The sequence below is a fragment of the Abramis brama genome, assembly GCF_963993115.1.
Source record: "Abramis brama genome assembly, chromosome: 11".
Classification (NCBI taxonomy): domain Eukaryota; kingdom Metazoa; phylum Chordata; class Actinopteri; order Cypriniformes; family Leuciscidae; genus Abramis; species Abramis brama.
This window is the reverse complement of record NC_139973.1, coordinates 3,863,756-4,007,934: the sequence shown is the minus strand read 5'-3', so window position 1 is coordinate 4,007,934 and position 144,179 is coordinate 3,863,756. Positions and strand designations below refer to the sequence as shown.

At 36.5% G+C, this 144,179-nt stretch overlaps 7 protein-coding genes across 14 annotated transcripts; 3 read left to right on the top strand and 4 right to left on the bottom strand.

The window, feature by feature from the left end:
* Nucleotides 1-41,574: 41,574 nt before the first annotated feature.
* LOC311092704 (uncharacterized protein) lies at nt 41,575-58,995 on the bottom strand. Its single transcript, XM_084129639.1, has 8 exons — nt 58,813-58,995; nt 56,576-57,530; nt 54,765-54,854; nt 52,758-53,137; nt 48,760-48,810; nt 45,166-46,111; nt 44,981-45,070; nt 41,575-42,266 (listed from the first exon to the last, which is right to left on the bottom strand). The coding sequence occupies exons 2-8, from the start codon at nt 57,503-57,505 to the stop codon at nt 41,910-41,912; spliced, it is 2,844 nt and encodes a 947-aa protein (XP_083985765.1). The 5' UTR covers nt 57,506-57,530; nt 58,813-58,995; the 3' UTR covers nt 41,575-41,909.
* Nucleotides 58,996-63,467: 4,472 nt separating this feature from the next.
* Nucleotides 63,468-70,018, bottom strand: tusc2a (tumor suppressor 2, mitochondrial calcium regulator a). Of its 3 annotated transcripts, XM_084128885.1 has the most exons (5): nt 69,923-69,996; nt 69,752-69,785; nt 68,397-68,608; nt 65,348-65,468; nt 63,468-64,017 (listed from the first exon to the last, which is right to left on the bottom strand). In XM_084128885.1, the coding sequence occupies exons 3-5, from the start codon at nt 68,543-68,545 to the stop codon at nt 63,952-63,954; spliced, it is 336 nt and encodes a 111-aa protein (XP_083985011.1). In that variant the 5' UTR covers nt 68,546-68,608; nt 69,752-69,785; nt 69,923-69,996; the 3' UTR covers nt 63,468-63,951. The 3 variants fall into 3 exon arrangements, with proteins under 3 accessions (XP_083985011.1, XP_083985010.1, XP_083985009.1); XM_084128884.1 differs by lacking the exon at nt 69,752-69,785 and having other exon boundaries at nt 69,923-70,018; XM_084128883.1 differs by lacking the exon at nt 69,923-69,996 and having other exon boundaries at nt 69,752-69,890.
* Nucleotides 70,019-70,740: 722 nt separating this feature from the next.
* On the top strand, nt 70,741-75,100 carry hmga1b (high mobility group AT-hook 1b). 2 transcript variants are annotated; one of them, XM_084128886.1, is made up of 5 exons: nt 70,741-71,022; nt 71,514-71,615; nt 71,815-71,892; nt 72,419-72,466; nt 73,171-75,100. In XM_084128886.1, exons 2-5 carry the CDS (start codon nt 71,523-71,525, stop codon nt 73,231-73,233), a joined length of 282 nt encoding a protein of 93 aa, XP_083985012.1. In that variant the 5' UTR covers nt 70,741-71,022; nt 71,514-71,522; the 3' UTR covers nt 73,234-75,100. The 2 variants fall into 2 exon arrangements, with proteins under 2 accessions (XP_083985012.1, XP_083985013.1); XM_084128887.1 differs by having other exon boundaries at nt 70,765-71,012.
* A 922-nt stretch (nt 75,101-76,022) lies between these two features.
* On the top strand, nt 76,023-84,349 carry nudt3b (nudix (nucleoside diphosphate linked moiety X)-type motif 3b). The gene is made up of 5 exons (XM_084128697.1): nt 76,023-76,316; nt 77,431-77,541; nt 81,508-81,552; nt 81,667-81,751; nt 83,205-84,349. The coding sequence occupies exons 1-5, from the start codon at nt 76,218-76,220 to the stop codon at nt 83,399-83,401; spliced, it is 537 nt and encodes a 178-aa protein (XP_083984823.1). The 5' UTR covers nt 76,023-76,217; the 3' UTR covers nt 83,402-84,349.
* Nucleotides 84,350-87,682: 3,333 nt separating this feature from the next.
* rps10 (ribosomal protein S10) lies at nt 87,683-90,598 on the bottom strand. Its single transcript, XM_084128696.1, has 6 exons — nt 90,488-90,598; nt 89,517-89,666; nt 88,553-88,727; nt 88,061-88,138; nt 87,902-87,957; nt 87,683-87,764 (listed from the first exon to the last, which is right to left on the bottom strand). Exons 2-6 carry the CDS (start codon nt 89,664-89,666, stop codon nt 87,720-87,722), a joined length of 504 nt encoding a protein of 167 aa, XP_083984822.1. The 5' UTR covers nt 90,488-90,598; the 3' UTR covers nt 87,683-87,719.
* Nucleotides 90,599-94,532: 3,934 nt separating this feature from the next.
* On the top strand, nt 94,533-123,262 carry pacsin1b (protein kinase C and casein kinase substrate in neurons 1b). 5 transcript variants are annotated; one of them, XM_084128691.1, is made up of 11 exons: nt 94,578-94,648; nt 104,684-104,785; nt 113,382-113,495; nt 114,703-114,859; nt 115,024-115,259; nt 116,446-116,601; nt 117,822-117,997; nt 118,326-118,446; nt 118,558-118,688; nt 120,389-120,573; nt 121,633-123,262. In XM_084128691.1, exons 3-11 carry the CDS (start codon nt 113,436-113,438, stop codon nt 121,740-121,742), a joined length of 1,332 nt encoding a protein of 443 aa, XP_083984817.1. In that variant the 5' UTR covers nt 94,578-94,648; nt 104,684-104,785; nt 113,382-113,435; the 3' UTR covers nt 121,743-123,262. The 5 variants fall into 5 exon arrangements, with proteins under 5 accessions (XP_083984821.1, XP_083984818.1, XP_083984817.1 ...); XM_084128694.1 differs by having other exon boundaries at nt 94,594-94,648; nt 116,446-116,571; XM_084128695.1 differs by lacking the exon at nt 104,684-104,785 and having other exon boundaries at nt 94,533-94,648; nt 116,446-116,571.
* Nucleotides 123,263-123,866: 604 nt separating this feature from the next.
* On the bottom strand, nt 123,867-142,081 carry spdef (SAM pointed domain containing ets transcription factor). Its single transcript, XM_084129992.1, has 6 exons — nt 141,807-142,081; nt 132,911-133,370; nt 130,731-130,928; nt 129,418-129,465; nt 126,824-126,958; nt 123,867-126,350 (listed from the first exon to the last, which is right to left on the bottom strand). Exons 2-6 carry the CDS (start codon nt 133,362-133,364, stop codon nt 126,172-126,174), a joined length of 1,014 nt encoding a protein of 337 aa, XP_083986118.1. The 5' UTR covers nt 133,365-133,370; nt 141,807-142,081; the 3' UTR covers nt 123,867-126,171.
* Nucleotides 142,082-144,179: the final 2,098 nt, after the last annotated feature.

Here is a 144,179-nt window from a genome sequence, read left to right as displayed (position 1 = left end):
GAACTAAACGAACCAAAAACATCCTGAAAACGACAGAATGCTCAAGCGTATCTGTTTTTCTTGTCATAGTCTTGATGTTGCCCATCACAGTTCAGTACAGACATCAGAACCGCGTCTCCTCACAGCAGATCTGTGTGTGTGTGTGTGTGTGTGACGGAGGGATTCCTGACGCTGTTTTGACTCCTTTACACATTTTATAATCTCTTCACGAGCTCTCAGCTGGTCTAAATACCATCATATACACACACATAAAACGAGCGCATTTAGCCCAGAACACAGCATTGTTCTTTGGATTTTCAAAGAAAATATTTTGTTTGGATATTCCTTAAGTTCTGTTGCAAAATACGTTTTTTCGTCGATAGGTTCAGTATTAAAAATGATGAACTAGGTGAACTAGGACTAAATGTTTTATTTAATTTTTTGCTCCGGACCAATAGAACCAAGAGAACTGAACTATAAGTGTGAACACCCTAAGTGATAAAGGAAAAAATGAACAAGTGATCAGTCCGTTAAGGCCTCTAAATACAGTAGTTTAATGTGACGTCTATTTTAAAAATAAAAATAAATAAATGAAAAAAAAGTTTGTCTATTGACATCAAAACAAGGCCATATTTTTGCTCCAATATTGTTTATTTATAAGCTATATCTGTGGAGGAGTAGGAGCACACTTTAAAAACATTTGGTAAATCACTATATTTATTAGAAAAGGAAAAATGTAAGTATATATCACTTTACGAATCGAGAAATAGCAATTGTGAATACTCTTTTAAAACGTATGTTTATAATAAAAAGTCAACATATTAAAATATTATTACATATGAATTATTTATTTAATATGATTTTGGAAAACAATTAGGACCCCATGAAATCAAAATTCATATTGAAATGAAAGTGGGTGTTTTGTGGCTGCGTCTGTTACCTCTGAAGCAGTGTTATTTTGGTATTACTTATATTTAATTACATTTTTATTAATATTTAGAATTTACTTTTATTTTTCGTATTTTGGGTTTTCATTTCAATTTTAGTTTAAGTAATTATTTAAATTAGGCTAGTAAATACGTGTTTTGCCATTTTTATACATTTTTTAATTTATATGTATTTCAGTTTAAACTTTCAGTAATTTTAGTACTTTAATTTACAGTAAATTGCTAACAATTCACGGTCTTTCTAACCACTTTAAGGTGTCTTAAAGCTTTCATTTGTTTGTTAGTTCATGAAAGTAATTTTATTTATTAAAAAAATGATTGTGCCATCATGCCGTTAGACGTTCATAAACATTAGGAGCTCGTATTTTTTATTATTATTTATGAAACAGTTGTAGTTGTTCAGAGTTGAGGCTGAATGCCACACTACAGGGATGAATGCTCTTATTGAAGATCAGATGTGTTGTTATTTGTGTACATATAAGAGCTGCTTTTGTCTGGAGTTGAGTTCGACTGGTCCGAGATCAGTTCTTCGTCTCAGACCCCCGCTGGTTCTCGAACGCAAACGGCCGAATCATCAGCAGGGATGCTGCTATATTGTGGGCCATAATTGTAATCCTTAGAGCCAAAGAAAGGGCTTGTTATGTTTGTTAATTAAAACCGCAATCAAATTTCTCACTTCAACCGCCTGCAAAAGCAAATCTCTATGCAGTTCAATTCAATCATTCCTAGAACATAGAAACACCAGGGAGAAGAGAGTGGAGGGGGCAAATTATGTCACATGCTAGTCGATTTATTGTTCTCACTTGATAAAATGGGTTGCAAGAGAGGTGTTTGTGTGTGTGTGTGTGTTTGTGTCTAACATTAGAGTAAAATCAGCTCCCTACCTGGACAGAATTTTTATATGCATTAAAGTTTCAGCTGTAACAGCTATAAACCTTCACTCTTAAAATAAAGGTTATTTATTGCCATCGATGGTTCCATGAAGAACCTTTAACATCCGAAGAACAAAAAGGTTCTTTACAGCGGAAAAGGGTTCTTTAGATTATTAAAATGTTCTTATACTGAGAAAACAATGGTTCTTTCAACAACTGTTCACTCTTTGGGAATGCAAAATGATTCTTCTATACTATAGCATTGCTGTGAAAACTCTCTTTTTAAAACTTTATTTTTAAGAGTATAGCTAAACAGTTGGGAACACTTTATTTCGATGGTCCACTTTAGACATTCTACCAACTATAAGTAACTTTGTAACTTAACCCGAACCCTAAACTAACAGTTTACTATAGTCGACATGTAAAGTTACTTAGTTAGTAGAATGTCTAAAGTGGACCACTGAAATAACTAACTTTAACAAATCTGCTCGGCAAAACTTTCTATTTAGTCTGTTGTTGACCTGAACCTAAAAGAAGATGGTTTATATTTATAATAATGGCCGCTATAGCGCTATTCGTAGCATTGTTGAGAATGCAATGTGCATTTGGATAATGTGATGAATTGCATTGATACATTTAAATTGCGTGACATTGAACTTGTGTAGCCACAAGCATCATGTGCTTATCTGGGGCCCCGTATCCTTCATAGCTATCCCAGAATGCACTGCAGCATGGCAAGATTGTAACGTCAAACTCATTTGTAATCGGGTGTGAGTTGTTGCTAATGTAGAGCATTCTAAATCTGTCACATTTCCGTTTTTAGTTAGGATGTTTAAAGCGGTATTAGATGGCAGCTTGCTTTTAGATCAGAGCTTGTAGTGTTTGTGTGCATCCGCATGCAAGTGTGTGTGATTCCTCAGAGTGTATTGATTAAGCTGGATTCGATTATTTCCTTTGAACTGCTGTGTGATTTTACACAAGAGCTGCCATTACATATCTGCCTGCCTCACTGAGGAATCCCAACACACACACACACACACACACACACACACACACACACACACACACCTCACTCAAGGTTTTTGCCATTTCAGACAGTATTTCTTGAGTATCTGTTGATGGTTTGGCACCCCAGTACATGTCCACAGAGAAAAGCAAACCAAATATTTAGGAAACATCATGAATCAAAACATGATTCTTTAACAAGCAATGCATACTATAGGAATATTTAGGGAACATTATGAGCCATGTTTCTTTAACCAATGTTCAAAGCATGTCTTTTTAGTATGAACATTTACGGAACATTCAAATAAGGTTTGTTTAGAATGCAGTATATAAAAAACATTTAGCCAATGTTCGATTATTTGGTATGCACTGCATGCTAGCAGCAATCTATATTTTTCTAGTGTGCACTGCATCAGACACAAGCGTCCATGTGGCGACAGATTGCGGTCACTCAAGGTTAAACCCATCTCAATCAGAATTTGAGCTTACTTGAAGGACGAGAACCAGCACAAGGGCTACTTAAACTCCTTCATCCCTAAAAATGCTGCATTTGGTTGCTTTATAAGAAATTGCTTAAAACACAGATATAACCTTGAGCACGCAAGCAGACAGAATTTGAAAGTCAAAGTCACAGCTGCGAAGTACTCAGCATATGGCAAAGACTGCTGGCTATTACTCACTACAAAGGGAATAACAGGCAACCCACTTTCGCAAACATCCCACCACAACACAGATGCATTACCTTCGCTGCCCATTTTTAGGTTCAAAACACCAAGCCTGTCATCAAAGCTCTTAGAGGGCCAGGAAGATGAGGTGCTCAAACTCTTGAAAGGAGAAAACTTGTGAAGCGTTTGGCCTTGACAATGAATATTACACATCCTGAAAACATGGATAGATGACTCCACCATTCACGATAGATAGATTCAACCTTTCGCTCTCAATGTTTATTGCACCAATTTGCTTCAAGAAAACCACCAGACTGTCACATTCCCAGCCAGCTATCATTCATAGCTGAATGATAAACATGCAGTGACATTTTCAGGGTTAAAGTGGTGATAAAGTGTAGATGTGTGATTTTATATTATAGAATGACTGGCAATTCTTTCCATCAGTAACGCATTCTCACTTACTAGTCCTCATTCAACACAGACAGATCTATGAATGACACCATCTCTGAGTATCTACTCTCTCCATTGGACATCGGGGTGGGAATATGTGTTTGTCTGACCAAAAAAGTGCAACAACTTTAATTTTTAAGTAGCTCTTTAACTCCGCCCACTCTCATGAAGTAATCGAGTCGATCTCTCTTGAATATATATATATGCATATTTTGCAATAAACTTAATATATATTTTTAACTTGTGCAAGTGAGTAGTTTTATATTTCTCTATCCCTTTTAATTTGATTATGTTGTTTGCAATGCTTCATGGGATTGTAGTTCTTTCCCTCACTAAAGCCATTAAGTACACAGTCTTGTACTTTGTAAACTTTTTTCCTTCAAATCAAAGTTTGTAGTGTTGTGATTCACCTCGTAGCTGATTAGCTTGGTTCATATCTTATAACTCTTTAACGATGATTCTTTTTAAATCCCTATGGAAAAAATACATCTAGAACCAGCACTGCTGAAAAAGGGGTCGAGGCAGACAGACACCTGTTTGCAAACAATCATTATTTTCCAAATCCATTTGGTGATTAAATTTAACCAATTCAACTAAAAACACTTCACCTTTATAAAGCTAAGCTTGGATTATGCAAAGCATCCAGAACACACAAGCTGATGAGCGGCTAAACTGGGGTCTCATTAATACAATGCATATAAATAGATGCTCTTCAATTAAAAATTTTCCCAAGTAAGATCATTTCTTGTATGTGCAGTGATATAAGGTGCCTACATAACAAATTCCCAGCATGCAGAGCAGGATTGGTTGAAATATAATTCTAATCAGATTAAATCTGAACACCGGTGCTCTTAAACGCTGCTATTTTAGCAGTACCTGTTCGCTTCACTCACTTATGAGTGTTCCCCAACATGCTGCACCCGCCACGAGACCAAATTCATGATGAAAGCAGGATAATTGAGCTAATCAATCACAGTGATGAGAAGGCAGGAGGTGGTGGAACTGACAAAGTGGTGCCACAATAACAATCTGCTGCTGATTGTCAACAAAACGAATGAGTGCACAAAAGATTTGAGATGACAGACCTACTCACTTTAGCATTAGTGCTGATGGTTTACAGTGAAATCTCAGGTTAAATCATAAAGCAGTAATCCACAAGAGGTTGTGCAATTTCTTGAGCACAGCAGTGCCTAAAACCCCCTTGTTGTATCTTACTGTCATACCTCTGAAAAATCTGTGAAACTCTTTGCAAAAGCATTAAGTCAACTCTGATTAGCATGAAATGATGTTTAAGGAAGCATGAGATATTGGCTAGTGTGTACATGTCTAATTTGTGATTAATTCAGCTGACATACCTCTAGTGCTTCCAACAAAGCCTTTGAGGTATCATTTATAACTGTAGCACAGGGATGAGTTTCATGCTGCAGTTTAATACCTAGGGTTAGTGATGTGAAGTAACCTCTGACCCGAAGTATGAGTAATTGTAATAATGATGTTTGGACTTGGCAAACAAAACTAATTAATACCATTGGTTTTCCTGGAACATTTTAAGAGCAGCCAACAGTCAATGGCTTTTGTCTCTCACTCCATTGTCAATACAAACTCTTTCTCAAACACACACACACACACACACACACTCTTCTCATTTCATAAAAACACAAATGAAAGGCCCCTGCCCTCTCCAGCACTCGCTGATAGTGGCACATGTATAATTGCATTGTGCAATAGTGCGCACCTTAGAGGAAATAATTACCACCATAAAAAGAGCAATTACTAACCTGGCAGAGAGCAGCCGTGGATTTTAATGCGTCTGCTTGGTGACGGCAGCTCATACAAATCTGTTTGTTTATTTGTCTGAGTTACAGCATTGACAGACATGAAAAAAAAAAAAAATAAAACCTTCAAGTCACGCCAAGCAGATGTACCAAATCAAACCAAATGTTTCAAGATGTGCAATGAAGGCACTTCACACTCCACGTTTTGCTCTTGCTCATAAAGATTTTATTCCAGAGCCAAAAATAGAACTTGCGCACAATGGGGACTATCCATTTTCGATTGAGTTGAGGTCGTTCAATTCATCTCACTGTACTAAAGCTTCTACAAATTGGAAGTCATTGTCAGAGGGTAATTCGTTTTCATCTTAAAAACCCTAGCTCGTAATAAAGAATCATTTAAACGATATGAACGCACGACTGAATGGTTTCAGTAATTTGCATCACAAGCAGCGGCGCAGGCCTCGGGTGCCGTGACACAAGCAAATGAAAAGAGCGTGACGAGAGCTCCGGCGCCCGCATCCGGTCAACGAGACCAAAGTGTAGTTCAAGACCAAAGTTCTAGTAGATTCTCACTGTCAGAAAATTAATCACAATCTGCTAGCTGTCCCCGTTTGAGGAAACGCTCATCAATCAAAGACCTCTTCGCATTATGATGGCTGGAATATGACTGTCTGCGATTCAAACTCTTTTGAGGTTGAAAAATTAAAAACTGATTGATTGTAAGAGGCAGTTATTAAAGGTCATCATTTGTAATATTCTCAGGGAACATTAGCATGGTGTCGTCTTTCAGTCGGAATAACAATGGAGAAGGTGACAGGCTCGGAGAAGAACCGTTCATTTATTAGGTTCCACTGAGGAAAAGGAACACTACTTTTTACAGCCTACTAGGTAACAGCGGATGGATGGATGGATGGTCTTGTCTTTTTTTATTTGCTAAGTATTTGCTAAGATAAGCATCACTATTGCTATTAATAGATTGGGATATTGTGCATATAATACAAATATGTTATTGTTAACCGATGTGCTAACTGATTATAGTTACAAATGGTTTGCACTTATCAGCCGATCATGGTTGAATCTCTATTAGTGTTACTGGATCTTAGTGCTGCATTTGATACTATCAACCACAACATTCTTTTGAAAAGATTCGAAAATGACATTGGCATTAGTGGAATTGCATTGGCATGGTTCAAATCATACTTATCTGACCGGTATCCATTTATAGCAGTAAATGAAGAGGTGGCCTGTCGATCACAAGTTCAGTATGGAGTACCACAAGGCTCAGTACTAGGACCGTTGTTTTTCACCCTGTACATGCTACCCTTGGGAGACGAAACATGACGAAACATACCAATTCACCAAATTAACGGAATTCATAGTTGATGTAACAAACTGAATAACTAGTAATTTCCTACTACTTAATTCTGAAAAAAACAGAGGTTTTGTTTATTGGACCAAAAACCTCCACACGTAATAACCTAGAATACTGTCTAACAGTTAGGAACTGTTCAGTTCTGTTCAGTTAGGAACCATCTTTTTATATACACACATGCGTATGTGTGCGTGTGTGCATGTGTGTGTGTTAAAAATATGTATATAAATATGTTTTACCATATAGGATCACCCTAGCAAACACATGGCATTGCACTAAACACTCAGAACAAAGTATAGTTTCATTATGGCTAGTTTTATACTGGCAAAGATAGTTATTGTTTTTAGAAAATATAAAAATTCATAGTAAAAGTTTTAAGTGTTCTTATGCTACATTTCTTACTCAATATATTTTCATCTGTCTGGCATTGTCTGATGTGTTCATAGATCACTTAAATTCACTGCAGCCTCCATCAAATCAAAGCAAACTCCAAAAAATGCCTTAGCACAAGCAACACTGTCAATGTAGATTATGCTGTTGATTGATGACTGTAAAATATGCTTACAAAACGTGTTACGGCCACAGTGTAAAAAAGAAAACCTGTGCTGTTGAAAGCACAGTTAGATGCAAAGAACATTTTCACTTTTACAGGGCAACGGCCGTCAATCACACTGCATTCAGCGCCGTGAAAGCCACTATAGTGTTGTCAGTGTGACTGCTCTTGATCTGGCATAACTAGAAGCACTTTGGAAGTCCAAAAGGATCAAGGTTTGGCTAGTTAGTATGTTCTAGTTAGCCCCTGCTGGTAGAGGTTGTAATTACACCATTCTGCAAGTGATAAAATAAACTAAACTAAACTAAACTAAAATAAACTAAAATAAAATAAAATAAAATAAAATAAAATAAAATAAAATAAAATAAAATAAAATAAAATAAAATAAAATAAAATAAAATAAAATAAAATAAAATAAAATAAAATAAAATAATTCATTATGTTATAGCTGCATTATATTATCACATTTCACATAAAAAGCAATTGCAATTAAAATTCTAAATCTGCTATGTAAATTTCGGATGCCTCAAACCGATTATAATAGAGACAGCTGTTACTCAGTTTTCTTACAGGCTAAGGTCAAACCGCCACAGAAACAAACACACACAAACAAACAAATAAACCCGAAGCTACGCCCGTGGTTGGCCGCGGTTCCCCAAGAGCCGGAGATCTGACAGATTGCACTCTGGGTTATGGAGCCATCAGCGTCTCTCGTAGTGGCTGGTGTAAGTAACACAATCTGGTGTCTAATTTCCACCAGCTGTTCACCAAGCCACCGGAGAGGAGCGGGTAGCGACCAGGGCAAAACACCTTGATGATCCGCGGCCAAAGAGATGACAATGAATTTTTCATACTGAGCATATCGCATTAAAGAGGGACATGAGAGCGCTTAGCAAGAGGAGGAGTGCAACCCAAACAGATGGATGGGGACAAATACACACAGTGATGTAAACACACACTGCTGGGTGTTGATACATACACAACACATTAGCAAACAGCAGCTAGAGAACAAGAGATGTATGAAGAAGCTTGTGCAAACTCAGTTTTTAATATAGTTGAATTCAAAACACTTCAGCAACTGCATAGCAATGCCCTAACAACAACCCATAAAACCCTATCAACCGTATGGCAATGCACTTAAACCCATTCTGAACACTTCAGCATCTGCATAGCAACACCCTAGAAACCATATGGACTTAAAACCATTCTGAACACTTCAGCAACTGCACAGCAACACCCTAGCAACCATATGGACTTAAAACCATTCTGAACACTTCAGCAACTGCATAGCAACACCCTAGCAACCATATGGACTTAAAACCATTCTGAACACTTCGGCAACTGCATAACAACAGTATGGACTTAAAACCATTCAGAATACTTCAGCAACTGCATAGTAACACCTTAGTAACTGTATGGACTTATAACCATTCAGAATACTTCAGCAACTGCATAGTAACACCTTAGTTACTGTATGGACTAAACACCATCCAGAATACTTCAGCAACTGCATAGCAACACCCTAGTAACTGTATGGACTTATAACCATTCAGAATACTTCAGCAACGGCATAGCAACACCATAGCAACTGTATGGACTTAAAACCATCTAAAATCCTTCAGCAACTGCATAGCAACACCATAGCAACCGTATGGACTTATAACCATTCAGAATACTTCAGCAACTGCATAGTAACACCTTAGTTACTGTATGGACTAAACACCATCCAGAATACTTCAGCAACTGCATAGCAACACCCTAGCAACCATAAAAACTTATAACCATTCAAAATACTTCAGCAACGGCATAGCAACACCATAGCAACTGTATGGACTTAAAACCATATAAAATCCTTCAGCAACTGCATAGCAACACCATAGCAACCGTATAGACTTATAACCATCCAGAATACTTTAGCAACTGCATAGCAACATTATGGACTAAAACTATTCAGAATACTTCAGCAAATGCATAGCAACATCATAGCAACCACCCATGTTTGCACACATTATAGCAAAGTGACAAGTGACAAGTTTTTCAAGGTAAAGTCTTACTAAAAATTTTAGAAAATGTAAAATTTTAATAATTTTTGCAATTGTGTTTGACGCTGCAAGAAGAGTAATTGAACAAAGTGGCTTTAATAAAAATATATGTTTTCTTCCTCCCTCTATTTTCTAAGTGCTGGCACGTTAGATGCAGATTGAAAGAGTGAAACGCTATTTGAATACCGCAGGCCACATATTCAGTAACAGTCTGAGTGATTACTCGTGGAATTGCAGGAGGAGGAAATTGTTTAATGCGTGAGCAACAGTGTAAATTCATAATGAAGCTGTGTGGGTGCGTGCCCTTAAACACGAAGGAAATGGAATACAGCAGACAGCGTGCTCGATGAAGCTAATCTGAATGTGATATTAGCATGGCAGGAACATCGGAAACATACTAAAAAGAAAACCACACAGTGTTTGTATGGTTCAGCCCCTTGTTAAGTGTATTTCCAGGGGTAAATTGAGTGTATGACACTGTATAATTCACTCGCTGAGCGGTGGGCCGCCTGCTTGGTCACACCAATTCAGTGAAACAGTGACTGCACAAAATACATTCCACTAAATGTTCGGTTTATACAGCAACACATCCCATTAGAACCACATCGCCTAGCAACGGTGACAAAATGCACTTATAGTAACATTAACATCATAGTGTCCATAAATACAATTGCAAAATAACTCTGTAATTGCCTGATAAGAATGTGCAATACTATTAAAAGCTGGTCAACAAAATTAGTACATTTAGCATATGACTTTGAAATGAAATGGAAAATTCTAGTACAGAAAAAGACTATAATGTTTATGGTTTTTAGTCCATATTTGTTAGATCTGAGGTTATACGTTATTATACTCTTAAAAAACAGATGTAATAATATTAAACAATGCAGTATTTTAGAAAAGGATATGAATGGTGTACAGTTTTATTAATAAACAAATAAATAAATAAAATGATCTACATTGAAGCGATAATTATTTTCATACTGATAATAACTGATAAATAGATGATATTAAAAAAAAATCTATATTATTTGTTACAAATTTGTCTAACAAAATAAAACACTGAAAACTGAAATGATTAAAATCCATAGCTTTTTTTTACGTCAGTGTTGTAATGCCTTATAAAAGTGAATTTAAACAACATAAAACTATTATATGAAATATGGAGAAATACTCATTTTGAAAAGAAAAAAAAATCTATAAAAAATCTATTTACAGTGAAGTACTCAAAATTGTGCACTTAAAGGGTAAAATCTTGAACAAATAATAGAAAATTTGGACTAAGTCAGTGCTAGAAAATGGCAAAAATACCACTAATAATAATAATATATATTCTACTGACTAACCTTTCCATATCACTACTGGAGAACAATATCAAACCATAATCAGACCATGATATCCATCCATATACCAGTATGAGATCAGTAAAACAATAAAAGTCATTTGAGAATATTTATGGGGAAAGATAAACCAAACCTTTCATGTTGAAATCAAATAAAAAGCCATACAATACATTTGAATCGAGTACATTTGCAGAGTCAGTCAGAAAGCCCTCAATAAACGATCTGCCATCATTGATTATGCTGGATTTTTCCCATCAATATTGTGAAGGATTCTGGATGATTGGTGAGTGTATAAGGGGATACATGTGTCAAAGGTCACCGTTAACACCCACTCACACTAATGACAGTGGGACACCACCTATAAACGATCTCTCAAACATAAAAACTCTGCTATCGCTTCACACGTCATTAAACTGAACCGAGCTCATATCGATTTTGCAAAGGCTACTTGGGCAAAGCAGGAGACTGATGCGATATATCATTCTAAATCATGGGGTGAGCCGGACGCTTATGAAAACAGCATCATTTCCCAGTATTATTAGAGCTGCGGCGCTCGTCATCTGGTGTGTGTGGCAGAGCGGAGTGATGTGTGTCCAAAACTCTCCAGCACGAAAAACAATCAAGCTATGGTAAAACAAGGGTGATTAGGCAGCTGCTTGTTGATTATGTTCAAAACATTACAAAAAAAGCTGCTTTCACAAGCAGAGGTAGGAAAACATAAAAGGCACAAACAAATCTGAAATTTGCTGTGGTTTTGCATTGATGCATCCTATCATTCACTGCTAATATGATATCCCACAATCCTGTGTGTGCCGTTCAGGAGCTGTCGAAAATGTATGAATATTTAATGAACGATCAGGGTAAATTGTACTTATTTTGTCTTCTTGGGAAGCATCTCCTGTAGCTTCTGAAGGGCAGTATGCAGTGCTACATGAAAAAAAATATGATTTAAAAAAAATATATAATGTTTACACCCCCTTAATGCATCACTGGGCATCAGTGAATGTCCCTCGGTTGTTCTCAGTGTGAAAAGATGGATCTCAAAATCATTAAGTCACTGCTTGAAAGGGTTTAAATATGCAGAAGATGCTGGAAAACCAAAGAATGTGCAGGACATGGAGTTTTCTGAAGAACAGCAGGCAGTTTAACTGTTCAGGACAAACACAGGGACTCATGAACAACTACAAAATATACAACAAATTTACATGCAGGTGAAACTCGAAAAATTTGAATATCGTGCAAAAGTTCATTTATTTCAGTAATCCAACTTAAATGGTGAAACTAATATATTATATAGAAAATTACATGCAAAGTGAGATATTTCAAGCCTTTATTTGTTATAATTTTGATGATTATGGCTTACAGCTTATGAAAAACCCCAAATTCAAAATCTCAGAAATTTTGAAAACGTTCATAAGCTGTAAGCCATAATCATCAAATTTATAACAAATAAAGGCATGAAATATCTCACTTTGCATGTAATTTTCTATATAATATATTAGTTTCACCTTTTAAGTTGAATTATTGAAATAAATTAACTTTTGCACGATATTCTAATTTTTCGAGTTTTACCTGTATGTAAATTTGTGAACAGGTTCATTTTTATAAATGGAATAATTTTGTTGTGTGTTTGTGTGTGTGTGTGTGTGTGTGTGCGTGTGCGTGTGCGTGTGCGTGTGTGTGTGTGTGTGTGTCATAGATTATGATTCCAAGAATCACTTGGTTATGTCTAAAGGTCACTTGAATCAGTTATAGATCAGTAGTTCTTGCCTCGGTTTAAGATCCATATTATGTTTGTTTATTATATAGAAGTAAACAAAAATGGCCTTAAAAATGAAACATTAAATTGCATTTATATTACCATCATCAGCAAGAACATTAAAAATGGTTAACATGATAAACAGGAAAAATTGGGTTTCTAAATGAAACTATCGGAATCAAAAGACATATTCATGGCAGCCGATAAAACAAAACACATTGTGGAACAAACCAGATGAATGTACAGCAAAATGTCAAAGTCTGATAGGACGCGTGGCCTTTGACATCAACAACAAAAGAAATGGGAAGCCTATATATTTTGCCATGTAAAAAGGTGTTCAGATGCATTTTATTAATATTGTTGACCCGACACGGGTCATGACCCTGTCGACCCAGCAGCTGAGAACAGCTTATCATTTAATGAATCGACAGGCCATCGGCTAATCTTCAACATTCAATGAAATTCAATGGCGTCAAAGCTGTAATGTGATTGGTTATCAAGGCACACGTGATCTAAGTTGCCGGTTTCTCCAATGGTAGAGCCACGGAGCCTAGTATCTCCCATTAATAAGACCATTTCTGACCAGACATGATGTTATGTTTCCCTTATAAGCCCTTCTGAATCCAGTGTGATAAGTGAGCAGGGCAGCTGGTTTGGGTTCTGGGCAGAGCCTGCATCTCTGGGACACGTGGACAAATGAGACACGCTCCATCATTGAGTTTCAAGAGCACTTTTACAAACAGACATCTCTCTGAAGCGTGTGCCAGATCCGGTTGCGGCAGATGGATTTACGTGTTTGTTAGCTGACTAATGTCGTGGTGGAGACTGTATTGTTTGGTGCTGAGGGTCTAATGACAGGTAATTTGTCACACGCTGACTGAAACTGTCAACCGCGGTCAGGTAAAACGCTGTCATGGGGACGACGTTCTTTTCACCATGGTAACCACTCCCCTGAGAGCATTACACGGTGGTCTCACGACAGAACGTGTTCTCAATCGCTTCAGCAACTCGGTCAAAAGTCAGTTTTGATATCTATATTCACTAGTATAGTTAACTGAAGGTGCAAAAAAACAACAAAAAAGCCAACTGAAGTCATGCAAAGCAATGCAATATAATAAAATACACCAATTTACCATAAATAATCACATTTATAATATTAGAGTAAACCATTCAACACCTTCAAACATTGCTCATTGATTCAGGAATTAAAGTAAACCATAGTGCTAAACTATAAACTAAAACCCTACACTGTGAGTCTTTATGCAAGTTTTATGCTTTATGCCTTCTTGCAAGTACTAAATGTGTTGAACATAAAATAAAAAGGTTTGAACTATGAACAGAAGGAGTTTATTGAAAGAATCGATCAACCTTACTAAAAGTATTACATCTAACCAGGTATAATTTGTCTAGCCAAACTGAAAGTGAAAATATGAAAATAATGTGCAATGCACAATCACAGCCAGTCAAAATATATTAGATGTTCATCTGCATTGAGCATTATTTTAGACCAATGAGATTTCACTGTGGGCGGGGCTATCCAGATAACCATGTGATGTATTTTTTTAGTAAAAAAGTGACGTGAAACAATATTGCTAACAATATCGAAATTTATTAATGCTAATAATAATTGTTTTTATTTCGGCAAGAGTATTGAGTGTTTGCAATAATGACAGAACAATGAACAAAAGTTAAACAACACCTGATGCAACCTATACATGCTAAGCTAGTAGAAAACACAGTGAAGTTTACCACAAAAATGAAATGTCAAATGCTAAATGTGCAAGGACTTCTGGGAATGCTGTTTAGTGACTGGTTCATTGAACTGACCGATCCGAACAAACCAATTCATTAAAAAAGCAAAATGAGAATTTTCAATAGAGAATAGTTAGACAGTTTTTATTAAAATTTCAATTTAAAAAAGGATTTTTAACGGAATCGAGCAAATTTGGCAAGATTCATTTAATTAATTAATAACAACTTTACATTAAATTTAACATTTAATTTTAGCAGTTTTGTCTTGCCATCACTAAATAGTATTAGAATAAATATCACATTATATCAGCATCAACTACTGAAATCCAGCAGTAGCAGAAACATCATAAATACTCCAAAATTCAGCTGTTCCACACGGGAGTCAGTGTGAGCAGATAAAGGGCACTATGAATGTTTCCCTGGAACATTTCAATCACAGTCTCAACTCTGACTGTGGTTTCCCAAGCATGTTAATCTCTACTCTGATTTGTGAGACGTTGGTATCAAACTGAGACAGTAATTAAAAGGGAACGAGTTTAATTGTGTGGAAATGGAGTCACACCTAGTCAGTTCTGAAATATATCACTGCCAGAAATGATGTAGGTCTATCCGTAATTCAGAACGGCAGGTGTGTGTGTGTGTGTGTGTGTGTGAGAGAGACAGAGAGAGAAAGACCTGACCCAGCCTGACCTTTGTCTGCATACAGTTTATATACACTATTGTTTGAAATTTTGTTTGTTTTTTAATACTTGTATTCAACAAGGATGCATTAAATTGATCAAAAGGGACACATTTATAACGTAACACAAGATTTCAAATAAACGCTGTTCTTTTGAACTTTCTATCCACCAAAGAATAAAAAGTATCACTGTTTCCCACAAAAATATGAAGCAGTTTTCCACATTGATAATCATCAGAAATGTTTCTTGAGCAGCAAATCATCATATTATACTGATTTCTGAAGGATCATGTGACACTGAAGACTGGAGTAATGATGCTGAAAATTCAGATTTGATCACAGGAATAAATTACACTTGAAAATATATTCACATAGAAAACATTTGTAAGAATATTTCATAATATTACTGTTTTTATTGTACTTTTGATAAAATAAATGCAGCCTTACCTACTGGAAAAAAATCTATACCAAAATGTATTTAAAATACCTTTATTTCATACTAAATACAAATCCATTAACATATTTACTGACATATCGCTTGAGACTTACTGATATTATAATTAAACTTTATTTGGAGTACTTTATTGCACAATGTGCATTTCTTAATATTAAGCCTAAAATGTGTTTTAATATCACTATTAATAAGGATAGTATGATCACTGTATAATATAAGTCTTTAAATGCAAGATATTTAAAGTGTACCTAAAGTATACTTGCAATAGTTCCACTTTAGCACAATCAAATATACTTCTCAAATATACTTAAATCCATATCTTTAGCTGGAACTCAGCACTATTTCCGGATAATTAAAGTGCATTAAGTACAAAATTAGTTGTAGGGTATTTATATTAAGCACATGCATACAGTATGTAAATGTATTTATAGTATACTTACTATAAAATTAATGTATTTCATATATTTTCACTAGGGTTGGTGAGCAGAAGAGACTAAAAATATTTTAAAAATCATATCGTCCCATAATGGCAGAACAGTCCAAATAAATGTTCAATAAGTAAACTTCTATTTTAAAAAGTGAACTTTTTATACAACACACATCTTTTTTTAATGAAACTTATGAATACAAATACACAACAAAAGCTCAGAACAGTACTAAGACCTGAAAACATCAATCTGTATCAGAACAATTCAATAGGAAACAACATAATGTCTAATTTCAATTGAGATTCTCCAGCGGGAGAGTTCATAATGGAATTTTAAAAGGCGAAATGAAAAGAGGCCGATGAATGACAAGGATAATCTCTTTTGTCGATGCTTGTTGTCTGTATGGTTGGTTTCTCTTGTGTAAAGACACGACATGACCATCTGTCTCCTTACAGTGAACTCTGTACTGTAGATAATGAGAGTTAGCCATGCAGTCAGAGATTATCAATCTGCATTATATTAAGTCATTCCACATCATCTGAACCTGTGCTGGGATGTGCTACAGGGGCGAGGTGGATTTACTGAACAAAATAATAACCAATGATAACTGTTCTGAGGAAGTAACACCAAAAAACACCAAAATTTGTTTTATTACCAGTCATGCCATGATATTAACAGTAAAAAAGTATTACCGGTGTTGGAGAGTAGCTAATTACGAGTAGCTGCGCTACTTAACTACATTTTTCAGTAGCTTGACAGACAGTAGCTCAGTTGCTTTTAAAACAGTGTAGCTTTCCCAGTAGCTAACTACTTTTTCCCGCAAGTAGCAGTGTAACATGATCCGAAGCTACATTACGTTTTTCGTTTTGACGAACATGCAATGTATTGAAGCAGTGTCTTCTTCTTAAAGGGGTGGTTGATTATGATTTGACTTTTCTAACTTTAGTTAGTGTGTAATGTTGCTGTTTGAGCATAAACAACATCTGCAAAGTTACAACGCTTCAAAGTTCAAAGCAAAGGGAGATATTTGCTTTTAAAGAAATCGCTTTTTAAGGATTACAACAAACGGCTGGTATACACGAGCTTCCTCCCGGGTTAGTGACATCACCAACCCTAAAATTTACATAAACCCGCCCCCTGAACACGATTTATAGATTATCATGACAGAACATGCTAATCAATGATTAGAAGAAAATTACACATAAGCTACATAAATTCATCAACTAACCATTCAGAAACCTTCTACATGTTGTCACTTCTTCTTCAGTCTCTCCATCATTGTCTGAATCCGGTTTGAACATAAAAGTCTAAATGTTTTTGAAATTTTCAGTGCATGTCTGTGTGAGTGTAAGCCATTGAAGCTCCACCCTCTGTGCCGGGAGCAGCAGCTCATTTGCATTTAAAGGAACAGACACAAAACAGTGCGTTTTTGCTCACCCTCAAAAAGTGACAATTTTAACATGCTATATAAAAATATCTGTGGGGTATTTTGAGCTAAAACTTCACATACACACTCTGGGGACATCAAAGACTTATTTTACATCTTGTGAAAAGGGCATTATACCACCCCTTTAAAATATCACAAACTTACATTGTGCATTACCACCATCTGATGTTATATCACGCCGCTTGCGGCTTTACGGTTCACTGAAGAGATCGTCTGATGATTACATAAAGGACGGGTAGGTTGATATGTCACATGAATTGTCTATAAAGGTTACATTTTTGTATGTAATCTATGCAAACCAAAGATAAAACGCTGTCTGCGTCGAAGACCTCAAGCTCAAATTTAAGGACGCACTTACAGGTAAGTAATAGCCATTTTAAACTCATTAATTATCCTGCAATATTGCACTATATCAAATGTCTGAATCAGCGTTGCCCATTAATTACATAGACCAGCCATAATTTCGTATTGGACCTAAAAATTTATGATGACAAGCATCTCATGATTTGCGTCTCAGAGTGGCTCCGTTCACAGTAAACACTGCAAGCTCATCTCTGCATATGCTGTGAGTTTAACGTGACATTTTGACTACTCTTGTATATCCAATATAAGTTGCATGCATTTAGTTCTTGCAATGATGTTACATTTGTTGCACAATGTAAACTGCACATACACACCCCCCAAACATTCATATCTAGATACTTATTAAAAACATGTTTGTTTGTTTTTTAAATAAACAAAACAGCTTCAAAATTCGTGTTTTCGATATGGGCGTGTCATTTACATTATAAAGCAAAACGTCCAAGTATCGTCACCTTATGTTTACCACAGATCTTATTTTACTCATAAAATGTAAAAACCCATATAGGAAGATCTTGAAGGAACCGCTGGCGAATTACTCTTCCAGGTTTTGATGCCATCCCTGCAGTACTATATCTATACCATACTATATGTTAAAGTACCATAGTATTGCCATCTGATACAATCACTACCAATGGGTAATAAAACCATGTAAAAAATATTCATATTATGGTATTTACATGCTATTCAAAAGGACTCAAATGATACCATGTTATTAGCATGGTACATGTCAAAAGATTTAAAGGATGAAGAGAAGATGCACAGTGTGTGTATATGTAGTGGCATTGCTCTGCTCTCAGATGGACGGACTAGTGTCATAGTCTCAGCCCTCTCCCGCTCATTAACTCGGTCTGTCGCCATGGCAGCCACACAAAGGCCATCCCCTCCCTGCCTGCATATGGAGGGTGACAGGCCAATTAGAACAGGGCACACTGACACACTGTGATTACCTCTCCGCAAAACCCACTGCACAAAACAGGGCCGGCAGAAGGTAGAGGAAGAGGTGGAGGCCATGTAAGGCCAGACACATCTCATGTCATTGAGCTTTCATGTTTCAACACATAAGCTCCACTCCAAACCCATAGTGAGCTGGCGACCTACGCAGTATTAAGGCATCATAGGAGTGTGAGTGTTGTGTGAATGTATCTGTCCACACTGAAAGCAAAAATCCTGCAATGCAGCGCCAGCCAATCAAAATGTTAATAGAATGCAATAGTCAGGTTCTGAAGTAAAAACTCCATTTATTTTTTTTGCATAGGGAAATTACATTTTTAACGATAACTTACAAACCTATAATGACAGACCTGTTCTGAGCTCTAAAGTTGTTAAATGATAGTATATATCCTTTTGTTGAAGCCATCTGTTCACATTATTTCAACTTATTTTTAAAACAGTCTTGTTTAACATGGAAATTTGTGGTGAGAAGACTACATTACCCATGATGCCATAAAGAAATTTCCACCAATCAGAGAGGCAAGATTGTGGTAAGCAAATCGCGCCAAAAGAGCCTGTAGTAAACGGCCAATGAAGTCGGTCGTACAATGCTGTCAAAATACTTAAGTATTAGTGTGTGTGTGTTGTGTTGTGTTGTGTTGTGTGTATGTATGTATATATATATATATATATATATATATATATACACACAGTGCAATGCATAAATGAATACACCCATGCTAAAGTTGACTAAAAAGAGGAATAAAAAATCATATTTTGGAAATTGAACTTAATGCCTTAATTTAAAAAATTAGGAAAAATCCAACCTTTAAGGACACCAATTTTCTTTGTGAATGAATAATGTATCGTAAATAAATAAATGTTCTTCCTTAAAATACATGGTGCATAAGTGAGTACACCCCTATGTTAAATTCCCATAGAGGCAGGCAGATTTTTATTTTTAAGTATTTTTAAAAAAAAAATTTAGGATACTATGCATCCTGATAAAGTTCCCTTGGCCTTTGGAATTAAAATAGCCCCACATCATCACATAGCCTTCACCATACCTAGAGATTGGCATGGGGTACTTTCCACAAGATCATCTCTCAATGCAAATCAAACTAGCTTTTAGGCTAACTGAAATAAAATCATGCCAATCTCTAGGTATGGTGAAGGCTATGTGATGATGTGGGGCTATTTTAATTCCAAAGGCCAAGGGAACTTTATCAGGATGCATAGTATCCTAAAAAAAAAAAAAAAAAAAAAACTTAAAAAAAAAAATCTGCCTGCCTCTATGGGAATTTAACATAGGGGTGTACTCACTTATGCACCATGTATTTTAAGAAAGAACATTTATTTATTTACGATACATTATTCATTCACAAAGAAAATTGGTGTCCTTAAAGGTTGGATTTTTCCTAATTTTTTAAATTAAGGCATTAAGTTCAATTTCCAAAATATGATTTTTTATTCCTCTTTTTAGTCAACTTTAGCATGGGTGTATTCACTTATGCATTGCACTGTATATATATATATATATATATATATATATATATATATATATATATATATATATATATATATACACACACACACACACACACACTGTAACACTTAAAATGCAACAATATTATCAAATAATATCTTGCTAACAAGAGGTTGTCAGGGTCATTAAAGTCAAAACAATACTGCATTCAATTGCAAATTATTCTAATGCACCCCAGACAAAAGCAAAGCACTACGTTCTCAACTATAATTAAGCCATTGCCGTATAAAAAGGTTTAAAAAAGTTTTAAAATTGTGGTTACGTACGTGTGGCTTTCAAAAATAATAATTAAAAAACAACCGTCTGATTGGAAACTTTGAGAAAGTTCATGCAAATGCAATGCTCACTTAATGCATATTCATCAGTCAAAATGTTGCATTAATGGTGCAATTAAAACTCACTTATCAACATGCAATAATAGCCATAGTTTTCAGTCACATGACCAACACAGAGACCCTGAGGCAGCACAGGCCTGTTTATTGTCCATCTGTTTCAAGCCACAGATATTTAGACCACCTCTCAAAAGAAGAAAAACAAATATATGTGAACAAACTGTGAGTTTTGGGCACTTGCGATACACACAGCACATGCAGCAGCATTTCTCTCACTAAAAACAGCGGGACTTTCTAAAACGTATTAAGACATTGATATTAAAAGATCAATTTCAGTATACACCTTATTACATTTTGCATACTATATTCAGGCAAACAGATTAATGCAATGAGCTAAACTGCACATTAAAGGTTTTCTGTGGGAAAGCACTTCATATTCAGGCCTCTTCCGCTTGCATGCCTATATAGTATTATTAATAGGTAGCTATACTGAATTTTGTCCTTCAATATTACTGTCTTAATGTATTAACCTATTAAGCATTTTCTTAATTATTGTTTTCTACTAGAGAATGCTTATAGTACAAGTTAGCGCATTGCATTCATATTCTGGGCGCATCTGCTTGATAGAGTATGCATCATCAATAATGTATACTGAATTTGGTCTTTTAATATCACTGTCTTGGTAGTTTACTTAGTACAAACCTGGTTAATATAACTGGCAGGCAGCAGAGGAAAGCCTTGCTTTGCCCTATTGGAACAAACTACAAAAACACATGCAATTCAAGCGGTGTTAATTCAGCTTCAAAAAAAAACTTCTACACTTTTAAGCTACTAGTGCTCAACAACGGGTTTGAACCTACATCCTTTCAGATACTGTATGATTAAACAGACTTCACCGCCCTATTAAAAAAAAATACATTGCTGCTCTAAGCAACTACTGCACTCATGAGCTTCAGCTTACAAGAGCGTGGATGCGTTCGAAATCACATACTTCCCTACTACATAGTAGGCGACGTGTTACGCGTGTCTCGTGAACGCCCTGCCCAGAGTCCTCTAATGACTGTTTGTATTAATGTTGTCTTATTTTTGTCTTCTTTAGTTTCTTATTGGCTGTGCTGGCTATAAAGCGGAAGGAGGCGGCTCTTGGCGGGAAGCCACTTTGTTCAACGCCATTTTGCCATGTTTACCTTTTATTCTTAGTTTGTAACTTTAGTTAGGACCGGGGAGTCTCAGTTTGACTTTATTAGTTGGGTTGTCTTTCTTTTTCCTCTTTTGCTGAGTTCCCCGCCTCTCATCTTTTGGCTACTTTTATGAGTTGTTTGTGTTGTAATAAATACATTATTTGGATCATGCTAGTCATTGTCCAACAAGTCCATCTCTTATGTTATGTGTCCCTGAATCCTAGACATTTATATTAGGGACCGTAACATAATTGGGGGCTCGTCTGTTTTCTTTCTTTTTCCCGAATCTGTTTTGTGGCGTTTTTTACATCGTTCTCGCAAGAAATGCAGGTGAGTGAAGTGTGAATCTCGTGCACTGTGTTGTTTGCTTGCCTTTGCTCTCCTGTTAGGCTGAAGAGGTGTCGTCCTTTGGATGTCACCTACTTTTTTGTTTTAATAGTATCGCGGGGACGCGGTTAGTGTTAGCTGCGAAAGCAGTTATCTCGGGAGCACGTCCGTAAGAGCTTGTGTGGTTGTCTATTGCAGATTGCCTCGCAAACTTGCTGGTTTATAGTGCATAAAATCCCGCCGCAGAACCTGAACAACAGTATGAAAAACGGTATGTGGCAAAATAGGTCCGAATTCAAAAGAGTAGGCAAAAAGTTCCTGGAAGATCTACTACTTCCGGCGAGATTCTGAAGTGTGCATACGATGGACAGTTTTGGATACTATCCCATGAGGCCACGGGAGAGGATTTGTGAATTGCAGTGAAGTGACGCAACTGACGCTGGTAGATCACATGATAATGACAACATGGCGAATGTAGTAGCCTACTTCTGAATTTCATTCATACTACACATATTCATACTATACTTTAACGCTTGCAAAGTATAAGTACTCAAGAGATTGTGTGATTTCGGATGCAGCCCGTCTGTAGCAACCAATTATGTATAGTACTGCACTTGTTAGGTTAGCCGAAACATGATTAGACGTACAATATATTTTCAACTGTCTCTTTTCCACTTGGCATTTTTAGCTTATCAAGTACTGTAAATTCTCAACTACCTGCCTGGATAATAACCATATATTTTTTTTTATTGGCAAAACAAGAATATAAAAGTGTACAATATGCATTTATCCAAAGTGGTTATTAATGTTAGCATCATATCATCATTTGCATAGATACAAAATGTTAGTAAATTACTTTATTTTTGTATTTTTTTTTTAGTCTATAACTTTTCGTCACATCATTTTGTGCTTCTCAATTCTTCTAAAGAGGGAGGTGTGAGCACATGAGCCTGTAATGGTCTCCGTGTCTTGCTTTCATGTGCTAATATGCAGACTGCCTGTCTGCACACTAAATGACTAAAGAGGGTGAGAAATGAGATATGGAGAGTTATTGGAGTTCAAAGTGATGAGCATGCTTGCATTATGATAGCATTAGTTGTCAGCTATAATCTACCTTACTCACTGCTGCTGTCCCGGTGTATCTTCATCATTCACAGAGCAAATGGATGCCGTGTTTTGATCTCACGAGTACAAAGGCGGCCTACAGGTCAGCGTGTGAATCAAATTAACCTGTAATTAAGGTGATAAGTAAGACATTCATATCATACAACTTTTCAAATACACTATTACAAGAGTAACCCCAGTGATTTTGGAAACGTTTGAACATTTTGGATTTAAAATACAAATTAAATAAAACTTTAAAAAGTGACATTTTGTTTATTGATTGACTAATTTTAGATGCAATGTTCATCAACATGTACAAAGTCGTTATTTACAGTAGCGTTTAAAGATTTTATATGTTTTTGAAAGAGTCTCTTCTGCACACCAAGGCTGCATTTATTTGATGAAAATTAGTATTACAATTTAAAATACCAGTTTTCTATTTGAATATATTGTAAAATGTAAATCATTCCTGTGATGCAAAGCTGAATTTTTCAGTGTCATGATCCTTCAGATATCATTCTAATATGCTGACTTGCTGCTCAAGAAACATTTATTATTAGTAGGCTACTGATGTTGAAACCAGTTGTGCTGCTTCATATGTTTTGTGGAAATTGTATTATATTTTTTGATGAACAGAAAGTTCAGAAGAACAGCATTTATTTGAAATAGAAACTTTCTGTAACATCAGAAAAATTACATCAATTTAAAGCATCATACAGAACCCAAACTTTTGAAAGTGTAAATATTTTCAAACCAACAAGCTTTGTTCAATAAAAGGTCTGCCTACTGACAGTCACAATAATCCAAAAATTAAAACTATAAATAAAATATATGTGGCATCTATATAACTTCATAATATGCTAAATAAATGCATATTTTAGCAGTTTTAACAGGAAAATTCACAATGCAAAAAATCTTATTTTTACATGTACAGTGAGGAAAATAAGTATTTGAACACCCTGCTATTTTGCAAGTTCTCCCACTTGGAAATCATGGAGGGGTCTGAAATTGTCATCGTAGGTGCATGTCCACTGTGAGAGACATAATAAAAAATAAAAAAAATCCAGAAATCACAATATATGATTTTTTAACTATTTATTTGTATGATACAGCTGCAAATAAGTATTTGAACACCTGTCTATCAGCTAGAATTCTGATCCTCAAAGACCTGTTAGTCTGCCTTTAAAATGTCCCCCTCCACTCCATTTATTATCCTAAATTAGATGCACCTGTTTGAGGTCGTTAGCTGCATAAAGACACCTGTCCACCCCATACAATCAGTAAGAATCCAACTACTAACATGGCCAAGACCAAAGAGCTGTCCAAAGACACTAGAGACAAAATTGTACACCTCCACAAGGCTGGAAAGGGCTACGGGGAAATTGCCAAGCAGCTTGGTGAAAAAAGGTCCACTGTTGGAGCAATCATTAGAAAATGGAAGAAGCTAAACATGACTGTCAATCTCCCTCGGACTGGGGCTCCATGCAAGATCTCACCTCGTGGGGTCTCAATGATCCTAAGAAAGGTGAGAAATCAGCCCAGAACTACACGGGAGGAGCTGGTCAATGACCTGAAAAGAGCTGGGACCACCGTTTCCAAGGTTACTGTTGGTAATACACTAAGACGTCATGGTTTGAAATCATGCATGGCACGGAAGGTTCCCCTGCTTAAACCAGCACATGTCAAGGCCCGTCTTAAGCTTGCCAATGACCATTTGGATGATCCAGAGGAGTCATGGGAGAAAGTCATGTGGTCAGATGAGACCAAAATATAACTTTTTGGTCATAATTCCACTAAACGTGTTTGGAGGAAGAAGAATGATGAGTACCATCCCAAGAACACCATCTCTACTGTGAAGCATGGGGGTGGTAGCATCATGCTTTGGGGGTGTTTTTCTGCACATGGGACAGGGCGACTGCACTGTATTAAGGAGAGGATGACCGGGGCCATGTATTGCGAGATTTTGGGGAACAACCTCCTTCCCTCAGTTAAAGCATTGAAGATGGGTCGAGGCTGGGTCTTCCAACATGACAATGACCCGAAGCACACAGCCAGGATAACCAAGGAGTGGCTCTGTAAGAAGCATATCAAGGTTCTGGCGTGGCCTAGCCAGTCTCCAGACCTAAACCCAATAGAGAATCTTTGGAGGGAGCTCAAACTCCGTGTTTCTCAGCGACAGCCCAGAAACCTGACTGATCTAGAGAAGATCTGTGTGGAGGAGTGGGCCAAAATCCCTCCTGCAGTGTGTGCAAACCTGGTGAAAAACTACAGGAAACGTTTGACCTCTGTAATTGCAAACAAAGGCTACTGTACCAAATATTAACATTGATTTTCTCAGGTGTTCAAATACTTATTTGCAGCTGTATCATACAAATAAATAGTTAAAAAATCATACATTGTGATTTCTGGATTTTTTTTTTAGATTATGTCTCTCACAGTGGACATGCACCTACGATGACAATTTCAGACCCCTCCATGATTTCTAAGTGGGAGAACTTGCAAAATAGCAGGGTGTTCAAATACTTATTTTCCTCACTGTATATGGCACCATGTCAAATAGGGATGTGCCAGAAGCCTAAATATGCATTCGGAAAGGCTTTGAAAAAGAAAAATACATTCTACGGAGCCCCTGAAGGGACATGGTTAGGCTTGCTGCTGTAGTCGGCTGTACACAGAGTACATGTGATCGCAAATTCGAAAGTAAAAGTAAAAAGCAAGCATGCATTCAAAAGCGCTTTCAATACCCCATATATTTAGCGGCTCCCTGATTATATACAATGTAATTCATTACCAAACTATATATTTGCAAGAGAAGTAAAAAAAATATTTATTTTTTCTATCACCATGTCCCTTTAGGGGCCCCATAGAATGTGTAATTCCTTTCCGAACATAGTATTCGGCTCTTCAGGCACATCCCTAATGCCAACATTCACTGGCATTTTGATTAAAAGAAAGAAAAATATTTTCTAGCCTGAATTACCTACAGTAATTCCCTCTCATTGCTAAATAACACTTTGTAAAATGCCAGCGAGAGCAAATAGAAATATTGTTTACAGTATTACTCCATAAACCGTCACACACATATCCCACGATTATTTACATTAGCACTCGGTCTAATCTCTAATAACCCCATTACGCCGATCAATCGCAGCCTGAGAGTGCTGGAATACATACTGATGCACTTTGACCTTGAGAAAGCTATTGAGTCAGTGTTTCACAGAGTTAGCAAGTTAATTTAATAGAGGAATTGGTGCTGGATGTAACAGATGTGGATGACCTTATCCATCCAATCTGGCGTTTTCCAGAGATCCTTTAGTTAGCGGAATCAAAAAAGACAACACTCCACACACAAACGGGCCAATTCCCTCTCTCATCGGCCCTTAAACCCCAGAAGAAATCTCTCTGCTCACTTCTCTCATCTCGCTGCCTGTCAGGATGCTGCTGCTAGTTTGTTTGTGTATGTGATGGATCAAACCACATTCAGGATTCAGCATATCAGTTTTTGCTGTGGTATCAAAATTGCTTTTGAGAATTGTGATATCATTAGACCCCTAATACTGAAACTGTATATAGATAAAGATATAGACACTAAAAAACATTGACATTTTTGTACTGGTTTAGTTATGAAGGCCCAGCCCTAGAAGACATAACAGTATATGACCAGCCTTATAATGTGCAGACACACGTAGAGCTCATTTTCACAAGGTACATTTGACTTCTGTGTTTTTCTTAGAGAAATTGAGGCAAAGAGAGCGAGACAGAACATTGTGTCCAGGCAGATGAAGGCGTTACCCTGTCCTCTGCTTCTATGGGAACGCTTCACTGCCTTTCAATAATAATAAAAAAAAGAAAAAAGAAAGAGAAACATTTTATCCAGCCTTCTCCAGGCAATTCTCCTCTCTCCACACTGGCCTCAACAAAATGGAGCACAAACAAAACCACACAAAGGAAGCAAAATCAAGGAGCTCCAAACACGTACGCCACATTTCTCAAACACAAAGATGCATTATTTTCATAATGGTTTTCATAGGCATGTTTTCCCCACTGTGGCCGAAGGAGAGAGGCTGAGAATGATGGGAGATCATTGTGGAGAAATGGCTGGGCAATAATATAATAGCTGGCAAATTAAGTGTAAGAAAGTCACAGACATTGTTGACATTTTGAATTTCATTCAACGTCTTGAAATCAAAACTGACACTATTTACTTTATTTGGATGGATGGATGGATGGATGGATGATGATGGATTGATGTATGTATGTATGAATGAATGGATGGATATGTGTATGGATCTACAGTATGTGTATGGATGTATGGATGTATGTATGGATGTATGTATGGATGTATGTATGGATGTATGGATGGATGGATGATGATGGATTGATGTATGTATGTATGAATGAATGGATGGATGGATATGTGTATGGATCTACAGTATGTGTATGTATGTATGGATGTATATATGGATGTATGTATGGATGTATGGATGTATGGATGGATGGATGGATGGATGGATGGATGGATGGATGGATGGATGGATGGATGGATGGATGGATGGATGGATGGATGATGATGGATTGATGTATGTATGTATGAATGAATGGATGGATATGTGTATGGATCTACAGTATGTGTATGTATGTATGTATGTATGGATGTATGGATGTATTGATGGATGTATGGATGGATGGATGGATGGATGGATGGATGGATGGATGATGATGGATTGATGTATGTATGTATGAATGAATGGATGGATATGTGTATGGATCTACAGTATGTGTATGTATGTATAGATGTATGTATGGATGTATGGATGGATGTATGGATGGATGGATGGATGGATGGATGATGGATTGATGTATGTATGTATGGATGGATATGTCTGCATGTATGTATGCATGTATGGATATGTGTATGGATCTACAGTGTGTGTATGTATGTATAGATGTATGGATGGATGTATTGATGGATGGATGGATGGATGGATGGATGGATGGATGGATGGATGGATGGATGATGGATTGATGGATGGATGGATGGATGGATGGATGGATGGATGGATGGATGGATGGATGATGGATTGATGGATGGATGGATGGATGGATGATGATGGATTGATGGATGGATGGATGGATGGATGATGATGGATTGATGTATGTATGTATGAATGAATGGATGGATATGTGTATGGATCTACAGTATGTATGTATGGATGGATGGATGGATGGATGGATGGATGGGTATGGATTGATGTATGTATGTATGTATGTATGTATGTATGAATGAATGTATGTATGTATGCATGTAGGCCTATGTATGGATGTGTGTATGGATCTACATAATGTGTATGGATGGATGGATGAGCATGTTTTTGCTCAGTTTGCTCACTTTAATGTCATTTCTGTCTATTAGGAGAAGCATTTGACACATTAGAAGAGATCTCATTTGTAATTTCTCTCTTTCCTATGAGAAGACTGAAACAGGTGATTCTGCCAGACATGAACTGCCGGCGCGGCGCAGAAAGAGTAGAAAGCAAGAAGAGGGAAGGAGGAAGAAAAGGACCATAGAAAAAGAGCAGATTGGGTGAGTGGGGCGGAGGGCAGAGGGGTTGGAGATTTGTGGTATAAAAGAAGAGCATGAGGCACACAGAAGCTGTTAGTCAGAGACCGGCGTGGCATAATCGATTGTGAACACCGCCACCCAGCGCAGCCAATCACAGAGCTTCACACAGACCTCTCGGCTTTACAGCACTTGCACTTTGGGGAGGAGGGTAAAATGAACAAAAGATACGTGATGGAAAAGAGGGAGGAAGAAAAACAGAGTCTGAAGATGGGATGGAGAGCGTAGCAGAGGAAGATTGGCGGGGTGCAGATTTTTAGCGGTCTGCTCTGATGGACTGACCTTGAGACGACAGCATGTTACGCCTAATCTGAGACACGCGTGCACTCGAGAAATCACACATAACAGGACAGAAATACACAGTGTATTTGAAATGAAACTTGTCTCACTTCAGACTGTTCAGTGGTCAAATGCAGCCTGCAAAAGCATATCTGTCATCTGAACAGATCAAGAAAAGGGTGCCATCGGATGACATTTGTTTAATCTCCTTATCTCAGCTTGATGGCAATCTAAAGGCCTGCAACACATCAGCTTTTAATCTATCCCTGAACAAAAGTTAACACCGTACCAGAACTAATCTAAAGACACAAACTCAGCAGGCATCAACATAAGACCAATGCAAAAATTGTGTGACCAGCCTGCGTGAAAGATTGGCTGGCTTAGATTGACATTTATTATGAAAATTGATTTCTAGCATTCCAGTTAGCATTAAAGCTTTATGGATTCATCCTAAGCTTTACACCAAGGATGATGACTGTAACTATAACAATAAAGATATAGCTCTACAAATCGTCCTAATATAAAAGAATAGCAGACTACACACCACCACAACTATAAACCACAACAGCTCAGAGAAACAATATAACTGGAATCACTTTCAGAATTAATTTTTCCAGCTTGAATGATAAAAACATTGACAGCCAATCAGAATCCATCCTGCTTTAAAGAGCTCCAGCATTTAAAGTGGAAGACTTCAAAACTGTAGTGCACTTATACAGGCCTCAGAACAACATCGTGTGTTGGTGTGGGATGCTAATATAGTTATCGTTCTTGGTGAACTGGCCTTTAGGTGGTCTGCTGGTCTCGGATCAGTGTTTTACTCATGCTCAGGTTCACAGCGATGCTTAGATACAGCTGTAAAACACTTCATCCATCTGTAGAAAAAGAGGAAACAACCAATTAACCAGCCCTCTCCCTGTGACAGGCACCATCTTCATTAATTTCCCATTTTGTTTTTTTCCCGCTGAAAGAAAATTGCAGAGGTCGCTTAATAATGATGGTAAAAAGAGCAGAGAAAGAGGAGAGAGAGAGAGAGAGAGAGAGAGTCGGCAAGAGTGAGAAAGATCCCATTCGTCACACTTGACAGACGTCACCTGTTCAGAAAAACCGTCTCAATTATGAACAGGCATTAAAAGATGGGTTGCCAGAATAAGCTGGATTCCCCAGCCGGGCGGTGTTTTAAATTTACAACAAAAATGAACTTATTTAAACTGGACTATGACGCTATTTTCTTCTAGATCTGCTGTACAGCCGAAACAAACTATGTTGCATTATTTTCCTGTTATCACTGTAAAGCTGCTTTGAAACAATCTGTACTATATAAAGCACCATATAAATAAAGGTAACTTGACTTGACGAATGTTGATCTAGAGTGACGTAAAAGTCTCACAAATTCCAATATGACTGTTCAGACTGAGGTCACATAGCAAAACATCTGACCTGTATCGGATTTAGGACCACATGGAAGTGGCACAAATCGCAATTGAAAGGATCAGATTCCATGTGGTTTGCACTGTTCACACTGTCATGACAAAAACAGATCCGATTCACAAACAAAAACAGATTTGGGCCACATTTACCAGCAGTCAGAACATTTTAAAAATCGAAAGAACTTTTTACCCAATGTAAAGAAACTTTTGTGCATTTGAAAGGCTCCGTGGATGGCAAAGGTTCTAAATAGAACCATCAATGTCAATAAAGAACCTTTATTTTTAAGAGTGAAGAGCACTGAAAGGTTATTTTGGGAACCCAAAATGGGTATTGCTGAGGAAAACCCCTTTTGGAACATTTATTTTTAATAATCCTGAACAATTTTGCATTGGACCCCATTGACAATTTTCAAAATATCTTTGTTTGTGTTCCACAAGGAAGAACTAGTCTGTGGATTGCATGTAATAATTATTTGCGAAATATTCAAGAGTAAACAAGACATCCTTGAGCAGTGCGTCAGTAAAACCACCGGCACAAACGCCTCATCTCACGTCAGTGGACCCCGTCCCTTCTATCGCAGACATTAGCAATGCAGTTAAATTAATGTAGACTAGAGAGAGATTCTGTTTGTTTGCAGTTTGTATAACTTTCACAGGCAAATCGTATCGTGGGCACAGCAGTGATGTCTCAAGAATTATATCTTGAGAGGTCTGAACCCGCAATTTTTGGAATACAAGATCTCTTTACCTGTGCGATGTTTCATATCACACACTGAAACACACACCCAGGTCCATCAATGCTACATACTTGTATCCAAAGCGACAAATGAAGATCATAAGCAATTTATCATTTATGACCTGCAAAAATAATTAATAAGGAAATGTGAATGAAATAAATACATTTGGGGTCTGCTTTTTTTAATGCACACCAAGGCTGCAATTATTTAATAAAAAAATACAGTAAAAACAGCAATATTGTGAAATATTATTACAATTTAAAATAACTGTTTTCTATTTGAATATATTGAAAAATTGAATTTATTCCTGTGTTGTAAAGCTGCATTTTTAGCATCATTACTTCAGTCTTCAGCGTCACATGATCCTCCAGAAATCATTCTAATATGCTGATTTGCTGCTCAAGAAACATTTCTTATTATCAACGTTGAAAACAGTTGTGATGCTTCATATTTTTGGGGAAACTGATCAAAAAAAAAGTGAATCTTTGAATAATAGAAAGTTTAAAAAAAACATTTATTTGAAATAGAAATCATATATTCACTCAAATATATCATATATGTAACATTTTTTATCAATTTAATGCTGAATATATATATATATATACAGGTTCAAAATAAAATATTCTCAATAATCACTAGAGGTACAAAACACTGTGTCATTGTACTTGCACATCATGAAATCATACAACACAACAAAACTAGATCGCTCCCATTATAATGACTGAAGATGTCCTTCACTAGCCCTAAAATCTTATTTGTTGATGAGTGTTGTAGGCCTACTACCAACAAGGACGTTGATGCGCATGTCCTACTAGTGTAAATCACATTAAGCTACGCAGTGTACAAGCACGTCCACCTTTTGATTATTGATTTTGTTGACTGCAGTAAACAGCGTCAGTAAGACTTACCACTGACCGAGCAAATGCGCTTAGCAAAGCTGTTTCAGCGACTTTACCTGCTTCCCCGAGCGCAGTGTAATTCCTTGACAGTGCACGTTCAGCCCTATACGGCCAGATAAAGATGCGCAGAGACAGATAGCAACATTTGAAGCTCTCTCTACGGTGCCACGTGTGTGTGCGCGCACGCGTAAAACGGTGTGTGTTGGCGTTGCTGAACTGTGAAAGGGAGAGCGCCTCGGGGCCAGACGCTGATGGGGACCTTTCAAATCCCATTGCGTTGTCTTCGTCCTTCATTTTCCCATTGCATTGCCATGGAGGCAGATAACATGCTCGAGTAAAGGTTACAACACACGCTGACATTTCTGCTGAAACCAACAACTACTACATTCTTAATAATAGTCTCCCACTTTGTGCGTGTATGTGTGGTCATGTCTGTGTGTGAGGAGAAAGAATAGAAGGTTTGAAGAGGATAAAGTGACTCAATCGTGGCATTTACCAGGATTTTTCGGGTTTTATTTGCAGTACTTTAGAGTAGTTCTTCTCAACAGGTGGGATGCCTCCCAAAAATGAGAAACAGCTGTTTTGATGCTAAAGGGAATGTGAAATGCAAATAATAAAATTCAACAATACATTATCATTGCAAATTATAGGCTCCTAAAAGAAAGGAGAAAACACTTCCCATATCTTTCATTCCTGATGTCAAAGGTCATGACTTATGTGCCAAATCAAACTCTATGGTATTTTGGGTCAAATTAATTTCGGTCACAGAATAAACATTTTTTAAAAAGTAATTGCAACTTTTTATCTCACAATTGCGTGATATAAAGTAGTAATTTTAAGTTATAAAGTCAGAATTGTAAGATAAAAAAATTATCTTTTTTTTTTTCTTCTCAGAAACGGACTTTATAACTCAATTGTGACATATAACGCAATTCTGACTTTATAACTTGCATATTACAAGTTTATATCTCACAATTCTGACTTTATAACTCGTAATTGTGAGAGAAAAATTCCAAACTGTGAGATAAAAAGTCGCAATGATCTTTTATATTGTTTTATACCATGGCGGAAACAAGCTTTCATAAGAAGCTCATCAAATTCAAAAGATAGACATATAAAAACTAAACTTACAAATGTGCAAATTTTCCAATTAGTTTTCCATTTACTTTCATATGAAAAACGGTTTTGTACTGGCATTCAATATCAAATATAAGGAATTGAAAGAGGCATCTAATGAATTGGCTAAATAAAACAATATTTTAATGAAAATGTGTGACTTTAACGTTTTTAGTTTATAATTATTGTCTAATAAAAACAGTAGCGCAAACCCAACAGCCTTCAGGCATGACTATAACTACAGTAAAGCCTTAAAAATACATTAGAAAAGTTCATTCACTGCTCTTCAAAATAAAAAAAATGCATACATTTCTAAGGCCTGTAAGTTAATTAAAAAGAAAGTCTGAATATCCCACAATGCAATGGGGTGAGTGATAAGAGCGAGCAGGCTAATTTGACTGTAACTGGGATAACAAAATGATGTGCAAATGGAAAGAGCTCTAATCTGCCCAAGTCGGGCTGGTTTTATGAGTGTGGTTTGTGTTCATGGGACATTAGGTTTGAACTTCAAATCATGTCAGACCACAGACTTCAAGCACTACAGTAAGTAGTATGCCGTACACAATGATCATAATGCAGTAATCAATATGCTGATATTCCCATTCCAAACACAACTATGTCAACAACAATAAAACTGACCCCAAAATGCAAGCTAATATTGCTCGAGCAGTGCATAAATAAGCATAGAAATCAAATGAATGACTGAGATGAAAACTGATATATCATCCCTAAAACGCCTGTAAACAGAGCAAGCGGATCAAATAACAAGACACACACACACACACCGCATAAGTAATGCCTGTGACGTCAGAGACTCTCTGAAGAGTTGATTAGATTCTCTCTCCTCCTTGCAGACAAAAAAAGTGTGGTTGGCATTTTTGCGAGAGCAATCAGCGCACACTTTCAAATAAGTGAGCAGGGTGTCACTCCAATCCTGCGGCGAGGCGGCCCGATGCGAGCTGAAGCGACTCGCCTCTGATAGCAAGCACACTGACCCTGCGCTATCCAATTTATTAGCCAGATCAGCATAGAGAGAGAGAGAAATGTTTATTCAAAACGGGTCGCAAATAAAAGCTGAAAGATAAAAAAACATCAGAACTGGATTATGTGAATGCACAGCAAAAAATCTTATTTAAATTAATAAAAAAAAAACAGAAGAAGGTTTTCAAATGAAATACTAATACATGTGACTGAAGGGGTAAATGGGCTATTATTAAGTCAGCATGCTTCCTTATATTAATGTTTAAATTGTGCTAATTGTATATTTGACTCGAGATGCTTTTGATTGGTTGGCACATGAAATGAGACATTTTCATGGTGATTGATTGGCCAAAGTTTAATGATACGTCTGACAATGACCTCAAGGTCCTTCTGAGTGTGTGTGTGAGTTACAGGAGAGATTCACACTGTTCTGAGGAACTTTAGTTTTCATTGACCAATTCAAGCCCAATTCAATCTTAGATGCAACTCCCAAAGAAATATCTGCATCTCTGCAAATTTAGTTGTCGATTATTGTAAGTAAAAAAAAAGTCATATCCACCTACACTCTTGTAATTCCAAATGTTTTGTATTTTTTTCCCCTGTGGAACAAAACTATGCTATTCATAATAATGATGGGATGCATGTTTGGACTGGGGGAAAAAACAAATGCACTGGATGATTTAATACTCAGTGCTCTTTTTTCCACTTACTGACAAAGACAGGAAAGTTTTCAGCAAAAGATGCACTTTAGTTCTGCAAATGGTGCTTATGAATTATGTAAAATTCCAAATTGTAGCCATTCTTCTTTAACAATACATAAAACTTTTCATAAAACATTCAATGTTTACAGCAAAAGCCTTTTTTATTTTATTTTATTAAATGCTTCAAAAAAGGAAATTAAACACCATAAAATAAATCCACATGACTAGAATGCTATATCATTCAAAAAACAAAAATTAGGCCTACATTAAAGGTTTATGTATTTGAATTGCATATAAAATTTCCATCCATTTGGATGACACAGTTTTAACATAAACAAACTAATAAACTTAATGTGATGCATATTTGTCAGTCATACATAAATGAAACGGGTAAAAAGCAGGCAAGATTTATTTAATGGTATACTAATAAACTGAATGTGTTTAATAACCAGGTTTATATATTTATCATCAATAAATCCAATTTCTTTCGATCTCATACATTTGATTTAATTCAATATTGCTCGTTGCACAGCTTGCCATATATTTAAACCGTGTTCATACTTTTTACCTGAATAAATTATTATTTTTTCGGATTTATGCCTGATTCTAAGCAATCTGAATAAAAAATTTACAAAATAATATATGCCATGAATCATGATTTTTTTTAGTGCAGTTTCTTACCTGTTTTATTAATGTATGACTGGCAAATATGCATCACATCAAGATTATTAGTTTGTTTACGGTCTCATTCAAATGGATAGTGTATATACCAAGTCTTCTGGAGCAATACTATATGGCTGAAATTGAAGTTATCATTCAATATTCGCCATATAGCCATGATAACTGAAGAAAGAGTCTTGCTCAAATATAGATTCACCCCGCATGCAATCCATGCACTGTTTCTGAAGGACAGAGGCTGTGTGTGACGAACCGCTTATTAAACAGCGGTGAGTGAGTGAGTGAGTGAGTGAGTGTGTGTGTGTGTGTACTTGTACAACTATCTTTGTGAGGACCAGTTTGAGTTTTAGACCAGTGGAGTGAGGACGAAGAGAGTAAAGTGAGGACATGTTGGCCGGTCCTCACTTTCTGAGAGCCTTTAAAGGCCTGTTTGAGGGTCAAGACTTGGTTTTAGGGATCAGGTTATAATGAGGTTAAGGGTCGGTTTAGGGTCAGGGGTCGGGTTAGGCACTTAGTTGTGATGGGTAAGGTTAGCGGTTTGCATTGTGTCAATGAATGTCCTCATAAAGATAGATGTACAAGTGTGTGTGTGTGTGTGTGTGTGTGTGTGTGTGTGTAAGTAATGCGCTGTGTGGTAATGCGCTGGATGATTTCATATTTTCTGCGCTTTATTTCCACTTCCTGGCAAAGACAAGCTTTCAGCACTTATGCAACAAAATAACTTATGCAAAGTTCTGTAAATGGTGCTTATGAATTTCATCATGTAGTGTTTTCCACAAACTCCACTGCCTCGTAAACCCGGAAAAAAACGCTTATAGAAAAACAGCTCTTTTAAATTGTAATCATATTTCACAATATTACTGTTTGCATTTTAATGAAATAATGCAGCCTGGGTGTGCATAAGAGACTTATTTCAAAAACATTAACATTATTCCAAACTTTTGACCGTTAGTGTACATCTACGCTATACCTTCAAAAACTGAGCAGATGAAGACATGATCTCAGAATGTTACTAGCTTCAGAACTGCTTGTATTTTTCAGACTCTAGGTCTGTCAGACTGTGGAGAGCTCTCTTAAGGGAGCGCTGTTCCAGGTCGGAGGCCGATAAAACACAAAAGTTGCAATGGGACATATATTATCATCCTCTACGGCTGCTTATCTGTGACTTTGGGTCAATGCAATCAGTTCTGGGGGAATGGAAGTTAGCCTAAATTTAACAGCTTTTGTTTACCTTATCTCTCTCACCGGCGCCACCGACCAGAAGGACCGAAATGTAGAGTTTCTCTTCTCTTAATCAGTGACCCACCCGGCCATTTGTGTAGGTTCTGTTTAATGTGATTTTTACTGGCAATCATCCATGAAAAGGACATTTGGATTCGGTAGTAGTTCAACTGAACAACAGTCTGACTTGAGTATGACTATAAAAACATTAAGTAGAGAAACATGTCGAAGACAACCATTCTGTGGATTAGTGAGTCAACTATAGTCACTCAACAAACATTAGTTTAGATTCAAATGAACTTGAAAGCAGATTTTCATTGAGGAATTCCAAACGATTAGTCAACTGGTCATATAGATTATTGTAGATTACATATGAAAATATTTTGTACTTTACATTTAAATAGGTAGTTAAATGCACTGTATTGCATATCTCTATGTAGCAAATAAGGAAAATCAAAAAACACTCTTCAGAAAGGTCTCATTTGTTATCACTAGTTAATGCATTATCTAACATAAAGAAACAATGAGCAATATATTTTTACAGTATTAACCTTCGCTGTTGTTAGTTAATAAAAATGTTCATGTTCATGTTAGTTCACAGTGCATTAACTGATGTTAACAGATACAACTTTTGATCTTAAAATTGTATTAGTAAATGTTGAAATTAACATGATTAATAAATGAAGTATTTTACATTGTTAGTTCATGTTAAATTAACTAATGTTAACAAATGATACTTTATTGTGTAGTTTTACCAAATATTTTTTCTCTATCCATCTTTTTTTATTTTTTTTATTTTTTTATTACTGAATCATCTTTTACATTTGGTTACCATCTTGTTCAATTTACTGAGATTTGGACCCCAAATTCAAATTGCTGATTGGATGCACCTTCTGTAGTCTATTTCAACTGGGAAATACACCTTAATAGTGTGCTAGGTCTCTCTGACCCCTACAAAGGTCAAACCAAACATCTTAAAATTATTTCAATTTTCACAAAGATAATATGCATTATCATCTATGATTGCAAAGATTTTTTTCTGTTCACTCTCTGAAGGTTCACAACACTTACAAAAAAGTAGGCTAATAATAATAATAATAATATGTCATGGTAGTCTTGGAAGTATCTTGGGGTACCATATAAATACCATGGTATATTTCATATGATAGTACGATTACCATACGATACCATCACTGTTCCATATAGTATCATCACTTTGTATACTTTTTTGTAATCTGAATAAGGTCTAAAATATTGTTATGTGACCATGATCCTACAAAGTTTTAGTGCAATTATCAACAGCATGAGCAATATGTTATGATTATTCAAAATACAAGTTTTAATAGCCTATAATGAGGCCTGTCGTTCTGTTGAACAAATCGATGCCATACAAAAACAAAGCCATTTACGAATCTGATCAAAGCTATACGTTCATCATGATTCATGCTATACGTTTTACAGAGTTAACTGAGTGTTTCTAGCCCAGGCAATTAGAATTAAACAAGTCTTTCATGCTTGTTGTCTTCACACAACATTTGAAGTGTTTTGAACGGGATTTAACCACAGCTCACAGTATACTCGACAGTGTGCTTCTACTGTCCTCTAGTGGCCATATAGACTTATAGAGTGTATGATTCCACAAAGTTTGTGTTACTTTTGTCTTACAGTGACATTGTGTAATTGTGCATTGTCTTACAGCAACAAAACCGCAATCTTACCTTCATATCAAGCTTGCAGGGCTGCAATGTATTTATATTCCTCAAACATTGTGCTTTTTATTATTATTATTCCTCAGTTTTCTGCAGTTAGTTCTCTTTCTTTTGCAGATGTATTTAATACTGGAACAGAAAGTTTGTTCAGGGGCCTGTTTCAATAAGGAGGTTCAACCAACTCTGAGTTAAAACTTGAACTCTGAGTTTTCGGTTACAGAACAGCTGAAATGAGTTAGTTCAATCAACTCTGAGTTGACTGACTCTGAGTTAAGCGCGTGCACCACAACTATAAAAAGCCATTATCAATGGAGCACAGATATTATGAGTCACCATGGCAACAGCGCCAGACAAAAAGAGGTCTTCATATTTCTTCACATTTGAATTACTGTTATACAGTGATGGGTGTAATTAATTACCAAGTAATCTAAATACTGTAGTTGAATTAAAGGGATTACTTTTAATTCTTCTGTAATTTAAAGTTAAATCTGATGTAATTGTATTAGACTATAGAGCAATTCTGTATAGGCTATTTAACATACATTTTTAAAAGTTATATTTTTAATGTAACCTTCTCCCTCTACACACTTTGGTCAATTCAAGAATAATTCATGGAACTGTATATTGTTTATTTGAAAGCATTAAAAGTGCTGTTTGTCTCTCCTTGTATTGTTCAAGTGTTTAAGGTTGACATGGGATTTAGTAATTAGTAATAAGTAGACCAATAATTTCTAAAGATAGTCATTATTACATTAATCTAATTACACTGTTGAAGATGTCATTTGTAGTTAGTAATACAAGTAACTTGCCCAACTGTTATAATATCAGAGGTGAAACTGGAAGAACAGTATGTTATTCAACCTAATGTTAATTTTCATGTAGGTGCAATCCTGCAGGCATTAAAAGAACATGGCAGCAGCTGAAATTTAAATATAAAAACATAATTCAGTCAAGTAAGGCTTGAGCATAGTATGGGTGTAGGCTACCTGACTTTACAAACATGTGACATATTAAATAACTAAAGCATCCAGTGTCTAGCAGTGCAGCAGCATTTTTGGCTGAGGGGATTCCTGGACGGACTTCAGAGCCAGTCCCAAAGATCCAAGGGCCATCATAAAATGTAAGAGGTTTACATATGTGTTATTTTTGATATAGGCTATTTTTGATATTTCCATTTATTTTACTTTGGGTTGGGATTTTTGTTGGTCCCAATAGATTCTGATGGTAATATCTGTCTTTTGGAGCCTCCTGTCCCAACAGAACCCCAGGCAGTTGTAAGTAGCCACTCAATACACCAGAAATTCTGACAAATAGTGTTATAAAGTGCACTCGACCAAATGCTCATCACATGGGGATAAAGAGTTTCTGCTGCCACAGAGAGGCCTACAGAGGTAATGTTAATATTATGTGTCTACACATCAAACAATCTACACATTCACATTTTTTCACATTTTTATGTGGAGTAGCCTATAGAATCTAAGTTTAAATCTAAGTATAAACGGGTATTTTTATCCCTCCCCCCGCCCCCAGAGTGTGGAAGAACAGCAGGAGGACGGTCCATCAACTTCTGGTGCACAGATGAACAGTTCAGTGATTTCCAGTAAATGCCACAGTTTAATTCTGTAGAATTTGTTTAGAACTACATTATGTAACTCTAATCTACTACTGTGTTTTCAGTTGCCAGTTAAGGAGTTATATAGACTTCATCTTATTTAAAAAAAAAAAAAAAGCAATATTTTATTTATTAATAAAAGATTAATTTTATTAATAAAAATGTACTGAAAGAATGAATTAGGTGTTTAAACACCACTTCCACTTTAAAAAGGGGAGGAGACCGAAATAAACTCTGGGTTTACAGAAGAAAACCTGCTCCCGACCAGGTTAGGTTCACAGAGTAAGTTACCATGGTAACTGACTCGGAGTATAAGTTACCTCTCTTTCTGAAACAGGCTTGACTCACCCTGCTTTCTCAGGTTTAACATACCTCCCATTCTGAAACAGAAAACTCAGAGTTTCCCTCATTTCAGGGTTAACATACTCAGAGTTTTCACTCAACCTCCTTTCTGAAACAGGCACCTGGTCAGGATCTATCAAAGGCCTCATCAAAAAATAAATAAATAACCAATAGCCTTTAAGCTACACCACAGCCTGAACTATGATTCGCTGGTCAGATCATCATGATATATGATTGTTATTAGGGGGCGGAGCAGGCTTGAATTAGAGAGCGTTTTATTGGACCAAATTTTCATTTTTACCTCAGTCCAAGTTCAGTTTGCAATGTCTGTTTTCACAGAAAACAAAGACTGTACATTTTAAATGCATATATCTGGTAAAAGTTGATTTTGTTCAAATTAAATGCATATATTTGACATGGAATAAAAGCCATAAAACTTCGTTTTGATTTAATGGGTTTCATTGATTTACATTGTTAGCAAGTTCTGCATTCTAAAACTAACCAACAACAATGATGTTGTAATAATGTTTGCCAAACTGTGATATTTTTGCAATTATTTGCATCGTAAATTGTAATTAGTCTTTTGTTTCTTGCATGCATTTATTCATAGCCGCTTTTACACTAAATTAAAATGATGGTGTAATTTCACAGTTGATCTAAAAGAAGATGCTCGCCGAATGTAAAGAGCAACAACGCTGCATTTCTTGTGCATATAACAGATTCAACGACTAGGCCTAGAGCCAAAACATAAAACCTGACTTTAACTCTTCTGCCTCAAAGACACTGGTATTGCCATCAGGAAATGCAAGTCTAGTATTTACAAAGGGTAACAACTCAGCAACCAGGTAATGCCTTTTCTGTTTGTGTATTTTAAATGAAATATGTAAATTCCATCATTCTCAACTAATCATTCATAAAAGAAAAGAAGAAAACATGTATGTGACATTATTAGTCAAAATAGTTTATTCCATATAGATTTCAATGATTTGTTGATGATTGAATTTGAATAAGATTATTTAAATCAATAGATAATTTACATTCTCAGGGTTTTCCATGTGTTTGAAGTAAACATTCAAAACTCAAAATAAAATGCATCTTGATTTTGACAAACTCATCATGTTTTATAACATTTAGCTAGCAAGTATGAAAGCACCTAGTCATTTGGCATACACTTCATCAAATACATTTGTGACAGTCAAGTGCACAGGGGTGATGGGTTGTATTTGTTAACCCAGCAAACTTCAGGTGACCCACCCTGAGTCTAGTCTAACTTCTGTTATGTAACAGTCTCTACAGGCACTGGTTTCTGACATTGTTCTCCTCCCCAGCCTGGGAAACACTGGCACTTAAAACTGTCTGTGAATCCTCCGGTTTGATCTTCAGCCGTCCTCAGCCTCCTGTGAGCTACATAAGACGGACCCGCTGTAACTGGCCCAGGCAGTCCTGCTCTGGGAACGATGGACCATGAGGCTGGGTCCAGATGCAGGAAGGCTGTGGCGCTCGGGTCTCGTCTGACACACCGGCCCTGGGACGAGCACACGGTCCTGCTGCAGAGAAACGCTGCCTCTGTCACGTTCACGATGTAGCGGCCAAGAGTGACGTCCAGGTACTCCTGCACCGCTACACAGGCTCTCTGCACAGATATGGAGAATATGGAGAGGATATGATCATTGGTTATGTGTACATGTTAGTGAGTTTAAACACTCTTAAAATGAAATGTTCTTTATTGCCATTGATGATTCCATAAATGATTCCCTTTCAAATGCACAAAAGATTCTTTAAAGTAGAAAAAGGTTCTTCAGATTATTAAAATGTTTGTAGTAGACATGAAAGAGGTAATGTTTTTGACTGTCACGTGATCATGGTGGGGGGTCACAGGATTTCGTAGGAATGTGAATATTAGTCACCTGTTCACTGACTGAAATAGGAGGAGGAGGTGAGCAGGGACCATGTATTCTTTGTTGACCACTAAACTTTGTACCATCAAGAAACATCGGTCTGTGCAATAAAAAACCTAGTAAAAGTTTATTCTTCAACAATGTTTTATTTTATGCGTCACAAGTGCATAAAGTCCCTGTCTTAGTCTCTCAGCGGTTTGATCATTAGATTGAGAAGCCGCTATAATGTTCTTCAGACTAAAGCCCTATTCGCACAGGATAAGTATTACCTGGTGACCTCTAGTCATTTGTAAAGACTTAATCCCGTGCGAATCGGTCATGTCTGTAATTTGTAAAGATTCCCCTGCAAATGACCTGCCATATTTCGCTGAACACCCCGAGGTCCTGTGATAATATTAGTCCCGTGCGAATCGGCATCTCTGTGATTTGGCGGGGTCGTATATAATTTTTTCAAGGTTTTTGTTTCCTGTGCATTTTTTTATCCATCTTTCGTGAAGAATGTTGGCTGCGTTGGAGTGTTTTGATAGTATTTTGGGTGCTGGGTCATTTCACTATAGGCTACACCATACAACTATACAATTTGCAGAAAGAGAAAGCTGAAAACCATCAGAAGAGCAAAAGATGGAGATAAAAGACATGTATAGCAGTATGCGGTCAGAAACATTCTTCTGTTTATGATATTTCATACAGCTAGACCTATAATGACAAGACATTTCCAAGCAATAGCCTATTGACATCATATCCAGCAGATAAATTCGAGTGAAATCACAGGCTTTGCTTATCCTGTGCGAATGCGCCACCCGAAATTCAGATGTGGAGTGGTAATTTATAAGTCACACGAGGTCCCCAGATAATACTAATCCAGTGTGAATAGGGCTTAAGACAAAATTTCCTTTCCCTGAAAGGTTCTTTTGGGAACCAAAAATGGTTCTTCTACGGCATCGCTGTGAAAACCCTTTTTGGAAACCTTATTTTTGAGAGTGTACTGTGGCTATGAGCTGTAGCTTTCATCAACATTAATATTTTAAGGTTAAAAACTAATTATATGAATGTGTAACAGAAAGTGCGTATCTTAGGTATGGAATTTTTTCTCTTTTTTTTTCATTTATAAGATATATTCAAGTAAAGGTAACTTTCCAGAGAAATTTAAGATGAAAATGTAAAAATGTATAATTTAATTAAATTTACTGGTTCACTGTCACTTAACTGTCAATTTACATAATTTAATTTTCATAATTAGTTAGTTTTTCTTTGTTGTTTCGGTGGAGGCTTTAAGTAAGCCCTTTTGTGTTTTCTGCCTCTCCCTGCACTGTACATGGATTGTACTTTCTTGTTTTCATTGTATACTGTATATTTTATATTTGTGCACATAAAGTAAACTAAACTAAACTAAGATGGAGCAAAGCATTTTACAAAATAGGGTGTCAACTTCCCAAAAGCATTTCATGTTTGACAACTGAAAATACAAGTCTTCTTGACATATGAGTATGAGTGAACAGAACATGTCCAGCGTGACGCCACATATTCAGCAGAAGTTTCCCTACACTGGTTTCCAAAGGGTTTTTTTGCAGTGATGTCATAGAAGAACCATTTTTGGTTAAAAAACACATTTGTTCCAACTTTACAAAAACAAAAAAGTATTTTATAAATATATACTTATTTTTTATTTCCCCACCACAAAATCTGTAATTTTCTGTCGCTGTTTTTGATGCAGTAAAACACCCACAGGTTTAGCAGAAAACATCTGGGTCATGTTTGCATGTTCTTCTGTCACTGGCAATAATTATAATCTTGAAATCAGGATTAGGCTTAAAGGCATCGTTCACCCAGAAATGAAAATTCTGTCATCCTCTACTCCCTCATGTCGCTCCAAACCCGTAAGACTTTCGTTCATCTTCGGAACACAAATGAAGATATTTTTAATAAAATCTGAGAGCCTCCATTGACAGCTACGCAACTACCACTTTGACGCTTCAAAAAGTTCATAAAGACATTGTAAAACTAAGCTTTAAACGCGAATAAAAGCCTAAATTCAATCTGTTCATCATATGAAGCGTCAAAGTGGTAGTTGTGTAGCTGTCAATGGAGGGACAGAAATCTCTCAGAACGACACGAGTACGAGTAAATGATGACAGAATTTTCATTTTTGGGTGAACTATCCCTTTAAAATAATGTCATACATGTGGAAATTGGCACAAATAGCTTTAGCCTGGCTCAGAGGACGACAGGAATCACGTCTTTGTGGCAGTTTTTCCGACTTCTTCACCCAAAAATACAACAAAATCCACATATTTTATGAGAAAGTGTGACATGCTTGAGCAAAACAGGCACTATTTTTGGAATCATCACCCCAAAATTAGTAAGAAATGAGTATTGGATTTCCTTCAGCACATATGATGCAGGGTGGTGTTATCAGAAGTGTGTGTATTTCTGTATTATTCACTCTGACCTTCGTTTTGGAGTAGTTCCCATTGCCCCATAGCACGATACCAGAAGCTCCTAGAGCGACGCTCTCTCCAATAGTGTGCACCAAGTCCTCCTGAAAACACAAGTGACATATAAACTACGTTTTTGATCAATTCTGTATTTTACCCCTTTCATTTTTATTCATAGTTCAACTTTATCAGTGCTGACCTGTGAGAGAAACTCCAAGGAGTAAGTGTAGGCGATCCTGGCGTAGGGGAAGACAGGTGGTGGGTGATGGGAGATCTGTTCCCTCACTCTCAGGGCCTCCAGGATCCGATGCCGGCTGTACAGCAAGATATCCCGATCCCGGCCCCGGAGCCCCAGGTCCAGATAGATATCAGGGTACAGGGCCGAGCTGACGTTCCACAGCCAGGCCAGTTTATCATTCCTCTTCATCTCCAGAGCAGGACACTCACCCGTATACGTCCCGTTCTTCTTGTACTGATAATTATAGCAGCCAGGGAAGCCATAAAACCCCCATAATCCTCCAGGACGCTCTTTGTGGCCCAGCTTTAAAGTCTCCTCCATAAAGGCCCGTGAAGCTTCCTCGAATTCACGCACAGCTTCCGTTTCTATCTGATCCGGATTCCAGCTAGGATGTTTGGCTTTCACTAAAGTCCTAGAGCCCTTCCAGTAAACTTCTTTAGTGTCCCAGTTACGTTCCCACAGCGGCCTCCACTTTTCCCAGTCGATGACGGCCAGCCCGTGAAAGCCACGATCTGGGATGTCTGTCCGCAGGTCGCCATCGGCCTTCCGAAGGTGCTGGTTCAGGCTGGAGTTCTGAGGAACACCTCCATACACCGGTTCACTGCCAAGGCCATAGTAAGGATACTCTCCCAACTTATCAGAGTAGAAAATAGTGATGTTGTCGCCCATGAAGGCCTGTTCGCGGTTGTGCACGATGTCAAAGACGCTCAAGTCCAGCTCGACCCCAAATTGAGACATGCAGCGCTCCGTCGGCGCGTTCCATACGGAAAAAAACGGGAGATGAGTGAGGAGAGGGGATGAGATCGGGGGACGGCCGAGAACAGACGCAAAACAGATGCTGAACACCAGCAGAGGACATGTTCGACGTCCAAGCTCGTCCATCCCTGGAAAAGGTGACACGTTGGACCTGCAATGACAGGAACGTGGAACATTTAGCATCCAGCTCCACACCTGATGTTACATGAGCCGAGGCAATTTAAATGGAAATGAAGTCGAGCTACAGTCTAATTTCGAAAAGTAATTTCAATGATGAGAGGCAATTTTTTTGAACAAAGGTATACTTTATCCTGAACAACTCATTATCCATAATAATCATCCACTTCAGGAAACACTACATTAAGTGTGTGTGTGTGTGTGTGTGTGTGTGTGTGTGTGTGTGTGTGTGTGTGTGTGTGTGTGTGTGTGGACCTTTCCCCTGAAACGTGACTTTATAACTGTACATGATTTTTCATTTCATTGGTAAAGAGAGGCATGGTAACTATGACGTTTACAAAATAAAAATTAGGGTCAATGACGTATAAGGATTTTCAACAGGCCAATTTTAAAATACGAAAATTAACAATATATATTGCAATTGTTCAATCATTAAGAATGTTGTGTACATATAAATTCAAATAAAAAATTTAAATTAAGTGATTTTAGTGTTTTTTCATCTAGATGAATTGTCCATAGGCTTAAAAAATGTCATGTGGGGCGACCGTGATTTATCTTAAAATTAATTAATTTCCTTAACATAAATGTATTTTTTTTTTACATGTTCTCAGTAATTAAAGTGTTTAAAAACAGAGTATTTGAATTTCTTTTGAGTTTTTGTATATAATGATCTCATATTTTTGTTCTGCGATTTCAGTCGCCTTCTAAAATGCAGTTAACAGACTTATTTTTCCTGTAAATCGCATAAAACTGATAGAAATGTTTTAAAAATATAATTTACTAAAGCATACTGTATCAGTGATTCATATTTCAGCCACAGAAATAAGATATTTTATTTTAAATTGAATACAGTGATAGCTTTTATTGGTCGCACCACATGATAAGTGGTCGCTCCAAATGACACGAAAACCTTATGTAGTTAAAAATCTATTTAAAGAGATCAATGAACAATACATTTTATACAATTTTTTTTTATTTAAACCAGATTTTATACAAATTTCACAGAATTTTCCTGAACACAAACATTTTATAAACTCACTTTTATAAAAAAAAAAAAATCACTTCACAAACACAAGTGCACCATTTAATTTAACTTGACTTAGAATTTCTTTCTAACAAATAATAATGTTATAGATATAAATTATTTCATAAAAGTATTGTATACAGGTAACATTTGGGGTCAATAGTTTTTTTAAGTAATTAATACTTTATTAATCAAGGACACATTCAGTGTCACATTCAGGCGCAGGCTATAATGTTCCGAAAGATTCTATTTCAAATAAATGCTGTTCTTTTGAACTTTCTATTCATCAAATAATCCTGACATATAAAATGTATCACAGTTTCCAAAAAAAAATATGAACATTGATAATAATCAGAAATGTTTCTTGAGCAGCAAATCATTAGTGACCCTGGATCACAAAACCAGTCACAAGTCGCACAGGGTATTTGTGGCAATAGCCAACAATACATTGTATGGGTCAAAATTATCGATTTTTCTTTTATTCCAAAAAATCATTAGGATATTAAATAAAGATCATGTTTTATATTTTGTAAATGTCCTACCATAAATTTATAAACATTTATTTTTGTGAGTGAATATAGCAATATTGCAAACATAAATGGACAACTTTAAAGGCGATTTTCTCAATGTTTCGATTTTGTAGCACCCTCAGATTCCAGATTTTCAGTTGTATCGGCCAAATATTGTTCTATCTTAACAAATCATACATCAATGGAAAGCTTATTTATTCAGCTTTCATATGATGTATAAATCTCAATTTCAAAAAATTTACCCATGTGACATTGACCCATTGAGTGGTTTTGTGGTCTAGGGTTACATATTAGAATTATTTCTGAAGAATCATGTGACACTGAAAACTGGAGTAACGATGCTGAAAATTCAGCTTTGATCATAGGAATAAATTACAGTTTACTATATATTCACATAGAAAACAGATATTTTAAACTGTAATAATATTTCACTCTTCTCCTATCAAGGTACTCTGCTCTTGCTGCAGGGTTAGAATTTTTTCGCTTGGCAGTGGCATCTGGTAAAATAGATTAAAATAGTTTTAAATAAATAAATAGGCAATAATAAATACACTACTAATACATGCATTATTACTAAACTGAAATTACATGCTCTAATTTTTTTTTGTTGCATTTTTCTCATATTGTACAAAGAGTAAACACAAACTGTCTGAAATCTATAAAAAAAGATCTCAAATTGCATAAAAATCTATTCCAAATGATATTGAAGTAAAGTACTTTTTTTATATAAACCGTCAATTGAATATAAAAGCATAAAAAGGCCAATCTAGGACATATATCTATCATGGAAAACAGTCTGCAGTGGTCTCACCACATGATATTTGGTCGCACCACATGATATTTTCAAATTCAGTCATAATTTACAGGCACAGAATTGGCCACCTAAACAAAACAAGCTAGCTTGCCAAAAAAGGTCACTATGAAATTTATAATAAAAATATATATTTGTAGAAATAACTTTAATATTAAATTTTTTTTGAGGTCATCCCACATGACATCCAAATGTGGCAACTACATACCAACCATTACAAAGGTTTATTTTTTTTCCAATTTGAGAGAATTACAAACCTGCTTGCTGCTTCCATGGGTCCTTGGTATATTGGTTTATGATGTAACTTCCTGTGTTTGAATAGTTTTCAACATATAAGTCCCAAAATGGTAGTTCCTTGATGGTCGCACCACATGATATTTCATAAAATGGACATCATCGGACAAAGTTTGTTTGTATATTATGATGGAAATATAAATACAAATGCTTTGAATTTTTTTAAAGGATTACAAAACATTTTGGAAATCATGCCAAATAGTGCAGAAAATAAATTTGAATAAATTCAGAGTAATTTCAAAGACGTTTTCAAAACAGAAGTTATGGCCGGACGGTCGCACCACATGATGTTTTGACACTTTAAATAACAAAAAAAATAACAAATAAGTAAAGGTTTTTTAAAAGTTAAAGTGAGTACATACATGGGAGAGGTACTATAAATATACAGTATCTTTTTATGCATTTAAACCCATTTTTGCCTGAAAAAATGCAATCGGACAGAAAATTTAGGCGTCACGTCATTGACCCATTATCATTATTCTTTAACATTATTAACATCTTGGGCACGTTATGGTAATACTGTGATATATGAATATTAAATTTGTGTTGATATTATAGTACAGTAAACATAATATTATGGTATTTATATGATTATATATATGTATCAAAAGCTTTATTAGACTCAGGGTCCAAATAAAAAAGCAAGACATTACATGAAATAAAACAACAACAAAAAGAAGAATAGCTAAAGTTATATAAATAAATTTACCATCATACATATCCTTACAAAGACAAAAGCACCAAAAATTACTATTTTACCACCATCTTGTCACACGAGTTTTAGTACCATGGTACATTTAGAAGATGGAGTATTACCATCAGTACTTCTGAAACCAACACGTCCAAAAAAAACGTAGTATTACCATAGTATTTTTATGTGAGTGTTGGTTACCATGGTAACTTACACAAAACTTGAAGTTAAATACACGCATTAAATGGGCAAGATCTGACAAGCTGTGTTTAGACGTTTATGATAATTAGAAGAATGGTGGTGACATATTTTGTCGTTCATTTTTCTGGTAACTTAACGTTAACGTTACAGAACTAAAAAGAGGAACCATGACTTTACGCAAGAAAACCGTCAAACACAGAGAAATGTACATTTTGACGCTGTTTATATGAATAAATGCACGCAATCATATCAGCTAGACATATATCATACTTACTTATTCAGAAAATCTTTATGAATCACTCACGAAATATCTAAGTTATTGGTTTCAGCTTCTCTCGTGACTTAAAAGTCTCTAAAGGAAAAGAGGGCGTGGTCTAAGGAGGAGCGTAGGGCACACAGCCAGCGTTAAAGGGATAGTTCACCTAAAAAATTAAATTCTGTCATTAATTACTCACCTTCATGTCGTTCCAAACCTGTAATACCTTCGTTCATCTTCGGAACACAAATGAAGATCTCTTTGATGATATCTTAGAGATTTCTGTCCCTCCATTGACATCTATGCAACTGGAACTTTGATGCTTCAAAAAGTTCATAAAGAGATCGTAAAACTAATTGAGTGGTTTAGTCCAAATTATCTGAAGAGACACGATCGCTTTATATGATGCACAAATTGAATTTAGGCTTTTATTTACATATAAACATGCATCAACTCACACATCAGTTGTGGTATAGCCTACAGAAGCTTTGAGCTCATGCACTTCAGAAATGTTGGACTAAACTGCTCAATTCATATTAGTTTTACGATCTCTTTATGAACTTTTTGAAGTGTAAAATTGGTAGCTATATTGGTAAGTATCTGAACTGCAAAGGTTGTTCTTTTCGTGTAGATTGTGTGTGATATATGGTCATGTGACTAGTGACTCACAGCATTTCAAGATCAAGACTTAAATTCTCAAAAACAAGGAAGCAATTTTAAAATCTGTGATCCAAATACTCAAATACTCGCGAAGAACTAAAATTAACAAATGAGGAACCAACATCAAACACCACAGCTGCATGCAAAGCAGCTGAACTACTGAAGCCATTTCTAGAGTTATTAAGACTTACAAACATGCCATATTTCATATTGCTTCCTACTGGTAAATGTCTATTTTGAGTAAACGTTCACAGAGTTAAAAGCAACAAATATAACTTTGTGGTTTGTAAACCCTGTAATTTGGGCTGGTCCTCCAGATCCAAGGGTTGGAGCCTCATACATCTCTCCTCTTTTAGTTCTTTTACTCAGTAAAAAGTTCCACTAACTGAGAAACACTGAATGGTCACTGACTGTGAACTGTTGAGGAAGCGATAACTGTGAAAAGAAATGAACACTCTTTAAAATGAATGCACAATGTTACCAGTCACATTTCCTTTAATCAAAAGCAGAAATCATTTTGATCAAATATAATACTTTTACTCTGTGCATCACAATTTCAGAAAATATAATTCGCAATAATGCCACAGTTCAAAGATGTAATGCAAATGCTTCTCTCACAGTCCAGTGCTTGTGCCTTTTTCACATATGAATATGACAGCGGTCACATAACTCTCATTACCATAACAATCACCTCTACAACACTGACAGAGATGCTGAACGAAGCAAAAAGTGTGCATAAATGCTGATTCGGCAACAGTTCAATTAGTCCACGAAACAGTCAAAATAAAGTTGCAAAATATTTTTAAATAACAGGATATAAATAACTCAGTTCTTGAGTAGCAACTTTGTTTATTTTAAGGGTTTTTGCCTTTATAGGACAGGAAGGGAAACAGGGTTGTGATGAGGAAATGAAATACGAGCCAGATTCAAACTCAGGTCAGCCAGCATGTGTCCACATTTACAGCACTAGTAGTCTCATATTAATGATTATTAAACTCATGCACTATATTTCACTGAAAGACTGAAATATAAATGAATATTAATTTAAAGAGGCCATGTGATGCTATTTTAAAAGGTCATTATTTTATTTTATTAGAACAGGTTAACATACTTTAATGTTAAAAAAATATAGATTTTTTTTTCACGTACCCGCCCCCTTTTTCAGCTTTTTCCCTTTTTTAGTAAAGCTGGTTCAGGAAGTATTTTTTTCCATTCAGTTTTCCCATAGTTTTTTTTTTTTTTTTTTAAGTCTACTTTAAAGTGTTATAAGCCATGAACCAAGCCAATTAGGAACGAGGTGAAACACAACACTACAAACTTTGATTTGAAGCAAAAAACAATCAGACAAAAAGACAAAGGTACAAGACCTGTAGTCTTTGGGCGGACATGATATTTCAAATTGCTAGATGTTTGCAGAAGCAATATCTGAACTTCGATCGAGGCATTTTAGGCTGGTCTGGAGCAATGTTCTCTGTTAGAATAAATCCCTTTTGTGGAAGACTATGAACTTGAACAGATACATTACAAACTAAAGGAAAAGGAAAACATTAAAACGCATCAAATGGCCTCTTTAATATTGAATAAATAGACATAATTTTAATTTTAGGATGAACTGTCCATTTAAGGCTTGCTCAAATCCACTAGTTCCACCTATTCAAATCATACTTGTGTATCTGTGTAACTACATTTGATGTTTGCACCCTACATTGTAGTTTTAGATAACCAGCATCTTTATAGTCACGTCTTAAATTCACACTCAAACCAAGACGGATGCATAAAACCAGATGTCCACCTATTCAAATTGTTTGATGATCGGTGACTCAACTATATGAGTTTCAAATAAAACCTCTTCTGAATGAATCCACTATCAGATAGTCATTAGTCATAGTCAAAGATTTTCATGAGATTTTCCTGTTGCACAATTTCCTACATCTGGCTCAAAGGGTGTGTGAGTAACATGTGACAACAAACAAAAGTGCTTATTTAAACTCAAAGGAACTTTTGAGTTTCCTGTGTTTATACTTATGATTTTCATTTTCAAGCTCACCCACATGACTTCATGAAAGCGAGGGACCTTTTCAGAACAGCATTTGGAGCGACAAACATTTCATAAGCAAGAAAACGAGTGCAAGTTGAGGTGTGTTCAGGTCAGTAAATGAAGCAGCAATGGACTGAGAAGGTAAATCCACATTGCTTTTAGTGCATGTCCGTGTCCCCGCTGCTGAAGAGGGTCCTCGAGGTCACATCTCTCGCCCCGATACCCGCTATAACACTGGCACTGAAAGTCTTCACTCATCCGCCGCCGCTCTTCCACGCTCGCTTCTCCCTTCACGTGCAGTTCACTGCCCTGGCCAACTATTGTGTGCGTCTGTGGGTCAAGGTGGAGATACGTGTCTGTGTCCTGATGTCTGCGCAGACACCGGCCGTGGAAACCGCACAGGAACCGACTGCACTGCTCGGCTGCCGTGGAGACGTTGAGGAGGTATCGGCCCAGTGGACCCCGCAAGAACTGGTTTATACTGGAACAACTGGCCTGAATGATGAAAAAGATAAAGAGAGAAATTATGTCAAGTTTCCCCATTGCAAAACTGCCATGTTGCTAGGTGGTTGGCAGGGTGTTGCAGACACTTTAATGTGTTATTTTGCAGTTGCTAAGGTGTTGTGGGTGGTTTCCAGGGCGTTGCTAAGGTGATGTAGGCATTTTAGTGTTGCTATGCAGTTATTAGTTTGTCTACAAAGAAATAATTTATGTCTGTGGCAAAAACAGCAAAGGACAACTTATGTGCCAAAGTTTAAATCACCAATCCTGACCACGTAAACTTGACATAATAATAATAGTCAGAAATCCAAACATTTTTTTTAATAATTTTTGCATAAGAGTTTCATGCTTGAATCCTATTTGATACATCAGGGCATTAAACCATATAGCATGATATGAGAATATGGAGCTCAAAAAACAAATATGCAATTTGGTGCAGATGTTATTTATACAATCAAAAAGTAAGATGAACTTTTAATAGCTTGAAATGTAAATCAATGAAATCTTTATAACAGACTTACATAAAATGCTTAGAAATTTTAGTCTTCACTCTACATCTCCCAATAACATGTCTTAGTAAAATGATATTTAAATGCTTAGTTTTATGATCAAAGCTCTGTAGTTTTTATTATGGAGGGCAAAACGTATAATGCAATGCAGGTAACACTTTACAATAAGGTTCATTAGTTAATGTATTAACTAACATGAGCTAAGCATGAGCAACACATTTGTTACTGTATTTGTTAATCTTTGTTAATGTTAGTTAATGAAAACACAGCTGTTCATTGTTTGTTCATGTTCACAGTGCATTAATTAATGTTAACAAATACAACCTTTGATTTGAATAATGTATTAGTAAATGTTGAAATTAATATTAACTAAGATTTATAAATGATGTAGAAGTATTGTTCATTCTTAGTTCACGTTAACAAAGGTAGTTAACTAATGAACCTTATTGTAAAGTGTTACCGCAATGCATTACAATAGTGATTGAGACATGAACATAAACGTTCCTCAAAAGCATGATGGATCAGATTTGAGACTCACATTTTAAACATACGTTTACTTTATAAAAATCAGTAAAGATTTCACAGCAAAAAGACACATGAACCACAAGCTGAAGGTGGACGTTTGTACAATTATATTCAAAGGCCTTTTACTTGCTAAAAAGTATCAGATGACAGAAGGCATGGAGTAGATTGTGTACAACACATTTGCCTTGTACAGTTGCATAACAAATATGATATATAATGTAATTATGAACAACAAAAGCACCATTAGCAAAATAAGAAGAAGAAGCAGGGCAGGGCCGAGAGCCGTGGGAACAAAGCGAGTGTCTCGAGTCCCACAGTGGAGCTCCGGAAGGATAAAAAGAGAAGGGACGAAAGTGAAGGACGAGAGAGGACCAGACCTGGACTTTATGTTGTTGTTTTGTTTTAGTTTATGTGGCAGTCGTCCATGAGGGGCTGTCGCCTACTTACATTTAGTTGTTTATGTTTATTCTGTGATTAAAGTTATGGTGAACGTTCAATGGTTCCTGCCTCCTGCTTCCCTGATTATTATCATTAGAAAGTACTATTAATTATTACAATAATATACAATGTGATGTGTGAATGCTTACGTTGCTGCCGGCATAAGTGGCATCGCCCCAGAATACGATACCAGCTGCTCCCAGGGCCACACTTTCTCCAATGGTGGACACCAAATCAGTCTGCACAAACACACACAAGGGAATCAGTCACTGGATCTTGGACATTGCTGAGAGTTGAGGCCACAAATAACGAATGAATACAGTTTTGTCACAGCATCTTTGAAACAATCTAGGAAATTAGCTGGAATGATATGATGGGTGGTGGCACTGAAAACACGACCAGCACCCTTCCTGTTCCAAAGCACATAAACACACATATACAGAGATAAAGAGCAGAAAGTATGGGTATATAAGGAAAAGCTTTGTGATAAACAACACAAAGACCATATACATGCTTTAATCTTCACTAAAACTGCTCAAATAAATGGAGCAATGTTAAGAAAGCACCACAGAGTCACATAGTTGTCTCTGTATATTTAACTATAGAAGAAAGTGTTTTATAAAAAGTACACGCTTCACCTTTAAGTTCTGAAGTTATGATAGATCTTGTTTTAAAGATGTTTTTTGTTGTGCATAAAACCGGAAGATCTTTAGGGGGAAGACAACAGTTGGGCACGTGAACTTTACTAACATACACAATTGAAGAAATATTTGCAGACACTCAGAAGACGTCTCTTTAGCAACTGAACACAGAGAATGGGGAGAGTCACTGGCAGTTGAATGGAATATCTTGTCCTTTAAGGTCAACCTTCATTTCCGCACATTCTGTTCAGTGTCAGAGGTTAGCTGTAGGTTGTATGCAGAGATTTTACAAAACTTTAATTGGCTCTTTGCAAATGTTACTAAGCACCGCTCCCTAAGCAACTGTTGCTTTTGCTTTACAGCCTTTGTGTTTGTGTTTGGATAGGTTTAAATGGACTTTCACAGAAATTATCCCAAGTAATGGTAAAATATTGTTCCCATGCACTTTCAGAAATCTTGGATAAAAGTTGGTCACCTCTCATTCCCAAATAATAAATGTACTAATATTTTTATTTTGGATAAATGCATTTATAAATGTAAAAGTACTAATTTAATGTTAATTCATGTGCATATTGATTCAGATTATTAAAGCCATGGTAAAAAGTTATTTTTTATGCTTTGAAATGCTTAATTCCAGCCTACGTGGGAACTTTCTTTCTCTTTGCAGTTTTGCAGAAAATCACACAGTTTCCAAAATCAGTTCATTTACTAATGGGATTAAATGAAGAGCAAATGGAAAGTTTTGCTTGGAAAGTCCACTCATCAGATGTTTCTCTGATAATATGACACATCTCCATCACAGAAGTGTCTCAAACAATCCTCAGATTTGTCGAGATGCAATATTAACTTTAAATCTGCAATGGAAATAGAATCTGCAAAGTCAGAAATCCATAAAAAAAATATATTAACTTGATGGAATTAATCTCAATATTGATTCAGATAAGATGTCTTAGCAAAGACATTACTCGATAAAAAAGATAATATATTCATTTCTTTAAAGAAAATTACCTAATAAAAATGCTTTGCAACGCGACTCTTAAAGGGATAGTTCACCCAGAAATTAAAATTCTGTCATCAATTACTCACCCTTGTGTCGTTCCAAACCCGCAAGACCTTCATTAAACACATCTTCCGAACACAAATGAAGATCTTTTTGATGAAATCTCTTTGAAGAGAGAATCTCTTTTTGAAGCGTCAAAGTGGTAGTTGCGTAGCTGTCAATGGAGGGACAGAAATCTCTCAGATTTCATCAAAAAGATCTTCATTTGTGATCCGAAGATAAATGAAAGTCTTACTTCTTCTGCTTTCTACAAACTCACCTCTGTCAGCAACTCCAGCACATTGGCATACGTAGGGCGGTTGTAGACAAAAACAGGACGTGCCAGTCCCTCTCCCACCGATGCCAATCTCATTCCCTCTTTCACCCGGTTTCGGACAAACTGGCGACCGAAGGATGTTGAACGCAACACAGAGCTCATGTATACTGAAGGAAACAGGGCTGTGCTTTCAGTCCACAGCCACTCAAGCTTGTCGTTCCGGGCCACCTCTACATCCGGGCAGCGGCCCGTGTAGTTCTCCAGGCTGTTGCGATAGTCGTGGTTGTAGCAGTCAGGAAAGAGGTAGAAGCCCCACAGCTGGTTGGGACGCAAGCTTTTGGCCAGACGCAACGTCTCTAGCATGAATATGCGGCTGGACATCTCGAACTCCAGCTGGGCCACTTTGTTTACATTGGTAACAGTCCAGTTCGGGTTTTTCTGGGCCACTAAGCGTTGCGACTGGCTCTTGTAAATGCTTTTGGCTTCCCAATTACGATTCCACAGCGGACGCCATTCCTCCCAGTCGATGACGGCCAGACCTTGTGCTAACGGGTCACGAATGTACTTCCCAATCCCCACTGGCATCTTCTCTAGGTGGTGCGTGAGGCTGGCGATCTGTGGTAGTCCACCATTGACGGGGGTGTCGTGCTCATAGTGTGGGTACAAGCCCAGGCGGTCTTTGTAGAACATGGTGAGGTTCTGCTTGGTGAAGCCCTCAGTGGGATACGCCACAATCTGAAACTGGTCCAGCTGGAGATGGACTTTGTGTCGAGGCCTGCAGTCTTCAGTTGGGGCGTTCCAGACGAGAACCAGCGGCTTCTGAGGGTAAAGAGGCCATCTGGTGGGCTTCAGGTCTTCAGCAAGAGCAAGATGATCCAGAGCCAGTGGAACCAACAACCAGATTCTCCAATTAAGTTGGATCCAGTAAGCCATGACTTCAGTCGTTCACAATAAGGGCCTGAAATAAAGTCACATTCCTCATTACAGTTCATTATATCAGAATTTTCAGCCAATAAAAATAGTTTCTGATATCAGTGTTCATTCAAAGGGTAAACAAGAAGACACCTGTTTTTATAGGGGACTGCAGCAAATGTAATGAGACAGTTTTAACCCAGTAAGTTTAATCAGTTATAAATCAATGATATTATGACTTTGAGGTGAGTTCTTTTTTTAAATAAAGTGGGTTATTATTATACAATTGTATAATTATAAAAGTCCAAGTGTTACTGCTATTCCCACTGTTAAAATTAAATACTGTAAAAAAAAAAAGATATCCATGTTTATGTAAACATAATTGTAATAATTTAGCAAATACAAAAAGAAATTTATTTTACCTAAAGTAGTCAAAGTTAAGAAGGAAATGTTAAATGCTACTTTTATGTAAAATTGTTTTAAGCAACACTTTTACACAATCACACAATTCATAGAAAGACACATGATGATGATATTCCAATTTAAGACAGAATGACCTGATCAGATATTGATTTTACTGACCCATAAGAAATATCTTAATATCTCATTTGTTTCTCCTAAAGTAATGGGATTAAATGAAGGTAAATCTCAGACAATGTTCAGGTTTGTCAAGATACAATCAAAAGTCAGAGATATGGATCTCAATAACTTTAATATTTCTCATCAAATATTTCCAAAACCATTTTTTTATGTTCTCCACATTAATCTTATACAGTACCAATTAACTCTATTATATCTATTTTTCTTCTTCTAGGGGATTGTATTAGTTGATGTTTAAATAAAACATAACTGAGAATTTTAATTTCTCATTTGTTTCTCCTAAAGTAAGGGGATTAAATAAAGGTAAGTCTCACACAAAGTTTAGGTTTGTCAAGATACAATCTTGACTTTTGATCTGGAATAAAAAGTCAGCGATCTCAAAAAAAAAGTATGCTCTCCACATTAATCTTATACTGTACTTCTTTAGTCTTACTCTATGTTGATAATTAACTCTAACTTAGTTAACTTAGTTGATGTTTAAATTAAACATAACTGAGAACAATAGAACAACATCTGAGCAATAAAATGTAATACTAAAGTACTTACAAAATTCCATGGTACTGAAATTCATTTCGATGGTATTCCCTGGATATCGTGCTGGTAGTACCATATCATTTTGTGAGTGTAAAAAGTGTTTAAAACAATCATAAACCAACACCAGCCTGTTCACATCAATCATAGAGCAACAAACATGAAATCAAAACAACTTTTTATAAAAAATAACTCACCTTTGATATTAAAAATAACAGTCATTCGCAGATAAATAACTCCATCTTGTGTTTGCGATGTAAATCATTGCTGTTGCTTCATACAGAGAGACTTTCGCGAATGTTCCGCAGTTCATAAAGGGTTCAGATCATATGTTGCGATGTAATGTCGCGTGAAGTCTCATGAGAATTATCTTTAGCTGCAGCGCAAGAACTTCAAAACGCCGCTTTCATAAGTTTCATTGATTCGCTGCATGGGCGTGGTTTATGGCCTTTACTGTCTATGTTTATGGCCAGCTCACGGGGGGCGTGTTTTCCTTTATGCAAATGAGTATAACGTGTGCAATTCAGGTCCAAAAGAATTTTTTTTTATTATTATTATTGAATAAACATTAAATCAATAAAAAGAAGAAAAAAAAATAGAAACACAATTATTAAATTAATTATTATTTATTTATTTATTTTAAGAAACAGAACATGCTCACTGATCTCAGAAAAAATGTGTGTATATATACACACACACATTTGTAAGGGCCCACTTGCAAAAAAGCCATAAAATTACCATGACCCTATGATACCAGACACTACCATAATACTATGCTTTTGAAGAACCTAGGACTATAGATGAATACCGTGGTATGAATCTGGATCTGTATAGTTTGACAAAACAGCTGTTTCTACACTCTTAATGTAATAATACAATCAAATATAAAAAAAAAAAAAAAAAAATGATTTAAATTTCTCATCCATCACATAAGTGTTCGGTTTTATTAATTTTAAGATGTATCCATATTAATAAATGATGACCTATTTTGCCAAGGTTTGGTCTTTAAACGTGTGAGCAATAACAGTAGATAGATTCACTGAAACTTTGCTGATGTTTGAGGATTCACATGATGGATATGAAATCAGAGTGTCATTGGGCTTCTCTCAAGTGGTTCCTCTCAGAGAATGACCTACTGAGATCCTGTTCCGCTGATGTTCTGCTGACTCAAGTGTGTCCTCTGTCAGTGCATGTGCGCTCATGAAAGAGAGAGGGACACTTCCTTCCTCGGCCCCGTTCCTTTCCTCCCCGTTCTTGGGGTTTTACATCACTGTTTCTTCCAACTAGGCAGCGCCAGGAAGCTTTAACAATATGAGAGGAACTGGACGCACACACACCCATCAAGCCCGTCTCCCAAAAATGGCAAACTCACATCCTTGAGCGTCAGGAGAGCCCAGAGGCAGCCGTTCCCCTGTATTATCTCTCCATCTCTACTCCTACAAGAGCAAACCTTCAGGTCAAAGGTCAACCAGCAGCTTTATCAGAGGCCAATGATAAAAGACTTTTGAGGTTCTTCATATAACAAGCAGACACCGGAGAATAGCTCTATATAGGTTACATATTCCCAAGCATTATGAGGGTCGATGATAGAATGTTAATTTTTGTGTGATCTGACTGTTTAACAGTATCTTCACACACACACACACACCCCTGCGGGCCTCTGTAACCTTCACATGTCTCATCGCGCATACACTCTTACACCCTCCAGCAGTTTGTTCTCTGTTATCGGTGTGTGAGTGATTGTGCGCAGACATGGCATCCTGTCGCAGCTTCCTGTATTTCATTCACATGGGTGGGACGAACATTCCCAGTGAAGTCATTTACATCGGGACAGGCATCTGTTTGTAATGAACGTGCCTTTGCGGGGCCTGGCCGGCTCTGATAATGTTTCTATCGTATGTCGATAGAGCACAAGCTGCTGAACGGGAGTGAGAGCCTCCCTCCGGTGAACTTCAAAGAAGCGAGGAAACATTACAAACAGCTTAACCTCTGACCTTTCACATTCATCACCACACCCTAATCCAGTGCCATACTGAACACTGCCAAAATAAACTCAACACCCGTTACAATTCACAACCCGTGGAAAAACTGTCCAAAATAAATAGGAAAAGATGATTTTATAATTTATTGGAAAAAAATTCTCTTTCTATTGTGTAACGATAACATGGTGTTGCACGAAAAGTGACATTCCAGTAATATTACAACAAATTAATGATAATTATTTTCTTCTTATGGACGATAACCACTAAATTCTACACTATTAAATAAATGAATGCTAACTCTGAATAAATAATAACTTATATAATAAATAATAATTTTAATAAATATGTAATATTAATATTTAAAAATTCTTTACACATAAATTAAAAAACGAAATGCTAAAAAAAAAATTGATTTGGGAGTCTCAACCAGGCTTATTATTGTAAACTACAACTAAAACCATTTAAAAAAACCTTTTTCTTTACTTGAAATAAAATAAATATTATCCAAAATAAAATTCAGCTAGTTGGCAAAACAATGTCTCAATTTCATTTAGTTTAAGTTCTTAATTTACGAACTTAATTTACGAATTTTTTCTTAATTGACTAATTTACCTAAAACATAATAATAAAAAAAACATATTTATTAAAAAAACATAATAAAAACTGAATTGCTAAAATTAAAATGTAAAATATAAAATTTAAATCTATTCTAATTCAAAATATTAACAGAAATCATAGTATATCAATTATGCTAAAACAACACTGGTCACAACATTATAATGTACAATATGATTTTTTTAAAAATATTTTTTAGAGAAGTTAAATTATATAATTAAATTAAAAACAAACAATTTAATTAACAAAGATAAACTAAGTGACTGTTAGAATGATGGAAAAGGTCATGTAAATGTAAAATTGTAGAAATTAGCGACAATTAAATATTCAATATCAGCGGATAAAGATATACTCAAAATAATTAAAATAAAAACACACAAAAAAAAATAGTAAATCTTAAATGTTAAAGTCAACATTTAATATGTATTCTCAGTCTCCAATTTAGAAATTTCTTTCCTTTTCAGCATGATGACGTCTTCACTGAATATTTTGTTTCACTTAGAGATTGCATAACATTATGGATGTAAAGCCAACGGTGCCTGGCATTTCATGTTATTATAAATATTTACATCGAGTTGCATGAATAAGTACGGCCATGTAATCTGCTAAAACATTTTATTCAAGTATATCAACTCATAATTTACTGTACATTAAATGATTACAAGTGCAGACGTGGGTTGCAGCCCAACAAACAGAGACAGACTTTGATACAACAAAATATTATAATAATATACAATAAAACGATAAACACGCACTGCAATTGGTCGACATTAACAAACACATGATTTATGTACAATCCCTGCATAGCTTTAGGTTCCTTACTTACACACTCTCATTGCACATGCATTCCCTACTGTACATCACAGAAGACAGGACGACGTACGCCTGCTGTCTATACACCAGAATGCAAATCAGAAAATATGATTCAACTTTTTGGTCGAAGCCAGATGAAGGGCAAACGCCCTCGCTGTCGTAACAGAGAGCCATGGGGCGTCCTTACAGAGGAACAGCAAAGGTGGAAGGAAGTCGAGGGGGATTGTGGCGCTCCTGCAGCCGTGTCACTTCCTGAAGAGTCTGTTTGCTTATATTTCACACAGGATGACAGGGAAGTCCACGTGGATTCGGGGGTGATCCAAGTTAACGATTCCCTGGAAGCATGAAATGCAAAAATATGGTAAATGCTTTTAATACTAAATTAAGAGCTATAAAACTAAATTATGTTTTGTTTGTTTTTTTAAGGTAAACGAAATATTTAGATAAGACACCAAGAATAAATAAATGCTTAGATGTTTAAATGGAAGACCTGGAACAAACAAACAAACACAAACAAATAAATAAATAAATGCCTTGTAGTCAATGACTTTTAGCTTTGAGGCTAAAATATATATAATAATAAATATGTAATATTAATATTTAAAAATTCTTTACACATAAATTAAAAAAACGAAATGCTAAAAAAAAAATTATTTGGGAGTCTCAACCAGGCTTATTATTGTAAACTACAACTAAAACCATTTAAAAAAAACTTTTTCTTTACTTGAAATAAAATAAATATTATCCAAAATAAAATGAAATATAAAAAAAACTTCAGCTAGTTGGCAAAACAATATGTCTCAATTTCATTTAGTTTAAGTTTTTAATTTACAGACTAATTTACCTAAAACATAATAAAAAATACATATTTATTAAAAAAACATAATAAAAACTGAATTGCTAAAATTAAAATGTAAAATATAAAATTTAAATCTATTCTAATTCAAAATATTAACAGAAATCATAGTATATCAATTATGCTAAAACAACACTTGTCACAACATTATAATGTACAATATGATTTAAAAAAAAATATTTTTTAGAGAAGTTAAATTATATAATTAAATTAAAAACAAACAATTTAATTAACAAAGATAAACTAATTGACTGTTAGAATGATGGAAAAGGTCATGTAAATGTAAAATTGTAGAAATTAGCGACAATTAAATATTCAATATCAGCGGATAAAGATATACTCAAAATAATTAAAATAAAAACACACAAAAAAAAATAGTAAATCTTAAATGTTAAAGTCAACATTTAATATGTATTCTCAGTCTCCAATTTAGAAATTTCTTTCCTTTTCAGCATGATGACGTCTTCACTGAATATTTTGTTTCACTTAGAGATTGCATAACATTATGGATGTAAAGCCAACGGTGCCTGGCATTTCATGTTATTATAAATATTTACATCGAGTTGCATGAATAAGTACGGCCATGTAATCTGCTAAAACATTTTATTCAAGTATATCAACTCATAATTTACTGTACATTAAATGATTACAAGTGCAGATGTGGGTTGCAGCCCAACAAACAGAGACAGACTTTGATACAACAAAATATTATAATAATATACAATAAAACGATAAACACGCACTGCAATTGGTCGACATTAACAAACACATGATTTATGTACAATCCCTGCATAGCTTTAGGTTCCTTACTTACACACTCTCATTGCACATGCATTCCCTACTGTACATCACAGAAGACAGGACGACGTACGCCTGCTGTCTATACACCAGAATGCAAATCAGAAAATATGATTCAACTTTTTGGTCGAAGCCAGATGAAGGGCAAACGCCCTCGCTGTCGTAACAGAGAGCCATGGGGCGTCCTTACAGAGGAACAGCAAAGGTGGAAGGAAGTCGAGGGGGATTGTGGCGCTCCTGCAGCCGTGTCACTTCCTGAAGAGTCTGTTTGCTTATATTTCACACAGGATGACAGGGAAGTCCACGTGGATTCGGGGGTGATCCAAGTTAACGATTCCCTGGAAGTATGGTAAAAAATATGGTAAATGCTTTTAATACTAAATTAAGAGCTATAAAACTAAATTATGTTTTGTTTGTTTTTTTAAGGTAAACGAAATATTTAGATAAGACACCAAGAATAAATAAATGCTTAGATGTTTAAATGGAAGACCTGGAACAAACAAACAAACACAAACAAATAAATAAATAAATGCCTTGTAGTCAATGACTTTTAGCTTTGAGGCTAAAATATATATAATAATAAATATGTAATATTAATATTTAAAAATTCTTTACACATAAATTAAAAAAACGAAATGCTAAAAAAAAAATTATTTGGGAGTCTCAACCAGGCTTATTATTGTAAACTACAACTAAAACCATTTAAAAAAAACTTTTTCTTTACTTGAAATAAAATAAATATTATCCAAAATAAAATGAAATATAAAAAAAACTTCAGCTAGTTGGCAAAACAATATGTCTCAATTTCATTTAGTTTAAGTTTTTAATTTACAGACTAATTTACCTAAAACATAATAAAAAATACATATTTATTAAAAAAACATAATAAAAACTGAATTGCTAAAATTAAAATGTAAAATATAAAATTTAAATCTATTCTAATTCAAAATATTAACAGGAATCATAGTATATCAATTATGCTAAAACAACACTGGTCACAACATTATAATGTACAATATGATTTAAAAAAAAATATTTTTTAGAGAAGTTAAATTATATAATTAAATTAAAAACAAACAATTTAATTAACAAAGATAAACTAATTGACTGTTAGAATGATGGAAAAGGTCATGTAAATGTAAAATTGTAGAAATTAGCGACAATTAAATATTCAATATCAGCGGATAAAGATATACTCAAAATAATTAAAATAAAAACACACAAAAAAAATAGTAAATTTTAAATGTTAAAGTCAACATTTAATATGTATTCTCAGTCTCCAATTTAGAAATTTCTTTCCTTTTCAGCATGATGACATCTTCACTGAATATTTTGTTTCACTTAGAGATTGCATAACATTATGGATGTAATAATATATTTTACATTTACATTTTGTCCAAATGAGGAATTCAGTAAGTGATTCATCTTAAGGAGGCAATAACATAAGCTAGTCTAGAATAGTGCAAGCAAGAACAGGGAGGGATGTAAATGTCCTATGTAATGTAAATTAAAGTCATATAAATAAGTTGCTTCTCACTTGGTGATCTTTAATATTAATTTGTATATAATTTATAATTATTCTGTATAAATGTCACTTGATTTCTTGAGTTGATCCTGTCGATTTGCACTGGACATGTCCATGTATCCGAGCGGATCAGTGCAGCTCACCTGAGGTACGAGGTTTTTCTGGATTCTTTTCAGCTTGGCTTTCTTTCTGCCATTCTTGGTCACCACAGTCTCCTCATAAAACTCATGAGCCAGATCGCCATCTTCATCAAAATACAAGGAACTGCAATCACAAAGAATATCACAAAAACACAACCAAGTCACATTTCTGTCACACACAAATAAAATATTTTACTTTTTTTTTTTTTTGCACAAAATGTGAAGTATTAATGTATTAAAATTAAATATTTGTTTATTTATTTAGGATTGATGCATTATAACAATTGTGAACACTTTCGCCAAAACTACAGAAAAATTAAAGTGGTATTGGTATTTTTAAGGTTCCTAATGTTGTTTTGGAGTCTCCTACAACAGGTTTACATGCATCCAAGGTCAAAAACACGTAATTTTTTCATAATATCCATTGCGGCATCACCTCTTTTCTCAATGTCTGAAACGGTTCGATAAAGGAAGCCTACTCTGCTCTGATTGGTCAGATGGCTCAGTCTGTTGTGATTGGTCTACTCTGCTCTGATTGGTCAGATGGCTCAGTCTGTTGTGATTGGTCTACTCTACTCTGATTGGTCAGATGGCCCAGTCTGTTGTGATTGGTCTACTCTACTCTGATTGGTCAGATGGCCCAGTCTGTTGTGATTGGTCTACTCTGCTCTGATTGGTCAGATGGCCCAGTCTGTTGTGATTGGTCTACTCTGCTCTGATTGGTCAGATGGCCCAGTCTGTTGTGATTGGTCTACTCTGCTCTGATTGGTCAGATGGCCCAGTCTGTTGTGATTGGTCTACTCTACTCTGATTGGTCAGATGGCCCAGTCTGTTGTGATTGGTCTACTCTGCTCTGATTGGTCAGATGGCCCAGTCTGTTGTGATTGGTCTACTCTGCTCTGATTGGTCAGATGGCCCAGTCTGTTGTGATTGGTCTACTCTGCTCTGATTGGTCAGATGGCCCAGTCTGTTGTGATTGGTCTACTCTACTCTGATTGGTCAGATGGCCCAGTCTGTTGTGATTGGTCTACTCTACTCTGATTGGTCAGATGGCCCAGTCTGTTGTGATTGGTCTACTCTGCTCTGATTGGTCAGATGGCCCAGTCTGTTGTGATTGGTCTACTCTGCTCTGATTGGTCAGATGGCCCAGTCTGTTGTGATTGGTCTACTCTGCTCTGATTGGTCAGATGGCCCAGTCTGTTGTGATTGGTCTACTCTGCTCTGATTGGTCAGATGGCCCAGTCTGTTGTGATTGGTCTACTCTGCTCTGATTGGTCAGATGGCCCAGTCTGTTGTGATTGGTCTACTCTGCTCTGATTGGTCAGATGGCCCAGTCTGTTGTGATTGGTCTACTCTGCTCTGATTGGTCAGATGGCCCAGTCTGTTGTGATTGGTCTACTCTGCTCTGATTGGTCAGATGGCCCAGTCTGTTGTGATTGGTCTACTCTACTCTGATTGGTCAGATGGCCCAGTCTGTTGTGATTGGTCTACTCTACTCTGATTGGTCAGATGGCCCAGTCTGTTGTGATTGCTCTACTCTACTCTGATTGGTCAGATGGCCCAGTCTGTTGTGATTGGTCTACTCTACTCTGATTGGTCAGATGGCCCAGTCTGTTGTGATTGGTCTACTCTACTCTGATTGGTCAGATGGCCCAGTCTGTTGTGATTGCTCTACTCTACTCTGATTGGTCAGATGGCCCAGTCTGTTGTGATTGGTCTACTCTACTCTGATTGGTCAGATGGCCCAGTCTGTTGTGATTGGTCTACTCTACTCTGATTGGTCAGATGGCCCAGTCTGTTGTGATTGGTCTACTCTGCTCTGATTGGTCAGATGGCCCAGTCTGTTGTGATTGGTCGGCATGTTGCAAACAAATACCAATTTCTTCCTCAGCGCTTGATACACAATGATACGAACAATGGCATCGTTTTTTCTGTATCAATTCCAGCACGTGTCTTCATCCTTTGGAAGTGATTCATTGTCGATTTGCCTTCACAGTGCAGAAAACAGCCAATGAAGACCATAGGCTGGCATTATGCAAATTCCTTACAAACATAAGTAGGTTCGTAAAGGAAGTGACACTGGAATTACTAACGACTCGTTTCTTCCAGAAATGGTTCTTTCTTTTAGGAGACAATAACTCCATTTATCTGCACTTTTACATTCACAAACAGGTATATTACACACTGCATAAAAGCCTATACCCGAAAAAGCATAATAGGGGCACTTTAATGAAATGCATGGTTTTTGTCAATACCACTTTTCTCAATGGTTAGGAAATATGACATTTAGATTTGTTGAGTTACAATAATAATAATTAAGTAAAGAAAGTGTATTTCTATAAAGCTTCTTATTTTCTTCTCTTAATTTTGGGGTGAAATAGGACATGTTCTTGCAATGAGAATCACCCAGTTATTGACTTCACATGGCTCAAACCATCAACAACTGACTAGACTAAACTAAATGGCTCTCAGGCCCTGTTTACACCTGATATTAAGATGCGTTTAGTCGATCGGATCACAAGTGTACGACGCTAAATACAGGTGTAACATGAAACATTATGGGAAGAGCTCTAGCCAGACGGGATTTAAACTTTGTCGGCTGAAGACTCAAGTTTGGTTTGAAGACAAAAAACGTACCATCACAAAGTTCTCTCACCATTCCTGATTTCTAACACACACTCACAGCGTTCGGCTGGTGTTGCGTCTGTCAGAGCAGAAACTAAAGCTGATGCTCTCCGTGTGTTTCTCCGTCGTCTCCAGTCGAGTTCATATGTAAATTGCACAAGTTTGTTTTGTCCATCAGATCAAAAGATCTGAAAAACACCCGCCCATAAACCCTCCACTCGAAGAAATCAGGACAGAAGTGTTTGAAAGTGGACAAAAGAGACGGATTAAAACACCAGGTGTAAACGGGAATGAGTCTCCCTCGTCTACTTGTGATCCGATCGACCAGAACGCATCTTAACACCAGGAGTAAACAGGGCCTCAGAACTCACAGGTTATTGACCTGGAGGATCACAGGTTTTCCTCACATTTTTAACACAATGTTTACCTTTTCCTTGTGAAGACAAATGGAGTGGCATTCTTGAAGCCTCTCAGACGCGCTAAGCACTGTTCAGTGACCTCACCGGGAGGTTCTCCTCCAGCTCCTGAGCTGCTAAAAGGCCAGACTCCTTTAGTTTTGGACCCGCTGCCTCCCATTTTTATTGATGATGCATTATTCTAGAGGAGGTGGACCGATCAGCAGACCATGTCAGTTCAGTCCTGAAAAACAGAGAGCATGTTACAGACTTCTGAAGGAAGTGAAACAAACAATATATAATTCGATACTTTAAAGGCAAAGTCATATGGCAATGCATCTGGGCATGTGTGGCTTGCGGTGCGGCTTCAAAGCACGACTGTGCTCTCTGAACTGTGGAAACTGTGGCGAGCTCTTTTTATAGTCTGTAATACCTGCAGGCAAGGTCCAAAATAAACACGTGCCAAGCACTAAATGGGACTAAAAACTGGCTTTAGGGGTTGGTAACTTTTATAGGAATTGCAACATCCCACCTGATCACTCTATCTGTTCTGGCAAAAATACATACATAAACAAATACATAATAATATTTCATTGGGTCATTCCGTGTCAACTCCACCAGAGGTCCCCAGCATACATTTTTAATTTTGTTAATATTTTTTCTGAAGAAAGACTAACATAAATAGTGATGAAAGCCAAAATATTAAATACCATGGATGAATATTTACTGAGTAATCCTCTATTCTGTAGGGGGGGCTAAAAATGAGAATTTACACCTAAAATGTAAAGCCAAATTACACTGAGTTAAGAAAGTCATATAATGCAACAAAGATTGCTTAAAACAACAGGATTTACTAATAAACCTACCTATCTATACATACAAATAAAATAATGATGCTGCCATCTTTCTAAAGTCATATTTGCCCATCTGTGATTTGGCTCCAAATCTCAAAAATAGTGTATTACTGTATCTATGGCATTTGATATTTAGCTTTTCATCAATATTAATGTTTGTCTATATATAAGCATGTTAGTGTACATTAAATTATTTTTTAAAATATTGTGCATTATGCAGATATTTTACAAAAAGACAACATTCTGTACATTTCACAAAATGTAATGTAAGTTACACTAGCGTTAAAAACAGCTTGCCAAATTAATAATTAACTCCTCAAAGGTTGTTATGATACAAGCATTCTCTGAACACCCAGATCTTCTGGTTTAAAGCTGTAATCCCAGTTAGTTAACGTTAGTTAGCATGCTAGCTGCTCATTCCTGAAGAGCGACACAACAAACAACCTTTTACACACACAACTAACCAATATTAAATATATATGCAAATGCAATACAAATGAACGTTTGTTTTCTCAAAAATGTTATTGACTCACCCTAATAAGGCCGAATGTTAAAGAGTTGTTTGCGCTGTAAACAAGACATAAGCCATTCACAGCGATTCAACACACAAGAAACGCGACTATCACGCATTTCAGTTCATCGGTTCGCTCTGTTTTCATACCAGAAAACATTCAAACAAATGACAATGTGTAATGCATACATACAGATAATGTACATCTCATTCTTCTAGTCTGCTGTCTCCAAGCGCAATGACGCAGATTGGCAACGTCACATTTACGCGCCGTGTTTCTGAAAGGAACCAACATTTTCTGTAAGGACCTGAAACTCTCACATTTATTTTGTAACTGTAACTATTCTAAAGACTTTTAAAAGCGGATATCTATGATGATTTTCGATATATTTAGCAAATTCTATCTATCATCTAGTTTATTATTTTTAAATTGTAATTTTTAATCTACCTGTAGGCCTATAGTTAGGCTATATTATATTATTTAAAGAAGCTTGACGGCTTAGGCTATTTATTTTGTTTAATTTAGTTTAGTTTGAATTTCTGTTTTATTATTTTATTTGAATGTGTGTGTGTGTGTGTGTGTGTGTGTGTGTGTGTGTTAAAAGTAAAAGTAATTGCATTTATTATTTTTTTATTATACCTTATGCCTATATACACACACATCCATAATAATAATAATAGAAATTATTATTAATTGTTATTAATGCATACATACATACATACATACATAGGCTACATATCCATCCATTCATACATCCATCAATCTATACTCATACATAAATCCATACATACATTCATCCATCCATCCATCCATACATACATATAATGCCTATGTATTATTTGTGCATTTAATTTGAAGCTATTTCATATTATATTATTTAAAGAAGCTTGAAGATATATGTTGGCTTATGGATATACATAAGTTCATTTGTACTTGGCGCCAGTACTTTGTCCCAGCAACATATGGCCCGTGAGATCCGCCTCTCTTCCCATCAACCTGCGGCTCATCCTGCTTTTCCATTGGCCTTTTATTCCAGTGACAGGCTGCTATTCCTGAACTCGCTTTAATCGCATCTATTCCGTGCGTGTATCCCTCGATACGATCAGAAGCGACAGAGTTAATTCCTCAGTTTTCCACCCGTTATACGTCTATTTGCCTTGAGATTAGACTGTGGATTATTGGGAAACGGTCGGTTGCGCTCTAATTCAATCATCAGATCGGCATCGTGCGGGAGGTGGGGCCACCCAACAGAACAGCGCGCGCATCACACCATTATTGTCCTGTAAGTGCATGTAAGTCGATGTTTCGTTCTGTCTTAAATGGTTGCTCGAGGGTTGTAATGCTCATTTGCACGTCGGTCTCCAAGTGCAGCGCGCGCTATATGGCTTCCATATAGATTCGTCGTTGCATAACCTGAGCGCCTCGCATGTGCCTCAACACAAAGTGATCCAAGGGTTTTAGACATGAATGCAATCATTAAACTTTATGAGAGTGGTGGTACATATATTTTTTTTTAGATTTGGGGTGCCAGAGACTGTGAATGCTGAATGCGTAACAGTTGTTCCCTTTAAACTTAACTCATTGCATCAGTTAACCTGTGTACTTACAGTAAGTCATTTTAATGGAGGACGTTTGAATCATGTTTATAATCAGCTAATGCATTCAATGCAACTAATAAACCTCTTTTTAAGCCATTTTAATAGGTCATCAGCATTAGGCTCAAATTGAATCTCCGTGGATATAGGATCAGCTGTTGAATTCATTTCATTTGTATTTTAAACAGCCTAGAAACATGAGCGATTCAGAGAAACAAACTGTCTCCGTCAAAGACAATGATGGAGTGGAGAAAAGGGGACGAGGAAGACCAAGGAAGCATCCAAATAAAGTAATACTACATTATTAATAATCAATTAATTTCGATCAGTATTAAAACAGTTTACTTTCTGAGTGAAAAGAAAATAATAGTGCCTCCATTATATGTTTATAATACCTCATGTTTCAATAATGCATCCTCAGTTTTAGTAACATTACAGTCTGTTGTATTAAGAGAGCTTCTTAATAAACTTTTTTTTTTTTTTTTGCAGGAATTAAGTGGGTCACCAACTACAAAAAGACCAAGAGGACGGCCAAAAGGCAGCAAAAACAAAGGCCCATCCAAGAGCGTAACTATGATTACTCACACTATGATTAATTAGAGTCTCTTTGTGTAATTATGGCATAACTGTTTGTATAGATGTAAATACACTATTTTTCTCACTATTTCTGGGTAATACAACACAGATGTCTCCTGTTTGAAAACACACAGAGACATATGCATTATTAATTCTGAATAGCGTATGCAGGTTTTTCATTGACGGCTCATCCGCCTAGTCCGGCCAAATGCAGGTGACCCGCTGTTAGCCACTTACTGTAGCCCTGAGCAATGCACTGTCAGCTCCCTCCTCAAGAGTCCTCAATGAACTCAATGCCCCCTCCATCTGTTGTCATGTGCAGAAACCAGCTCCCTCTACTGGTGCACTACAGATGCATTGCTATTGGCCTGTGAAAATGCATTGGAATAAATAAATAAATAAAAGCACCCTTGTTTTTATCCACTGATTTAGCCTGGAAGGGACGATTGCATATAACTAAATTACATATTTTTTGACACTTGAATAATTGTTATTAATTCAATTTTCTGTTCAATAGAAATCATCGGCTACTGTCACCAAACCGAGGGGAAAGCCTAAGAAAGAGGTACATCTTAAAATAATGGTTTACAAAAAAAAAAAAATTCTCTCATTATTTACTAATTTCTTTCTTCCGTGGAACACTAATATTTTAAAGTGAAGTCGGCATGAAGCAGAAGTTGCTTTTTTCCCCCTATTGTGATGGATATCCTTTGACTGCTTCATGTCGGGGCTTGATTTTGTCCATGAGGAATTGATTGGATGTTTGTGGTTTGCTATTGGTTGATCTCATGTGAGTGACAGGTTGCTCCGCCCATGCGCTGGTGTAACAGAGGCCAGCTAGTGCGAGTAAACCTCACTCCCCTGGCCTCAAGACTGCGGTCTTTAGCGCCCTTGTTAGCACGCCTGCCTCCTATGCCGGAGACGCCGGTGAGAGTCCTGCTCGGAGTTACATTGGTGTCGTGACCCGGAGGGGTTACACCAGTAAACACGTGCATTTTTGCAACATCAAAATTCTGCACGACATCCATGGAAGAAAGAAAATCACGAGAATAAATTAGTCGTTTTATTTCTGGGTGAACTGCCTCTTTAAATTTTGAATTTCACCTTGCACAGCAGTGACACCATCCTGCAAGATTTTAAAGGTCAAACTATCTTGCTAAACCTATTAAATATGGGAGTTCACTGCAAATGTCAAATATAACATGCAGCAAAAGAGAAGCTTTGCTTTCATGCATTTTATCACCAAATATTTGACTCCGTTCCGAACAGGAAAAGGAAAAACCTCAGGACTCATCTGAGGACGCTGAAGAAGATGAAGAGGAGGAGCAGTAACAATGTAATCGTGGGCACTACCTCATACTCAACCAAACAAACAAGCCGTCTAGTCTCAAACCTGGAATGTCATTCACGTCTTTCTACAACCACAGAAGGAGTAATAGATGTAATATTCTGCTTTAATACATAATGGGTTTTATGTCATTAGATCAAATATACTGTAGAATCCAGAGTCACACTGCATTCAAATATGTCATGCGTTTCCAGCTATTTTTAATATATATCTATATATCTATTGGACTGAGGTGCTTTTCTACGTATGCTTTGTTTGTAGGTTAGTAATGTTTGTGTCCAAGTTGTAGACTAGATTTAGATCAAGCTATAATTTAACTGTGTAACATCATGTGCTTGATATTCCTCATAGAATACATTCATGTTGCACATCAGTTTAGCTTATAATGTGATGTTTTCCACTAGAATCCCCAGGGATCAGCATTGAAGATAATAACAAAGGTTTATATTTGGATGTATATTTCTGCATTTGCCACTATAGAAGTGTATGGAAGCATTGGTCAGTTTCGAAGCCATCACTGACACAGACCTTGCGCGTACAAATCACACTTTGAAACTGCATTCTTTGTTGGTGAATTGTGCTAAATGACATTCCAGCTAAAAAGATTTGTGTTTTGGAACTACATGATGACATTTATTGTACTAATCCCTTATTTGGCACTTTGAGTTTCTTAAATGTGACCCTGGATCACAAAACCAGTCACATGTCGCACGGGTATATTTGTGGTAATAGCCATTGTATGGGTCAGGATATTAAGTAAAGATCATGATCCATGAAGATATTTTGTACATTTCCTACCATAAATATAGAAAACATTTATTTTTGTGAGTGAATGCAGCACAATCGCGAATTGTGATTTTCTTAAAGATTAGAGTTTTTTGCACCCTCAGATTCCAGATTTGCAAATAGTTGTATCTCAGCCTAATATTGTCCTATCCTAACAAACCATACATCAATGGAAAGCTTATTTAATCAGCTTTCAGATTATGTATAAATCTCAATTTCACAAAAATTGACTGGTTTTGTGGTCCAAATGGTTAAAAAGGGATTTCTGGATAAAACCTTAATGGTAAGGAAAGCAATTACACATCAATCTAAATGATTCCCTAAAGCACTTGCTTATAGAAGTGGTTCTCAGGTGGGTTTGATTCAGGACGCCATCAAGTGGTGACTCTAAAAAGTAAATAAAAATGTCCTTTAAAATCAAACATTGAAATGTGTTAATATTGCCAACAATATGTAAAATACACAACCCACTTCTTTTTTTTTACAGCATTATTCCTTAAAGAACTGTTTGCATTACAGGGATCAGCTCAAGGTTTTCCACACCCAAGTGCTTTTGGAATTCTTAATTATTTTAATAATCATCTGGCTGTTGTACATGACAGATCACAACAGTGACAATAAGCTATGGTTCTCAAGGATTCAAACGTACTACTACTTTTCAGGGCACTAAAAAATGAAATGACACACTCCCTCAGTATCTTGAGTGAGATCCATAAATTGAGCAGAAGTGCAATCTAAATCATGGCCCATATTAATCCTCCTTTAACACTTTAGGGTTGTATTTTATGCATTCAAGTTCTCATAACTTCAGAATTCTGAAATATTCACCTCAGGTAATACAGTGTCATGAATAGACCGCAAAAGCCCAAGACAACATCAATCTCAAAATATCTTTTATTCTGCAATGATCGTCTGTGTAGCAGTTAATGGCCTGTGTAGGCATACTTTGTGTGTGACATTTTATTAATAAAATATTAGAGTTCTAAAATGTGTATTAGATTTATAGATAGTTTATTTGTATGTATAGTGTGTGTTGATATTAATAAAAAATACTTTTTCAAATTGTTCATGCATTTACATATTTTACAATAATAATTGTTACTGTTATAATATATTTAGATTTGTTATTATATATTAAACATGTTTCAAATATTATTAGCACAAAACATATAATATCAGAGAAGTCTGGAAGGCGTTATGTTGCTATAATAATTTTAAGAAATATGTTTCCACTTCAATTTAAATACTAAAAAGTGCAGAGGTAAAATGGATATATTTTGGGAGATATATATTTGTATAGGGTTTTTATTATTTAAGCTATTAGATGGATTTATATTTTTATTTATTGATTTCTATTATTATTGTTTATGATGTTTTATATTCACTTCAATTTAAATACTAAATAAAGTGCAGAGGTAATGATTATATTTTTGGAGATATGCCACAGGTATTTGTAGCATATGATAGATCATGGTTAATGTTGCTTAGTTGTATACTTATTGGTTACGATGATTTTATAAGATTTTAATTGTGATGGATGTTATACATAGTTGTAATGACTGGACGAAGAGTGACACGTTTTATGTAGGCTATACAGTACGACAAAGTTACAGTATATTTTTTATTTAATACTGATTTATTCATTGATTTGATTTAATTTATTCAATCAAATTAATAATATTATAACAATTTTACTTTAAATAATTGTTTAAAGTAACAATAACAATAATAAAAAATAAACGGAATACAGTATATTCTAGAAAATCATTGTATTTTTTAATTATCTACTGTTTATATCAAATGAATAATATTATATCACCTATTAATGTATTATTAATGTAACCATAATAAATTATTAACAAATAATAAAACAATTTATAATTAATAACAATAATATTAACGTGTACAATGAACAGATTACTATGCGCAATTTCATTTCCGCAGGCCATATTCTCTAAACACAAGAACGCGGCTTTTATCCGTAGGCGCTGTGCAGCTTGCGCACATTCCGTAGCGGTTTCGATAATGGCGTCTGTCTCCGAGATGCGCTCGGCTTTGGAAAAATGAAGCGTAGAAGAGTCTATTTCCAGTGATTTACGCGGGGTTTCTATTTCGCGGACTTTACCTCTCTATCCGCGCGGCAGGATCAGGTTCCGATCTCAGTCACAACGCCCAGCCCGAGATGATGAAGCTTAAGTCGAACCAAACGCGCACCTATGATGGAGACGGGTACAAGAAGCGGGCCGCTTGCCTGTGCTTCAGGAGCGAGGCCGAGCAGGAGGTGAGTACCAGTACCGGTGTCGGTGAAACGAACGGGCCGCCGGGACGGAGAGCGCGCGCATCGCGTCTCTCAACGCGTCAGCTGGTTCATCTCAAACGCGTTAGCGGCGTGCTATCAGCGGTTAGCGTGGGACTAGTTAGCGGAGTTGGCCTAACGTTAACGACTCGACTAGCAATAATCAACGACGCGCGCGACTCGGTGACAGCTTGATTGATTCATTGACATTCATCTGATTGGATCTCAGTTGAGATTTGTTATAATAATATGTGAAAGACTTTCTTGCCGTAAAGTACTGTGGTGGTAACGTTACCATGGTACAGTGGTGGTCAATACTATGGTAACCGTGTCCAAAAAACATGATAATACTATTATTTTTTCCTTGAACACCACTAACAACAAAGTATATTCGATGGTATATTCAATGGTAAAAGTGTTTTGGTACTGATATTTCAAATGTCCCATGAATATGGCACTCCCAATGGTTCCCCATGATCACAGTAACGTTACTTCCAAGAATACCATGGCACATATCCAACATAGTACCATGGTAATTTAATTTTTGTAAGTATATGTATCATCTAATACCATGAGTGCCACTACAGCAGTTTATAAACCAAATCACTTTATCCATTGTTTTAAAGCATATAGTTAAAATTGGTAAAATGGGAATTTCCTGTTGTGATGAAAAACATTTATACTATACTGTTTAATGCCAGAAAACATGCGATCGAATTTGATCCCAAATTCCATGGATTTCATCCAACACCAAAACAAAGCAGGATTTAAAAGGACAAAAACTGTTTTCTCATGTCAGACATTTTTATAAATTGTTCATAGGATCATTTTGGCAAATTGTTGTAGCCTACATTCACATTTAGGATCATTCTACACACACAAAATTGCTGAAATTACTCCTATTGTATGAAATATTTACTCAAAATGTGTTAAAATGCCAGGAGATGTTATACTGACTCAAGGGGAAGCATGGCTTCTGTTAATGAGCCCTAGCCAATGGTGATTATTTCACATTGATTGACCTTTATTATTAGTTATCCGGTATATTGTTCATTGTATCCGGTCTGATAGACTGAACTCGTCACGTGTGTCCACACAGGTGTTGTTGGTGAGCAGCAGCAGACACCCAGACAAATGGATCGTACCTGGAGGAGGAATGGAGCCCGAGGAAGAGCCCAACGTCGCCGCTGCCCGAGAAGTCTGCGAAGAGGTTTGACTTTGATTCATGTACTTCTCTAGGATTATTATGCATCACTTTCATTATTTATCATGCTCAACATTCTATTAAAGGGATAGTTCACCCAAAAATTAAAATTCTGGCATTAATTACTCGCCCTCAAACCCGTGAGACTTTCGTTCATCTTCTTCGGAACAAAAAGATCTTCATCTGTGTCCCGAAGATGAACGAAAGTCGGTTTTAAATGACATGAGGGTGAGTAATTACTGACAGAACTTTTTTTTTTTTTTTTTGGTGAACTATCCCCTTAAAGGAAGTAGGTTGTTAAAGTTTCATACATTTTTCGCTGGAGATCTTGTTAATTTGTCGTGATTTCACAGTACTAGTGCTTCATAGGTTTTTATGGCTAATGTGTATAAAGCATACACAATGTCTGACTTAAATGCACACTCATTTTGTACAATATTCACTCAGCTCTAAATCTCGATGGAGTGGCCAATTATAGGCCTGATAATTTGAATATGGACAAATACCAGTTGATTATTTGCCTGACCGATGTATTGTTGACACTGTAAAAATCTGAGGCTTTGCACATTCAGATTTTATCCAGATGGGTTTTTGAAAAAAACACATGAAACACATATGGATGTGTTTTGAAATGCTATTCCAATCAGGTTTTTACAGATGCATCTCAGTCTGGACGCTCTGGCTGACTATCTTCAAACTATCTTTTGTGTCACTCAAACGGTGTCGTGTTAGCGGCCCCTAAGTTAATAACTAATGATCGTTGCGACAGAAGTGCATCACTCAAAACTAACTTGAGCTGAACAATAACTTTATTCTAGAGCTGCTATAAAGCCAAAACAATCTCTGTTACTTTAATTTCCTATTATCATTGTAAAGCCGCTTTGAAACAATCTACATTGTTAAAAGCGCTTTATAAATGAAGGTGACTTGACTCGACTCGTGACACATGCTGATAACATCAAAACTGGTGACGGAAATGCCAGATTGTCGACAGGACGCTTCTTTGAAGAGCGAGATGATTAATGCACCAGCATTTTCCCTGCATCCGTTTTAAAGCCTCGTCACATACATCTACGTCATTACTAGGGGTGTAACGATACACCAATGCCACGGTTCGGTTCATATCACGGTTTTGGAGCCACGGTTCGGTTCGGTTCGGTTCTGTTTGCTGTGGGGGCAGGGTTCATGGCAGGGCACCAGCAATAATAACACTAGATTCACTTTTAACTTAATAAAAACAACAACAACAACAATAATCTAACTTATTAACTTTAACTTTATTAACTTAACTTTATACAGTGGCTTCACGTTTTCTTTAGAGCAGTTAGCACACCTGAGTTAACTAAAATGAAATAAATGTCTCCACTGACTAGCCAGAAATAAACTGCACACCTGAGTAGGGTTGCCAACTTCAGAAAAGGAAAATGCGGGACAATCGTGGTTCTTTATAGGAAAACGAGGGACACTCAAAATATGTGTACTGTATCGCACAATGTACATCATTTCAGTGTCTGCAAACTGTAGTTAAGTATATGTTTAAAAGGTTATCAGACAAACACATTTGTATTGCTTAACCTATTTATGTACAATTTAATTCTAAAAATAATTTTAATGTCATTCAAACAAAATGTCACATTACAAACAAACCACCATTCAAAATAACAGCATTTATCTGAAATAGAAAGCTTTTTTAACATTATACATAGGCCTACAGTTCAAAAGTTTGAGGTTAGTAAGATAATTTTTTTTGGGAAAGAAATTAAAGAAAGTAATTGCCTACTTTTATTCAGCAAGGATGCATTAGGCTAATCAAAAGTGACAGTAAATTATAGTGTTACACAAGCTTTCTATTTCAAATAAATCTATTATGATCTTTACATTCTTCAAAGAATCCTGGGGGAAAAAACAAAACAGTTTTAAACATTAATAATAATCAGAAATATTTTGCGAGCATATTATTCCCTCAGGTAGATTTCATGTTTTCTTGCGTGGCTGGATGTTGGACTCATGAACAATAATCACGTTGTTTGCATTCGCCAAAATTGATTTGCCGAAATCAAAACGTGGACAGTGAGAATTACCGTTAGCGCGAGACGAGTCCGGCTTGAAGCGGAAGCGACCAGACGGCAGAGGATTATGTTCGCAAATCAAACAATGATTTGTCTCAAAACGATGATTAAAAAAAGCTGTGATATGTCATCATATTGGATGATGACGGTGTCGGTGATCATTCTCAAGTGTCGTGATCAGCACTGCTGCTGTTGTATCAGTCAGTGGTTGTGACCGGAGGGTCTTCAATCTCAATATGCCGCGGAGTTGCCATCCTGAAGTGCGTATGTAAACTCCCGAGCGTGATCGATCACCCAAATCACGTGACATGCATTTTATTTAGTAAATAATATTTAGTAAAACTACAGCTCTTATTAGTTGTTAAAAGTGTACTCATTAATAACTATTTAATCAAATGTCAAGGAAGAAAAAAATAGTTTTGTGACAAAGTGATGTGAGAGTTGGGCCGGGGCAGCAGGGGGCGGGGCGCGTTCGGTTCGACATGAGAGTATCGCGGTTCGAACCGTGGCTGTTGTATCGCGGTTTTTCGGTTCGGTTCGAATATCGTTACACCCCTAGTCATTACCCATGCAGATTGATTGGTTATGTCTGGCCACACAAATCTTATTTGATCACTTGCAATTAATAATGCCTGATTTGAGAAAAAATCTGATTTGCCTGCAGTCTGAACATAGCCTTAGTCTATCATTACCATCAACAACTGTATTAACTCGGATGTTCTGGCGTATATTTTTGACTTGATCCATTGTCCAAACATGGAAACTCTAGGTTTTCACTCTCCTGACATTTAACCTATGAGTTTTCTCATTAAGAGAAGTGATAATGTTCCATCAGCTGAGATCGACCATCTGACAGACGGTGAACATGCTGCTCATTCTGCCGGGACGATCGCCTTACAGTTTTAAAGGGCATTACACTCAGATTAAGAGCTGCTCTTCACACCTCGACTGCCAGACAGGAGCCAAGAGTGACCGTGGACTATAAATATATATATGTAGAATATATAATGGATATATACCATGACGCAAAGCCAGCTGCGTTCTGTGGGATTGTCCTGAAGTCTGTGACCACATGAAAAATGAAACGTTATAATGTTAAATTAGAATAGAATATTTCAGATTCTGCATTTCTAGGTGACCAATCAAATGCAATCATTTATTATAATAAAACAATACACTATCTTTCAGAAGTTTGGGGTCAGTAAGATTTGTTTATTTTTGAGAGTTACTTTTTACTTGGAAAGGATGCATTAAATTGATCAAAAGTGACAGTAAAGACATTTATAATGTCACGAAAGATTTATAGGATGCTGTTCTTTTGAAAGTATCCTGAAAAAATATGACTTAAAAAAAAAAAGGTTGTTTTCAACATTGATAATAATAATAATCAATGAAAACAGTTATTTTAAATTGTAATAATATTTCACATTTTTGCAGTTTTTTTTCAGCATTTTTTTATTTTTAATCAAATTAGTGCAGATTTGGTGAGCATAAGAGACTTCTCTTAAAAAAAAATGTGACAAATCTTACAGATCCCAAACTTTTGAACGGTAGTGTGTATTAATTTTTTTTTTAAATGCAAAAAGCTATAGCACATTAGTGGTCTTTAGTGGACCACCGCTGTATAATCAGGACTAAATTTAGACCATGTTTGACGACAATCAACTACTCAAGTTGAGGTCAACGGCCATGTTGTGTACATGACATTTGGCTTAAAGAGAGTCGTGATGGATCGCTAACACACCGGACGGGTGTAGACTGTCAATGCCTTCATGTTCCTGCTCACTGGATCAAAACAAACTCTGTCTCCGAAAACATATCAGCTATCAAATCCCACATCGGGACCACATTATGACTGTCTCTTTAAAACAAACCATTCATTCATTCATTCATTGTTTTATAGGCTGGTGTCAAGGGCACTTTAGGAAGACTAGTAGGAATATTTGAGGTAAGTACAACTATTATGAGAAAGCATGGTTTTCTATAAAAGCTGATTATTGTTAAGCATTTCAAATGTTGTGCTGGTTGTCTTAACTATTTTAACTTTTTGTTTTATACTCAGAATCGAGATAGGAAACACAGAACGTATGTCTACGTTCTCATTGTAACCGAAGTTCTGGAAGATTGGGAGGATTCAGTAAACATTGGTTAGTACTTCCGAATAATACACTATCCTTCAAAAGTCTGGGTTTGGTAAGATTTTTTTAAATATCACCAAATATACAGTAAAAACATCAATGTTGTGAAATATAATTACAATTTAAAATAACTGTTTTCTGTTTTAATATATTTTGAAATTTCTGTGATTCAAATCTGAATTTTCAGCATCATTGCTCCAGTCTTCAGTGTCACATGATCCTTCAGAAATCATTCTAATATGATGATTTGATGCTCAAGAAACATTTCTGATTATTATCAATGTTGAAAACAGCTGCTTCATATTTTTTTGGAAACTGATAAAAAAAAAATCAGGATTCTTGAAAGTTTAAAAGAACAGCATTTAGTTGAAATAGAAATATTTTATCATTATATAAGTATAAAACATTATAAATGTCTTTACTATCACTTTTGATCAATTTAATGCATCATTGCAGAGTAAAAGTATTAATTTCCTTAAAATAATCTTTCGAATGGTAGCTTACATCTAGAGTCTGAGCCTCAACGACTCTTACATGCATATTATTTGCCGGTTATAGGTCAGTAATCTAGTATAATAATCAGCCTGAGTAAACTAAGAAATGCATGTTCTGTTTCTGTTATTGTTCTGTGGAAATACTGGAGATGTTTGCATTCGTTTCTCATAGCATCCACAATTTTTTGTATATATATACAGTATATATACATACATATATACAAAATTCAGTGTATATAATGAATAAATTGTGTACATGACACATAAATCAGATTAACACAGACATGTGAATGAATGAAATCTTTATTTCGAACAATTAAAAAATAAATTAAATAAAAGACAGCAACACATGAAATATCAATCAATAAAATAAAACAAAAACAAGAAAAACAATTTAAAAAAATTTTTTTTTAGCATAATAATAATCAAACTGTTCGAAAAGGGATGGGTAGAAGCCCTAGGCTTATCAGGACCTACCCCCAGTAACTACCCAAACCAAATCACAATCGAACAAGATAATCAAACATAACGTTTAAGATAATACAGAAAAAATGACTAAATTAAATAATGCTTTTTCTTAATATTAAGATAAAGATAAAGAAGCATAAACAAAAAACATTATCAAGCATGCTTTACAAGTTAAGAGTTATCATTCGCCCTCACCACTTCTGTACTTATCAAAAATAAAACTTTTGTACCTTTTTTTAAATTGCAACATGTTAACACTTTGTTTGATCGAATTGCTCAGACCATTCCACAAAATGTGGCAATGTTTAGGCAACGTTTGCATGATGTAAAGCTCATCAGAATAATGCCCAGTTCTAATTAATATCATTGTGATGTTTACAAGTGTGTAAAACATTAAAAGGTCCTGAAATCCAAAGTTTGTGATTGGCGCACATACAGTTGCATTGCAATCACCCCGTTTGGCTCATGACAACTTTTTGTCTTTTTTGTTTTTTTGACAGGGAGAAAAAGGGAATGGTTCAAAATTGACGATGCCATAGAAGTATTGCAGTGTCACAAACCAGTACAGGCCACTTACTTCACGGCTCTGCAGGAAGGCTGTCTGAACAGTAACGGGACGCCCCTGGTGGCCACGATAGGAGGAGACCTGTCGCCCACCTACAGCATTAATCAGAGCTCCGTCTCTGATGTCAGATAACTAATGCAAAACACAGACACTCCGGATGCTTCCACCACTCTTGCTCTTACTTTCATTATTCTGTTCTTATTTGGATTCTTTTTCTTTAAAAAAAAAAAAAAAAGACACAAAAAAACAATGGTTTGCCAAGGCTTTTCGAGCGCCAAGAAGGTGGCAAAGGCATCAAGTGTTGGTTGAATATTCGAAACGGTGTTTTGTAAATGTAACACTTTTGCTTTTCCCTGTTTAGTTCTCCTTTCATGCGGACTGTTGCATGAAACCCACGTCCCTTTAGCGCCCTCTGTGCGGCCCGAGTGTGCGATTAAACGAATGCAAGAACTACTTTTTACTGTTGTGATGTAAAAATATACACATGGTGCGTGAGCATGTGGCTTTCAGTATTTTTACACATTGGATTTCCTCTGCGTGCGTATGTGTGTGTGAACAAGCTTTTCGTTAGCTCTATTAGTGCGAGGGGAAGCGTTTAGTCGTCCGAATGGTGGAACTGTGAGAACTTGATAGTTTTGCATGAACACTGGTATTTATTTGTCTCATGATGCGATGAATGTTTAACCTGTACTTCGTGTTAACTTGTTGCTCTTAACTTAACCTTTTTTTTTTGTCTTGCCATCTTGTAAATAACTTATGGGCCTCCAAAAAACACATTTAATTTATTCTAGTACCTGATTAGACTGGAGAGTAATTCTACATGCGCACTTTTTTTAATTTAGGATATTTTTTCCAACCAGCTGATGTTTGAAGGACTTTGAATTTAACATTGTAAAATTTTCAATGAATCCCGTGTGTAAAGTGTGTGCTTTTGTGCCGTTAGCAGCACCAATTAATTGCAACTGATTTTATTTTTGCAATTCTGTTTGGTGCCGCTATTGATGCAGAAATGAAACACTTCCCATTTAAAGGGATACTCCACTTTTTTTGGAAATAAGCTCATTTTACAACTCCCCCAGAGTTAAACAGTTGAGTTTTACCGTTTTCGAATCCATTCAGCCGATCTCCGGGTCTGGCGGTACCACTTTTAGCATAGCTTAGCATAGATCATTGAATCGGACAAGACCATTAGCATCTCTCTCAAAAAAATGACCAAAGAGTTTCGATATTTTTCCTATTTAAAACGTGACTCTTCTGTAGTTATATGGTGTACTAAGATCGACGGAAAATGTAAAGTTGCGATTTTCTAGGCTGATATGGCTAGGAACTATACTCTCATTCCTGCGTAATAATCAAGAAACTTTGCTGCCGTACCATGAGTGCAGCAGGCGTAATGATATGACGCCTGACAAACTAAGTTTGTCTAACCTATTAGACCTATTTTCAGGCGCTTCATCGTATCATTACGCCTGCTGCACTCATGGCACGGCAGCAAAGTTTCTTGATTATAACGCAGGAATGAGAGTATAGTTCCTAGCCATATCAGCCTAGAAAATCGCAACTTTACATTTTCCGTCGATCTTAGTACACCATGTAACTACAGAAGAGTCACGTTTTAAATAGGAAAAATATCGAAACTCTTTGGTCATTTTTTTTGAGAGAGATGCTAATGGTCCTGTCCGATTCAATGATCTATGCTAGGCTATGCTAAAAGTGGTACCGCCAGACCCGGAGATCGGCTGAATGGATTCGAAAACTGTAAAACTCAACTGTTTAACTCTGGGGGAGTTGTAAAATGAGCCTATTTCCAAAAAAAGTGGAGTATCCCTTTAAGCAAACTGTGATTTAATGGTGGTATGATTTGGCAGGTTGTCGTTGTGCTGTCATGGTTATCTGTAGCACTTTTTAAAGTCAGCATGGAAACAAAATTGACTCTTGTTAATACTCTTGCCTGGTTTCATCAGTGCACTATATTGTGCCGGCACAATTCGACTGCAAACCCATTCTGGTATGAAACACAATTTTCATGGTCCAGTTACTTCAATCACAGATTTATTTATTTTCCTCACCATATGGAAGTAAAATGGGTTGTGCACACCATGTTGACTTCAAGAAGTGGATAAGAATGGGCAATACAATCGAGTAGCTTGGAAATCCTCCCTCTACACAAGAAGATGCACTTCAATTTCCAATGCAATCTTTTTTGGGGAAGAACGTTACCTGGCAATTTCCAAAATCTTTATGAACCACATGAAATCAAAATGGATTCTTTTTACTTTTTTAATGTGCTTCATGAATTATTGAGCATGATTAATTTCAGTTCATGTTATTCCAAGGGGGAAAAAATGCCATCAAGAATGAGCAATTAAGCCTTTTCTTTTTCTTATGGAATATAGTTTCGCTCTGAAATGCATCACATTAAGGAAGTAAAATGGTTTTGTGTTCATTTTAGCTATTAGCAGATTTGTTAATACCGCAACGGCTCGCAAATGACACCTAAAGAGCTATTTGAAAGATGTTTATATAGTTTATTATTTTTTTAGTTTAATGCGATGTGCATGTACAAAACTATCTCTAGTGTGCACTAGCGGCATACGTACAGGACATATTTCACATCATGTTCTGGATGGCAGTATCTTGATCTTCAGTAGACCCCTGAAATTGGTTCATTTTCCATTAGTAGATTTGGCCATTGATATTATGGTGACGAGGTCTGTTTTCTGGCCTTTATCTTGGGTTTTGAGGTTTCTGGTTGTTTTGACCTCTTTTAGAAGTGACCACATCTACAACTCATCAACTGCTTAACATTGAGAAAACAGATGTTTTAGTACATAAAAACGTTTCTTCTGCGATGTCAGATACGTGAAGCCGCTCTGTAAAGTGCTTGGAAAGCAGCGGTTGGCAAAATACTGTGAATCTTGAGCCACTGTAGTTAGAAAGATGTGTTTTTATTGCTCTTGTACAGATCTTAAAAGGCAAAACGTCAAATTCGAGTGCTTGTCATTGCGATGTTATAGATATGGTACAAGTTAGATTGGGAGTTTTATTTCCTCGAGACTGAACTGCATCGTTTTGCTCCTTTAGGAGTTTTAAGTGCATTTATGATGCAAGTTCCTTGTAAAGTACATTTCTGATTCAAGATTTCATCTTTGTATTGTTAGTCTGACTGCAAAGTGAGTAATGAACCCAAGGTTTAACAAGTGAATGAACACCTTTTTCTCAGTGATTTACGTTTACATGCCTTTGATTAATATCCATCAACACTAATGTCATCAGTTTTGCAGCTGGTGTCAAGTCTTTCTCTTTCACTTTTAGTGTAGCATGTAATAATTAATCTGGACTGTTTTTGATTTATATATGTGATGATGGCCATACTAATGTACCCCTCATTTTCAATGGCACAACAGCATATAAAAGAACAACTATTAAGTGGATTCAAACCACCTTCATGTAGCCAACAACAGTGCTGTGACTGACCTTCTCTGAGCACTCTCATACTACAGAACAGGGATGTGAGAGATCTTAACTGCTGACCATCTGAAATACCCATATCCTTCACCAAAATCTCACAGAAAGCACCTTAAATTTGCCCTGCTCGTGACTCTGAATGTAAACGTTGGTAGATTGCATTTTATTTGGCCACGCAAATAAAGAGTTCGCCCTGGTATACGTAAAGTAACTGGTCCAAACGGGATGTTGTAATTGTGACTGAAATCTCCCAACGCTCCAAAAAGAGAAGCTGTGACCGGTTTTAGTTCCACAGCCACACCCTTTATTTCAATATTTTGCTTTTTCGTTTTGGGATTGTGAAATCAACCAGTATGAGAATGTAATATAAATGTGCCAACTAATAAACACCAGTATTTCAACTCAGTGTTTCAGCGAGTTTGTCCTCTCAAGTCAAATTTGTAATGATTTGGCATGCTGCATATTCCTGATTTATGTAACATTATATTGAAAGGTCAAGGTTTAGTGGCAATATTACATGTGGTGCTGAATATACAGTAGTCAACATTTGAAGTGGATCAAAAAAGTTCAAAGTTGTCCTAAGACAAGAACAGGTATTGTTCAAAATTCATGTATAACTTTGATGAAAGATTTTGATCCACTTCAAATGTTGATTACTGTATAATGATCAGAATATACACACACACACACACACGTGTACATAGACATACATGATGCATAATATATAATGATCAGAATGTATATACACACACCTGTGTACAACTCTGTGTGCATATATATATATATAAAACTAACATATATATATATATTATATATATATACACACACACACACGTGCGCTTGCACATTTAAAATTGACAGGTTCTTTAAATTTAAACCATCAGATACATTGCATTGAATGCATAAGTACCAGCAACTAATATATGAACAAGTCTGACACAAAACTACTTTTGAACCTTTATTGTACAGATAATGTGGAAAATCACTGTGGCTGCTGTCCTCCTCGGCCACGGCCAAAACCACCTCTCTGAAAAAACAAAAGGGACCACATGCAAAAAGTGAGCGTCACAACTTCCAAATTCCCAGGTGGATTATCAAAGCTTGCATTTCTGGAGTCATGCACTGAAATTACATTATAAATAGTATTTAAACAGTAGTACTTACAAACTGGAATTCTGTGGCTGCACCTGCACCAGCCTCAGCTTTCTTATCAGCACCGGCTGTGAGACAAAGGGTTTTAGTTTAACACGATGCTGCACGTTGAGGCCACAGCTAAAGAATATGCTGATGTCAACAGTCAGTCAGTGTGTATTGTGTACGTACGTGGAGCTGCAGACCGTCTGTAAGCATCTCTGTCTCCCTCACCACGGGCCAGACGAGCCGGTCTCTCTCCCTCAAGACCTGAAAAACACAGCATGTTTGATTTCGCACTTCAGCCAAGGTCTTTGAAATGGACTGCCACTTTGCATTCATACACAACTGCTTATAAGCCACGCTACAAATACAGTAGAGTCAACATTTGAAGTGGATCAAAACCTTTCAAAGTTATACATGAATTTTGAACAATACCCGTTCTTGTCTTAGAACAATTTTTGAAGAACTTTTTTGATCCACTTCAAATCAAGTTGAATCAAGTAGTCAATGCACTATATTCAAGCAATAACACTACTTTTTGTGGTCCTGAAAATGTTTACTATGAATGGAAAAGATGTTGAAATTCTACAAAAATTGATGGAAAAAGTTTATGGAACATCATGACGGTGAAAATTCTCTCAATTTGAAGTGCTTTTTAGGCGAGGAAGATGACCCTCTTACCCTTGGGACGGGGTCTGGCGGTCTCTGGGCGGGTCTGGCGGCGGAGGGTGGCGGGCACGATCTCCGGGGGCAGGTGGAGGAAGTCCCGCAGGTACTGGATGCCCTCATTGGTCAGATACCAGTAGAAGTGGCGCCAAGCAAACTGCTCTTTCACGTACCCACATGACTTCAGAGACTGGGAAGGCAGAGGTATTTCAATATACATTCACATTGTCATTGATTTGTCCATTAAGGAGCACGTTTACATGCACACAAGCACGCTGATAACACAAATCAGCTTATTGAAATAACCAGTTGTCCAGGTTTACATGAAAACCAATAAACAGAAGTAAACTGCGTTTACAAGGCTGTATTAATAAATCAGGTTATTTCCCGGCAGTGACATCAAAACTTAATTTGCGTATCTGACTCGAGAGTATTTTATTTGTTATGTCAGTTGTGATAAAGCATTCAAAGTTAAGAGTATTGCTACATGTCGGAGGGAAACGTACGGCTCATTTATTATCCTCTCATGCAGTTACAAATACACGAGATGAGAGCACTTACTTTCAGACTCACTTATATAAGATAAGAGTCTGATTTACTCTACTCTTACTGGTATACATTGGAGTCTAAAAATTTCGTTGTATGTGAAATTGTACAATGACAAATAAAGAAATCTAATCTAATTTTGCAATATATTTCCTCCTCCCTTACTGCAAAATGCTCGCTCTGTCTGGATGCGCTCAAAATCCACAGTAAGGACGCGTTCCTGTCACATATCATACATGCACAATTCAATAAGTTCACAAGCTGGGCAAAATCGGTGTAAAGAGCAAAAATCAAACTGTAAAGATCAGTTTATGCTTAAGCCGTTTATGACTTAACTCTGATAAAGAAAAAGGGTAAACGCATTTACATGATCACGTGCATCGTCCGCTCATTAAGCATGATCAGGTTAAGAATGATGTTCAGAAGCACTCACCTGCATAGCCTTCATCACGTGAAGGTTGGGTACGTTCTTGTCGGCGAGCTCTGGATGTTTTGGGAGATGCACATCTTTTTTAGCCACCATTACGCCCTCTTTAAAGAGGAGCTCATAGATAGCAATGCGGTTCTTCTTGGGCATCAACATCTGCAGAAAGAAAAACACAATCATGAGTTTTCATACATTATGATATTTACATTTTAATGCATTTGGCAGACGCTTTTGTGTGACTTGTGTTGCATTCAAGGTATATTTTATCAGTATGATAGACAACTTTAGAGCAACTGTAAAGAGCCAACATTTGAGACCCTACTTTAGCCATAAACACCATGGTATTCTTTGGTATATCTATATCTGGTATATACCAGTCTATGGTATATCTTACAATATCGTTTACATAATATATATGTCAAACAACATGGTATTTGTTCAAAACACCCTGCTATTACCATCAATTGACATCACCAAATCAACAGTAGTGATAGTAATATCATGGTATCAAACCACTACCATATTCAAGTATCATAGTATGTACATGTTAAGTTAGTACCATGACTAAAAGAACAAAACATGGTAATAGCGTGGTAATTATTATCAGAGATAACATTCTGCGCCACTCTTATGAGAAACGCCTTGACGTATTCACATTATTAAGTTTCCAAAAAGGTTTAGGCATTTAAATTACTTCTTTTCTGTAACACCACCAATAAATCTTTTATTCAATGTTATTTCCTCATCTCATGTTACTGTGTTGACTTCACACCAGCCGTGAAACACTCTCGCGCTGTAGCATACAAGACAGGGACACATCCTGACTTAAATATAGTATTTCCCCACCGTATATTTTCTCAAGACTAAGATATAATCATTATATGGGGTTTATTCAAAGCGAATTCGCTTGAAACGACACATAAAATAATAAGATGATGAAGATTTTGAACGGATTTTCGGCTCTTGTTTCGGCCTACCTTTACTCTTGCTGAGAGACCGGAGCCGGAAAGACCGTCATCAGCTGCTCTTCCGGTATTATTTCGCCGCGCTTTATTCAGCCACACGAGGAGCGCGAGGCTCCCGCTACTGGACTGGAGATCGCATTCACTTGTCAAATAGTTTAAAATAGACAAATATATAGGCTAAACACCAAACACTGTGTGTGTGTGTGTTTTAGACCATTGGAGTGAGGACAAAGAGGGTAAAGTGAGGACATTTTGGCCGGTCCTCACTTTCTGAGAGCCCTTTAAAGGCCTGTTTGAGGGTCAAGACTTGGTTTTAGGGACCCTTTATGAGGTTAAGGGTCGGTTTAGGGTCAGGGGTCGGGTTAGGCACTTAGTTGTGATCATAGATGGTTGTGATGAGTAAGGTTAGGGTAAGCGGCTAGAGATTGCATTGTGTCAATGAATGTCCTCATGAAGATAGATGTACAAGAATATGTGTGTGTGTGTGAGAGAGAGAGTGTGTATGTAGGCCAATATGAAGAGTTCAGATGCAAAAGCCTCTAAGTGCCATCTGAAATTTTCTTCTAGAATGATCATTTTTATCAAGCTTGTATATTTAAGTTCAGTAATTTCACTTAAATGGCAATGAAAATTACCTATTAATTGTCATTTAAGTGAAATTACTGACTTAAATATACAAGCTTTATAAAAATGATCGTGACTTAGAGGCTTATGCATCTAAACTCTTCATATACTGTATGTACAGTATTGGGGCATTTTGAAAGATGCAATAATATCAAGAATTTGTGATATTTTTTAATTCTCTTTAATTCTACGAAGAAGATATTTCCAGTGTTTTCACTGAACAACTTAATTGTATTTTGTATTTTGATTTTGATTAAAAAGTTGTGACAGAGTCATGTTCACCACTGTGTCTCATCACCTTTCCTTTGAATTACACTTTTTAATAGTTTGGAAATTGAGGATACTAGTTGTTGCAGTTTTGCAAGTGGAAGTGCAAGTTAACATATGTAGAGAAAAAGTGTTAAAAAAAAGGGTAAGATCAGAAGATAAGCAGGGGTCCAGGACAAACCTAATATAAAGGGAACAATTATTAACCCCAAATAAGAATGTTCAAAGAAACCCAATACATTATCAAATATGCAAAAATTACCCCTCAACCACCCCCACCCAAAAAAAAAACAAAAAAAAAAACACCTGTGCCAACCAGGGTAAATATTTAAACAACACAATCAATTATAAGTATTAGTACAGGAGCACTAACACACTAGAAGAAAGTACAATGAACTATTTTCCAGTATGCAAGGAGTGTATGTTTCCATATATGCAAGGAGAGAACCCCACATTTTGTAAAAGTTCTTGAGAGAGCCCTTCAGTGAGTATCTGATTTTCTCCAGTTTAATACAGTGAAAAACGTCTTTAATCCACAAAGAGTGAGTAGGCGGGACAGATGATTTCCAATGCAGTAAAATCTGACGTCCGGCCAGAAGGGTCACAAAATCTGCCTTGTACCGTGGACAGTGAACTGGCAAAGAAAGTGTACCAAACAGTGCTGTTATAGCCACAGGTTCAATTATTGTCTCAACTACCTCTGACATTGTCTCAAATATATCAGTCCAATATCCATGTAGGGTTGGGCAGAACCAAAACATATGAGCCAGGGTTGCAGGAGCCTGACGACAACGGTCACATATAGGGTCAATGTCAGAATAAATTTTAGAGAGTTTGACCTTACTCCAGTGAGTGCGATGGAGTATTTTGCATTGGATCCATCTGTGTTTGACACACACAGATGAGGAATGCACCCTGTATAAAATACTCTCCCATAGTTCATCTGAAATTTCCTCTAATAAGTCTTCCTCCCACTGAGTTTTTATAGATAGCAGTGAGCTTCTATGTAGGGAGCATATTTTGTCATAAAAAAAAGAAATCATCCTTTTCCCAATAGGTAGTGGCTCAAGAAATAAATCTATGGAAGTGGGAGTGGGGAGCCTAGGAAATTGAGGGTACATATTACGGATAAGCAAGTGGATTTTTTGCATTTTTTTATTCCATCTCCCCTGCTCACTGTGGACGCTTTCAAAAGAGTTTAACTTGGATATTCTATGAGCTTTTCACTTTTATTTTGCCTCCGTCCCAACTTTTTTGGAGTGTGTTGCAGCCATCAAAAAATATATATTTACAAAATACAATTAAGTTGTTCAGTGAAAACACTGGAAATATTTTCTTTGTACTTTTTCCAGTTAAATAAAGTTGAAAGAGAATTTGGGGTTGTAGATACATACAGTATATATATATATATGACCAAATGAACTGACCAAAGTGGGTATAAAGAGAGAAATGAATATATATATAATTACTTTTTTAGAGTAACTTACCCAAAACTGTATATATATATATGGTATTTGCATAATTACAAATACATTGGATGCCCTCAGTCAGTCCTTATTCACTGTATGCATGTAAAACAGTGACCAGGCATCGCCTGTTTTGACCATAAATACTGTGCTGTTGTGACACCAAGTACAATCCACAACTACAGTCCTTTACTCTTTATACCTCAAGATCGCTGTAACAGAGGGCATCCACATCCGTCATACATGAGAAGTAAGCATGCAATTTAACAATGAAGGTAGAGTCTGCTAGTTTTAAGTATGTGTATGGCATATGGCCTTTGACCTCGCTCTCAATAATGGCATGTAATGGATTCATTTGGTGTTATTATGGTACTATTTCTAAAAGTTTTCTCAACCTGATTCTACTTGCTCTGGTACAAGATGTTTCTAGGCTGACCTTTGAAAGTAGGTCTGTGAGAGAGATCAGATACTGGTTTTGAGAAAGTTCAATTTAAACTCTTTTTAAAAGTTTCTTGAAGTTTCAGCTTCGAATTTGGCATTGGATTTATTTGGGAACATTTCAATAGCAATGGCTCCATCCAATTGCTAAAACAAAACTCAACTTCACTGGATGCGTTAACAATAAATGTATTGGTTAATATTTCAGCGCTCAGCACATTTCTCTGGCAGCGAACAGCGTATTCCTGTTTTCCCATCTGTGTTGCGAGGCAGTGATGTGTTTAGTGCCCGAGGTTTGTGGACTTTGGGGAATGAACCTTACAGGAGCTTTGATTGTTGTTCTACCTGTGCCAACAAATAGAGAAGTTAACATTGCAACACCTCCATCTGCTTTCATACACGGACCATGTGTGTTTGCAGGCAAATTCCTCTCATGTAATATTACATTTAGGAGCAGATTTGCCAGAAGTGCACATTTACTGTACAAGAGGCGCTCGTACAGGTTTGAATTGAACTTTTTTAAAGAGTGCATGTCAAAAATTAAGCAGCTCATGAATATTGGGTTAAATATTATGACGTCACCAAATATTTAGTTTTACTGCAGTGTGACACCACTGCCCCCAACAACACACTGAAGCCAGAGTAAATGCATTAGCAATGTGTCACCAATAGGTGGCAAAAATAAACCCTAATAGACCCTGAATATATGTAAATGAATACCACTCTACATATAGGCTATCAGTGGTATTAACACAACTGTACTACTGCCACAGTACTTTTTGTTGTTGTTAAAACATCCCAAATACCAAAATACCAGTTGTTTTGGTAATTTTTAGTTAATAGCTATAGCCTAGAGTTTAATTGAACCATAGAACCATGTATTTCACAAGAATGTGGAATAATCCATATAATATGAATATGTATTATTGCATTGGTCATCCTTTCGTTGATCTTAGTATGGTGCTCATTAATATGTAACGTGGGTCTATTGACTGACCATCCCCCATCTGATACACCCGCAGCACAACACTGGCTGTGTTCATCCGATACCTTTGTGTTTTAGCGATGTTCAATTCGCGAACGAATCATTCTGTTGAACCGATTCTTTTTTATTCAGTTGAAATGTTTCGCAATGCGTTTGTGAATCACGTATATAGTAGACTGAGGCACACCATATAAATGACGTATTCAGAAGATGTATCGAAACATGAATTTAATTACACGAAAACACCCCGTAAAAGGAGAGTCGCTGTGAACTCGCTGAAACGAATTCGCCGAGCGAACCGATTCCCAAAACTGAATCCGACGGCTCACCGTTATTGTGTTTTACTAGAGTGGAGGCTCACAGAGAGGCTGGATTCTCGTTCATCTGTGTTTGGTATGTCTTAACGCATGGTTTTGTTTCTTCTTTAGCTGTAGAAATGAGACCTGTATCGATATAAGCAGATAGACGTGTGGTCTTGTGTTTTGTCATTTATTTCTGAACGCTTGCGCAGTCTTTTAAGAACGCTGCGGTTCTTCGCATGAAATGCCGAACACTGAACGCTCTGTGCACCTGGAATTAATATGCATGTGTCGATTCAAATTGAATTACATGAATGAATTAGACTTTTATGCATTCTTCATTATTCACATGTATTGCATTTGGCAAAATATGATGTATTGGAAAAAATAAACTACTTTCCATATTTCTTGAATTAGCTAACTAATAATATTAGCCTACAAAACATTACAGCCATTTTAATTTAAGACTTTTAATATTTGTAGAATGTACTTACTAATTTATGTTTAGAATAGTATGCTATTCTAAAGTTATGCATTTCTTGCATTTCATGGTATACCATGAAATCCTTGCAAAAAAGTGCCACAATATGGTAATGCCATGGTACTTTGATAATGAAATATTTACATTGTACTTAAATGTACTTTTTTGTAAGTGTACCTTGTGTTTTTGTACCGTGTTTCAATATAATTGTTTATAGAATACACATACTGTCTTAATGTTGGAATTAATAGTCTAAATTGCTAAAATTAGTAGTCAACTTTTAGTTTAAAATAGACTGATTTGTTTCTTTAAAAAAATTGTTTTGTACTAGCCAAACAAGAAAATACCCAATTTTGGTCATGCACCATTGAAGTACCTTGTAGTAGCATGAATAAAGATGGCAATTTAGGGCACTTGTTAACCCAGACCTCTATTCTGAGATTCACAATAGACCATTTTAGTAAGTGCAATCTCAGTTGCTCCCAAAGGAGACTTTAGTGTCTTTTTTGCATGCTAAACCTTAAAGGTCTGCTTTTAATAAATCAATAGCAGCAGGTCTGGCAGCAGCGAAGGCCATGAATCATTACACCAGTGTGCTGTTTGATTAGGAAATGTCTAATGGTTGTCTCTGTTGCCATTTAGTTTGATCTTACATCTGTGCAAGCTTAACCGCTGGTTCACAGACACCAGATGTCCGTTTGACTTCTGCTCGAGTTAGAGACTAAATCCTCGTCTCGGAGGGTCTTGAACTGTCCAGGGTCCTGAATCGTCTCTTGGCAACTGTCCTGAACTCTTTAGCTCTGGGTCAATTATTATTTGCTCTGCCGGGAAAAAGTTTCGATTTTTGTGCACAGTTCTGTGGGAGTTTGGCGTTTGTTATCCTGCATTGATTCAGCGCTATACCTTCTCAGAAAAAAGGTACAAAAACAGTGCGAGCCCTTAAGGCAGCTTTTGTACCTTTTTTTTTTTTACACTGTTAATCTTAATCTTTTTTTTAAACTGTTAATCTTTTTTTTACACTGTTTTTTTACACTGTTAATCTTTTTTTACACTGTTAATCTGTAAATTTTTTACACTGTTAATCTTTTTACACTGTTAAACTTTTTTACACGTATTTAATCTCAACTGTATAGATTTTTGCAATCCATTCACCTTATAAAGTCATAAAGTATATTGCCGCTCTGTAACTGGATTGTGTTGGAGGACTCGTTCACCTTCACTCTGAATCTGTCCTTCAGTAGCTTCAGATGGCGAATAAAACCGGTGATAGTGTGTCTAGAGGCTTTTAACTGAACTCAAGGTACAGTACAAGGTCTGAGCACTTAACAGTGGGATAAACATCTCAATGCAACAGTTCCAAACTCTGCTGAAACTCCATTCCAGCCAAGGCATCACCTTTAGAAAAGAGATTATCATTGAGCACTTTTTATAAGGAACTGTAGAGTATGCAGTTAGTAGTATAGTATTCAATTCTGAATGATGTGGTTTAGTTGCAAAACCCAGACTGAATGATTTGTACTTTGAAGGATGACTCAGGGGTCATTGGGGTCAAGTGTCAAGCTCAAGGGCACAAATCACATGGTATTCGAAGCTGGTTACAGCGCTAATTTCTGTTCTGTTGATTAATCAGCTTTTGTTGGTAGTTTTGGCAACATGTCTGATCGAGTTTTAGTTGTCATTTTTAGCTAAATTTATTTTGATGGAATTTTATTTATAAAATAAAAATCTTTATAAAGTTACTTTAGCATTCTATTTATAAAATTATGTAAAAATGTAATTTGGTAATTTATTTATAAAAAAAATACTTTATCATTTTATTTATAAATATATTCAGTAGTCTTAGTTTAGTAAAAATGTAGTTTAATTTATTGTTTAATTTAATTTAAAGTAATGTAATTTTGTAATTTATTAATTAATTTATTTTAATTAATAAACATTTTCAGTAGTTTAGGAAGCTAAAGCTAAAGCAAGCTTGATCCACGTCTACCTATAGAAATGTATTGAGAATTTTTTCCTGTGATTTTTTTCTCCTGAAATCTTTCCATCAACAATAATTACATACACTGAGACAAAACAACACATACATTATCTCGTCAATTACAAGGAATTATAAGGTCCATTCAGTATCTGCAGCTTAATCAATGTGTTGCTCAGGAGTGAATGACCCTCCTCCATCCCCAGCTCCTCCTCACGTCCAGTCAGGACTTGGCCTTCTGATATTCCTCTTCGAATCAGACTCATATTTCTTGAATTATGCTGTTACATTAAATTATTGAACATTAATGATATCTGCAATACATTTATGTTGGTTCTGTTCTGTTTACCCTGAGGAGGGTTATCACTGCTCTCTCTACTCTTATCCATGTTAGACTACATGGACAGGGAGTTCTTGCCCAGAACAGAAACACAACCCGAATCCAAACTGTATGTGTAACGATGCGGTTGAAACCTAGGAGGAAGCAGGATCCACGTGCAGTAGTTTTTTATTAAATAAACTCAAAACTTGACTCGGGGGAACAGGACTCGGGGGAACAGGACTCGTGGGGGAACAGGACTCCTCGGGGAACAGGACTCCTCGGGGAACAGGACTCGGGGGAACAGGACTCGGGGGAACAGGACTCCTCGGGGAACAGGACTCGGGGGAACAGGACTCCTTGGGGAACAGGACTCGGGGGAACAGGACTCGGGGGAACAGGACTAGGGGGAACAGGACTCGGGGGAACAGGACTCCTCAGGGAACAGGACTCCTCGGGGAACAGGACTCGGGGGAACAGGACTCCTCGGGAAACAGGACTCGGGGGAACAGGACTCCTTGGGGAACAGGACTCCTCGGGGAACAGGACCCGGGGGAACAGGACTAGGGGGAACAGGACTCGGGGGAACAGGACTCCTCAGGGAACAGGACTCCTCGGGGAACAGGACTCGGGGGAACAGGACTCCTCGGGAAACAGGACTCGGGGGAACAGGACTCCTTGGGGAACAGGACCCCTCGGGGAACAGGACCCCTCGGGGAACAGGACTCCTCGGGGAACAGGACTCGGGGGAACAGGAGTCCTCGGGAAACAGGACTCGGCGGAACAGGACTCCTCGGGAAACAGGACTCGGGGGAACAGGACTCCTCAGGGAACAGGACTCGGGGGGAACAGGACTCGGGGGGAACAGGACGACTCGGGGGAACAGGACTCCTCGGGGGGAACAGGACTCCTCGGGGAACAGGACTCCTCGGGGAACAGGACTCCTCGGGGAACAGGACGATTCGGGGGAACAGGACTCCTCGGGGGGAACAGGACTCGGGGGGAACAGGACGACTCGGGGGAACAGGACTCCTCGGGGGAACAGGACTCCTCGGGGGGAACAGGACTCGGGGGGAACAGGACTCGGGGGAACAGGACTCGGGGGAACAGGACTCGGGGGAACAGGACTCTGGGGAACAGGACTCGGGGGAACAGGACTCGGGGGGAACAGGACTCCTCGTGTGGAACAGGACTCGGGGGAACAGGACTCCTCGTGTGGAACAGGACTCGGGGGAACAGGACTCCTCGGGGGGAACAGGACTCGGGGGGAACAGGACTCGGGGGGAACAGGACTCCTCGGGGGGAACAGGACTCCTCGGGGGGAACAGGACTCGGGGGAACAGGACTCCTTGGGGGGAACAGGACTCCTTGGGGGGAACAGGACTCGGGGGAACAGGACTCGGAGGAACAGGACTCGGGAGAACAGGACTCCTCGGGGAACAGGACTCCTCGGGGAACAGGACTCCTCGGGGAACAGGACTCCTCGGGGAACAGGACTTCTCGGGGAACAGGGCTCCTCGGGGAACAGGACTCCTCGGGGAACAGGACGATTCGGGGGAACAGGACTTCTCGGGGGGAACAGGACTCGGGGGGGAACAGGACTCCTCGGGGGAACAGGACTCCTCGGGGGGAACAGGACTCGGGGGGAACAGGACTCAGGGGAACAGGACTCGGGGGAACAGGACTCGGGGGGAACAGGACTCCTCGTGTGGAACAGGACTCGGGGGAACAGGACTCCTCCTGTGGAACAGGACTCGGGGGAACAGGACTCCTCGGGGGGAACAGGACTCCTCGGGGGGAACAGGACTCCTCGGGGGGAACAGGACTCCTCGGGGGGAACAGGACTCGGGGGAACAGGACTCGGGGGGAACAGGACTCCTTGGGGGGAACAGGACTCCTTGGGGGGAACAGGACTCCTTGGGGGGAACAGGACTCCTTGGGGGGAACAGGACTCGGGGGAACAGGACTCAGAGGAACAGGACTCGGGAGAACCGGACTCGGGGGGAACAGGACTCAGGGGGAACAGGACTCCTTGGGGGGAACAGGACTCCTTGGGGGGAACAGGACTCGGGGGGAACAGGACTCGGGGGGACAGGACTCGGGGGGACAGGACTCGGGGGGAACAGGACTCGGGGGAACAGGACTCGGGGGGAACAGGACTCCTCGGGGGGAACAGGACTCCTCGGGGGGAACAGGACTCCTCGTGTGGAACAGGACTCGGGGGAACAGGACTCCTCGGGGGGAACAGGACTCAACATACAACATCAAGAACTCACAAAGACTGAACTAGACACAGGGCTTAAATACACAGGCAAACAAGCTAAACAAGATAACAAGGGGGCGTGGCTAATCAGAGACACCTGGGGAGACTAATAAACATAAACATAACAGGGAACTGCTAAACATGGGACAAGACAGGGGAACACAGACTGGAATCATAACAGTATACTAATTGTCAGTCATCTTTGACAATAGTGATCCTGACAGAAATCAATATTTGCTTTTAGTAGGACATCTTTTTGTACTTTTTATTTAGATAGTATCCAAGCTATTTTGTATGCGCGAGACTTCTGATTCATTAGAACAACAAAGTGCAGTAAATGGTAAAACTGTTTGTGCTTTGAACCAGTGTGTTTATAATTACGTCAATACATTAAAATGGTATGGTAAGAAATAGTAGTTTGCAATATCAAGCAACATAACAAGCTGTTTTGTAGTGCTAAAAATAACTGGAAGCGGATGAAACCGGAAGCCTCTCACAATGGCCGCGCTGCTCTTATGGAAAAAAATAAGGTGGATTTAGGAAGAACAGAATCATGTGACGATATCTTTGGAAAAGAGAGGAAGTTTTGATCAGAACATTGTTGCTGGTTGAATTTGAACCAGATCTGCAGCAAGGAAGCAGAGTGCTTTAAAAGTGTTTGTCTTTTATAGGATAGATTACGCTGTTCTTTGAAGCCTCAGGGAATCCATGCAACAAGATCTCAGCTGCTGCATCTCTCCAGCGTCGTATTTCCAGGAGGATGGCTTGCTTTTTGACAGGTTCTCATGTGTGTGTGAGGCGGTGTGGATATCAGCTGCGCCGTGACCTTGCCTTAACACACACAAACACGTGCAAAATCCTCACAAACACACTTTTGGCTGCCTTGAGATCTGCATTGATCCTTCTCTGCTGTCTTTCCCAAGTTTCTGTCTGTCTGTGAGATGGACAAAGATAGAGAGAAACAAATTGAAGAGGTGGATGGAAGGACGTCACGTATCTATCGACTGAGCCTAAATGCTTGAGAGAAAGAGATGCTGAGGAGAGATGTGAGATTTATGCTTTGAACATTGCCAAGTCTGCAACGATCCGACATCAATAATCCGTTGCTCAGTTTCTAAACGTCTCTGAAAATGATTACTTGTGCTTCACGAATGCTGAATAGATGTGCGAGTGAGAACTTATTTGAAGTTTAATGCAGCTTGTTAGATATTTCTACAACCCCACCCATAAGCAAGAACAATAATGAGTTTCTTTCAGGGATCTGAATAGTTGTTCTATATCTGTATGATGTTGAACACAAAAGAATATATTTTGAAGAATGTCGGTAACCAAAATGTTTCTGGTCCCCGTTGACTTCCATTGTATTTTATTTTTTGTTCATGGAAGTCAGTGGGGACCAGCGACTGTTCAAAATATCTTCTTTTGTGTTCAACAGAAGAAAGAAACTCATACAGGTTTGACACAACATGGGGGTGAGTAAATGATGACAGACTTTTCATTTTTTGGAGAACTATTCCTTTAAATTGTCAGAAGTGAATTTAGTTCCCTAAATCTGAATTTAAGACTATATTTGTGCATATTTGTGTATATTATTTGACAGTGAATGTGTGAACTCTCTCTTCTCAGTTGAATTGAGCCTCTGTTTCAGGGTGTGACTGTAATCTCTGCTGTAAGCAGTTATACAGCTCCTCCAACACATTATTATTAATGCACGAGTGATTGAGGGAGTGTGAATCAGTCTCTTGGGTATTTATTGAATGAATGAATCAGTGTCTCTCATGCAGTTTATGACTGTCTTCCTACACAAAGCTTCACCTGCGACGTTCAGACCCAAACACAGCTGTGGAGCTTTTGTATTTCACAAACATTGCAATTGATTTCCATTAATTAGGGCATTTACTAAGCAAACATTTCTCTTACTGCTTATGTAAAGTAGTATTGGTAATGTTAATTAAAACTAAAGCTATTAAAAATCGTCTCCATTCATTTAAATGAAGCTAAAATATATTAAAATATAAATATTAGATTAAAAAACTTTAGCAAAACCTGAAATAAAGTTGAAGTTTAAGTAGTAAAATTACTAATAATAAATCATTTAAATATAAAAGAAGATATTAAATAAAAAGTAGCACATAGCAAAATTAGTAAAACTACAATGAAAACTGAAAATATAAGCTAATTCAAAATAATAACAAGTAGGTCATATATATTAGTATAAAAATAATACACTGCAAAAAATTGGTGAAGAAACAATTTTGTACTCAGTCATTCAAATTTCACAATTAATTACAAAGAAACAGCAAATTGAATAAAAAAATTTAAATGTGAAATAGAAAGACTGAAATAGTGCATTTTCGTGCATGCCAAATTGGAGAAGAAGATAAAATAGACTCCAATATTTTTTGCGCGGTTGTTACTTAAGGAACCTAAATGTGTTTTAATGGAGTTGTTGGTAGCAGCAGGACCCAGTAGAAGTTCTGCTTTATTTTCATTCAGTTTCAGTGAGTTATTAGCATTTGTCATTCCAGGTCTTGACTTCATTGAGGCATGAGAAGAGATGATCTAATGAAAAATCATTTCCTGGTTTGACTGGAAGATATAGTTGGAGGTCGTCAGCATAACAATGATAATTTATGTTATGTTTCTGGAATATTGAGCCTGAAGGTAGCATGTAGAGGGAAAACAAAAGAGGGCCGAGAATAGATCCCTGTGGAACACCACAGTGGATAGGTGCAGATGGTGAAGTGAACGAACCGATATTTACAGAGAAGTAAGTCCCCTTTAAGTATGAGGCGAACAACTGTAAAGCTAGGACTCCAACAACCCACTCAAGTCGTTTCAGAAGAATATCATGATCAATAGTGTCAAATGCGGCACTCAAATCTAAAAGTATCAGAATAGCAGAAGACCCAGAATCAATGGCAGCAGAATGTCATTTGTAACCTTCAGCAATGCTGATCAGTGCTATGCAGCGCTCTCAACCCAGATTGAGACGGGTCTAGATTATTAAAAGTATTAAGGTATGAAGTACACTGTAAGAGTGCAACTTTTTCCAAAACCTTTGAAATGAATGGGAGTTTAGAGATAGGCCGGAAGTTGTTATGCACGGTGGGGTAAAGATGAGGTCCTTTCAATAGGGGCTGTGTGTGTGTGTGTGTGTGTGTGTGTTGGTAATGGATGCTCTTTGCTGCCTCAGCCACTGTATTTCACACTTGAATGCACTGAAGTAGAGCCAAGAAATTTGTCTTTGAGATCTGTTTATTATGTTTAGAGGCAAAAGCAAGAGGAAGAAAGAGGCACGTAAGGGTCTATTATATGCAAAGGAACTTTGAAATCATGTAAAGGCATAAAAAAGGTCATTTGTAGAAAGCTGCTGACTGCTCATTTTGGATCGTTATGGTTATTTTATGTGGCTTTCATTAGTATCTGTTATGCGGTGAACTGCTCTTAGATTGGGTTTCATGCTGAGGAGGAACGAACTGAGAGAGAAAGTACACGGGCCAAACATTAATATGGTTATTTAGGCACACAGAATAGAAGAGAACCCTTTGCATTTCCCTTTGGGTCGTGGAGGAAATTGGACTTCTGAGGATGAAGAATGAAGGCCATTGTCAGCGTGAACTGGGTTTGAACTCATCTGAAATTGGAAAGACATTAGCAGAGTGAATCTGTAAGGCTCATCTTCTGGAAATTAGCCAGTGCAATTAAACTGACTTGAGGCGCTGAGCTGGCTAAAGAGGAACGAGAGACCTGTCAAACTCTGATTCCCACGCAAACCCTTTGATTACATGCAACGTGAGGTGCACTATAATCAATCTGCAGAATGGAATAGCGTTGCTGACACCATAGCATTTAATATAGCTTTATCTATTTTCCTTTTTTTATTTTAATTTTAGTTTAAAGAGTTAGTTCACCCAAAAATGAAAATGATGTTCATCTTCAGAACACAGTTTAAGATATTTTTAATGAAATCTGAGCGATTTCTGTCCCTCCATTGACAGCTACGCAACTACCACTTTGACGCTTCAAAAAGTTCATAAAGAGATCGTAAAACTAATCCAAATGAATTTTAGTTTAGTCCAAATTTCTGAAGAGACTCAATCACTTTATATGATGAACAGGTTTAATTTAGACTTTAATTCACATTTAAACTGATCAACACACACATCAGTTGTGGCAAACGGAAGCTCAAGCAACTTCGTTTGATGTGCGAGAACCAATGAGGTTCATTCTCGAGTTACGCAGCACCTATCTATCCATCCATCCATCCATCCATCCTTCCTTCCTTCCTTCCTTCCTTCCTTCCTTCCTTCCTTCCTTCCTTCCTTCCTTCCTTCCTTCCTTCCTTCCTTCCTTCCTTCCTTCCTTCTGGTGATTCTATGGCCATCTCTTGCCATACACGAGAGATTTTCCATGACTTTTCTTGGCAATGATTTTCTTTTTCCGAGAACATGCAAACTGAGCAATAGTACTTAATAATATTAATAGTGCTTAGCAAACTCTAGACTGATAATAATACTAACATTAGCCATTATCAGTCTCAGTATTGAGCATTTCAGCTTTAGATATCTGCTGGCCTCAGTCTTCCTTCACTTTGACCTGATCAATGGTATTGATTGGATCCTGCGGTGGGCGAGATCCAGTTTACTGTGTGCTGAACAACTTTTAGTTAGCCATTAGCACCATTTAGCTCCCTTACTCGACCACAGTATTGAACACGGGCGTATCCATCAGTATTACTGGTGGGTTTACTGATGTTTATGTTTCTTTCACCAACATTTTGGGACATATTAATATGGGACATAGTCTGTGTCCAAATTGGCATAGGACTACTAGTATGCACTAAACATTGGTACTTCGCTGGTGATGGGAAAGCACCTGGTTGCTCTTTTGAGGATTTATTTCAGGGTTTTTATGTCTGCCGGGTAGTTGTGCCTTTCTGTTTAACACTCAGTCTGTGGTAATGTTGACATGACATTCCTCTGGCTAATCATTGATCGGCTGCCATCTTGTGGGGTGGGGTTGTCAAAGTTCAGTTTAATGCATGAGTGTGTGTAAGAGCAAACAATTATCTGTGTGTGTGTGTGACAGCTTTAGACACACCCACTAGTCCAACACTGGTCTGATGTCAGGAGTATCCAGTGTCACTCGCAGATCCTGGAACATCTTTCTCTTTTATGCTGGATTTACCAGGTGAGATATTGTCTTATACTCAACAAATATTTTAAGTCTGTATCAAATCCTGTAAGTCTCTCTTGTGTAATAGAAATGATAGCCTGTGTAAGGGTCAATGTCACGAAACCCGTCAAGAATATGTCCATGTTATATTTCCCAACAAAATCAAAAGAACTTTATTATATTATATTATATTATATTATATTATATTATATTATATTATCAACAATTTTTCCTCTAAATTTGTATTACCATTATGTGAGAGAAAAAAAATATATAATTTATTGATTGATTGATTTATATATCATGGTGTTTTTTTGTATTCCTTTTGAATTTTGCTCATTTATTTATTAATTAATTCAGTTATGGGAAAAATCACTCTAATCCAGTATTTATCCAAAGTAATAGAGTAACTGTATTAATAGAATCAATAATGAGAATTAAAATTTCAAAAGAGAAACATCTAGATGCATTATTGTGATGAGAATTTGAGGAGAATATGTGCTCAATGTTTATGCCAATTTTCTTTTGCAAAATATTATTTCTTTAATTTGATATGGGGGTGAAATGTGACTTTTTTGGAAAGGTAGTGATGACAAAAAGATGAATAATTGTGAGTTGTAACGAATGGTGAAATTCTAGTGACATAATTCAGACGTCATTTATGATCAGTTCTATCAGTATCACTAAACATGCTTGAGGATTTTCCCTCTGCTCGTCTTCTCCTATTTCGCTGTCGTCACATTTCCGGACTGCTTTAATCAACCCGATGTGGAGCCGATAGACTGAAATTGTGTTGACTTGTGTAGGGCAGCGCGTCAGCGATGGCTTCAGTGTGTGTGGACATCCGTCCAGTTTTTGTTGGCTGTGTATAGAGGTTTTAGGAGAGAGGTGTTTAGTTTCAGTGCAGGGTGCCAGTGGAATATACTTTATTTATAGTTGCAGACAGCAAAGAGAACCTGGTCACTTGCCCAATGACGAGTAGACAATCACCTCTAGAATCACCTTCATCTGTGACTTTGATTATATGCAGGAAAAATACACTGAAAAAAATTGTATATTTACATTTAAAGCAATTTAAGCTCATAAATTGCATGTAAATTTCACAAATAATTAAACGTGAAATTTTGAAGAAATAGTATTTTCTTCATACTCTAATAATGTTTACTTATTACTTTTGAAAAAGTTTTTTTTTTTTTTTTTTTTACAGTGTATATATATGTATGCGTTCATATAAAAATATTGCATTAAATTATGAAAATACAGTTTTCACTGGTGGTCTCATATTTTGGACCCTGGTTAAAACTGTGGTTTTTGATGGCATAATTTATGATGGCAATTTTTGATATTTATTTGTATTTTATGTATTATTATTATTATTATTTTAATGTGGTTGAACATCTTGCAATCAGAGGTGCAAAGAGGTCTGGTGTTCAGTTATGTTTTTGCCACAGTTGGGTAAATATCAAATATCATTTTAGGTTAAACCTTATGAGTAAAAATATTGTTTAAACTAGTTTTACATGGACTACATAGCATGTCACTCTGCTGGACATTGTGTTTACTGATGAAATATCATGTCAGTTGCCCAAATGCAAAGCTATTTATCTGAGTAAATGTCCATACAGCATCTTTTGAGGGTTTTGCATGAGCCTGAAGTGGTCTAGTCCAAGGGAATCCACATCATGAGACGTGACATCAGATCTGAAGTCACGTCACACATGTATGATGTATCATTTTAGCCGACCCAGAGAAAAGCAGAGCCCACACGGCTCAAGTTGTACAAGCGTTGGCGTGTGTGTGTGTGTGTGCAGGGACTCTAGAATCGGTTGCCACTGTGATCCGTTAACTGAAAGCTGTGAATTATTCATAACCCTGGGCTTAGCTGATCATAATCCTGCTACTCTTGTATCTGCAGAAATGGCAAACGTGGGTCATAATGCAAAACTGTGTCATTTAGTGGGTTTATCAGTCGAGAGTTAGAGAGAGAGTTACAGTACTTCTGCGAAAGCCATGAATCTCTGCGCGAGTTCACAACAACACTGATATTCAGTCATTATTACGGCCTCTTGGTATTTTTGCATGTTTTCTGACTGTGTTGATTGTGTTGGAAATGTGATCATATATGCAGTAAAACAGCGAGTAATAGACTTTTATTGGAAGCTGAAAGCATAATCAAATTAGTAACACTTTACAATAAGGTCCCATTAGGAAACAATAGTTAATGCATTAACTAAAATGAATGAGGAATTCATTTGTTGCAGTATTTATTTATTTATCTTTGTTAACATTAGTTAATAAATGAATCAACTGTTCTTTGTTAGTTCCATTAAATAATGTTAACCGATACAACTTTTCATTTTAGTTATGTATTAGTAAATGATGAAGGTAACACTTTAGTTTAGTGTCCATTTCTCACTATTAAGTTGCTTATTAGCATGCATATTTTCTTGGATATTGGCTGTTTATTAGGACCATATTCTACATCCCTTGATCTTACTAACTGACTTTACTGAGGCAAAAGTCATAATTAATATTTAGTTAATAGTGAGAACTGGACCCTAATCTAAAGTAGCTAATAAATGCTTCAGAATTAATTTTATTATTCATGTTAATAAGTTAAATAATGTTAACAAAAGTAATTATTGTAAAGTGTTACCATCAAATTAGACTGAATCTTTAGTAAACGAACACACAGTGGCCACTGAATGTGTTTAAATGAATGACTGGGCATCAGAATTCTGTGTAATTCTGTGTAATTGAGTCATCAGGCTCTTTGTGTGTGTGTGTGTGTGTGTGTGTGTCGTACTGAAGTGGTGTACAGTGTGTCCTTGTATTTATTGATCTGCAGGTCTCATAAGCGCTGCAGTGAAGGCACTGCGGAGGAGACGGCACTGCAGATGCTGGATGTGAGAGCAAGCTTTAATAAACCGGGAAAAAAAAGTCAGCTAACCAAAAAATCAAACGTGTTAACATATAAATTAACTTTTTTTTATTTATTATTTTTATTATTAGTTACTTTAATCTAGGCTATAATTAATTATTTTAATTATATTATTATTAATAATATTTTTTTCTATTATTTAATTGTATTATTTATTATAACTGAATCAACCTGACTGCATTAGGTCACATCAGATCAGACGGAAACAGCTTCTTTAAAGAAACATCTGCACATTTTCACTTTAAACAGTGATAGAAATAGATATAAAACAACAAACATAAAATTAACATTTAGTCTTACACAATTTCAGAAAGATTTACAAGTATTTGTTGTTACCACATTTCCCCTTAGTACCACATTTCCCAAAAGTACCATATATTTGCATTAAAACACTGCTAGTTTCTTCAAGGTTTGAGTGTGCGTCTGACTTCTTCTGCTGCTCCTGCTGTTTTTCCTGCTGACTGTGATCGATAAGAGTCAGTTCTCCTCCTCATCACTCTCTTTACGTCCTTCTTCACTCCATCCTTTTTGCTTTCACCTCATGTGAGGGAGGTGCTTAGATTCGTACTAGAGTAATGTGCATCTTATATGTAACATTGGTGTCATTTAACATATTGCTGTTTTCACATTTTACAAAAGCAATAATCCACTTGTTAAAGTGATTTAAGGGGTCCCACTTCACGCTGTGCCTAAAAACAGTCTTTAACCATTGTAAAATCACTGTAAACGCATATCTTTACGTGGCTCTCTAACTTTTAAGAGTCATTTGAATTAGCTTTTTCTTTCTTTTTTTTTCTGTAGTTGTGATTGAATGTGACGTGATTGAGGGCTGTAAATAACTGTACTATACCTCAGACTTTGAACAGCGGTCGAGCAGCTTCAGATAAGTTATCTTAAAGGGATGATCCTACAGTGAACATTAAGTCATCATTTACTCACCCTGGCATTGTTCTAATGCTGTATGACATTCTTTCTTTTATGGACCATGGATCCTTTTATGGAAAGGAGAATAAAAAAACCCATATAATACATATAATGGCAGTGAATAGCCACCAGCATTAAGCTTTAAAAAAAAAGCTTTTTAATAATGATTTGTGATAATATTTCACAATATTTCACTTTTATTGTATTTTTGATTAAATAAATGCAGGATTGGTGAGCTTATAAGATAATTCTTTCAAATACATTAAAACATTAAATGGTAGTGTATATAAAATCCTTTGATTACATTTTCCGCATTGAAAAAAGCAATATTGAAGTAAAATAACAAGTTGGACTTTTTTACAACCAACTTGAAGCTCAACTTGTATTACAGGCCCGATCGAATGAGAAACATATGCTAGTAAAACAGACTTATTTTATTTGGGTTAGTGAATAAACGTCAACAAGCCACTGGACATTATTATGTCTCTCATTTTTATGACACAGAAAGACTTTCATCAATCATTAACATTGCTGTATTCAATACTCTCCTGTCATGGAAAAATGTCAGGAAATTTTTAGGCTTTCCAGCTGTTCCTTCATTCTTTGTTTATCGTTTCAGTACCAAATGTCTGTTGTTGTTGTTGTCTAAAATAAACAGAAGCCTTAAACCTGTATTCACCCCCCAACATCCCAAGGCCATACCCCCCCCCCACTGTCAGAATAATTCAAGTCAAATGTGATTAGTCTGTCTCTCTCTCTCTCTCTCTCTCTCTCTCGCTCTCTCACACACACACACACACACACACTGCTGCACATGTGAACACCCACTCGTCCACCAAGAAGCATTTTTAACATCGGGGTACATTAGCTTTGACTGCTCTGCTGTTTCTCTAAAGCTTAACTAAGTTAACCCCGTAAGAAAGAAGCCAAATTGAAGAGAAGTGTTGCGTGTTGAGGCAGGTTTTGGGGGGTGGAGAGTCCCACGTGCCTGGATCTGAACGCGGGGGATCGGTGAGCCTTTTGTTGCTTTTCCTCTTTTGTCATGGCTGGACTCTGGAGCGCTCGTCATCAGTATGGAGGAGATGGTGTGTGTGTGTGTGTGTGTGGATGCTGGAGGACAGCTTTGTTTGGGGGTAGTCTGGGGTTTTGTTTTGATGGTGTGCTTTGGAGAGAGACTGTCTGACTCGTATTTACACTCATGCATTTTGGCAGACGCTTTTATGAAACTTGCATTGCATTCAAGGCATATGTATAATCAGTTCATGATTATTTCAGTTTATCAGATTTACTTTAACACACATGCTCATATGCAATTGACTGGAGTCTCTGTCTTTTCTTGTTTTTGTGTGCATTCACACATGCACTGACCTTTGTTCTTTTGGTGTGTAGATCGTATTTGACTGATGTTGTATTATTCAATACAGTATCATATAATTTGAAGTGAGATAAAGACAGCGTTTAATGTCAAAGACTATCAGTGAGTTATAAATATAAACTAAATATAGAAAGTGGTTAAAATGTATGATCTAAAATAACATGCATGCATTAGGGATGCAATGTTTTGAGTGTGGCTATGACCGAAGTCAATCAATAGTTAGGAAGCCTAAGCACTTTCACAGTTCTTTTGTCTAATGTGCCAGAGAGAGTCATGTGCAATGATTAAAATGCCTCCCGCTGCCGCCCCGTCAATTTAAATGGATTAACTGAACATTTCGCCCGTATTGAGACCATTTTGCCCAATTGCTTTTGAGCAATTTGTACTATAATTTCTTTAACCTTGCAAGATAACCCTGATATAATGAGAATATGAAGCTCATACTAGAGGAGGAAAAACATTTTATTCAGAGGCCCAAACTGATCAAATATGAAATGTGGTGCAGTTGCTGATATTTATATGGTCAAACATCTTGTATTGTAAATCAGTCAGATCTTAATTACAGTAAGCATAAAATGCATGTAAATATCTGCAGTCACTCTATATCTCCCAATAATATGTCTTAGTTTTATGATCAATTCTGTACTTTATAATGTGGTGGGCAAAACAAATAATAATATGCAATATTATTACGATTGAGAGATGAATAAATGTATAAATAAATAAACATTCTTCAAAAGCCTGTTGTATCATATTTAATATATTTTAACATGATTTTTCTAAAAATAAATGTGTGGACAATCAAGTAAACCTAAGTTGTTTCAGTCCAGTAAATGCTCATCTTGAAATATTACAAATATTTCAAATAAATTACACTGAAAGGCCTTTCACTTGCTAAAAAGTATGAAATATCAATCAGACAACAGAAGGCATGTAGTAGATTGTGTGTAACAGCAGTTTTGAGCATGTTGATCATATAGAGACCGTAAAAAGTTGCATATAAAATATGATACAGTAGGCTTTACAGGTTTAAGATTTCATTTCAATGTTGAAATCTTATAGGGTTAAGATAGTCACAGATGGGTTTTAATGATTGCACAAAGATGAGGATTCAAATGAAGACAGTCTTTAATTTTAAATCCAACTCGGAAATACTCGGCAAAATTACACAACCACATTATCAGTGACGAAACGGGACCATGAATAGACAGAGCTCAGGGTTTAAATACACAGACGGAAACGAGGAAACTAAATGAACAACAGGTGAACTTACTTAGTGACTGATAGGCACACACTAGGAAACTAGGTCAACATACAAGAACAGGAACAGAACAAAACCAAAACACAATGAACTAACAGAACTAAATATAACCCTTACAAAGATTTCATTTGTTGTAAATGTTGGTGCACTTATGCCAGCCTTCATTGTTGTTGTTCATCTGAACTGTGTTCACATTTATTGGTTTCAACTGACCCAAATTATTCAGCCCCCCTCCCAGTGTCCTATAAATAAGTGGAGTCCGCCTTGTCAAGTCTGAATAATGGCATGATATCATCATGGCTCGCCTATGACTTCATTATCATTGCAAACACTCAGAAGTCGCATGAGTCATTTGTCAATGTCGTTTTTGTTAGTTTTGTTTGTACGCCTTCAGCGCAGCAATCTGTAGTATGACATTCATAAATTTGATAAGGTTATAAAGATGTTATTGTGCATGCAGGTCTTGTTTGTGTGAGGTTGTGACAATGGATTTATCTCAACAATTATACAATTATCTTAAGAATTTATATATGTATGTAAATATATATATATATACATATATATATATATATATATATATATATATATATATATATATATATATATATATATATATAGATCACTGATAGAGAATTAAATTATCATGATACAGTCAGGGCTCAAACTGAAGCGTTGTATTTGTTTTTGAGCATAATGTGGCCTGGAATACATCAGATGGATCACAGATTGTGGCAAGTGGCAGTGTAATTCAATCATACTGAATCATTTGTGTAAGTCTGGGTGGGTGATGCCTTTATGTTCAAAGTTTGGTCTTTTTAGAGACATTTTTTTTAAGTGAGAATATAAATTCAGACCTGGTTTCACAATAGGGTATTTAAGTAGCTTTTATAAACGTGCCTTAGAAAAAAACATTACTGATGTGCATCTTGAGACAAAACAATCGCACTGACATATTTTAAGATGTATCAGTGCAAGTCGCTTTCAGTTAAAACAGCTCAAACATGCATTTTAGTCTGGGACTAGACTGAAGCCTTGTCTGTGAAACTGGGGGTCTGTGTTTTTAAGATTGGATGCCATATCAGGATTGTGCAAACATTACATTCTTAGCCTACAAGATCACATTGATCTCTCATTTGTCTCATTAACAAGTTACTGAATGTTTTGCACAGGCAAAAATGACATTTTAATTAAATTTATTCCAACAGATTAAATTAAGGTATTGTCTGGGTTTATACGAGCGCAAAACAACATAACTTAAGTCATGACAATTACAAACATTCCCTATGTTGCATAGGAAACTGCAACAACTTGCTTTGTCAGATGGCGTCTCTGTTTTGATTCAGTTAAAATGATGTCCATTATCATGAACCGCCACTCACAGCAATATTGGATTTGTGAAGTGAACTATATTGGTTTAAAACAACCATGCAGATCCATCTCAGAGTCTGCATGTCCAGAACAACAGATCTAGTTTCCAAACATTGCTAATAGAGTCCTCCAGGGCTCTGTTTTGGGCCCTATTTGTTTTCTATTTGTCAATGACTGAACAGTTTAATTCTGGAAAGGCTACTCGGGTTGGCAACAGGTCATTATGGACCTCACTGCAAGATTGTAATACTCAGAGAACAAACATGACTAACAAAAAGCAAGAGACAAGACTTCACTTTCTATTGTTTCCATGCTTTTAAGGCTACTTAAACTACTAAATGCATGGTCCTACTTGACATTTTGAATGCTTTAAATGAATTTAACACCGCATTATTGTCCTGTTAGAGGTCTTATTAGGTAGGTATTGTAGGTAAATTTGCTTTGTTGTTCTTTCCCAGCTAGCAAGGAACTTTCTCAGAACTTTGGCTAACGTTCTAGCAAGGTTCTCTCAAAGTTATCAACAAACGTTTATCCTGCAACATTAATAGAATGTTTCTGGTCTGGTCTTTAATAATGTTCCTAAAATATTAGCACAATAACCTTTTTAAAACCTTCTTAGAACATTCAGAAATAATGTTATACAGTTTTGTATACCATACAGTTGGCTTTTTCCTTTTATTGTTACTGAAACCATATATGTTCATTATTATGTTCTCATAACTTTTGTCTTTTTTTTCTGCAGTACATGGTGAATTTCATTTGTTAGCTTCAATCCTGCTCTGCCAAATCTCACAGCATGTCGGGTGCCTACGATGAGTCCGCCATGTCCGACGAGACCACAGAGAGTTTCTGGGAGGTCAGGCTCAAAAACTTACTAATTCTGGAATATTATTAGTCGTACATGTTGATTAAATGTCTCATTCGTGCAGGAAACCACAGCTATGAAGCTCTGGTGTTCGATTAGCTGCCAAACAAGCTGTTAGCGACTGTCACATGTTATTGTATCATATTGACTTTTAATGCTGTGGAAGTGTGTCAATCAGCCAAAGGGCGACCAAACATTATATTGATTAGCATGGTGTTCACATAGTATTAGAAGTAAAACTGTGTCATTATTGATTTTATTGATCATACATTAGGATCGCATTCATTTTCTCCAGAGAAATTGATTTTTAGCAGATAATCTATAAACCTTTCAAGACTGACCTAACATGAGCTCTGAAATTACCACAAGATTTTGACAAAATTAAAAAAGAATTGTCTATCTATCTATCTATCTATCTATCTATCTATCTATCTATCTATCTATCTATCTATCTATCTATCTATCTATCTATCTATCTATCTATCTATCTCATGATTCAATACTTTATTGCCATACAACTCGGTGCAAGTTGTTAGGGATTTGCTTCAGTGTGCTCATAACAGGACATCAACAAAATACAACCAAAAACATAGAACAAATATATACACAAACGGAATCCCACACGGGATGACACTTGACACAGGCAGATAAAAATAAAAGAAACACACCGCTCACCACATACCTGGATGACAGTCCAGGAGGCTATAGTGGCTGTGATGTCATCCTCTATCTATCTATCTATCTATCTATCTATCTATCTATCTATCTATCCATCCATCCATCCATCCATCCATCCATCCATCCATCCATCCATCCATCCATCCATCCATCCATCCATCCATCCATCCATCCATCCATCCATCCATCCATCCATCCATCCATCCATCCATCCATCCATCTCTCTCTCTCTCTCTCTCTCTCTCTCTCTCTCTCTCTCTCTCTGGCAATCATAGGATGGGTAGTATAAGTCCCTCATAAAATACATTGTATCTTTGACTTTTTTCTTACTTTAATATACTTTTTTTTATTTGTTCCAAATATATATATTTTTTAAATTGATTGGTTTAATTAATTCGATTTAGGATAGATACACTTGAGCGGTCACTGTTTTCTATTAAATACAGATATTTTAGCTCTAATGCTTTAATAGTGTCCTGTCCATGACTATAGCTATTTCAAAGGGTTCTATGTTTCTCAGGTGGGAAACTACAAGCGCACAGTAAAGCGAATCGAGGATGGCCATCGACTCTGCAATGACATGATGAGTTGCATACAGGAGCGTGCCAAGATCGAGAAGGCCTATGCCCAGCAGCTCACCGATTGGTCTAAGAGGTGGAGGCAGCTCGTGGAGAGAGGTGCTGCATGATTTATGAAGTGGCCATGGAGAACCATGTTTGCTTACTTCAGAAATCCTTGAGTAGATTTAAAGTGACAACCTTGAAAGCAAACGTTGTGTCTAAATAAGCTTCTCTTTCACCCAACTCAATCAGTTTTAATGCATTGTTATTGCTGCTCGCAGGGCCTCAGTACGGTACTCTGGAGAGAGCCTGGTTAGCTGTGATGACAGAAGCAGAAAAGGTGAGCGAGTTGCACCAGGAGGTGAAAAATAACCTGCTGAACGAGGACTTAGAGAAGGTGAAGAACTGGCAGAAAGATGCCTACCACAAACAAATGATGGGCGGATTTAAAGAAACCAAAGAGGCGGACGAGGGGTTCCGAAAAGCCCAGAAACCTTGGGCCAAAAAACTCAAAGAGGTGAGGTGAAGTCTTTTTTTGTGACCCATTTCAAATTAATGATTGCAAATGGCCTTCCAATTACATTCTACATTCTTTTAAATGTGTTGTTTTTCCACTTAAAGCAACACTAAGGAACATTTTTTACCTTAAAATAATGTTTCCAAAATTGAATTAGTGGTTCATCAAGTCGTAAGTTGAAAGGCACTTCTGGATTCGCTTTGCAGCCCTATATCTGCTATAACCACACTATGCAAGTTTTCCAAACCAGGTCGCGTTTCTGTAGTTCGAATGAGACATCAGAAAATGCTTTACGTCAAGCATTACAATAGTCATTATTTAGTTTTTCTTCGTTTCTGATGTCGCAATACATCATACTTTCATGAAATCATGCAACATACTCTACCTTGTCTGTGGACATTGTTCATTCCAAAGCCGGTGCTGGATAAACGGCGCGCGTGCGTGCGACAGTAGGCTGCGGGCGGCGAAATGATTTACGACAGCGGTAATGGACAATTCCGCTTCCAACCTGTAGGGCGACCGAAGAGGAAAAGTTCCTTAGTGTTGCTTTAAAAACATAAATATTGCTTTCAAAAAATGATTGTTAGAGGATACCAGCTTTTTATTTTGCACACCAATCACCCGGAAGTGAAATGCCATAAATGCTGGTGATTTAGAGGCAGTAAACCCTGGTCTATGTTTGAATTAATATACTATTTATGCAGTAAATGGTGTGTATGCTTTGCACAGTATGCATATTTTCTGTATGCATGGAAAACCTGAGTATTTTTGTTTAAATGTGCAGTATACAACAGAGCACTGTGTGGAATACCATATCCCAGAATTCAATGTGCTTGACTTGAAACAATTGAAAAGGAATGATAAAAAAAAAAAATTAGATGCCAAATAACCATATTTATTTCCTGAGATAATATTTGGTCACCATTTGGTGAATTAAACATGCAATGCATATTTCCCATAGGGTTTTTGCAAGCATAATGTGTTCTGTTTGACATAATATGCAAAAAAACAATAGTATGCAGCAAGCAGTAATCTACTATTCTATTTCTAATATAGTCATAAACAAGAAATGACTTGCCGCGTGTAATAACTCGGCTGAAGAAATATCTTAATTTGAAACTACAAACAAATCATTGAATAATTCACTCACAATGCTTACCATGTTCGTCTTATCTTTTATTTGCAGTTGGAAACAGCAAAGAAAACATACCATATGGCCTGCAAGGAAGAAAAGATTGCATCTACAAGGGAGGCCAATAGCAAAGGAGAGGCGTCAGTCACATCAGATCAGCAAAAGAAACTCCAAGAGAAGGTGGACAAGTGCAAAAACGACGTTCAGAGGGTCAGCCAAGAAAACAATGCATATTATGTACAACATGCATATTTCATAAACAAACCAAAAGTGATGCACTTACAATGAATGTCTATGGAACAACTATAACATTCCTTTAAATTGTGTGCATGGCATATATTATTCTCAGTGTTTTTGTATTTTAACAGTATCCAAAAAATGTTGATCTAGAATGCAACATATCTGTGATCTGGTCTCTTTTGATATTCTTGTTAATATTCAAAACTGACAGAGACAGAAAACAGAAATATCCTCAAGCAATTTCATCCTCTATTCATTACACCACCGGGTCCGACTCCCCAGAGCTTACTTTCATATTACTACCCTGCCTTTGGACCACTTAATAGGGGTGTTCAATAAATGGCCCCCTAGCGCACCGCACAGCCAATTCATTAGCCTTTACTTTAAACCAGCATCCATTATAAGCACTTAACCCACAGTCCCAGTGGAACCAGCTCTGCCACAATAGAACAATGGACGAGCTGGACATTTGAGTGACAGCAGTAGTTAGCTATAAAACCATCCCAAATAATGATATTATTAAATTAAGAATATGGACACATGCTCTAACTTTACAACTCACATGCCACCCCTAAAAGAAAAATATATAGAGATATTTTGCATAAAGCAATCAAACCTGTCATTAAGATGTTTGCATTTTGTCAGTACTTACATGACATTTCCATCAGAAATGATCAATTACATAAATGTGTCTGGACATTTAACTTCTGAGCTAATTTGAGCTTATTTTTCTTATTCTCATTACTATGATAATTCTTAAATTACTATAATACAGTTATTTTAATACAGCAATATCTTATCATTCTTTTTTTATTATGATAATGAGAATTTGGGGGGGAAATGTAAGCATCACAATATATATCTTAGTGGTTCTAAAAATAGTTTTGTTTGTTATTTAAAATATGTTTACCTAAATTTCATTTTAAATTGATTGTTTTTGTTTTGTTTTTTGCAGTCTACTTATAATGCCATGGTTTTGTGTACCAAAGGCATTATTTAGTTTAACATGACCATTTTCCATCCTCTCTGACACTTGAACAGGGTTAGAATTTAATAGGCTTTAATTTTAGAACTTTATGCGAGTACCCTTTGTTATGATTGGCTCACCTCTTCATGTTTGCATAAATGGGACATCTCATATTTATGCAACAAGTCAGAAGATTTAAGATGTCGTTTATTTTGTGTTTCAGGCCAAAGAGAAATACGAGAAGACCCTCGATGAGCTCAGCAAGTCCACGCCGCAGTACATGGAGAACATGGAGGTCGTGTTCGAGTCGTGCCAGCAGTTCGAGGAGAAGCGGGTGAACTTCCTCCGCGAGGTGCTTCTGGATATCAAACACCATCTTAACCTCACTGAGAGCCAAAGGTCAGCTTGAAATCAGACACAGATCTGGTCTCCTAAGCCTGGTGGTCTGAAGTCTACTTATTTTTATTAACGTAATGCATTCATAATGCATTTTTTATGTCATCTATATGCTAGTGTCCTGTTGACAAAGTAAACTTTTAGCAGATGTGCACTATTATTCAAATGTTTGGTGTCATTCAATTTTTTTTTTTTTTTAAGAAATTTATATTTTATTCAGCAAGGATGCATTAAATTGATCAAATGTGAATAGGAAATACATTAGCACATATGAAAGAAAATTGCATCAGTCATTAGTCTCTTAATAAACTCTATAATTCATATTCTACAGCTATGCCACAGTCTACCGGGAACTGGAGCGCAGCATCACCTCCGCCAGCGCCCAAGAAGACCTCAAGTGGTTCAACAACCTCCACGGGCCAGGCATGAACATGAACTGGCCACAGTTTGAGGTAAAGTCCATATAGTGAGAATGTATCTGTATCTGGTGTAACTTAGGACTGTTCATTTTATTTAACAGTTACTGAGTATTTCTCATATAATTCCTCTTGTCTCTAAATCAGGAGTTCAACCCAGAACTGAGCCACTCTATTAATAAGAAGGAGAAGGTGAAGAGGAACAATGATGGGATCACGTTGACTCAGGTCACACATGGTGTAGATCCGGGCACACCGCAGACTGGAACCCGGACCAGGTACAGAGGTTTTTGTGTTATTTAACCCTATAAAGCCTTCTGTATCATATTTGATGCACACATTTCTAAGGCCTCTAAATCATCAACTTTGAAAAAAACCTGTTGCACACAATCTACTACATGCCTTCTATCATCTGATTGATAGTTTATACATTTATAGCAAGTAAAAGTCAAGTAAGTTTTAGTACAATCATAAAAACAGCCTCCTTCAGGTCGTGATGTTTTTGCTGTAAAATCTTGACTTTTTTAGAGAGTAAATGTAAGAATAACTTTCAGATTGTTATTAATATTTCAAGATTAACATTTACTGGGCTAAACCAACTTTGATTATCTATTTATCATCTTTTTTTCATGCTAAAATGTTAGTATCAAGTATGATACATCAGGCTTTTGAGGAATGTATTTTTTCATCTCTCAATCATCCTATATACTATGAGGCTGTTGAATGCTTGAATCTGATTGGCTGACAAATGTTCTAAGGTGTGTAGTTATTTTTAGGGAAACATGCGGCTAAAGTAGTTCCAGCAGGTCTTGACCGCATTACTGATCCATATCACTTCGCCAGTTATTATAAAAGTCCTTACAGCCTACAACAGCAAAAGAACCAAAACTCACAATGGCAAAATTACCACAAAATTACATTTTATTATTAACGTAAAGTACATAGTCTCTTTCTCCTGCTCTCTCTGATGATTTTATCAGTAAAATAGTTTAGAAACTTAAAAGCTACATGACATTTCTCACTAGCGAGGTAATAACGACACTGTTCTTGAAGCAGATAAACTTACAGTTTCGCTATTAGTAGAGACGCTGCTGCCCGAACACTTTTGAAACTCACACACGCTTAATCTCTCTCTCTCTGTCTCTCTCTCTCTCTCTCTCTCTCTCTCTCTCTGTATAATAACTGCAATAATCACTGCATTAGTCTACTATCAATGGCTCAAGCCTCCGTTTTTGGAGTTGTGGGATAAGATTAAGATTTGAACATTTCTCACAGAAGAGCGTTTTAATGACAAAAACCTGACAAACGTCTTGAAATACATAATCTGAACAATGTCTTGAAATGTGGTAACCGTAGTATAAGCGTAAAAATTGACTTTGTTCTGTTGAATTATTAGAAAATAAGCCAACTCCACTGCACGTTGTGGTCGCATTATGCTTATTTTCTAATAATTCAACAGCCCGCTGTCAATTAGTCCTTACGTATTGCATTGTATTATATATTTTGCCTGCCACAATTAAAACTACAGGGCTTTGATCATAAAACTAAGCATATAAATATCATCCTAATAAGACATATCTGTAACGGTTATGTTCTTTGTGTGGGCTGTTTTTCCTTTCAATCCCATGTTTCCTTTCTCGTGTTTAGTTCCTGTTCCTAGTCGTTTTCTAAGGTTACTCAATGGTTAATTGATTATGTTCACCTGAGTCTTGTTTGGTTCCTCATTTAGCCATGTATTTAAGCCCTCAGTTTGGTTCTTCTCTTTGTCCTGTATTGTCTTTGCATTAGTGAAGCTGTTACGTTGAGTGTTTCCTTCTGGATTGCCTTTGTTTTTGTAAGTAAAAGTACATCTGCTGCAACTTCGATCCTCTGCTCCTCTTCCCTTGCCTGCACTGTGCTGTCTGTGTTCTCCATTGTTGCTAACGCTAACCTCTGGAGAAACTAACCTGCGCTTCTCCCGTCTGGTTGTCGTGTCCAGCGTGAGCAGTTACGAGAAGAACCAGCAGTTTTCTGCCGAGTGGTCTGATGATGAGCATCCGCCTGCCGCCCAACCAGCCAGTGAAACAAACGGAAATCCATTCGAAGAGGAGAGCAAAGGAGTGCGAGTGAGAGCGCTGTACGACTATGACGGCCAAGAACAAGATGAGCTCACATTTAAAGCTGGTGAGAATCATGTTTTTCAAGGCTGCTGATCAAAAATACAGTAAAAGATGTAAAGATTGTGAAATATTGCAATTTAAATAAATCTGTTCTATTTGAATATATTTTAAAATGTAGTTTTATTCCTGTGATGCAAATACTTCAGTGTCACATGATCCTTCAGAAATCATTCGCTGATTTGCTGCTCAAGAAACATTTCTGATTATTATCAGTTAAACAGTTGAGCTGCTTCATATTTTAGTGGAAACTGAATTGAAAGTTCAAAAGAACAGCATTTATTTGAAATAGAAACCTTTTGTAACATTATAAATGTTACACTTTAAATTGATCAATTTAATGCATACTTGCTGAATAAAAGTATTCATTTCTTTTTCAGAAAGAAAAAAAAAAGGTTTTGAACAGTAGTGTAAGTGTATATCATATGTTGGTTATGGCTATGGACATGCTGTAGCCTACAATTATGTTTTATAAACGTTTTCCAAACATTCCAGGGCTCGACGTTAAGCCTTGTGTGAAATCGCTGACCTTATTACAGTTAATACATTATTAATCACTGAATGTAATAAAATCAGAATCATTCTAGTCTGAAATTTTTTGGTGTCTGAAGTTCCTGTACTTTTTTACTTTTTGTTTTAATCAGGCTACTTGGCAAGGAAAATTCTCTTCCGCTTGCCTTTCCAAAAAAATTCACTTTCCAGGAAAAGCGGTCAAGCGTTAATAATGTCGAGCCCTGCATTCCATTTTGGTTTTGAGAATCTTAAACTGTTTTCTTACTGTGAATAAAATGTTGTTTAAACGTTCTAACGATGAAACAATAGAAAATGTTCTAGCAATGTTTATTTCTGATATTCTAATATTGAGTCGTGTTTTGAATATGCAAGGATAAAGTACATTCAGCTGTTTTTATAATGGCCATTTCACTGTTCGCTTGTCAAATAGATAAATAAATGGACATTAAATATTGAGTTTAAAATGAATTCTGTGAAAAGAAAGACATTTTGCATCCTTAATAGTTTGCATTTTATCAGCTCGTATTAACTGTACATCAACATGTTTTCCCAGGAGACGAGCTGATCAAGCTAGAAGATGAGGACGAGCAGGGTTGGTGTAAAGGCCGGCTGGACGGCGGTCAGCTAGGCTTGTACCCGGCTAACTACGTTGAGCCCATTTAGTTGCCTTGTGTGGTGAAGAAGGCCTTAAAGACTTTACCCCACACTGCTCGAATGCGAGATTCCAGAGAAACCATTTCCTTGCCTGATTGACTTGCTGAGACGCTTTACGCAGCATTTTCTTAATACCGTAGCGAAAAAAAACCTACAGCATTCAAAACCCATATCAAATCCCAGCGAGAGCAGGGAATGATTCTGTGCGTGTATTGTAGCCATGTTCAGTATGAGTTATTGTGCTGCTGACATGTGTTCGCGTATGGTCTCCTGTAACAATATTAACGTACTGACATCCATGAAGCCTAGCATAGCAAGAATCAGCTGTGCAATGTATACTAGACTTTTATTTTGAAGTGGAATGTTCTGTTGAACCTAGTGAACATGAATTTCGCTTACATAATCTGACATATTTATGTGTTAAACAAGATATTCAATGAGAACAAATTTAGGGCGGGACTTGATTTTATGCTAATTTGATGTGGAAAAGTGGGCGTTACATAGCAGAATGGATCCACATGGTTGGAGGGGAGGGGGTTAAAATTTAAAGGGATGGTGACATCATTCGTCAAGGAGAGTTGATGTAGAGGTGGAGCATTTTATAATGTATTTTTCTGAATAAATTGTGCACTAGAAATATGTGTTAAAGTAAATATTGTCCGTTTTGAATATATGTTGGCTTTAATGCGAGATGCATCAGGATTTTTGTCAATTTTTTTCATCTAAGTGCAAATTATGCCTCAAAACACATTAAATGCACATTTCCATGTTTTTCTTCTCTTTTTTTTTATATTTTGGTTTCCCCATTTTAAGAACATGTAAAGAGCCTGTGAACAAATTGTAAGCTTTCACTTTAAAGACTGGAGAATTAGGGAGAAGTGGAACTTTTTTTTAAATATCCTGATTCTAAAGGATTGCTGGTGGATTTTTTGTCTTTATGTGGAATAAATCCAGAATGAATCAGAACTGAAATTCTAAAAGAAAAAGAAGTTTAGTTTATCTAGTGCATTTTTTTTTTTTTTGAGTAAATTGTGATTTAAATTATTTATTTTTATTTTCTTCAGAATTTTTTTTGACTTAGGATATTAGTTATGATTTCATGACCATTGAACTGTGTGGTTCACTTTGATCTCTGGGCACATGCTATTGAAAAGTATGTTCAAATGCTTTTAAGTATTTCTTCTGCCTTTTTGTCTCTTTATGTAAATGGGAATGTCTTTTAACAATAACTTATTCAGTAGGCAAATTCCTTACTGTAGCGCAACAATAATAATAGTTTAATTTGTCATGTTTTCAACACTGTAGCTTTGTTCTAAGTGTGGGAGCTCACTTCGGCTCAGCCGGTATGGATTGCGTCTTTAAGAGCAGGATGGAGAAGGTGACGTGTGTGTGTGTGTGTGTGTGTGTGTGTGTGTGTGTGTGTGTATATACTGTATGTTTAGACTGGACTGATGTGTTCTACTCTTCATGTCAGTGTAGAAACTGTTCCATTCAAGTTCACAATAAAAATCTGAGACAAATGCAAATGATTCCAAAGCTTTGGGTCACCACTAGAGGTCAGCATTGCAGAAGACGTTTACTATACTGTTTATAGTGCACTATAATATAGAGTAAATCGGTCATGGTTCGCCCTAAAATCAATAGATAAAGGCTGTAATATTTTTCTTAACGCTTTTTTATTTTATTTTATTTTTTTACATAAATTATAATACAATATAAAACAAACATAGGTATTATTAGACTAATTAAATAATGAAATAAAAATATTCTAATAAAAACATTATTATTGCTAAAATATTTTTTATTTAATTTAGGCTACATCTCAATAGAAAGAAAAAAATAACAAACTTAAATGTAAAATATCTGGATGCAATTTGGTAATGAGAATGTGGGTGGAATATTAATTGTCATGAAAGCTGTCAAATAGTAGGCTTTTTCTTTATTTATTTCTTTTTGCAAGATTATTTCTTTTAATTATTTCGTTTGGGGTGAAATGTGGACATGTTTTTGTAAGATTCACTCATACCCTTTTATTTAAAAATATATATATATACCATGCTACATGTTAAGTGTTAAACATCCTATAGTGATAAAATTATGATTGCATAGTAAAAGAACAAGTGAAATACAGGAGACTGCAAAATGAAAAATGAATATTTAATAAAGAAACTTAGGCAAAATGCATGAAGAACAACAACTGAATGTACATGAAAAAAATTTGCCTTTCAGTTCTGGTATAACTGTAAGAGTACGGATCATATTTCGTAATGCTGACATTTGAGTCAAGTGACTCTTTGAGATTAGACTTCACAATAGAGATTTACAAAAATACAAGAGCCACAATAGAAACCAAACCTCCTCAGGCTCCTAAACTCGGACTTCCTGATTTAAGCATGTGTCAATTAATTAACAGTTACAACACACAGATGTCACGTGACAGATGCAGTGGCCGTCGGTAAGCCCTCATTTGCATCAGTATAAAACGTGACGTGATGATGGAGGTGTGTGCAAAGCTGGCCGATTATTGAAGAAAGTGGAGAAAGTTCACATGGACACACTTGAAAGGTTTGCAGTGTAATTAATCACAAACCAGAAAAAAAGGGATGTTTGTTGGGTGGCAGGCAGAGATTAACGCAAACTCTTTGGCCTTTCCACTGCAAATCATGGGCAGAGAAATGAAGGTTTGCTCAGAGACACGCTGGCACATTCACACGATCATTCACACGCTTGCTGTTTGAGGATCAGATGATAGACAGACCTGGCGAGGAACCTGTAACATACTTTAAAGAATATACTAAATCTCTTTTATATTAACCGAAGTGCTACGGTTAAACAACAATATTTATTCATGAAGTAACAGTGCAAAGCTGAAACCACGTTCGAGGCAAGACATTATAGGCAAAACATTGTTTTTTGTACACTGGTCAATTTTGAGATTTTGAGCCATTTTGCAACATGTTTAGATTTTCATTACAATACATAGCTAGCCTATACATAAAGGCTGTGAGTTTTTTTCTTCTGCACTGAGTCAGAAATCTATGGAAGCTTGTTAACGCCACGGAATAATAATAATAATAATAAAAAAAAACATTTTAAAAGATAATTGCGACTTTTATCTCATAATTCTGACCCCCACCCCCCAATATATATATTGCGAGATGTAGCTTCATATATAATCTGACAATTGCGTGTTATAAAGTCAGCATTGCGTGATTTAAACGGGCAGTTCTAGGAAAGATTATCACTTGCTTTATAACTCGCAATTGCAAGTTTATATCACTCAGTTCCGAGGGAAAAAGTAAGAATTGCGAGTTTCACTCTTAAAAATAAAGGTTTCTAAAGGGGGTTTTCATTCTGGGTTCCTCAAAGAACTTTTTAGTGAACAGTTATGCAAATAACCACGTGGTTTGAAGAACATTTGAAAAACCTAATGAAACTTTTTCTGATATAAAGAATCTTTTGTGCAATGGAAAGGTTCCATGGATGTCAAAGGTTATTTATGGAACCATTAATGGCAATAAAGAACCTTTATTTTTTAGAGTTATATAACTGTATTCTGAGAAAAGAAGTTAGTTTAGGGTCCAATTCTCACTATTAACTAATCATTAACTATGACTTTTGCCTCAATAAACTCCTAATTACTGCTTATTAATAGTTAGTAAGGTAGTTGTTAAGTTTAGGTATTGGGTGGATTAAGGGAGGTAGAATAAGGTCATGCAGAATAAGGCATTAATGTGTGCTTTATAGTAATAAACAGCCAATATCCTAGTAATATGCATGCTAAAAAGCAACTAGTGAGAATTGGACCCTAAACTAAAGTGGGAAGTCAGAATTGTGAGATGTATATATCTTTAAAAAAAGAAAAATTTTATTCAGTGGCGGAAAAAAGCTTCCATATAAAACTTTACTTCAGTATCACTTACATTCTCCAAACTTTACCGTTTTATTCCTATCTATGTTCTAAAGATTTTTACATAGGGGTAAAATAAGACCCATAACCCCATATGTAAAACCTTTAAATCTAATATGTCAACAAAATCAAACAAGAGTTTTGAACCTGGCTTTGTCCAATGTACAGATTTCTGTTCTGGAAATGTATGCAAATTGGTGCATATTTAATTATGCATCATTTGTATATCTAAACAAAACATTTCAGAAAACCATATTCAACGTTTGAATTATCTATGAGTTCAGCAGTAGTTTCTCCATTTAATGGTTTAAGAGTGTTAAACAGACACACAAGTGTTTTTTAAAAGAGTGCAAGTTTATATCGGACGTTTCCAAGCACAGTTATATCTTATACTTAGAAAATGATTGAACTTTCTTACATTTTTCTTGGTTTCGCTGTTGTGCAAAACCCAGGAATAATCTCCAAAATAAAGCAAGAAAAGTGTAGGAGGGTTTGTCAGTTCATATAGTTCTGAGTTCACTATCTCTCTTATACTGGATGGACAAACTGATAGACGAGTCTTTGCGAGACGTCTGGCTTGCGGATGATGCCCTTTTTATAGTACTGCCGAATCGAGCGGCTGAGTTTGTCATAGTTCATAGCCGGACGGTTCTTCCTCAAACCCCAGAGACGAGCCACGTGAGCAGAGTCTTCGATCTTGAAGATCCCTGTGAAGACACACATCCGTTATGGCATTAGGTAACTTTATACTAGCAAACCAAACAAGGGTGTTTTTGCAGTGATGCTATACATGAATCATATTGGGTTCCTCAAATAACCATTTCTTCTTAGTATGAAGACATTTTAAGAGTCTAAAGAAGCACTTTAAACAAAATAATGTTTTGTGGGATGAAAATTGATGATGCCAATAAAGAACTTTTATTTTTTAAGATTGTAGTATGGTATTTTTTGGAAATACCTTGGAGTACCATGGTTTTAAGCATCCAAAAAGTCCCTTTTTTCATCAGCATCCAAACTTAATCAATTTTAGTTCAACTTAATGCATTTGTTTAAATGTATCTAAAATCAATTGTGTGTAACCACTTACCATAAATTATTTTTATTAAATTCAACAAATCATTTTTTTCAGTGCAAGACTGCCCATTATTGTGTATCTTTATTGTGCCGAAGAGCGGCTCACCTTTGTCTTTATTCAGCCAGCGGATGCAGCGTCCGTAACTGTGAGGTTTGAGGAGAAGTTCTCTGAGGAACTGCCACAGGTGGATCGGCTGACCAGAACAAGACGAATCCGCTTCTGACCACAGCTCTTCACCTTCTGCCAGACAACACACACAGACACGGTCACCGTGCTTTTCACAGTAAGACATTTCTGTTTGAAAATGTAGTCCTAATCCTATCACCTAAACCTAAGCTTAACCAGAGGGAAATGATGGGTGAATAACACCTAGGGCTGCCATCCTTTAGTAAAGGAAAATGCGGGACTATCGTGGTTCTTTATAGGAAAATATTTGTACTGTATCACACAGTGTACGTCATTTCAGTGTCTGCAGTTAAGTGTGTGTTTAAAAGGTTATCAGACATAAACACATTTGTATTGCTTAACCTATTTATGTACAATTTAATTCTAAAAATAATTTGAATGTCACACATAAAAAAATGTCACATTACAAACAAACCATCGTTCAAAATAACAGCATTTATCTAAAATAGAAAGCTTTTTTAACATTATACACTAGGCTTACAGTTCAAAAGTTTGGGGTTAGTAAGATGATTTTTTTTTAGTAAGAAATTGCCTACTTTTATTCAGCAAGGATGCATTACATTAATCAAAAGTGACAGTATAGACATTTATAATGTTACAAAAGCTTTCTATTTCAAATAAATCTTATGAACTTTATATTCATCAAAGAATCCTGGGGGGGGGGGGGGAAAACTGTTTTAAACATTAATAATAATCAGAAATGTTTTTGAGCATATTATTCCCTCAGGTAGATTGCATGTTTTCTTGCGTGGCTGGATGTTGGACTCATGAACAATAATCACGTTGTTTGCATTTGCCGAAATCAAAACTTGAACAGTGAAAGGGAATTAGGCTACCGTTAGCTCGAGACGAGTCCGGCTTGTCAAAAAACGGGACATGGGAGGTCCCGCACGGGACAAATAAATTAGGCCCAAAATACGGGACGTCCCGGCTAATACGGCACAGTTGGCAACCCTAATAACACCAAACCCTGGTTGTAAGACTAAACTTGACATAAACTGTAAACATGTCCATTTAATAAAAATACATTCATATTCCATCTAAACTGCAAGCATGTGACACTCAAAAGGCAATGAAACTCTGACACAAGCGTGTTTTAGTCATTCATTTCACATCTCTTCATCGATTCTAATGGAGAGTTTTGGTTTGTTTTCTCACATAGTTTGCTTACGGTACAGTTAGAGCGAATCTAATTCTTGAAAAACTTAAATCAAGAAAGATCCCGATTAAATCTTGTCTGTTTATGCAAATAATACATTTGCACTAACAAACTGATATTCTGGTCTGCTGTTCTTCAGATTATATGTCTGTTCATCCTACAATTACAAAATATAATTATTTTTTTTATTTTAACATGGACCATGGAGCAGGATTATTTATATACTATTACTGTATTAATTAATATTTTGAACTAGTTTTTATTTTTATGTTTTCATTTACATCAAATTATTAAAGCTTAAACTAAAAATGGAACTGAAAATATAAAAATTATAATTTGTATTACTTTTTGGTTCTGTTATCAATTTTTTCTTATTTCTCTTTTGCTTAATTAAGTTATTTTTATTATTAATTTTAACTCTTCAAATTAAACTTATTTTATTTCAGTTAGTTGCCAAGGTAACTTTTCACATATTCCCTCACGTTTAAGTTTTTCATCTATTATTTACATTTGATTCTATTTTAGCTTTACACGACAACAGTGTTTTTGGGGTCTGAAAAAGCAAGCTTTTGAAAACGGGTTTCAAAGTGCGAGTTTTTGAAAACGATACCGTTATCGTCTCTGTGTAAACTACAAAAATGTGAATTTGTGAAAAGCGTGGCATCATGCACACGCGTATTACGTGTTCAGTCTATAGGCGCATAGTGTTTCTTTACAAAGTGATCGCCATCTACTGGCCTGGCAGCAGAATACAGCGTTTTTAGACACTTTCGTGGATCCGTGTGAACAACGTTTGACAACGTTGTCGTTTATACGTGAAAAACACAAAGGAAAAACTTATCCGTTTTTTGGCAAGTTTTAGTTAACAATAACAACACTGCCATGGAAATAACATGGTATATGAATATTGTAAGCATCAATATTTTAATACATTTAATTGGAAATTCTGTATTGAAAATGTCTCACGAATACCTCTTTTGTTTATTGGCATTAATCGATCCGATCTGGACAGGTTAATCATTACATGACAATGACAACTCTTTGCTGTTCTTTTCTGGTCAGTCCATGGTGGATTTGTAAAGTAATGCCATGGTATTTTTCTGTGTTTTAGCATCGTCTGTGTAGTTTAGTTTTTGGCTTGCTTAATATTCAACAATATTATTGATCTGCCTTACTTAAGGTGGACGATGACACAATTTTCTTCTAGAAACAAACTTTGTTGTATTATTTTCATGTTATCACTGTAAAGCTGCTTTGATACAATCTGTATTGTAAAAAGCGTTATATAAATAAAGGTGACTTGACTTGACTAGTTTACAGTGATGTTTCTGACTGATATGAGTGTGTGACGTACCTCTCATCCTGGTCTCTCCACCTGAACATTTTTCCTTCATCCAGGCAGCTGAATGCACAAAGAAATGAGAAACACAACATAAATACACACATGCAAGTGTCCAAGATGATAGTACAATTTCTGAATTTAAAAAAACAGTTTCAAACAGGATGCAAAATGATGAATATAAGCAAGTGGAATTAAAAGGAAATGGAAATAAATTCATACAGCTGCTACAAGTGGTTTTTAATGATTACCTGTAAACATGTTACATTAATAAACTATGTTAAATGCTTTGACAGTATTTCTTAACTTAAGGAAATGGGTCTTAAAATACATTCTATATATAAGCAAATAAATGGGTATTATTCTTCAGAATTAATATCTTGAATTCGCTTTTATTTATTTTTTCATTTTAGTTTAAATTTTAGGACTTTTATTATGTGCTGTATTTCAGTTAATTGCCAATGCAAACATTTAAAAAAAAAAATATATATATATATTTTTTTATTCCAGCTTTAGGTAACACTTTATTTTAAGGTAACGAAGTTACACGTTACTACATGTAGGCTACTTACTATAGTAATAATAGTAAATTATGCATAATTACAACTAACTAACTAACCCTTAAACCAAATCCTAACCATAATTCTATAGTAAGTACATGTAGTTAGTTTATATTACTCAGTACTTGAGTACAATGTAACTACAATGTAACAATATACAAGTATTTGAGTAAGTACAATGTAATACGTCACTTTAAAATAAAGTGTAACCCAGTTTTATTTTAATTAACATAAACATTTAACAGTAAATTATGCGTAATTACATGCAACTAACCCTCAACCAAACCCAAATCCTACCCAATAAGTTACACTTTATTTTAAGGTGTCAGTGTTACAGTGTAATTATATATTTAAGTACTGAGTAATACTTATTAACTACATGCATGTAGGGTTAGGGTTAGGATGAGTGTTTGGTTTAGGGTTAATTGCATGTAATTATGCATAATTTATAGTTCTTACTACAGTAACTACATGTAACGTGTAATAATGGCACTGTAAAATAACGTGTTACCAAATAAAGTGTAACCCAACACTGTCACTATATTGTATTTCAATATAACAATGTAGAAAGGTTTACTTCCCGACATTCAACTTTCCTGCCGGGACAGTTTAATTCAAATTCACACTGACGAATCACGAAAGGGAGTTAATGTTTATTTTCATATTTTATATTTTGCACAACCCTGAATTCAAACAGTTCTTTGCATGCAGCGCTCAGTGCAAGTCCAGCGTTGACTTAGTACACACATACTGATCTGAATATTTCACCTGATTTCCATATATCCAGATGTGCGTGTAATGTTTCACTGCACTGTGGCGAACGCTGTCGGAAGTCTTCCTCGCTCATGGAACATAAATCTTTCCCATCCAGGTCTTGGAAGGCCTTTCCCACCTGCGGAAGCCTGTAGAGATGCTCCGTCCATAACAGCCACTTCTGAACGTTCCCACAATTCCACTCCATCGGGTCTGAAAGATCAGATCAGATCAGATTAGAAGTCACTCATCTTGATCGGTCCAACCACCTCTGACAAAGCACACTGTTGGGATTCAGAGCTTTTTGGACACACTCCAAAATGTTTTGGAAGGTCTTATAGAGAGTTAGTGAAGGAAAGCGACATTGAGAAGAGCAAACAGTGGGGATGGGTGTTTACGCAAGGTGGTGTGACTTCATAAAGACGCAAAATCAAGCATGATACCGCAAATGATGTGAGTGCATACATAAAAAAGGGCAAATCAATAAATCAATCGCAATGTGACAAGTCACATGCAATTAAAGCCAATTCTAAGTTATTTTTACGATGCATGGTTATTTAAAAACAATATCTGCGAGACATGTTTGAATGTTTGCTTTCTCAACATCGTTATTCGGGAGGGGTCTGAACGTCCTTAAGGAAAGTTAGTGCAACAAAGCTCTCGGTACATTAGTGAAACCCCGGAGGATTAGCAGATCCTGGTGGAGATACTTTCAGCTGCCTTCAGGGCCGGCTCAGTCAAAGACCTTTTCTAACAGTTTCATAATGACTGTTTGCACGACTCAATCATAACCCAGAGCTGCCTGTCACTCACGTTGACCGTACGTGATTGATGGTGAGCTGTTCATTTGAATAAGTGTCATGATAATTTCAGCATGTTATGTTTTAATGCCGCACCTGTGAATATGATGTGTCATAAGCTGTATTAAGCATAGTGTTATTAACATAGGTTGTTTGCTAAATTTGGAAATTTGACTTTGATTGAGCTATTTGATTAATATTTGACCTGTTATTAATATATTAATAACTATATAACTATATGTATAAATAAATATGTGACCTTTATCATATCTTTGTTATTTATATGACTAATATAGCTGCTCTGTTTGAACATAACCCTTTAAAAATCGAATCTGAATTTGGGGGATTACTGTATGATCTTGTCTAAATATTTTTGCATAAATATTAGATCTTAATTTTTTTCTGTTATATATTATTAATATTTACATTGTATGTCATATGATCCTCTCTGTTTTTTCTCACAACCTGAATCTAATCTTAATTTGATCTAAATGAATGAACTATACCAGTGTAAATGTGTGACTGTCCACATGCTACTCTCACCTAAACATCTTTATTTAACATAAACATTAAACACATAAGTGTGAAAGTTTTGAATGCAAGACATTTATACAGTTACAAAAAGATTTTATATATTTATTTATCTTTAATGTTTAATTAATGAAATGTTCAGTGTTTGAACATTTAAATAGTATATATATATTTTTTCTTTCAAAAATACACATTTCTTTATTGTTTATTTTTAATTTAACATTTATTTTAATTTTATTTAAATTTCTATTTTCTTTTAATTATATATATATATATATATATATATATATATATATATATATATATATATATATATATAAATCTTCTTTAATGAATATAAGAGTTAATATTAAAATTATATATATATATTTAATTTAAATATTTCAAAAAATGTAATTTAATATATATAAAAAAGAAAAATATTTTTATATTTAAACACTTTTTTTATTTTATTTTAAAAATGCATATATGTGTTTTATATTTAATTAATATAATAATTAATATTTTAACATTTAAATGATATATATATATAATTTAAACAAATTCTTATATGCATTTATACATATATATATATATATATATATATATATATATATATATATATATAAAGAACATATTAATATTATGTAAATATTAAATAATAATAATTTATAATGTAAATATTTAATTCATCATTATTAATGTTTAATAATTAATTAATTTAATTACTTATATATTTAATTAATACAAATATTATTTTAATATAGGAAAAATATTTATATGTTCTTATAATACAAAAATAAACACATCATTTCTTTATTTTTTTTATTTATTGGAATGGTTCCACAGCTTCATTAACCAACATAAATGTCTGTATTCTCTCACCTGGTGTGATGTTGAGGAGTTTACATGCTGTTTCGATGTCCTTCAGAACTTCTCCCACTACCAGACTCTGCACCTGTTCTAGAGACCTCTCCTCCACCTGTTCCTCCAGGGTGGGAGACAGCGGGGAGCTTCCCAGGCCGGGGCTGTCGATCACGGGACACTGCTCCGGCTCCTGACACGACTCCAGTCTGGACCCGGCCTCAGGCGTGGAGGAGTCCGGCAGCCTCACCAGCCAGGCTGTGTCCTCGGTGAACAGCATGTCGAAGCAGGACAGATAGAGTCCCGGATGGCCTCGGTCCGAGCCGTCGAGACGGGGTTTGTGGTCGACCATCTCTGAGGTTTGCACTACGCCATCTTCTCGCTTGAGAAGGGCCAGCGAGCTCTCGATGAAGCCTGTGGAGCGCGGCGGCTGAAGGACAGCGCTGTCTGTCTGGATTCGGACTGGACTGGCCATTGTCTCCTGCAGAAGGTAAAGAGACGAGACTTTAAATTAAACCAGACCTCTCAGTATTATCCAATATCACCAGAACACTCAGCAAACTGCTGGTTCTTGAGCGCTTTGGTGTTCCATAGCCTACCAACTCATCCTATCCAAAGGAGACACTGAGCCTAGGATGATGCTGTTTCTGTTTTTAAGTGTTTCAGGACAAATGAATGAAGAAAGTCAGTGCAGCATGGGGGAAGCAAACTGGATTTGACTGAGTCACTTACTCATGGGTCACTTGTACAGAATGACGGGTGACACTGAAGCAAAGCAGCAGTTTGGAGGACTGCTTTCAAGGTGCCGTCCCCGCTCTCCTGTCTCCTGTGTCAGCATGAGTTTTTAATCAAATTGCAAAGAGGAAAAGATGTTTCAAATGTAGGATGACAGGAGAGGCGGGGTTGGAGCTGATATCTATCTCCAGTAGCCGGGAGGTAAAGATACAAAGGTGGGAAGATTGCTTGAAGGAAAGGGGCGGCTCAGAGTACAAGTTCACTGGAAGATAATTAATGATTTGGAAGAAAGCATAACAAAATAAAATTATAGCCTTCGAGAACTGTCTTTTTAAACTGCTTCGAGAGTTTCCTCAAAGAGGAGGAGTCTCATCAAAATGTGTGACTGTTAATAAACTGGTTTATATTTATATATAACCAGTGTTGACTGGTTGACTAAAACTGGGTAATTTCGGTAATTGAAATAAAGCCAAAAATTAAATTAAATTAAATTAAATTAAATTAAATTAAATTAAATTAAATTGAATTGAATTGAATTGAATTGAATTGAATTGAATTGAACTGAATTGAATTGAATTAATAAATGAAAAACTTAAACTTAAAGAACTTAGGTGACTAACTGATATAAGTTTAAGTATAAAATTGATTACTTAAGTATAATTTTTTTTAAAGCTAAATAGAAAACTAATAAAAATGGCAAATGCAACAACATAATGACTAAAACTTAACCTGAAAATATAGAAATAAAAACAAAATTATTAACAAAAAATAAAATAATTAAAGGAGCCGTATGTAAGTTTGTGGCCAAAACTGGTACTGCAATCACTTTCAAATTACTGTAGAGCGATGTATCCCCTCCCCCTCCCCCCTGACTCGAGGTTGACAGCTAGGCTGCAGGATCCAGCAGGAACGTTTGTAGCTGTAGCTGTGGTAACTAGAGCAGAGCTGGCAACCCGGATGCCGAAACACTAATGACTTCATGATTGGTAGATAGGTGGAGGGTGGAGCATCAGGCCAAAACACAAGATGACAACATCAACATCAGTTGAGGGCTGCAACTTCACTTTTTAAATGACAATATCCTGGCCGTACTACTGTTGTCAGTGATATAAGTATTTGAAATGAACATGATTTCTTAATGTCTAGTGACATATCAGGGCCATTTTATGATTAATTGAAATACATTTCTTACATACAGCTCCTTTAAGATATTAATAAATAATATATAAATAACACTGATATAAACTACATTTTTAAAAATTTTAAAGAGAATATATGAGTGGTTCTTTACAGATGTGTTGTGGATCCCTGTACATTGACCTTTCCTAAAATATAAGTTGTTCTGTGAATAAAGTCCGTGTAACAGTAAAATCTGACCTGGGGCGTCTATGAAACTACACTCCAAGGAATGCAATATTCCCCGTGACAGAAGCAAGGAACATCATAAATCATTAAAGTCTTGTCAGGGCCTCCAGATTACATGAAGAACATTGCAGGCGGCCAATGAGGAGCTAGGAACCAACAAAGTGTGATTTAATGTGCCGACACGGGTCAAGTGAGTAAATGCTTGAGTGTCATAGTTGCATTTGTAAAAGTAGAAACAGATGGTTCACAAGTATCTTCAAGAATGCATTAAGGAGATTTGGCAACACTTTATTTCGATGTTCCACTTTATTCATTCTACTAACTATAAGTAACTTTGGCACTACATGTCAACTAGCAGTCATTAGAGTATTAGTAGACTGTCTGCCTAATATCTGCTAACACTTTATTTTGATGCTCCACCAACAGACTTTCTACTGACTATAAATAACTTTGCAAGTACATGTGAACTTATTCTACTAACCTGAACCCTAACCTAACAGTCTACTAATACTCTAATGAGATTTATTTGAGTTGCAAAGTTACTTAAAGTTAGTAGAATGTATAAAGTGGACCATTGAAATAAAGCAAATGAAGATTTTCTCTGCTCTTAAAGAGATAGTTCACTTTAAAAATAAAATTCTGTCATCATTTCAAAATCAAACATTCTTCTTTTGTGTTTTGCAGAAGAAAGAGTCACACAGGTTTGGAATGGCGTGATGGCGAGTAAAAAACATATTTTTAATTTTTGAGTGAAATTTTCTCTTTAATGTAGACGATGCGAATTCAGATCCAGTCTGCAACATGCTCTGCACCGTTTCCCATTTTCACCTCATAAAAAAATCTTCCAGCAACCACATTTCTGATTTCTGTATCATCCCGCATTGCCATTTTCCTTCTTTGCACTGTTTTGGACTATATATGTTTTATTGATTGCCATAAATGCTTCATACATAGATCCTGTGAGGGTATTTGTTGGGCAGCCTCCTCTTCATAAGTACTTAAGTAAATATTCACCCGTAATCGTTTGATTTAAAGTTCACTGCACAGATGGGGAATAAGAGGCATTTGGTAATGGGTAATCAGTTGTCATTAGAGCGTATGTCTACAGGACATTCCCCATCTGCCACATGTTCTCAGACAGCCTCCGTTTGTTTGGACACACCATTGCCGTCATTCATAAAATCGTGAGATTGCTCCACACCCAGCAATAGCAGAGGAAATGAGGTATAAAAAGAAAACAATCAGTTTTAAAGGAGGGATTAAAGTGGCTTTAACCTTTTATTGTGTCTCTCAGGTGACTTTTTACTCATGTTAAAAGTAAAATTTGCTATAATAACTTGAAAATTATTCATATGCAGCTTTACTGTAATACGCAGGAAAGAAATAATCACGGATGCAAACAGAGTTCAGTTCTGCTGTAAAAGACAATAGTGTCATTGTTCAGCTGAAGTCAGTTCAGTGTTGACTCAGTTCAGTTCAATAACTGTGTAAAGTTCATCAATTATGAAATGAGTTCAATGCCGCTATAAAGCATCTCTGGAGAAAGCTATGATGTTGTCATCCAGCTCAGTTCAGTTCTCATCTAAAATATTATTATCAGATCTTATAAGATTATTGTTTTAACAAAAATGGTTTGAGGACGTTTCACTTGTCAAGATTTCAAGTAGTAAAACGTGTCAAAACTGTGTCACGTTGGACGCAGCGATGGAATGGCAGAGGGTCAGAGGTCAAACCATTTGTCTCTCTCTCTTTCACATCTCCGTATGCAAACACAAACGGAGACCCGGACCGCGTCTTTGAAGCTCTCCTGGAGTAAACTCTAAAGGAAATGAAGTTATCCTTCCTGGAATCCCTGTTCTCATCTCCAAACTCCTGCTGCTTTCACATCCCCCTCCCTCTCTTCTCCGAGGAAAACGATGGAGCGCGATTTTTCGGCCGGCTTAGTTTCAAGTCTGTAACCTAGTGTCCACTCTTGCTCGCAACAGCTTGCGATAAGCCCATTAGACAGGCACATTTAGCCATATTGACTCTGGCCAGTGGAGAAAAAGCAGCGGTGAGGAGATGCAAACACGCTCCCCAGGCGCGGGATTAGGCCTGTGACTGATCCTTAAATGAGTTTGGTTAAAGACTCGAAAATTCATTTTGGAAGGGTTAAGAGCCGCTCCATTTGCCAGGTCAGCATCATTCAGTGCTAAATAACGACTGTTTATCGGGAAGAGTGCGAATTACACAATGGCCTTTAGGGGGGTCAGACAGTTGGGGGTGGAGGGCGGGTGTATATATATATATTACATTTACATTTATGCATTTGGCAGACGCTTTTATCCAAAGCGACTTACATTGCATTTCAAGGTACACATTTACATTGTTATCAGTATATATATATATATATAGGGTGAATTCAGTGGGACACATTTTTCCAGTCATCTCAATGGCAAAAAGTGTCCCAATCAACCTGAATTCACCCTATATATATATATATACAACTTTCACGGCAAGTTGATTGATAGATAAACTGCGTGCTCTATTTCATTGTTTGTTGTTAAGTTGTGGATATTTTCAACAAATAATTTGCTTCGTACATTCAATTTAACAGCATTAAAGAGGGCAACTGTTATCATTCAACTGAACTGGGTGTATGCATTTCAAACACATAATGTTTTTCGTCCATGCATTAAATGCACGTCCCTTTAGGGGGGTCGGACCCCTCAAACCCTGGCATCTCACACCAGAAGACACAAGACTGGCCCTTCCCAGCAGTTACATTACTATACTTGTGCTTTATTTATAGTGATACATTTATGCATGGTGCACATCTTTAAAAACATACAGGAATGGAAATAAATCATAATAATTAAAGGAAGCAAAAAGTACATTTCTTGCCCCCAATTTTACCATTACCATAATCATTAGTTTCTTATTTCTTATTTTTTGTATGTTGAAAAATGTTTCTAGTTTAAACACACACACACACACACACACACACATACATACATACATACAGTACATACATATGTGTGTGTGTGCGTGTGTGTGTTTGCAATCAGAAAATTAAGTTAAAGTAGTATTTGTTTTTTCCCCCAGATTTTTAATGATTCCTGTTCTGTCCCAGCATAGCAACCAGCATAGCAACCAGCACAGCACAGTTCAATAGCAAAACATTACCTATTAATAACGAATCTCACCGCTCAATGAGTCTATTAGATTGTGTTCATGCCGTGCTCATAGTAAACGTCTCTTACTGGAGGAAATGCTCCGTCGACTGCTGGGTTTCAATAACAGCTGCACAATATTAAGCTTGTTCACATCATAAGGACATAAAAGATTTGGTAATCATTACAAGCAATTAGTGCGGCGGCTCCCCAGCATATGACTGAGCTCCAGTGATGTGTCATACAACGACTGGCTGATTCTTAAAAACCAGCAACAAAATCTTCAAAAACACTCTTCAAGGTCAAAACGCTTACCTACATGTGTTCATATCCACGTAAAGTATTTGGACACACTTAAAATTGTCGGAATATCATTTGATAACAAAATTTCAAAACCTTATTGCATCACATATGATCATATTTTGTTATCTAAAAATGCCTTTCAAACATTTTCAAGTATGTCTTGAGTATTCAAATAGTTTTGGGGGGATTAATTACACACCTAAATATGAATTGTAATTTTTTAATTGAATTGGAACATAAACATTTTCACAAATGACCAGAATCACTGGCCCTAAATAGTAAGGAAATGATGGGTTTAAAGATCAAGGAGCTATAGCTTGTCTTTCACTGATTTGAAGTTAAAATGCAAATTTGTTGCATTTCTCAGTGACATTATGTCATGGCTGACAGCCTTCATCCATCTTTTAAGACTGTAAAAACTTAAAATTTTACCATAATTTCTTTGCAAACACAATCCTCCCCAGCTGTTTGAACAAAAACTGGCATGGCATGTTTATATGCAAATTGCCATATTAAGTCACTCAACCGCTGACAGCCGCCTTTGATAAGTATCTCTGATCCATTCTGGGATCTTTCAGCCCAAGTGAAATCATAGAGGGGAATTCTTCATGACTCAAGATCACATTAATTCTTCCAGAGCAGGTGTGATGTCCCTGTGCCAGGTTTACTCAGATTATTAGGCTATCTGATCGTCAATCTCATCATGTGTGGCGGACCGAAAGACTGAAATCAAATATCTCAGTTGTAAAGAAATATCATTCACTCAAAAATAAATATTTGGAATTCGTTCCTAACCCTTATGAACCCATGAGCAACTGTTGTACGTAAAATAAAAAAGAACCGTGATTTTTACTGTCAAGACACAAAAAAAGTAGTTAATATAAGGGTGATCGGGATCAGGACTGGGGATCGAAACTGTTTCCCATCAACGAGGAATTCCCAGTAAGCGCGGGTCATAAGCTCGTGTTGATTAAGTCCCTGCCCTTTGTACACACCGCCCATCTACTAACGATTGGGTGGTTTAGTGAGGTCCTTGCATCGGCCGAGCCGGAGATCCTCGCTGGGTTCTGGCGGAGCGTCGAGAAGACGATCAAACTTGACCATATAGAGATAGTAAAAGTCTTAACAAGGTTGTATTCACTATGTTTTACTTATAAACTCTTAAAAATAAAACTACCACTTTGACGCTTCAAAGAGTTCATAAAGAGATCGTGAAACTAATCCATATGAATTGAGCGGTTTAGTCAAACTTTTCTGAAGAGACTCGATGGCTTTATATGATGAACAGATTGTTTTTATTCACATACTGTATAAACATTGATCAGCGAACATAAACAGAAGCTCAACCGAATCTGCGAGAACAAACCTCTTGAACCTCTCAAATGTGATGTGTAACATGAGAATGAACCTCATTGGTTCTTACAGAAGCTCAAACGTGATGCGTAACATGAGAATGAACCTCATTGGTTCTTACAGAAGCTCAAACGTGATGCGTAACATGAGAATGAACCTCATTGGTTCTCGCACATCAAGCGAACATGCTTGAGCTTCCACAACTGATATGTGAGTTGATCAATGTTTAAATGTGAATAAAAGCCTAAATTAAATCTGTTTATCATATAAAGCGATCGAGTCTCTTCAGAAATTTGGACTAAACCGCTCAATTCATATGGATTAGTTTTACAATCTCTTTATTAACTTTCTGAAGTGTCAGTGTCAGTTGCGTAGCTGTCAATGGAGGGACAGAAATCTCTCAGATTTCATCAAAAATATCTTAATTTGTGTTCCGATGATGAACGAAAGTCTTACGGGTTTGGAGCGACATGAGGGTGAATAATAATGACAGAATTCTCATTTTTGGGTGAACTATCCCATTAGGAGTGAATAATGCTCCAAAAAAAAAATATAATAGTCATGCAAGTTTGGGACAACATGAGATTTTTGGACTATTCCTTTAAGGAAAAATTGACATTTGCTGTAAGCCAACTTGATACAACTCCATAATCGTTTTAGTCCTAGTCACTCACAACAATGTAACACTTGAGCTCAGTCACAATACCGTGCTTAGCCTCAATAGAAATCAATTGAAACTTTACATTTGCCTTTGGGAATTGAGCTCTTTTCTTCTTCTGGAGGATTTGGACGACAGCCAGAAAACAAGACACTTGCACTTTTCCCTTAAGGGGAAAAAAACAGTCATTTGTGGTTTGCTGGTGGTGTTCTGGAGGACAGCCAGAAGACATTTGAAAACCTTTAATTTTAGGAGGCGTGATCACGATTATCTTTCTAAATGAAGAAACATCACATGTGAACGACAGGTGAACTGTCAGCTCGACGACAGGTGCATTCAGAACCATCTGAATTCACATCGGCCTCTTTCAATAAAAGGCTATACGATACGAGCTGGTGATAAGGATGATAGTGTTCTTGGGTGATAGAGAACTTAAAATACACACATTTCCAAATGCATTTAAGTGTTAGGGTTAGGCACACAAACTGCACGAATGTTCGGACACATGTCCTCATTCTTTACAGTGCAACAGTCGGGTTCCGGAAGTAAAAACTTCTCCATAGTGAAATTGATTTTGAACGATAACTTATAAACCTTTAAAGACTGACCCACTGTGAGCTATGAGGTTGTTACTTGCAAAAAAGTAATGCATATTTTGCAATAAACTATCAACATTTGTTTAATTGCAATAATTTTTAATGCTGTTCGCAATGCCTCATGGGATTGTAGTTTTGTCCCCCACTAAAGCCATTAAGACTTTTATCTTTGTCTTTTTGTCCTAATTTCAAAACCTGTTTTGCTTCAGATCAAAGTTTGTAGTGTTGTGTTTCTCCTCGTAGCTGATTGACTTGGGACTTTTTTTTTTTATTCCAATGGGAAATGTGAATATATCAGCTGAAAAAGGTGGCACTGTTCAACTCTATTATGACTGTTTTCTTCATCTTTCAAGAATAGATAAGTCATGAAAACTATGAATCAACACAAATAGAAATATGGGAATGATGTAGTGACCAATAAATATCACGCAAATGAAAACAACCTGAAATTTGAGCTTCTTCTGACTCTGGACGTTCATCTACCAACTTGAGCCTGATGATTTTTAACACTGTCGTGAAAGACGAACTAGTGCAATGATGCTTTTCTGCTCCAACACATGCTATTTAAATTTTTACATTAAAATTGTACTGATAGACACAATATATGTGTAACCAAGTCCTCAAACATTCACCCACAAAGGTAATATTCAGTTAAAATGTGTCCAAACTGTTGACTGGTCAGTTTGCTTTTCCATCTTAAGTACACATAAAATAGATCTGTAATAGCATCAGAGGAGGTATCAGTGCTGGCTTACCTGTCCAGGTGAAGACAGAGTTGCAGGTGCGAGCAGGAAGGCCTTTCCTTGTTTCCTTTGGTTTCCGCTTGTTTCTCAAATGTGGAACTAATTTTAGGCCTCCTACAGACTCAACAGGGAACACGACTGGCTGGAGTTGTGGAGTACCACATTACTAACCTCAGTGACAAATACTGCCAGTGACAAGAGTGTGTGTGTGAGTGTGTGTGTGATTGTGAGTGAGTGCACCTGATGTGGGTGTGTGCAAGACTTCATGTATGAGTGAAGGAATGCCTGCTTCATTGACTCCAGCCGCACTTTTATACACAAGCCGTATTAAGGTGTGTAAACATTGTCTCAGAGCCCCATTCCCAGCCTGAAGGCGTTTGGCATGCCTGTCGGTTGTTGTGGACCACTAACCCCCACTCAGAGGAGGAAAGAGACCAGAGGAATTGCTTGATTAAATGTCTGACATCCGCTTTTTAATCTTAAATGACAACAGTTAATAGAAATCATACATATGATCATCAGAGGTAAATATGACAAGATTGCCTCTACTTGTTTTATGCCTTTTATTCAATTTCAGTCCATTATTGTAAGTGCACAAAATGCACAATAAATACATACTATAGTAATGTAATTTACTTTTATTTTTCAAAATAATTTTAAAGTTTTAGTTCTAATTTATATATATATATATATATATATATATATATATATATATATATATAAATTAGAACTAAAACTGTTTATATATCTATATATATATAAATGTAATTTTTTTTCCATTTATTATTATTATTATATTATATTCCAATTATATTTTTTATATTATGCATTTTAGTGTGTGTGTGTGTATAGTGTAAAAGTATATATATATATATACTTTTTTTGATATATGACCTGGACATGATTTCACAAGATTCACCCAATAATTCAGAGGCAAAAAGAGACCCAAACAAGAGACCTAAATCTGATACTAATAAGATGCATATGTATAGAAATGCATCCCTTCTTTTCTTTTTAACATCTTCATGTGCAGATGTTACGCGGTAGAGACATTTCATTGTATTCAAGGCGTAAGTATATTTCTGTGCAATCGAGCTTGTGAGATTTTGTGCCTGCGTCAATGTGCTGATGATACGTCTGCAAGCACGCAGCATGCCACAGTGTTTGCACAGTTAAACAGACACACCAATACAAACCACACACACACACTTAATACAAACTTTACTGATGATAGAAAATGAAGAGGGCGAGTGAGCGAGAGAAAGACTGTATATCACACCATCATTTTACATGCTATTACACAGACTTCTTCAGAAACACTTGATAATGTCAAATGGCAAAAAAAAAAAAGTGTTTAGAAAATAATCTATAATAAAAGAAACGCCAATGCAACAAGCTAAAATAAAGTTATGCTGTAAATTGATCTTGTTTTAATGGTACTTTTACTTAAAAGAATTATAATAATAGGCTATATTAAGAACATGATTTTAGCAGTGATCTTACCAAATGCTGCACAATATCATCCCTGGACATCTACAACAGTTTAACACGGGTTTCAATTTTATGTCCAGACTAGTGAAGAATTGGGAAACGCATGGAATGTCTTGCTCCAAACAAAGGCTTCCTTTGCACTCCTTCTCTGTATTTTTGTTTGTCTTGCACATTTCCCAGAGGGGGTTCATTTGCATGGCAGTTAGAAAGACCGCAGGTTTAAGATGTGCTCTTTTCACTGAAACAACTTGAAACAACTTTCTCATGCACTAGATAACCATTTATGGACAGAAAGGTTACCGTCGCCGCCAAAGGTGTCCGTTTATGATGAAGTTCAGTTGAGCCATTTGTCAGAACGTGCAGAACTCACCTGATGCTGTCAATGGTTCATTGTATAAGAGCCTGTGCACATGAAACCCTCAGAGTTTGAGTTGGGTTCAGTCCATAATCCTTCAGACTTCTCCATGATGGATGCTGCAAGCATTAGGAATAGTGCCTTATGGGCATACGTTTATTTAAGTATGATGTATACCCTCATAAAAAGCTCTCAATTAGCAAGTTTTGATGAGATGTAATAGGCCTACATGATTTCATCTGAAACCTAAAATTAAGTCACAACGCAGAAGAACATGTTTTGTAAACAAAATGCTTTAGAACACTTTAGAAAACATACAAATATTGAAAATATCTTCCAAGAATGTCGACAACGTTAGAAAACAGTACATCTACTGTTATTATTTACATTTATTACCTAATATTTCACGAGAATTCACTTGATGGGCAGATTTCCAAAAACAAATTATACTGATAAACATCGAGGGAGGACTTTATCGGGAATTTAAAAAGGTAGCTTCCTCTTATTCTCCTCCCTTAATTTTCCTATAAGTCGTGAAT

What these genes read in the sequence shown, in the direction of transcription:
- tusc2a (XM_084128884.1), bottom strand. Translation starts at nt 68,545, where the DNA reads ATGGGAGGCAGCGGGTCCAAAACTAAAGGAGTCTGGCCTTTTAGCAGC. An exon ending in TTTGTCTTCACAAGGAAAAG is followed by an intron (nt 65,469 to 68,396) that starts GTAAACATTGTG and finishes TTGTGATTGCAG; the next exon opens with TTCCTTGTATTTTGATGAAG. An exon ending in AGAAAAACCTCGTACCTCAG is followed by an intron (nt 64,018 to 65,347) that starts GTGAGCTGCACT and finishes CCATACTTCCAG; the next exon opens with GGAATCGTTAACTTGGATCA.
- hmga1b (XM_084128886.1), top strand. Translation starts at nt 71,523, where the DNA reads ATGAGCGATTCAGAGAAACAAACTGTCTCCGTCAAAGACAATGATGGA. An exon ending in CAAGGAAGCATCCAAATAAA is followed by an intron (nt 71,616 to 71,814) that starts GTAATACTACAT and finishes TTTTTTTTGCAG; the next exon opens with GAATTAAGTGGGTCACCAAC. An exon ending in GGGGAAAGCCTAAGAAAGAG is followed by an intron (nt 72,467 to 73,170) that starts GTACATCTTAAA and finishes CGTTCCGAACAG; the next exon opens with GAAAAGGAAAAACCTCAGGA.
- pacsin1b (XM_084128692.1), top strand. Translation starts at nt 113,436, where the DNA reads ATGTCGGGTGCCTACGATGAGTCCGCCATGTCCGACGAGACCACAGAG. An exon ending in GCAAAAACGACGTTCAGAGG is followed by an intron (nt 116,602 to 117,821) that starts GTCAGCCAAGAA and finishes TTTGTGTTTCAG; the next exon opens with GCCAAAGAGAAATACGAGAA. An exon ending in TGAACTGGCCACAGTTTGAG is followed by an intron (nt 118,447 to 118,557) that starts GTAAAGTCCATA and finishes TCTCTAAATCAG; the next exon opens with GAGTTCAACCCAGAACTGAG.
- LOC311092704 (XM_084129639.1), bottom strand. Translation starts at nt 57,505, where the DNA reads ATGGCTTACTGGATCCAACTTAATTGGAGAATCTGGTTGTTGGTTCCA. An exon ending in CCACTTATGCCGGCAGCAAC is followed by an intron (nt 53,138 to 54,764) that starts GTAAGCATTCAC and finishes TTCATCATTCAG; the next exon opens with GCCAGTTGTTCCAGTATAAA. An exon ending in CCCATGGAAGCAGCAAGCAG is followed by an intron (nt 46,112 to 48,759) that starts GTTTGTAATTCT and finishes CTGTCATTGCAG; the next exon opens with GTCCAACGTGTCACCTTTTC.
- rps10 (XM_084128696.1), bottom strand. Translation starts at nt 89,666, where the DNA reads ATGTTGATGCCCAAGAAGAACCGCATTGCTATCTATGAGCTCCTCTTT. An exon ending in ACGTGATGAAGGCTATGCAG is followed by an intron (nt 88,728 to 89,516) that starts GTGAGTGCTTCT and finishes CTGCCTTCCCAG; the next exon opens with TCTCTGAAGTCATGTGGGTA. An exon ending in CGCCAGACCCCGTCCCAAGG is followed by an intron (nt 88,139 to 88,552) that starts GTAAGAGGGTCA and finishes TGTGTTTTTCAG; the next exon opens with GTCTTGAGGGAGAGAGACCG.
- nudt3b (XM_084128697.1), top strand. Translation starts at nt 76,218, where the DNA reads ATGATGAAGCTTAAGTCGAACCAAACGCGCACCTATGATGGAGACGGG. An exon ending in GGAGCGAGGCCGAGCAGGAG is followed by an intron (nt 76,317 to 77,430) that starts GTGAGTACCAGT and finishes GTGTCCACACAG; the next exon opens with GTGTTGTTGGTGAGCAGCAG. An exon ending in CCCGAGAAGTCTGCGAAGAG is followed by an intron (nt 77,542 to 81,507) that starts GTTTGACTTTGA and finishes ATTGTTTTATAG; the next exon opens with GCTGGTGTCAAGGGCACTTT.
- spdef (XM_084129992.1), bottom strand. Translation starts at nt 133,364, where the DNA reads ATGGCCAGTCCAGTCCGAATCCAGACAGACAGCGCTGTCCTTCAGCCG. An exon ending in TGGAGAGACCAGGATGAGAG is followed by an intron (nt 126,959 to 129,417) that starts GTACGTCACACA and finishes GTTGTCTGGCAG; the next exon opens with AAGGTGAAGAGCTGTGGTCA. An exon ending in CTGGCTGAATAAAGACAAAG is followed by an intron (nt 126,351 to 126,823) that starts GTGAGCCGCTCT and finishes GTGTCTTCACAG; the next exon opens with GGATCTTCAAGATCGAAGAC.